Genomic DNA, 121,896 nt, shown 5'->3' on the forward strand with positions numbered 1-121,896 from the left:
ACGAAAAAAGGGCACTTTTGTTTACTAAAAGGCCAATTTTTTTTCAAGTTTTAAGATAAGATATAGCGATAATGCTAATCTATCAGCTCACTATGTGTTGAGTAATGATAGCATACAAGTGTCCGGTATGCAAAGAAGGGCATCATGCTATGTTATAATAGGCTTGCCATACGTCCCGGTTTAGCCGGGACAGTCCCGATTTTAAGGCCTTGTCCCGTTGTCTCGCCCGGTTAACCAATTTGTCCCGGAGTTTTCAATTTAAGATTTGCAAAATAAAATTCTTGATCTAGTCATCTTAAACAATTCTTTCTCAAGTAGGTCTTATACGGAAAATATCAACAAAATGTTTCAGAAGCAAATGATCAACATCGACTTCTTTTTCGATGAGCACGTTTTGGTAAAGAAATAGATGTCTAAGAGTGAGAGGAAAGAATCATGGCAAAATGCAACGACATCTCTTGAACAAAAGTAAACTTTTAACAAAAACATAACCATTCCAAACTTTCAAAACCTTGTCGAGTTTGTGTTTTGTTTGCCTGGGACATCACCACCAGTTGAACCATTTTTTTTCTATTATGAACAATATGTGGTCTGATGACAGAGGCCAAATGCTAGAACAGAATGTCAAAGCTCTCCTCACTTGCAAAATTAATGTTGATTTGACATGTAGTGAATTTTATGAAAAGATAAAATCTAACACTGTAGCCTACTTTCGAAAAAGGTAGGCTACTTAGCACAGAAAAATATTATTAGGCCTGATTCATGTGCTCATAAATATTGTTAAGTTCCCTTGCTTTCGTTGGAGAAATAGGCTTAAATATATTGGTAATTTTCCCATATTAAATAATTATAGTTGCATTAAATTATTTTGTATTAGGCCTACATTAAGATTATTTGCAGTTTTATATGCGTCCCGGATTTGCATTTCTAAAAAATGGCAAACCTATGTTATAATGATGTAACCTACTGTCAAGCCTTAAAGCAGCCTGCGGCCATGGCCGCTAAGTAGTGCTTGAATGACCGCCGTTGCTACCTCCTCAATCGGCCAAGTTTGGCCGCCAGCCTCTTCTAGCCAATTATTTAATTTCGCAATAGAATGATCGTGGATTAACTGTCGAAAATATGTAGTGTCAAAGAGTGACGCAAAATTAGATCAGCGCGTCATAATCGCCGCTGTTGCATTGTGCGGGAATATTTGTTATTGCTGGAATATATCCATCTGCGATCAGCCGATCAACAACGCTGTAAGTCTTGTTTGTAATTCCCGATGTATATTTGAATAAAGTCTTAATCGAAAGTGCTAATTTACATCGGCTGGCAATATTGTCGTTTTTATGTCGAATCGATGTTGTCGGACATTGAATCGTTGTTAAAAAGGAGAACTAGGTTAGTTGACATCCGAGGGGAAAACATTTTATCATCCTATTTTGCAAAAATTATGCTTCTTTGAGTAATGTCCTTCACATCATTGAAATACTTATTTTATTACCTTGCCGTCATCGTAACACATGTCGAACGTTGCTTTTCGTTGCTAAAAAGAATTCTAGGGGAGTGGCGAACTTCTTTAAAATCAGCCACATTGGAGACACTCGTGCGAGTGTCGTTAGATGGTCCGGCAGTACTGGATTACAATCCCGATGAAGCAGTTATTGCGTGGTGCAACGATTCTATTGTAGGACGTCGCCCAGGCCCAGACTTCAACAACGCTAAGTGATCATTTTAGCATTGTTGCAAGTTTAATTCTATTTACTTGTGCTATCGTTATTTTGTATTTTGGCCTCCAAGCACGCAGATTTGGCCGCCGAGAAGGAGCTCCCGGTAGGCCACGATGGCTGCCGAAAAAACAACGAGTTTTAAGGTGAAAAGCAGAAATTGTTATATTGCAGAATGTGCAGTAGCTTACATGACTTTAAAAGGGCACTATTGCCCCCCCTGCCCCCCCATCTGCAGAAAAATTGAGGGCAGGGGGGGCATTCGCCCCCCCTGCCCCCCCGCTTCCGGCGCCCCTGATGGGTGTGTATATCAAAATAGAAACTCTAATGTTTGTAGTGCCTACTGTGCCCTTGCATGGAAGCATGGCATCACTATTACTCAGAAGTACCTCGTGGCTGGTCGATGCTTGTTGAGTATCAGACCTGAAATGAAAGCTGGAGATCCCACTGTTCATGATCTTAGAGGCCTGAATCATGAAAGCAGTGGAAAGGTATTGTACAAGGCCCCATTATGTGAGGCTGCACAGTAAGAGGATCTGCCACAGCGGTCACAAACAAACTTAGGCGACACTACATGGATTCCTATTTTTTCAAGCCATCTTCCAATCAAATTGAGGAAATACAGTGATCTCCAATCTATGTAGCATGTTATGCCAACAGGGTGCCACTCCTTTTTTGATAATTTGCTGATCTAATTTATTTCATCTAATTGCTGCCGATCTAATTTGATTCATCACTGATCTAATTTATTCAGCTTGTCTTGCCAACTGTGACGGTTTTTAGGCGAAATATGCAGTCTAGCATGAAATATAACTCCTATCGTTAGATTGGAGTTGCTATTAGGGATTTTCCTGTTAATTCTAGCCATATTATCACTGTTATTATGTCACCGTTAAAAAAATCATATTGATAAACTCAAAATATCAAATGGCCTAAGTCATGTCAGTGCATTCGGAAAATGGCCTAAGTCAGCCCAGCACATTATGGGATGCAAAATGAAGCAAATCAAAGTATACATGCTCATTGTACTTGTGTCGACATGCTATTTTCGTTCAACTGTATAATAAATATGATAAAAACAAATGTGTAGACAGTTTTTTTCGATTATCTCAAAACCAGAAAAAATGAGTTACGCCATTATTTTATTAGTCTAACGATTGTCTATTTTACCTGAGAACATTGTTTTTCTTGAAACTTTCGTAACTAACCCTAGCCATTTTTTAAATATTTTTTAGAAGCTCCTCTGCCGTTTCCTCTTTTTACTTCCTAAAATACCAATATGACGTAAGTCAAAAGTGTTGAGCAGTGACAGAATCAATGATCCTATCTTAAAAATGCATATTTTTCTGCATGTGAAATCGTGTTTAATATTAGCTTTTAGCAAAGTATTATCTTTTAAATTCGTATTGAATTGAATTAAATTATCTTTTTTCTGTTTAAAAACTTTAGCTGGTCGAAACCGTTCGGTAGCATATTCAAAGTTGCCCGTGATAGAAATAAAAGCTTTGTTGTGCTTGTGTAACAATCTATGCGAGCTAGGCTCCGTTGTAAATCTGTTCGTTTCCAAACCGGAAATGTATAACCAGGAAGTTCAAACGCACTGCCTTTCCGTGGTAATTCCTGTTTGGCACTAAACTGGAGGCTAAGATCAATCATTTCAGGCACAGAGTTTTCATACTACTTTTCTATTTTTTTTTCTAATTCACGAGCTGCTTTGTAATATCATATGCTCTAATAAATAACATTGCTTACTAATCCGCATGCTAGGAATAACCCTTTAATCGAATGCGTTTTTTTAAGACTCACTAAAGATATATATCGTCTTCTAATGCAACAGTAAGTAATTCCGAATCCTTCGTATCAGCTAATGAGCCAATCTCAAGAATCAAAAATATCGTTTTGAAAATGTTGAGTGCGTGGGAAATCTCATTTGTACGTAATTGAGGTGGACTTTCAACGAGCGAGACCAGCACTTGAAAAGTCAACTGAAAACATTTTTTAAATGTCAAGAGTTCTGGTCGCTGAGTGTCACACACACAATACATTTTCACACCTTCGATTTGAAAGTTTGAATTCAAAAGCTTTAAGATTTTAGAGCAGCGTTCTTACTTGCAAACAAGGTTGTCATTTTGCATCGTTCTAACTTCTGAAAACGTTGAAACGACGTAAAAATGACAACTGTTACAAGCTTGATAGAGCTGGAGTTGATAAATCGAAAATCAAAGTGAGAAAATTAGTGAAAAAAACTATAAATTTAAATTCTACTTTTACCCCAAGTGATTGCGTAACTACGTCAATTTTTTTTACGTAGATTACTATAACTACGTTAATAATAGTTAATTAAATTTACACGTCTTTGCGTACAAGGAAAGATGACCAAGAACAATGCATAAAAACACGGCCGCACGTAATTATTGACGTGGCGAAGAAACAATGCAACAAAGTGTTGATATTCGCTGAATTTGGTGAAAACCGAAAAGGTTTAGCAAAACGCAAGTTACCGAGAAAACAACTAACAATACCAACTCCATTGTTGAAAATTCAGTTCATGGACAACATGCTTTTTCAATTCATGACTAAACGTTTTTCGAATGTCGATGATGGTAACTTACAAACAGGGGCGCCGGAGCGATTTTTGACAAGTTTTTGAAACGAGTACATGGATACAAGAACTACATACCGGTATACAAAGAACAATGGCACGGAAGAGCATCATGCTATGTTATAATGATGTAACATACTGTGATACAGAATTTTGGGTCGTGAATATTATTTTGAGGCAAAAATGAAAGATTATAATTAGACCAAAAGCGAATAGCATAAATTGTTATACTGCAAAATGTGCACTTGTACAATAGCTTACATGACCCTAAAAGGGCTTTATTGCCCCCCGCTTCCGGCGCCCCTGCTTACAAAAAACAAAAGAAAATTATTTTGCGGTTGCTTTGAAATGCATAACGGCCATTATTTTGTAAAGTAAAGTTGAAATGCAGAAATTGGTAACAGGCCATAACTTTGAAATGTTTCTTGGTAATGAATTTGTTTTAGACTTAGTAATGATTTTTAATCTAACCTAAAGGTTGTGATTGGATTGATTTGCAATGATAATCACACTCAATGAATATTAAAGTAGGAGAAACAGGAGTTGTGGACTAGGTTTGAAAACATCCCTAATGATTCATCAGTAGATACATGTTGTAAACTTAATCACTTCAAAGTGAGATTTAAAACAAGATACAGTGTCATTTGAGTTAGAGTGTATACCTCGCTTTTCTGAGGATTAGGAAATGCATCAATAGTAAGCAGCAATACAACCTTTTGCCAGCCGAATAAATTTATCCAAACCCACTCAATAATGCATGAGGTTTATGCTGAAAGCGCAAAGAAGCTCATCTGTTTAAATATAGAAGCTAATAAAAATTTGGGCATCGGTCAAAAATGTGCTGATTAGCCAGAACCTGTGGTGAAAAAGAAACGATGTTCAGCTTTCATGATGCCGCAATAGCGCAAGACTTCGTCACCGAATTCTGCTACATCCATAATGTTAATCTTTATACTTGTCTCTTTGCAGAATGACAGTCAACCCTCAAAGACGGTGGCAGATACCCGAAAAATAACTTTATTCACAGTGTATTTGCAAGGTTAGATAAATGTAATACATGTAGACCGACACACCATTGTGTTCGTTGAAACCCCCTCCCTCCCTCAAGCTACTCGCTGGATCCTCCCTTGATCAGAAGTAGCCTTGTGACCCACTAAGAAAGAAAAGTTGTTGTTTTTTTATTCCAGAAGTTCTGGTAGAACAAAGGTTCTAAGCATGCACTCTTTTGTATACTGTAGAAACGTAGCCTCATCTTTGTAACGTGCCGGCATACTGTTGAAAGTTTAAACGGGATATTAATTATATATTTTTGGATCTTTTGATACTTAAATGATAAAGAACTTTGCATTTTGCTTCATTGCACTTGCATGCTTATGTAAAAGCAGAGATGTACGTATACGCCGCAAATTCTACGCTGCAGACTTGCGGAGTAGACTTTTTGTTTACGCTAACGCTTACGGCCACATTTTTTTGGATAGTTTGCGCTTGAGGCTACGCCGTAAAGTTTTCGCGGTTTATTAGCGCATAGCGTCAACGCATACTTTTTAATGTATTTTTTTCGCTACAACACGCCAATACCTTCCAGCGCTGCAGTTGAAAGAATGTTTTCAATGGGCAAAGACATTGGAACCAAAAAACACAGCAAAATATCAGATGAACACTTTCAGATGCTTGTGTTTCTTCGTGGAAATTCAAAATAAAACTTGTTTGTTTTGAGTGGTTTTACCGTGTGAATGTTTGGCACCGAGCAAACAAAATTAGTTTACGCTAGTGTATGCGCTGACGCCGTCAATTTTTTTTACAAGTTACGTTGACGCATACGGCGTATGGTTTTTCGAACGTTTGCGTTTACGCTGACGGCGTCAATACTTTTTGTATGCGCGTACATCACTGTGTAAAAGTTGTTGATGGTACTATTTTCCGAATGCAAAGGCGGTAAAAAAACTTTCTGTATCACATCGTTGTTAGCGTTTTGGTTTTATTCAACATTTACTCTTGCAGCGTAGTGGCATGGTCATAGAAAAAGCTTGCTTAACTTTTTTGCAGATGAAGAGAATTCTCAAAAAATCCAAAATATCGTCAAGACAAGTTCAGCAAACAAACGGCATAAATTTTTTGTTTATATTTAGTTCTTTCAAAGATACCGTAACTTCCAAAATTTTTGATTTAACTGTGAAGTAATTAGTTGGTCTCACAAGCATTGACCTATATACATTAACTAGAGCTCAGTGATTAGTTTTGACAGGAGAAAGGCATACAGGTATAGTCTGCCAGTTAATTGACTTTTGGGAGATGCAAATTTAGATTGCTGACTAAGCTTTCATCAGTATTTCCATTCAGTTTGTTTTAATCATTATTTCCAGACTTTTCAACACCTGAAAATAAACCACAAACATGCGGCAAGAATTCATCAGCGTGGAGAAACAGAACAACATTAAACTGTTGAGTAGTGTAGCATGTAGTAGTACTAGCAAAAACAAAAAACAGAGCAAAATGGGGGACTTCATATGAGAGGCTACAGCTAATCAAATATGATTAATCTGTTAAAGAAGAAGAGGGGTAGGATCGTGTCAATGGATAACATTAAAGAGTAATGCATTCTTGCCTGTTTTGATTTTTGTAATTTAAATTAGCCCACTGTATTTGCAATATTTCTAAAGATAAGTAGGCTAGTCGGCAAATACAAGTGGCCTAACGTTTATGTTTGCATCATATTTCAAATAATTTAGTTCCAGCTTTGAATCTTGTATATTGAAACATTGGAATAGAAATAGAAGTTCATGTCTTTCACCAAGCGACCTGGTTTCGCAATAAACCGATACACCATTGAAAAACTTTAGCTGAAAATTTTGTGATTTTGTCAGCCTGAATTATATTTTTGAAAAGATCAAAAAATAAGAATCGATTACAAATAAGTCCATCGCAGATAAAGACGACAAGTGAATTTATGAAAGTTTTAGATATCTTCATTTGACTAATGCATGTTAAAGTCAGGCTCAGTGTCTCATTAAAAATGCTGACAAGCATAAAACATGAAAAACCGTTTAGTACTCTTCTGTTAGAAATGCACAACGACATGCAAAAACAACGCAAAACGGTCTCATATCATGTCACTCATGACATGGTATCTTTTTTCTGAAAAGCGGATTTGCGGGATCTGATAAACACTTCATGAATGTCGATGAAGCAGCCGTCAATATTTGCCAATACCATCATCCCGACAACTCAAACATCAACTTAGGGCTGCTCGGCGAGGCAATGACTTGCTGACGCTTCAATGTTGAGCTTTCAAACCAAAGCCAATTAAGTTTAAATCAGCAATTACTGAAGACTGATAACTCAAGTGCAAAGGATTAAGATTTTTACATAAGGGCATGGCACAGGAGCACAGATTGGTTTCTTGAATGAAAATTTTCAATATTTAATTTTTGCGTGTAGCTTGCCTTGTGTGAACGAGGTGCGATGAAAATCTGAACAAGAAACGCACGACCTGAGAAATTTCATTGTACAAAGATTTTTTCAGAATGAGATTATACAACGAATGATATCGTAAAGAAATCGGATCTAGCCTACTTAATTTACCAACATTTTTGTGGCATTTAATTAAATATTTATTTACATTTGTAATATTTTTTGATATAATTTGCATGATTCTTCTGTGTAAGGATTTATTTAATTTTTAATCTTCTCCCATGAAATCTTAAAATTTGTTTTAAATTTCTTAACTTTTAAATCAAAGTTATTTTATCAAGCTCCATCAGCGTGAAAGAATAAAATTCTTACTGTCAGTACCACCTTTATCCTTTCTTTATTCTTTCAGCATATCACCTGTGGCAGAATTTTTGTCGTGTGTTTCTTTGCTATTTTCTGCAAACAACAAATATTTTTGAAGTAATAAACTTGGTAATAAAAATAATTCCTCTTAAAAATCTACAACGTTCATCAGCTATGCATGGCATGGCCAAGTAGTGCATGTAAACAAAACATAAAGATCCCTTATCAATGTAATTAAACTGTCAACGACAAGACAGGTTAATGCATGAACTTCTGATCATACAAACCGGAAGCTATTTTGATACGACTAATCTGGCACCTCTTTCCGAAAAGCACCTGCTTTATTTGTTATCTTTATTTTTATTTTTCAGATATGAGAAGTCGCAAATCGGTTTGTTTTTGAATTTGAGTTGCAATCCCTCACAACACCAGTTTACACTGCGAGGCGAAAAGATTCTGATGAGCCTCAGATCTTTCCTTGAAATGTTGTTGAGTTGGAAGTCCGGCCAAGGTACTCTTGTTATCTCTCCTAGGCATGTGAAGTCGAATAAAGTTCAAGGTTTCTTAAGTCGAAAAGTAAATTTTGAAAGAGTGTCGACTTAGACCAGGGACGGATCTAGCAAGTAGCCTTGGAGGAGGGGACAATTTTAACAAAATACGATGATGTGTAGGCCTAGTGACATAGACTCGAATATTTTTATTCTATTTTCCGTCCCAGTTTACTGTTAAATCGACTTAAAAAAGCAAACATTTACACTGAAAAGACCTGCTCAAGAATCAATTAACCAACACAAATTTAAAAAAGTTGGTAAACACAGAAAGTTTTGAAGAAATATAGCCAAAATGTGCTGGGACAGGAAAAGTTCAAAAATATTATCTTTGGTCAAACGGATCCAGTTTATTTTAGATAAGAAAGGTTATTGTGGACTGATGGCGGCTAGCAGTGGCGCCTGCGACCTTCGCTGTGCCGGCTGAGCCTTGGAGCAAAGATAAAGATGAATAAAAATAACAGGAGAGACGTCTAGACAGAGAGAGCACATTGAACAGTCGGATGAAAGTTTTTTCAAAAAAAAAACTATTTTTCGTGTTATTTCGGCTGAAAACAGTTCGAAATATTTCCTAGTTTGACAACTAGTGTAAGCCAATGAAATCACAAAGCTTGTCTTTGCGTTCATTGAAGAAATCGTGATGCATCAGAACATCTCAAATAAACACATTTTCCTGTTGAGGGTGGTATGGATGCCTTTTCTATGCCCAATCGGATATTTACATCAGGTATGCAGGTGCCGCAAATTCTTGGCGATGCATTGATAAAATAAGCCTTCAACATCCTTGTGAAAACATACTTGAAATTACAGAAAGTGTGTGTCATGGGCTTTCACGTTACTTTTATAACTGGCAATGTACAAAATACAACCTTAACTGACGCATGTTGCCAGCTTCAAAGGTCATTACATCTTTTACGATGACAGAACTTCTCGTCTTGTTTATCAAACTTGAAAAGGATTGTGCCAGAAATGGACCACGGGTAGTTGCGATGAGATTTCTTCTCGTTTGTGAATGACAAAGTATCAGACAAGAAGCAGTGAACGCACGCTACCGAAAAAGTGTTTGAGGAGACATTTTCATACAATTGATTTTCTGTAATGCAACATAGGCTAATGGTAAAATAACGTTTAAAGGCCTGTGGTCTAAAATTTTACAAACTTTGTTGTTTCATTGGTTTTACAGATGCTTAGGCTATAATCTTTGCAAAGAGGAGACAAATATTAAGTTTATTTTAAGAATACTTTAGCGATTTTTCGTTTTTTTTTTTACTTCTTCCTCATTGACTTTCTAGTATACAAAAACTCGCTTGACGGACATGTGACCTATGAACCCGCCTAGCAACAATCCAACTCTCGGTAGCAGTTGTGAGTCTGGTTATGCTTTTCGAGTCCCCTCTGAGTTTATGTTAAAAAAAATAGTCTGAATTTACATTCGAACGTCTCAATTCCAGTTTTTTCAAGATTCTGAAAGTAAAAATAAAAAAATGACGTTGATTAATTTAATTTTGTTGCCAATTTTGTATATTTAGATTTTGGTCTCACTTTGAGATTCATACAATTGTTTTGGTTAGGTTAGGCACCGAAAAAGTGAGATACAACTTCTCTGTGTGGCATTAGCTACTTAGCCTCAACTTTCAGTAGCTTGTTCTGATGAAAAATTGTCATACTGATTTATGATTACGTTACAATGCATGCAAAGCGTGGTGGTAAAGGACTCACTGCCTTTACAGCATTCCGTGAAAAGTTAAATTTTTAGCTTGGAAACATGAACATACAAAAAAGTTAGGCTACATTACGTAATGTTGATGACAGTTTTATTCTTTTTTTTTTGAAATTCTTGAATACTTTTTTACTTTTCTATTTTTAAGAAATGTCTACACAGATGTCAAAATTTAAACTAAAATACACGACTTTATTGTACTTTACAGTCAATCAATAATTAATGCTAATGGCTAAAATATTCCCACCTGGGACGACAGACAATCAATTGAACACCAGAAGTTTTTCTTAACTGTTAAATTAGCCATCAAATAATTATAGCGTTTGATTGGTGATTTGAATCACCAAGTTCTTTGAGAAAAATTTATACACATAAAGCTTTTTTAGGCAAATAAGGTAGTGTTTTAAAATATTGTAACACTGTAACAGGCAACAAAGAAAACGAAACTACAACACATTCGGTTTCATTGGTGCATTTCAGAATCATGACACCCTCAGTAGCTCCACCCCACATCAAACATTACATTACCACAATCACAACGATAGGTTTGTTCCATATCCAGACAGCAAACCCATCATTTTTACATTGATTCAACGTCTTCAGACGTTAAATCAGATTTTGCTCTCTGGGTAGTGACCTACATAACATACAACTTTGTTCACATTGTCATTATTTTTGTAACCAGCGCATAAACATCACGATTCACGAGACTGACAAGAAATCGTCAACAAGGCAAGTATGTGTTGTTATTTTCCATAATTGGGCATAACAAGTTAAGAATCGTGACAATACTTCAAAGTCAAAGCACAGCAGATACAAATTCATCCAAGGGTGCACCAATTATAGTTTTCCCAGCTTGCAAACGGTACCAGATCTGAGTCGCTAGACGTTGAAATAACGCAAAAATGCAACTTTTGCTGCCTCAGTTATATTGTTCATACCTGGATTTACGAAGCAATTTAAAAAAAAATTGAAGCACTCAATTATTGTTCTACGTAACAACCTTTATACGCAACATTGGATGGGTGGACTGCTTGAAAACATCATCATGTAAATTTTGGCAAATCCATTTAACATGACTGACGAAGCTGAAGTTCTAAAGTCTACTCTAAACGCTACGCGAAGTTTGTCCATTTTGAAAACTTGAAAAGATAATAACTAAAATATTTTGTGATATGAAAAACTAATAGATCAACATACTGGAAGCTACAAATAGTAATCTCTCTAACAAAATTATGAACTGTACAAACACTCCGAACTGTCAAGGTGTCAAACACAGAAATTTTACAAACAAATTCAAAATGTCATACCAAAACTAGAAAGAAAGAAAAAGTGTGTCACAATTGAGGACTGTTCGACTTTTTTGCTTTTTCGCATTTAAAAATTTTTGAATATCTTTGTTGGATCGATGGGCGTGTTGGGAAGCTTACATTTGATCTATTGTTGTTACTTATTCAAAACCTATCCAAAAGTGGACCAGTTTAAAAGTGATCGGTTTATTTAGAGATTAAAAATTATAAACAAAATTACAACTTTTTATTTTCCCTTTCCCATAAGATATAAGCAAATAAAACGCAGGTGCGTAGTTGTTATTAATCTTGGCGCTAGTTTTGAACAGAAGAAAAAAAAAAAAACTAGAACGAGTTTAATCCCTTGTGAGTTGATTTGTTGACTATGTGAGACCACCAGCGTAGACCAGCTTGTCTTATGATTGGTATGGATCAGAAATATGAATTGCTGACATGTGACAACAATCACAGACAATAAGATGATTTAACATTCTAATCTTTGAAAATACCAACCAACGGTCAAGTTAAGTTTATGAAAGATTCGAAAAATTTGGCAACAAGAAAGACTCATCAACAAAATTATGTAACGACTTTTGCCTTTTTTTTTTATGAAGGTGTAGTTTGGCCAACTGTATAAATGTTTTGCAAAAACGTTAAACCTGACAGTGGTACTGTATAGAAGAGCATAAACATAAACCATAAACTGTGCGATTGATACTAAGTGGTGAAGTACGTCTTTCTACGCATTTGTACGTTATTTATGATACACCTGGAAAAATACAAAAACAAAAAACTTTGTCAAGGTCCAATATTTTCTTGGCAGTATGTGTTGTAAAGTGACGACTGACTGAAATAACAACAGACAATCTGACACAAGGAACTGTTACTTGCGTAGAAAATCGCTTAAAGCGGCGAAGTTATCTGGATAGGTGAAGTATAACTTGCCACAAACTTGCTTTGTGATTATTGATATGTTAATCTTTTGTCAGCTAAAAACTTGATACCTAATTATAACGTTTCTTCTTGAAGAAGACGTAAATTTCGCACTGAATCTCGCGTTGTTGCATTTTTTACGTTTTTCTGTGTTTTTATAACTTTCGGTATACGACTGTGTCTGCAGGCATGTTTGCTGCAGACTTAGTAAAGGGTGTAATTTTAAAACTGTCCCACTTTCATCCAACTGGAGTTAACAACAGAAAAAAACCTCCAATGCAAACTTGGCGCAATTCCAATATTTTCATCTCGAAAAACTGGCGAGTTTTCCAAGATGGTTGTTTTATTTTTAACTCTGTGACAGATTTAAATTTTCAATAAAATTCAGACGACAGGACAAAAGAAGGATGGAAATAATGCTAAAGTCCACATTTCACTGACATACTGTACGATGCACGACAAGTGTGATGTTGTGAGCAATATGGATTTTTAATTCCTTTTTCTCAAAACTAACCCTTTGCAACTTAGACATATTTGAAAGCACACTCTGTAGCCCACTTGCGGGTTGTAACCGTGGCTGCATCAAAATATTTAACATGCGAGACTCCGACCAGTGACTTATGAATTCGGTATGAATAGTTGTGGCAACAATGTTCAATTTTGGCAGCCTGGTAATAAAAGTGAACAGATGATTGATTTGTCTTAACGTTTTGTCAATTACTTTTTAATTAGTTTTATTGAACTTGAAAGCACGTTACATGCATCATGGCCACCCACGCCAGTTACAAGTCTAACAATTACATATTTTTCCACAATCACTTTATTGCTCATTGCAACACACACAAGCACCCAAGGACATCTTCTGGCGGAAGGCTTTGTGTTGCATGGTAGACTACACTGTTCTGACTCAGACCTTACATTTTCTTCATAAATTGATTGTTGCAAAGAATTTGACTGTTTCAACATTCAAAACGAAGATTATCTCAGCAGCTGTCTAAGCTATCGCGTTACCGGATTAGTCCTAGAGATTATAAGTTTTTTTGGCAAAACTTTAAGCAGAGCGCTCAAAATACGTTCATAAATGTAGTAAAAAAGCAAATACAATGCGTACTGGGTGGCATGCGTTGATCGCAGATATTGCAACTGAAACAAAGTTGAAAGGAAGATTTTGCTGGGCAAACTTTTGTATTGCACCATCACGGTTCAAACGCAATCAGGAATTCGACCAAGACGTCGAGATAATGAAGCAATGGACCAAACTAACCGCTTTTATTGTAAACTTTTCAACAGTTTTACTGTACATTGTGTTTTGATTTATTGTACATATTTTTCGCAGCGGCCAATAAACAAACAAACAAATAAGCAGTATGGCTTTTGCGTTGCACTTTTATAAAGTTGAAATATGTGACCAACGCTTTGACAGTTACTCGAGCTACATGCGCTAATTACTTAACTGTAGCGTAATCTCATTTTCTTACTAGTATGCAGATAAATGAGATTTAAGTGAGTTCAACTCAAATACTTAAACAAATCAAGATAATTAATCGATGCAAGAAGCAGATTTTTCCAATGTAGTACAGATCTGACAAACTTGACGGATTTTACTGTCTGGATATCAATTTAACAAACTTCACTTTTAAGTTAACCAGGGCTGTACAGTCAAGACGATCGAATTATACTACTCCGACTGCTCGATTTATAACTGGCCGACTCCGATGTTGCCAGAGTTTTGCCACATTTTTTAAAGTTTTTGTCGTTTTCTTTTTTTTAAATTTAATTTCACTTAAGTTTACGATCAAAATTGAAACGGCGACTTTTACAAAAAATAGAAAGAAACAAACATTTCTATTTCTTTTTCATTTCTTTTTTGAATAAAATTATAAAGTTTAACATCACTCTACTGGGATGTAGGTCACAAAAGACTTAAATTTCACAGCCCATCAGAAGTATGGAATTTCATGTGTAGTCGTCATACAACGCCGTGACGTAAAACATATCATTTATTGCTAATTTGTAAAAAAACAGGATAGGTTATTACCTATTATTCCTCAAAGTCAAATCTGATGGCGATGCAATCTGTTTAAAATGTTAGAGATAGAATCGTCAACAATCTACTATGAAAGTCACTAATTCACATAGCCAACGTCTCAATACGTTTTTTCCAGTTGAATTAATTGGTTGCACCCAACACCAAAACAAAATCGTCATAATATCGAAATGTTTTTACGAAAATTTAAGCGTTTGTTTTTGGATACAACGGGACGTGGTGATGCATCTACAACAGCATTTGTTGTTCTGTATTGCCAATGTGACAAGCAAGTATCAGTTTGTGGCTTTACAATCTACTCACCAAAGCTGCTATTGCATAAAAACGCCCAGTAGGGTATCTAGGGGGGCACTTGGAGAAATCGTTTGCTACTGTCTTCAATTTTTTTTTAGAAATTAGACAGCACTTTTTAGCACAGTTGAATTGATTAAGTTACTAAATATTAATTGACAATTCGTTTGTTTATTTATTTTTTAAAGTGAACGGAAGTGCAAAAAAACTGAAGCAGTTTCTATCCTGCATTACCGTCTAGCGGTGCGGAAAAAAAATTTTGTAAACCGCACAAAAAACTATTAGTCAGAAAACTTGTATATACTTTCACAGAAAAGAAATTTGCGTGCTTGCACAACATTATTATTGCTATTTCGTAGCGTTCCGAAAAACAATGTATTTTTTTTGGTTACGCGCCGGGCTCAAGATCACGCGGCGCTGTTCGACTCTCGGAGTGTGCGCTTGAGCAACGCATTCCAGGACTGCTCTCCATTCAGCAGCACATGGTGAATGGAATAATTCCCCAGCAACAACACTTCAACAATCGGAAACTTCACTCTGCCAATCTCGGGAACCGGCCTTGTGTTAAGAGCCTCTACAAGTATGCGAAACTACCAGGAATAACCTATCAAGGCTTTGTCTGTCCGAGGATGAAGATTCAAAACCAAACCAACCAACTGCAAGAAATGCTGCTGAACATGGCAAATGAGTCGAGGTCGGAAAATGTATGCTTTAAACGAATGCAGTCTCACGATTCTTGCGTGTTTGATCCAGGCTTTTGGAAGAAGAAAACTTTACAAAAAGAGTATAAGGAGATTTATGAGTTACGGAGATTTCGTTCTGAACGTTCTTCCCGAAAGAACGAAACAAAAAGTGATAAAATACCAAAAAAAGAGTTTTAATATTCAGCAGGTGCAAATGCTACAAGCGCAGTACAAAAATAATAGGCACAAGTGCAACAATCCAGTGATAAACTGCTAATCTCCGCAATGGGCATGTGTCAGCGACAACACTCAATGCATGAGCGACTATCAAGATGCACGGACTTTTCTGCACGAAAAGGATGAATATACAGACGATCATATTTTTGTTTCAGGAACCACATTTGCTGTTGAAAATATTTCTTTTTGTAGCAAATGTTGAGCTAAAAATCATGGTCGTGTTCTAAAAAAAATTGCAAAATTTTTAACACATCTGTTTAATCTTACTGTTGTAAAAAGCTACTTCATAACTAATCGTAAAAATTTTGTTTTACTGGACGCGAAATTAAAATCAATAGAAAATCACCGAACTGCAACGTGAGAGGAAGTAAACATTGAGAGCTTGAAGTTGGACTTCAGATGGTTGGTAAATTTGCTTAAAAACAACCACGCGCTGCTGAGATGACAGAAGAATATTTTGCATGATATGGCACTAAAGAGCTTTTCAGCGTTTCAGCGCACAGTCAAGAAGTACACTTCGAAGTTTCGGATATGCCAATGACTTCCAGCAGCACTTTTCAAACGGTTTCACAGGATCGAATGTCAACGAAACTGAAATAACATTTGTTAAAGTTTACAAAATGAAACTTTTCGACTGTACATTTTGAAGCCAATCGCTTGCAGTCAATTTTTCGCCTCTATCGAGCAATACTTCAAGGACTTTTACACATTTCTTGGCTTGCTTGGAAAGATAGACCTCATTCTCCGGATTCCTAGTTACCTCGTACAGGGATTGAACGTAGGATGTCGCAAGACGAGCAGTTACTCCGTAAAACAGAACTGACTTTTCGGCACTCGATAACGAATGAACTGTTTCAAAACCATTGAGAATATTTCTCACTACCGCAGTTATGTCAGAGATTGAAGATACTTCGCTTATCATGTAAGCAACGCAAATCCCAAGCTCAAATATTGTTGCGCCGAATTGAAAGTCTTCGAAGTCAATCAACCCAAGGCCTCGATTGAGAGCAGTTTTGGAATTGTTCGATAGTCCGTTTGCAAGAATGATAATGTTGGAGTTGCTCACGTCACCATGAAGATATCCTAAATGCAAACAAAGCTAAACTTGTAAAAACGAAACAAAAATATACCCACGTTGCAGGAATTCTCCCATCAATACCAAATAGGCCTACACCAATCGCAGTGATTGCATGTATGCAATATATTTTGGTTTGGTTTGAATCTTTATCCTCGGACTGACAAAGGCTCTGACAGTACATTATTGCTGGCAGTTTCGAATACTTGTAGAGGCGTTGGAATATCTGCGGTGATGATGGCTTGAAAAATTTACACTTGCGTAGCGACTGATGTGCTCATATCCTTGGCGACAGTTAGTTCAGTTGTTTTCTTTCCACAAAGGTTTTCACTTTTCACACTTTTCATAAACATTCAGTTGACTGACAAAAGCAGCGGTTGAGAACTACGTGACATGAATTAGTGGTGCGATACTGATGAGCCCAGCCTCATGGGCGAAGCACGTGTCTATCGCTGTCAATTCTTGCCACACTCGACAGTCGAAACACAGACGTTATTTCTAAACGCAGACTTAAATTTTTGAAGCATAGTCTTCGTTACGACGGATGGTGATAGCTGCCATATTCAAACAAGGGTTCCAAGCAGAAAGTCTCTGAATAGAAAGTAAATTTTTGGGCCTACGTTTCTACGTTATTGCTATTTTTCAAGCCAGTTTTCGCTGTAAGTTCCATACCGTGTTGCAACTGCGGAAACAGAGGATGCACTCTCCGCTTAAATTCTTCTACTAATTCCACAATCTTTTCATGAAGATTTCTATCGGTGACGTAATCCATAAAATCGGACATTCTGCAAAAGTTTTTGGTATTCCATATCATTCGATCGTCTTGGCTTATTTCCTCAGAATGTAACGAATTTGAAAACATCTAAAGCAATGATAAAGCAAATGGTGAATATGCACACAGGAAAAACTACTGTGTGCAAAAACATTAACGGACATTTGCACCAAACATCAAAATGTAATCACATCTACGCTCGTTTAGTTTCTGCAACAAAATATCACAGGAAGAAGGTAGATTTTGGCACTAACAACGGTTTTAGTCAGAGTACGATGCGTTGACTTTTCTACAAGTAAATAGGTTCATCAGAGTAATATAACGTTTAAATGCACTATTTGCAAATTTATTGTAAGTTGCATGATAGATCGTGGCCGCATTCGGTGAAATACCATATGTACTAAGGAGAAAGTAATACTTGTAAATGATTATGCGAATCCTTTTAGTTCTTTAGTGTCTTTATTGGTGTAGCAAATGTGCTAGTGCAATTTCAGTGGTTAAGTATGAACGCTTTTGCACCACATATTTCAATAACTCTTGGAAAATTGATTAAGCGTATTTCTTTTTTTTATTTTCACGTTTTCCTCGTAGGTGATATAAATACTGCAGCAAAAAACATATTGGCGCATTCTGAATACTATATGGCTTAATTTCTTAAGTGATGTAGGTCTAAGACTCTAAGTTCTTATACTGTTGACAGGGGAGTGACTATCAGGAGCAGAAGATTGCTTGCGTTGGAAAATCAATTGTAAAACTTTTGCATCTTTTATAACCTATGATTTAAGTTTCTAATAAGTCCAGATGAAGATCAACAAGTTGCGGCCGTGCGGTTATATTTCAACAGAAGCACTGTGGTCTGTGGCATCAATTTTCATATTTTATTGTCATGGAGAACTCCGACGAATTGACGCAGCCGTTAGTTTGACCAGAAAATGCTTATGCGAAGTTTTGCAATAGCCGGTCAGTTATTGAACAATTGCAACTTACCGCCATGTGTTTAGCCAAGCGACCAGTTAACAAACCAACATCAAAAGATATATTCACAATTTCTTGAGAATTTAATTCGTTTTCCAAAATCGACTTTCCTGGAAGATATTCTGCTAAACGTACGCGTTGCAATGATGGCTTCCCGTTCGCATCGTCTGCAGTGAACAACAAAGTTTGATGTCTTCTTTCTAGTTCAACGCATCTTCTCTCTAGTTTTGCAGAAGTTGTTCACTTTTCTTCTCACATCTAGAACCCGTAGCCTTCAAATTTCAAATACAAAGACAATGATGAAGCAAATATCGTTATTTTCTCACCTATGCTGTGTGTGCATCTGTGGTGTCCATCTGTGGTTTTGATCGCATGTGGAACAAAAAATCCATTTGAATGTAAATGTTCAATCACTCGATCTGTGCCTTGTTCGAGAACTGAAAAGCGATGATAATAATAATATAGTCATAGTGTAATGCGTAGATATAACTAGAACAAGTGTGACAGTTGCAATAAGTTAAGATGACGAGCTTCTTGGAATAACGTTCGAGTCTGATACAAAATTGTTTTACTATACACAACATTCTAGGTCAGGGGTTCTTAACCGAGGGTAAATTTACCCCCTGGGCCCTGGGGGTAGATTTCACCTACCGAGGGGGTAAATTTACTGAATCATAAATTAAAGAAAACTTTATTTTTTCAGTTATTAAAAACTAGTAAGGTTGCACTCGATTTTGATTTAAGTTTATGCTTAATGTAAGTTTTCGTCTTTTTTTTTATCTCCACGCAAGTAGACTACTACCAGTTTCATTTCAGCAGCGTGTGTGTGCTACATTTTTACTGTACACAACCTGGTGAAAAAAAGCGCACCGAACATCATTTCTACTCACTGTGCCCTTCATCGACATGCACTGGCAAGTAAAACCCTTCCAGAATATTTGAAAGCAGTATTGAAGCATGTGGTTGAATGCGTTAATTTTATCAGGGCACGTGCTCTTAATCATTGTCTTTTTAAAGTGGTTTGTGATCAGAACGCTCTGTTTGCCTTTATCATACCGAAGTTTGGTGGCTCTGTAGGGGTCTTGTTTTGTCTCGAGTTTACATAACTACGTGGTGAAATCGAGATTTTTCTTCGAGAACGCAAATCCCCGCTGAGTAAGCACTTTGGCGACAACAAATTTATTGGTGCATTGGCTTATTTGAAAGACATTTTTTCAAGTTTGAACCAGCTCAATATGCAAATGCAAGAAAAAAGTGTTACCATTATAGATGTACATGATAAAATTCAGGGCTTTCAGACAAAATTAGATTTGTGGAGTAGAAGAGTTTAAAAAGGAATTTACGCAAATTTTCCAACATTTGATGATTGGAAAGTCAGTAGAAGTCGCAACGAGATTTCTGACCTCAAAGTCGAAATATGCCAGCACCTTGCCGCCTTAAAAAAACAACTTTGACGGTTACTTCGAAGGTGAAAGGTTTAACAGTAGCCTACTGCTCTTTTAATAACTCATCCCTTCGAAGCCAAGTTAGAAAGTAACTTATTGCTGACGATGATCTTTGCAAAGATGAATTGATTGATCTTCAATGTTCAACAACGCTTTGTTCCTAATTCTTATCATGCAATGGTGACTTTTTCAAGTTTTGATGTGGATGAGTCGAAGAGTTTCCTACGCTGACTAAGCGTGCATTTGAAGTTATTATATCTTTTTCAACTACTTATCTGTGTGAAGCAGGGTTCTCTTCATTGTTGACTATTAAAACAAAACATCGATCTCGCTTAGTTCCCAAAGAAGACATGCGAGTAGCTCTTTCAACGACTATTCCAAGAATCTCCAAAATTATTCGTGGAAAGCAAGCACAAAAGTCTCACTGATTGACTGTTGAAATTGCGTGTCAGTTATTAATAAAAGAAAAAAACAAACATTCTTGTGTGCTTTTATCATACTGTAGTTATTTAGGACATTTGAGTAGACATTATTTTTCACAGGACCCCGTCAAGAAAAATCGTGTCTTCGGCAAATAAACAGCTTATTTTTGATATTTGTCGAGGTACAGTAAAACCAAACAAAAAAGGATGTTTTGCATTTTTCGCATGGTTGACTGGACACGATGACATCACAAGGGGACACCAAAACGGTGGGGGTAAATTTTACTTTTTTCATTCGGCAAGGGGTAAACTAGACAAAAAAGGTTAAGAACCCCTGTAATCTAGGTGGATTTTGTCGATATTTTTCTGTTATACATCGCATTCATAGCAACAATATATGCGGCTGCGCTGACACCGACTGCTTTGCAAAGCCCTAATTGAGAACACATTAAATAGCAGAACTGATATTTCTTACTGTTTTGAATGAGTAACTTTATGGCAACAAATTTGTAAGAATTAATGAAGCAGGCATAAAAAGCAACCAGTTCAAAACCACACTATGAATTTTGAACTTGGCTATGTTTCACTAGCAAAAGTCGCAAGCCTTTCTGTTTCAGTTTAACACTTATTGACTGCCAGCTTGCTTTCACGCCTACTAGATCTAAATTTTCACCAACCCGGCATTAGGCAGCACAACCTACGACAATATATATCTTTTCTGATGACAAAAATTCATTTCTAAGTTTATTTACTCAAAATAACTTTTACCTGGATCTTGCCATTCCGATTGCTGCTTTAGTCGGCAAACGTACTCCTTGTTGTCACAAGCATCTTTTAACCAAAAGTTCTTGTCCAAATGCCCGGGCAGTGGTTTTATATCAATGCATTTAATCCCGTAAGCACGAAAGATAATATCTTTAATTATACCGTGTCTAAACATCTCAACTGTGGACAACATATTATTTTAACCATAGAACTTGGAATCAATTACTGCATATCAGCAACAGCACTTTTGAAATACAAAGTGCCGAGTGCCTGTTTTTAGTGTTGAGCCTGCACGACGCACGTACTCGGCAAGATGATGGTTTCTGCTTCCACACAATGAACACCAATTTTTTGCTACAAAGTTGTTTTGACGTCATAATTGTTGGGGTATGAGACGGGAACGAACCCCCGTTAGAAAGTCAAGCGTTAAAATTGTCAGCTTTCAATGCTTATGTGTAAGTGTAATATGTGCTAAAACACATGCATACCATAATGAGCTGAAATACTCTTAATCTGTGATTTTTCTATTATCTCAATGATGACTGCAGAAAGAAAACCCGCCTAAAGAAACCAAAACAATTTACATGCTGAATTGCTGATGTCAGGAAGAGAAATTGGTAATGTAGCCTATTGGAAAAGTGTACTTTGAAGCCACGTAACGGGTGTTCACTTTAGGCACATCATGGAGTGGATACGTCTAGATTTACTTACATTTCCGTGATTCCTTGGTGGCGAATTTACGCCTGTCAAATCTAGATACTGACTAGGCTACTGTACGACAACCCTGTATTCTTTCGCGTCCCATTGTGATATCGACGTTGGCATCAATTACATTTTTTTAAAAACAAGCTATTCCTTCAGGTAGGGAAATTACCTCTTTTTTTGATGAAGTTATTTGTAGTTTCCTTTGAAGTAGCTTAATCTTTACTTAGATGTGTCTTGTTTGGAGTGCTTACTGTTTTGGTTCCAAGTCCCCCCATTCGGCTGATCATATACTTTCTGCTTCATATAGACAGGGTGCCAAAGTCTCCATTGGTAGCTACAGGCCAAAATATCCTCTAATCAAAACATTGCGGACTTGTCAACGTTTGCCCAGTTGATTTCCGCCTGGTGGTTAGTGTTCGACGGATACTACCGGATTGTGTAGTTATGTTAAATAATGTTTAATTTATGTAATCTACTTTCATCCCCTTCGTTCTTCTCTCAACTCGTGCCACGTTTGCAAATTTAGTTTCAAGCACATTGTTTTACTCCTTTTAACAACGCTTAGCTTTACATATTTTATATTAGGCTCAACGACTATAAAGGCTGCAGCAGTGCAGCATGTCACCATCTCCAATCGTCTTGGCTTGCCTTGCCATTGGACAAAGCTGATGGCCTTGTCAAGTTTATGTGTGCTTGTTGCGTGTGCGCCACCAAACCCACGTTAATCAACCCACGCACAGGCGTCTTCGCATAAAAGAAGACCATCATCCTCGAAGACGAGGGATAGCCATAATTAGTTTAATAAACAGCTATCTTTTATATTGCGTTACCGTTTTGCAATGAAGTACAATTTAGATTTAGCAACAGTTAAGGGGCAGAGCATGTACTTGGGCATAGTTTGGGCCTACGGTTTTAGTTATACAGTAGAACTTTCAGATACTGTCATCGGCTTACCGAATAGAAAACTTTAAAAAGACCCAATTACATTTTTTCTTACGAAAAGCAATATGAAAAATTTGAAGTAGCAATGTGTTTACAGAGTAGATTAAATATGAAAAAAACGACACGGTCTGTGAAAGCCTATAGTTTCGATGGCCCCACAATCTGCAATTATTTTTACACTTTTGCAATCTCAGTGTTGATCAGTGGCATGCAAGAACAAATCTAAGCAATATAGGCTTCTGTGCAATTGCAGCTGCCTTTCTCAAACAGGATAACTTGTAAAGTTGCCTACCTTGATAACTATTGTGAAAAAAGTAGACTTTGAAAACAAGCTACCGTTACATTTTAGATGGGGCTACAGACAGTACCTTGACTCAACTGCACTAACCTTGTTTCAAAGTACTAGGTAATAAGATGCTGCAAAATACTATGCGCAGTACCATGGTTACAGTGCTTAGTCACAGTTGCAGTGCTCAAAGTCACAGTGCTTGCACACTTGGCATAAAACTAAAAAGTTCAGTTCAGTTCAGTTCAGTTCAGTTCAGTTGTTTTTTTATTTCTGACCATCATATCAAAACAATACACGTCAACATAGCAAAGGTCGAGAAAAAGGTAGAAGCGACAAAACGCGAACGTTAAAAACGTGCTTGTGACCGAAGTAAGTTATTGAGTTGAAAAAAAATTTGGCACGGTCGCAACACCTTCAGAAAAATTTAAGATATACAAAGAAAATAAAAAAAAAAGAAAATGTTAAAAAAACAAAAACAAATAAATTTAGGCTATAGCTTTATTAGCCCACATGGCTTTAGCTGATATATTTAAGATCAGTATGGACAGTTGCTATGAAGATCGGCCATGGTGCGTTATCAAGAGTGCTGATGGTCTTAAGGGGAACACGTCTTGATGCGTTTAGCTCATAGCAAGAAGAGCAAGGCAGGCAAAGAAAACCCCACAAAGAAATCCTACCACGGGCAAAGCCATTTCAAGCGCAACGCACCATAGGCCTTGCACGACTCACAAAATAGATAGGCTATAACTTGACGACACTGAAAACAATGACAAAAACAAATAAAACAAACTAGCAAAAACAACATCATCATCTTGCGGAAATTCAATTTTACCCAAGGAAGTTATGTCTTGCAGATATCAAGCGTGCTTTGATAAAAGTTGCGTTGATAAAGCGATAATTTTAAACCCCAGTCAGCTAAACTCGTCACTTCCACACTGATCCAACGTTAGCAAACGTTGAATTAATGCAAAAACGTCAGGGATCGCCAGCTGGGATGTAGTAGTGGCATGTCACAGTAATATGATAAATTTGGGTTACCGTGTATATGTTTTACACGTTAAACCATAACAAAAGTGATAAAGAAATCCAATTTGGCATGTTAGAAAAATAGATAAATAATCAGACAATAGCATGACGATCCAGTCCAAGATATTGATATATATAAAAGCAACTGGTTGGAGCACATGGCCACCGCTTCACCGAAAGATGGCGATTGGTCGAAGAGGATGGAAAAACTTCTGAAGACTCTGTAGAACTTCTGTGGACAAAAAACACAAGAACCAGAAGGCCAGTAGGAGTACTTACAACCATACTATTTTGCTAATGAATCTACACACATTGGCCTATCATTTCTGGGCAAAAAAAAATATTAGTATGTTTGGTGCAAGTAATACTTAGATAGGATCATTTTAAGAAAGATTTAACTTGTTCATTTTTGATTTAAAGCCTTTTACAGTTTTACATTCATTTCTTATAGTGGGGGGAAGCTTGTTCCAAACTGTTGGCCCCATGTACCGTATTGATTGTTTGCAAGTGTTAATTCTACAATATATCGGAATATAAGGAGAATTACTTCTTGTTGTTAGGCTACTTGATTGTTTACACATAAGTATATCATTGAATGTTGTGGGAAGTAGCCTTTTTGAATATTTAAACATGAAAGTTGCAATCTCTGTAGTTTTCATGTGGTTAATTGATTTTAAATTATTGAGTTCCATCACACCTTTTACGCTTTCTCTGCGGTCAATGTTAAATACAGTACGAAGAAAGTTATTGCATGTACGTTGTAGCTTTTGCAATGTAGTTTTGTTTTCATGACACCATGTTGAGATACAATATAATATCTGGCTCTCAACTAAGGAATGGTAAATGGAGAGAAGTGCTTGTTTGTTTAGGAAAGGCTTAATTTTTTTTGTCACGCAGAGTGTTGATCTTATTTTTTGAAGCAAGATTTCCATATGAGATTTCCATGACAAATGCTCGTTTACAATTATTCCCAGAAACTTTATTGAGGCAACTTGTTCTATGTTGTTTTTTCGAATATTTAAGGGTGGGTTGTTTGATAGTGTCTTGCTTCCTTGACTTGAAAATAATATATGTTTGGTTTTGGTGACATTTAGAGACAATCGATTTGTTGATAGCCATTGATCTATGGATACAAGCTCTTGATTTGCAATATCATATACAGCAGAAACGGTTTTATTTTTATATATAATGGTGGTGTCATCTGCAAACATAATTGCAGTTCCGTGTTGAAGGCAGTTAGGGAAGTCATTTACATAAATCAGGAATAGAAGAGGGCCTAAGATAGACCCTTGTGGGACACCCAAAGATATGTTGTTAACGTTAGAAGATAGTGTGCCATTGAAAACAACTCTTTGTTTTCTATTACTCAGGTAACTCATGAACCAATCATAGGCCACGCCTCTTATTCCGAAATGATATAATTTAGCTAGCAATATTTTATGGTCGATGGTGTCAAATGCTTTAGATAAATCAAGAAAGATTCCTAATGCAAGATGGTTGTCGTTTAGTATACTGGTGATACTTTCTATTAGCATTGAAGCAGCATGGCTTGTGGAATGATTTTTTCTGAAACCAAATTGATTGTTATAGAAAAATTTATGTCTAATTAAAAACGAGTATAATCTGTTGTACATGATTCTTTCTAATATCTTTGAAAAGACAGGAAGTAGGCTGACTGGTCTGTAGTTGTTTGAATCTTTGCAGCTACCCTTTTTAAAGATAGGTATCACCTTCCCCAACTTAAATGTATTTATGATTTTTCCACTCGTTAAAGATAAGTTAAATATATGAGTTAAAGCATGCAGTATATTGTTTGGGGTTGACTTTACAACTATGGATGGTATTTCATCGATGCCACTGCTAGTTTTTGCTGGCATAGCATGAATAATATTGTTAATTTCATTCAAAGTAGTTTGATAAATATAAATTGTCTCAGAGCATGGAGAATCGAGATATGTTGAAAATATTGTATTTGATTTGGGAATTTTTTTTGTAAGGGAATGGGCAGCACAGGAAAAGTGATCATTAAAGTGATTTGCAATAGTTAATCTGTCAATGACTGTACTATCATTTATTTTGATGCCATGGTTAGTCTTAGACTGGGATTTACCTAATAGATTGTTGATTGTTTGCCAAGTAGCTTTCATATTAAACTTTTGCTTTTCAAATTTAGATTTATAAAATTCCTTCTTTTTTTGTTGAACTGTATGGAAGTATAAGTTTCTTGCAGAGGTGTAGTTCTTTTTGGAGTGAACAGTTTTATTTGCTATGTACTTTTTAAACAAACGCTCTTTTCTTCGTAATAGATGTAGTAGTTCTCTATCAAACCAAGAATTATTCTTTTTTAAAGGTGTTTTTTGTAAAGGAAAATGCTTATTAAATTGACTAGTATATTCTCCTATGAATGACTCATAAGCTTCATCAGCATCAGTTTGATTTAAGCAACAAGTGATGTCCATATTTTCCAGAGCATTTGAGAAATTTTGTATGTTTGAGAGATTAAATGATCTGGTATATTGATGACATGTAACTGAGGGTTTTCCAATATTTGTACAATGCATAACTGGAAAGTGGTCTGAGATTGCATTAATTAGAATTCCACACCGACTTTCATTACCTGTTTGCACATTGGACCATATTTGATCTAAGACTGTTGCACTGGTGTCAGTTATTCTAGTAGGTTTATTAATTAGTGGGTAAAAAGAATTTGAGAACATCAAGTCTGTAAAATTGCCTACATTGATGTTTTCATAATCCAATAAATTATAATTAAAATCTCCCATTATGTAGCATTGTTTTGATGTACCTATGTTATTCATGCACTCACTAAGCATATCAAGAAATTCCAAATTTGACTTAGCATCCAATGCAGGTGCTCGATAAATGCTACCACAGGTCACTTGTTTACCACCAACAAAAATATCAATAAAAATAGACTCAAATACTTTTTCTTTCATAATGGTTAGGTCATCACGCTTGGTATACATAATATCACTTTTTAAGTATATTCCTACTCCTCCACCGCGACTGTTAATTCGAGCATTTGATATGAATGTATAGCCCGGTAGGTTTAAGTAAGGACCTTTTGAATTAGGCTGAACCCATGTTTCAACTACAGAAATTAAATCAGGACTGATATTTATAGACATCAACAGGGCCTCAAGTTTGGTGAAATTTTTTACATTAACAATAGACCGAGCATTGATACATAATGAAGTGAAGACTGGCCCTAGTGAGCAGTCCATTTTTAGTTTATTGACAGTTGTTGAGTCTACATATGTTTCAGATATATTAGGCATAAAAAGGTCATCTATGTCATTGTTGCTTGTGTAAGATGTGCTAGCAAACATATCATTCAGATAGTCAGGCTTGAAGGTAAGATTTGATACACTGTGGCTTCCAACCAGTGTAGCTAATTCGGTGTTGGATAGATGGACAAAAGGGGGAATCCAGTCACTGCACAAGGTACATGTCCAATTTTGTGTGTCATGATAATTTGCACTTTTTTTACAACATTTAACATGAACTTCAATGGGACAAGTTAAACATTTAATAAATTTTTGATTTTTTCTGATTGTTTTCATGCAATAGTTACATTTTGGTTTTAATAACATGTATTATTTAAACGTAGAATTGAAAAACAAAAAGGTATGTATAAAATAGGGTTGGTTGAAAGCTAAGCTAAGGATTAAGAGAATGGATAAAGTAAAAAGGTTCCTGAGTTTTTTTTTTTTTTTGTCATCGGTAATAATATATCATGTGAGATGGTTTGTTTAGCTTCAAAAGGATAAATGAAAACTGCATAATGTTACAGCCTAACAAAATAAGTTAAGCAGTTAGGTTTAAAATTTTTATGCCTTATGGTTTAAAATTTTTGGAATATCTGAAAAATCATCTATCACTTGCCTTTTGTTATTCCAGAAGCACCACACTATTCCTTTGGATGTCCAGACGTCCTTGAAACGTCCTCGGTCAGCTTTGTATCAGGTGACTTCATAGCTCAAGGCAAATGGCTTCGAACGTTTTTGTCACGCTGCCTGTTGCTAACATAACAATCCCAAACAACAAATCGGTCGTTTTGATTCAACGTCTGCAGACGTAAAAAAACGATGATTTGTTGTCTGGAAATCATTAAGGGTGAAGTCAGTTTCACAGACACAACACTACAAAGCAGATATCACAGAAACCATGAAGGCAAAGCATCTTACATAACTCACAACAACCCTGCGCTTGCCACCCAACGTCGTCGCGTTTCCGCTTAAAAACTGAAAATTGTTACATTGATTTATAAGCAACAAACGTTAAATAAACAATCTGTCCTTGCAAAGCTTCAAGCTACCAGAGTAAGACAAGAACTAAAGGCTAAAACTGCAAAACTCAACAACATAGTTCTGCTGTTATCCACGTACAAGCAACTTTCTCTACAATTACCTGTAAGTCGTTTCACTTGTATTGTAATTTAGCCGTTTTATCAGTCAAAACTCAAAAGTATTAAGTTACAACCAGCGGTTGCCTTAAAACTGTGCAAGGATCCATTAATCGCTGGCGCTGCTTTGTAGTGCCGTGGCCTACGTCAGGGGTCCGCAAATAGTGGGTCGCGACCCAAAATTGGGTCGCGAGACCATCCACAGTGGGTCGCAAAACAGTTCAAATTTACTATCAGTATAACTTGTATGACAAAAGTAAATACAATCATACACTCTTTGATGTGCTGAGTTTCGTACAATTTTGTACAAAAAAATTTATACTTTCGATTGCAGTACAGTAGTCCCCGCTTATTAGGCCTACGGTTATAAAGTCTAAAAGACACCTTGAGCCAGGACATGAAAACTCTTTCAGCTTATCTCCAGAACTGGCGACTGAAACTCAGCGAAATCAAAACTGTGGCAGCAGCTTTCCACCTACACCATCGGGAAGCTGATCGTGAGCTACATGTTCAGAACAATGGAAAACCTCTGTCCTTCTGCCCCGAACCAAAATATCTTGGAGTGATACTGGACAGATCGTTCACATGCCACCACCATTTGGTGTCACTGCGCAAGAAACTGACATCCGGCGCTGCGCTACTCAAGCGCCTGGCAGGCTCCAGCTGGGGGCGAAGGCTGACACTTTCCGTATAGCAACCTTAGCCCTTGTCTACCCTTCAGCAGAGCACTGTGCACCTGTTTGGTACCACAGTGCTCACTGCCACAACATCGACACTGCCATTAAAACAACGCCCTGTGCACAGTGACCAGATTCCTGCGTCCCACACCATTGGACAATCTCCCCATTTTCGCTGGCATCCAACCCGCTGAGCTTCGTCGTGAAGAAGCTACTCTGTCTCCCAGCCGACGGGCACTGGAGCCTAACATATTCTCCACTACAAGATCTCTGCTCCCCCAAGCGAGCACCCTTGTCGAATGAAATCAAGACACCCATTCGTGGCAGCCGCTCAACTACTGATCAACGGAGCTGATGAACAAGACATCTCTGCGGCTACTTGGGCAATGCGCAGACCATAAATGGAATTCTGACTGGAAGTCAAGTACCACCAAACTTCATTCGTTCATCTCCGACGCCGACACATGCCCCATCGGCCTAACACTACAAAGGCAGACAGGGGTGCGCCTCAACCGTCTTCGTATGGGCGTCGGGCTTTTCCGCTCAACCATGCACCAATGAGGAATGGTCTATTCCTTCTCCTGTGAATGTGGTGCCGAGGAACAGACCGCTGACCATATCATCAATGACTGTACCATCTTCAAGCCACCTAACAGAGTGGAAGGTCTGCGTGTCATGGATGATGAAACCGAAGACTGGCTGCTCTCTAGTAGCCTTTCAGTGTAGTCTGGGAACATCGTGAATCTGGGGTGGTAAAAGGATGGACCCTCGGCCCCAGAGGCTCACACGACAACGACGAAGCCCACGGTTAATAGGTCCACCGGCTTATTAAGCCCAATTTGGTTCATTCCGGAATTACTGATTACTGAAGGTATAGGAGTGGTAGAAAATTGTCCCCCGCTTAATAAGCCCAAAATCGTCCAGTCCCGATGTGGGTTTACTAAGCGGGGACGACCGTATTGAAATTGATATTAAATTACAAAATATTTTGCTCAAAATCATATGCTTCTAAAACGTTTGTTCAGCGAAGATTCCGAAGGATTGTTTTTTGGGTCGCCCCAAAAAGTATTTGCGGACCCCTGGCCTACGTGATATGTCAACCAATCAGTACAGGTTTCTAACGCATTGATAATGTTTTGGTGTTTTTACTGTCATTTTGTAATCACTAAGACTTTTTAGCTATAGCCTACTGTGTCTTTTCAGCTTTCTATCGACGACCTTCGTAGATTATAATGGTACCCCCACTTATCCCTATATTACCGGATCGCAATTATTCTAAGAAAAAAGGGGGGGTTGAAAATGGAAGAAAGCACCTTGTATCTTTTCGTTGTGATCTAGTGATCTCCTATTGTGATTCTATTGCGTTTGCATCCATTCCAGATCTTTTTTGTTTTAATTACCAGCAATTTCTTTCTCCTTGAAGTAATCTTTTTTATGGGGACGTGTGTGAGGCGTGGACTTCTCGTTGTTATCAGGCCTAAAGTATCTCCTCGATGGCGTTAGCATTTAGACCCATTTAGACCAAGGGTTCTCAACATTTTTTACACCGTGGCCCACTTTGAAAATTTTGAAAAATCAATGGCCCCCTTATTTTTTTCAACCTTTTGAAAAAATTAAGAAAAGTCATTTTAACTAAAAAACTTGTTTATACAGTAACCGGTAAAGACCATTTCATGAAGATTTGGGCAAAATGTACAAATGTTTTTATTAAATTTTTAATTTATTTTATTTGTTATATAGTGTTGGAGTGGACTTACATCAAAAAATTATTATTTTTCAAATTTTTCCATGGCCCCTTGAAAAAGGCTTATGGCCCACTAGGGGGCCATGGCCCCCAGGTTGGGAACCCCAGATCTAGACAATACGGATAGGCTGCTTAAAAGACATTCCAACTAAAATAATAAAAAAATGGAAAAGTATGTAGGTCTACGTAAATTAAGGAACGTGTGAAAGTAAGAAATAATAGGCTACTGATCAAAATAAAAAAATATTCGCAATGTTTTTGTTTCAAACAGTCCAATTGAAGGTGTAGGCCACACTGCAAAATTCTCAATTTGTCGTCTTTGTGATGGAAAATGATATATGCATGAGCATGATATGAGTTTTCAAGTGTTCTTAATTCAAATGAAGTCTTGTTTCCCAAACGACATCGGGAAAACCTTAACGTTGTTATTTCCAATATAGGTCAAAGAGCAAAGACAGTTCACTACAATGATTCAAGATTCGGGTTTAGATTTTTTTCAAAGTATTTTTTTTACTACCCTACTGCTAAAGTAGATGGCTTAAAATTTTGAGTTTGAAAAGGACCTTACTAATTTAGGAATTAAAAAAATCAATATTCTACAGTTGTGCAATTGTGCAATGTGCATGCGTATTTTTAATCTTTTTTATTTTTTTTTTGTGTTGCTGTTATACCGCCAAGTTTCTAATTCATTGAACTTACTACGTTTGTCAAAAAAATTTTTAAATAATTTTCAGCACATTGTATTTGTTGCCAATTGTTGCTTCCACTCTGAAATATTGTAAAAAAATAAATTTATCAAATAATGGCATAAGTGACGGATTGTTAGCATGGGTTCCCTGGACTCCGCTTTTGCAGGTCCAGGGAAAGACGAAAAATTTAGAGTTTTTTGTTGTTATTTTAAAATTCTTACATGCGCATGTTTGTTATAACTTATTGTAGTATGCTTGGTGACAAATATTGCAAACTTAGACTATGACAACTAAGATGAATATTCAGGAATCTGTTCTTGTGTAGAGTTCAAAAAGATCTTTGCAAACAAACTATTAAGCAGAAAGTTTTACACATTTTTTGTATTAAGGCATTCAGTTTTTAGAACTGGAAAAAAATTTCAACTTTCGGAAAAGGTTATTCAAAATGAAAGTATGCATGAAGTATGTATGTTGAAAACATTTTGAAAAACTTAATTTCGCTTCGACACAAAACTCTTTTGCTTTAAATTGATCCCTTTTGCTTTGACACCCAAGTTTTGTTTGTCGTATCCAGGCTTACACCTAGTGGTTGAAGATTTAGATTAAGTAGACGGGAAGGCAAGTAAGCCAATCTTCGTGTTCAGTGTCCACCTTCAGGCATGCCTTTAAGTTGTTCTGCCAAAGACACGACCGCATGCTCTTGAGCGGTGTCGAACCGGCGCCCTTTTCTTTTGCCGTTCCAGGGCTCTCACACTCGGCTATGCAACCGACGTGATAATATGCGATACATCATAGGATTATAAATATCTCTCAAAAGCGACAATGTATGTGTCGTATAGCTTTGGTCATATTTCTAGTACGATCATGTTTCGTTTGTCGTTCCAGGAACCCCGTTTTTTGACAGATTATTATTATTTAAAGTTCTTCTTTACGTCGTAATACGCAACTTATCAAAGCTGATGTGGTCTGATGAATCATATTATGCTAAGGTCGTCAATCCTGCCTTCGTTGTACAGAGTTTCTTTCTTAGTGTGCCCTTAGATTTGAGCTTCAATCCCGTACTGAGGTGTTAATAGCACTCACGTTTTAAAACTAAAGGTTAAGAGGGAAAAGTCTAGTTATAAGAATCGAGAAATTCAGCACGAAGTTGGGTGGGTCCTACTCAAAAGCGTTATCTTCAGCAAAACACAAGAAGATTCTTCTTGTTGCAATACAACACCGCTATGAATGATGCTTGGACGATTTCAGCTTACAAAAAAAAATTCTTGCAAATGCGTTTACATTTTAGTTTAGAAATATGAATAGATTTAACAAATTCAATGTTTGTTATGAAAGCACAGAGATGGTTTTGCGAACTGGAATGGAATAAAATGTTTACATTACTTATCGTCACTTTGATTAAAAGGCAATGATTTAATCCTCATGTTGAGGGTGTGGCATATCTGCCTGTCCGGAGCGAAGTCTTCCTCTCCACACCACAACTACAACTCTACATGTTTTATCATAAGATTAAGTAGTTTTCATCTGTTTTGTCATGGGTCCACTACTTTAGTACAAATCAAAACAGAAAGTATTTTTTCTACTAGCAAAGAATTAAATATTGAAAAATACCAAAACATTTTGTTGGGAACTGTGAGAGTTTCATGTACTAGTTGGCTGGGTTTGTTCACTGGTTCTGACGTCACAGCACGACGTCACTTGATGACCAGGTTTATAAGTAATGCGTTGCAACCATCCTTTCATAGTTATACGGTTTACCCGGAAGAACCCATTAACACAAAAAAGAATAAAAGTTTAGATAATTGTCGATAGCTGAATTTTTTCCCTAATACTGCTCAAAATCGACAAGGTTATAAGTTGTTTACTGACGAAGGTTAGAAGGTCGTTTTTCAAAGTATTTACGTCAAAGGATGAGAGTTCGTGGTATTGCAAACTTTTTCTGCATAAACATGCCAGGCCGTTATGAGTGAAAAGCGAACATACGGAAATTGTATGAGATAGCCTAATTTTTTATTCTTTATTCCACAGTTTTATATTGCTACTATCCTTAAGCCAGTAGCCTAGGTCTATGGATCAGCGCAAAAATCATCTTTTCTAACAGTGTGTGAAAATTGACATTCTTAATAGATTGTGTTGCTTATGAGTTAGTGTTTTAGTTTTGAGCATTGATTTGAAATCCAACTGATTTGCAAAACCGCAACAAAGAACATGCAGTCAAGCTTCTACTTAACAAAACATTGCAAAAATAATTTCGTTCGAATAGCGGTAAGTAAACTCTATTTTCAGTAGAACTCGATTCAGCGATAACTATTTGAATCGTCATTTTTTTTACCTCAAACTTGTATAAATTTTTCAGACTGTTGAAATTATTATTGGAGTCCTTTCAATGGTGTTCGAATTAGTTGCACTGATCATGAACGGCAAAGCAACTTCTGATCACGAGCAACCGCATTTGCAGCTTGGAGCCGGGATTTGGTGTGGTGCATCTGTGAGTGGGAGATATACTGAAATATGTGACCAACCTATAAGATATTCCTCAGTATCGTTGTTTTGCAGATGCAAAGCTTGCGAAGAAGGACAATTTTAAAGAATCAATTTATACAAGAAAATTATAGGTTTAAAACTTGTCAGCATTTTCAAATATTTCTAATATAATTAATGAAATGGACATAGCACGCTTTGTTAGTTTAATCTACTGTAGCCTAGATAGTAGACTGTAATTGATGTTTGTTCAACGTTATCAACATAAATTTTTATTTTAGTTTGTTATTTGCGGGGCGTGCTGTCTTATAGCCAAGAAGAAAGCCTCTTTGTGCACGGTAAGTCGGTTTTTGTTTCTGCTGATGAGTGATGAATCAATGTGATTTTGTTTTAATTTCTCACGAGTTAAACGTTTTTGAGTAACGCCAGAATGCGATTCTGCGCCACTTAATGACTGTAAACATTTTTATCTGAACTTTCTAAAGCTTCAATACGTAGGTTATCCTAATTTCGTGGCGGTTATATTTATCCAATAGACACAGACATTTTAATCGCCTTGTTTTTGTTCTAGCCATGCTTACACTCGGTGGTTGAAGATTTAGACCAGGGGTGGCGAACCTTTTTGCGGTCGCGGGCCACTTTGTCAACTACACATGAGTTATCGGGCCACACAACTTTTTAATCGTAACCTACTATGACATCTTTTAGAAGCGACTCATGATATTAGGCTATTCATGAAAAGTAACAAACGGCAGATGAAAGTAATAAAACCCACACAGTTGAAATTATCTTACGCAGAATCGAAACATACAACAGTAAAAAATAAAAACAAATCAACTTGAGCAAAAAGGATAGAGCATCAGTACTTGCACTGATAATGAAGACAGTTTAATTTTCGAAGCGTTTGCTTTCATATGAGTATGATTTCTTTTTTTTTTGGCTCTATCTTTTTTGCTCAAGTTGACTAAATGTTTCGAACATTATGCTCCGAAACAACAAATCAGTTAACTTGATGAAATTTCTTTTTCAAACAACAAACAAAAGCCCATGCGAATCATACAGCTGAAGCTATCTAATGCAGCATTGAAGCATAAAATATTAAAAAATAACATTGAAGCATTGAATTTCTTTGCTTAGTGGGATTTTTGGAAAGTTTTTTGCTTGACTAATGTTCAATATTAGGTCGAACAGACGATGTGGCAACACTCAACTGCATACTAAGATTTTCATCTGTCAGCCTCAACCTGTAACGACTTTTTGTAAAGTGCATTTTAGAAAAGAACTGTTCGCATAAGTACGTGCTGCCGAAAACAGATGACCATTTGAGATTGTCAAATTGTTTTGCAGGCCGCACAAAATTCTTTGACGGGCCGCATGCGGCCGCGGGCCGCAGGTTCGTCACCTCTGATTTAGACTAAGTAAACTGAAAAACAAGGAAGCCAATCTTCCTGTCAACCTTTAGGCATGCCTTTAAGTGTCTTGCCAAAGACACAGCCGCATGCTCTTGAGCGGTGTCGAACCGGTGCCCTTTCGAACGTCGAGCAAGGGCTCTCACTACTCCGCTATCCCATGCAATCGCCTCGCTGACGCATGTAAATTATGTTGATTCGACATGAGCAGCATAAATAATAATCATAGTTCTAACATCAACGTTAAACGTTACTCAGACAGCAAAATCCGTCATTTTTACATTAATTCAACGTCTACAGACGTTAAATCAATATTAATAAAATGATGTATTTTGCTGTCTTGGTAACACTTGTTGCATTTATTTGGTAGCCAATATTATTTGAGTATGCTTCGTCGCAGTCATAAACAATGCAATAAAAACAGAGTGAGACTGTTCACCAGGCATTTGATAATTAAAGGAAGAAGAACGCAAGTTACTTTAATTAAATAATGCAATGTTGTGTAAGCTTTATTTTTAAGCAATTTTGTTGTTACAGATGATAACCTCTTTGGTTGCAGCAGCTATAACTGTTTTGTTTGCTGTGGCGTTACTCTGGATTAGCATTCTTAAAATGCAAGTAAGTTGATTTTGAATACTTTGATTGAATTTAATAAAGTCAATGAAGTATGAAAGACCGTAAATGGAAGGCAACTTTTGTTGAATGTACGTTTGCTAAAAATGTACTTTTTTGTGCAATTTTTTCACTTTTGAGAGTGAAAGCGCATGGAAAACATTGGAAATTGTCATTCATATCGCAACAAGCGTTTACATTTTTTCTGAAAATTAACTTGATAATCAATTTGACGCTGAATCCGTTTTAAATTTAAAACATGAAAAAAAAATTTAGTTTAACATCGGAAACAAATCTTTTTGAAATGATGGGTTAGCCTACCTTAATGATAGTAGTATCATGCAGCAGTAACTAGGTTTGTTAGCTTTCATGTTCTTAATGTGCAGGTCACCTCTTCTGCTCTACGTGTGGTGCTAGCCATCTTTTCTGTGGTCTTTTTGCTTTTGGCTGGCTTTCAGATAGGATTTGGAATGTCCACCTTATGTTTCGTCTCGAGCAAATCGGTAAAAATCGGTGGTTTGTTTTAAATATTTTGTTCAAAACATCTTATATTTCGAAGCATTTAGCATGTTTTTACGTTGATTCAACGTAAAAACATCGGGTTTTGCTGGCTAGAAAAACAATAAAATTTCGAAAATAACCAGAGAGTTTACAATTTGCTCATTTTGCTGCAATAAGTCAAACATGTCAAGATGAACAATTTTACAGTTGAAACTTTAAAGGAAAGTAGATTACACTAACAACAAAATAACCTACGCATAATTATAGCAGGCTAGTAGTCTATGGCGTGAAATACTGTTTATTGATGTAATGGCATCTCTTATAATTAAATATGCTGATTATGCAAGTAATTATTACAATTTGACTAAATATGTTTATGATAAAGTCTTCAACTGCTAAAAACTTTTGTAAGAATGTCTTTTCGGTAAAATAGGGACCAGAATTACTTAATCCTTGGTGTTTCTACGTCACTAATGTGTCTGACGTAGCCTATTGCAGCCAGCCAACCCCAGCAGATTGTAGCTGGTTGTGCGTCAAACTGTGATTCACCGATCTATAAGTTCACATTTCGTGATCTTTGTCATTTTTGCAAGCAGAAAACTTACTATTCGTATTCTACTTTTTTAAAGTCTGGTCTTTTAACAACGCTGTTCATTTCCTTCATGTTTCGCAGTATTTCTTTTTTCTAACTAAGGACTCAATTCGACAATTGTATGATATGACATCACAAAGCTATGTTTCAGACGTCTCGTCGTACTACTGTCAGCTCAGTGGAGCAAACTGAAGCGACCAAAGCGAGCAGCGGCGTATTCAGTGAGTGTTACTCAAAGCACGAATAACATTGTCTCTGAAATGTTACATGTTGTTAGCAAAATGAAGACAAGTAAAAAAATACTTTCACGTTTGACCCATTGACACCCAAGTGCTGTTACTTGCAATGCACTTTTGAAATTTCTCATCTTGTGTTTGAAATGTCAAGAGTGTTCTTGTTGACAGAAAAGCATGTCCACAAGCAATGAGTCAAATTATCGTAAAAGAAGAAAAAAGTAACATTAACAAACTTTAGGCTAGGCTGCTAATAAATGAGACTCCTCACCAAGTATCTAATTTAAAAACCCTTTTGGGGCAAAATAAGCTAACCGGTTGCAAATGTTGTCTAATCGAGATTTCAGTATAAAAGTGTCCGATCAACGAAACGTCAGAACAAACACCTATTATCACTTGTAACGCCTTATAATAGTTTATGTTATTTTACATAAAAAAAATCAATCATGTTTTGCAACTTGAAGCTACATGTATGCTTACAAGCGCTCTCAGTCGATGTAACTTCTTAAATAAAATGCTTTTCCTGAGCCAGCGCAGAAACGTCCCACCCCTTGGATTCTTTTTCAAAGACAACAAAAAACTAAAACTGCAATACAAATGCAGTAAATAGTACAGTTATACACGAAACTACAAACAGTTTAATATGTTATCATAATTATGTTACCTCTCTACAGTAGCCTACTAACATAAATTGTTTTACAAGTTGCAAATTGCAACCAATGTTCGAGTTTTAACTTTATGCAATTGTTGCAACACCCTGGCTGTATAAGCGTAGTAGGACTAATTGGTAGAATTTTTTTATCGATTTAGCCTGCCAACTTCACATTTACATATAGGCTACTTGCTCGCAGTTTCAAGATACCATCCCAGTACTTTGCAATGCAATGGTCAACGAATTGCGAACATTTCAACAGCTCCAAATAAGCCCAGCTCGGCATATAATAACATCCTAACGCGGAACAGCTACTTTTCACCGGGAACACAGTAAGTTTGTCACCGAAAGTATAGTTACAAATGAATGCGCTACAGTAGTTATTTATTTCCCAAGAAAGCATCACAAAAATGTAATGTGAAGTGCTCATGTATTGCTAAAACAGGTGTAGCCTATTAGCAATAGCATTAAAAGCTGTTTGACGCCTGGACAATGGACATGCATTTGCATACACTAAGTTCCAGACACATAAAACCAGGGCTACGAAAGCGGGAGGAATTGTGCTCGTCCAGAATTAGTCAATGACGAGGTCGGGTATCTTTGATCTAATTTCACAGCCTTATTTGAAACCACATGACACTGTTTTTGTGCTAATTCTGTGTATTATTTGTGCTTCAGAATAACAATCACTTGCCACTAGATCAGCTTGATCGCCAGTAGGTTTTCTTCAAGGTTCTGCACAGCTAACGGGTTTTCATCGACAAGTGAAGATGCTTCGATAACGTCTTTTGTTGAAGACGTTTATACAGAGAGAAAAAAACTTTGTGGCTCTTTCATAATTTGTACAACTTTTCTTGTTTGAATTTTCTACGTTTGCTTCGTAATTGCCAATGTTGCCACTGGTATTGCGTTGTGACTACTTTTGTGCACAATATGTACATTTCCAGCGCTGTTTCTCGATTTAACACAATATAGGCTTTGCTTTGCATTTGTTATGAGCTGATGGTAAGTCACCATGCTATGCCGAGAATGTGTTTCATGTCACATTTTCAGCTTGATTAAAATATATGTAGCTGTTTGTACGCATTGTGCTTGCCTTTGTATTATGACAATAAAGTAATGGTAAAACCAGTCTTTGGTCGAGCTACAGTTTGGTAACTTCTCCAACAACATAGCAATGTTTTTATGAGCATGGCAGCGAGGTTTTCTACAATTCTCTTCGCTTAGGGCTCAGCGTTTCTGCTAAGCAATAAAATTTGTAAAATTTTGAGCAGCATGCCTCAACTATGCAAAATCTTAAGCGGGCATTTTAAGCTAGCAAGCCAAACTGGAGAAATCGTAATGACCTTTTGTTGGCAAAACAACAACAGAAAAAGCGCAAGTGGACTTTTACGATTATTTTTAGGAGAGCAAAGTGTCTAAACTCAATAAAGCTCGTGGTATTGTATTCTGCAACTGACTGTGGTCTATGTCAAACTTTCAGCAAATGTTTCATGGTTAAATTGAAAAAAAAATGCAATTCACAATTTTCGATAAAGTTTTTAAGCAAATGCATGATTAAATTAGCTGGGAAACTTTAAGAGCAACAAAGTGAAATACATAATAGGCTACAACAAATAGCCTACGTATTGCAAGAAGACAGGCTTGGGTGGATGAAGATAAACTGAATCAAAAGTCTTTTCTGCCAGTAGTTGCAGTTTTCATCTGATACATGCGAAAGTAAAAGCGGAAACGTACAAGTTGTTTTATTGCTTCACTGACGTTGCTTCGGCTTTTACTTTCGCATACATCAGATAAAAGCTGCAACTACTGCCAGAAAAAAAATTGTTATTAGCACCCAAACTTGTCAGTATTTAAAGTAAAGAGTGTTGCTTTATTAGATTAATTAGGTTATTTTGTGAAATTGCAATTTTTGAAACTTTTTAAATTTTGGTTTTTAAGTTGGTAGGCTACCCAAAATTTTGCATTGTGAAGCAGCTTTTCGGGAACAGAATGTGTCATTTACATGTTATTTCTTGATGCTTTCAGGAAAACCAACTCCAACCTTTTGTAAACTCATCCTACCAAGGAAAGTATTAGAAATTAGAATGTCATGGATGTTTACAAATAACTATCACAAAAAATCGAACAGTCGCTAAAAAATAGGTTGCAACAATGCAGCAGATTTTGCAAACTTGTCGGAAGTAGAGTTCTGGCATAGGCCACAGCGATGTTTTGACAAGCGTCCATTGCGTGAGACTTCAAATAGCAAATTGCATTTCCTTCTAGAGTAAAATCTGGTCTAACCCATGTTCGGCAACCTTCTTTGCATTGCGGACCCGTCAAAGAATGGGTCATCGAAGTGTGACAAAAAAAAAACAAAGTAAAACATGATGCAACCGATGTTAATTGCATGTAAATTTAGTGCTAGGCCACGTTGTTCGAAAAATGTGATTGATTGCTGATTCTTATTAACCCCCAATACACTGAAAACGTAAGTACCAAACTTCAACACGGTTACCAACAGGAGCGTTAACAGAAGGTCCAAGGGGAACTTTTGGATCCGGAATGATTTTAAGGACCAGGAATATTTTAGGGGGCCAGCACTCAAAAAAATCCCGATATATTCTTTGGAGTCCTATTGTGATATAGTAGTGAAACGGCCCTGGCTTCCAACATATTGAATTCTTAGCCGTTAAGCATCAAGGATGAGTTGAAATGAAGAATTTTTTATTCCAATTTCAGTAAAAAACAATAAAATTTATTGATCTGTTCATATTTGATAAAATGTTTATGCTTTGAACAAGACTACTGACGTCATTGTTGCTGTTTATTTGAGAAATTAGTAAATTTATTTGTGAAAAAATCACCAAGTGAAAATGCCATAATCTCTTGTGAAAGACTAATCACATGAATTAAAAAACTATTTTTTATGTCAATTAGTGCATGTATAAAAATTGTTAACAAAATAATGCTGATATAAGAATTCGCAATCTACGCCAGTAGATCTGTGGTTGCTTCAACAAAAAACAAACTGATCAACTGCAAGAGAAAAGAAGCAAATAAAATGCTGTTAAAATGACAAGAACGACTGTTCTACGTGATGTTTGATATGGAATCTCTATCATGACAAACGGCACATTGTAAAACAAGACAAGTAATTGCTGGCCTGAAAGCATATGTTTAAACATTTAAAATTAAACGATTTAAAGAACAAGAAAAGATAACTTTGTGTTATGACAGTTTCTTTTTAGCTTCAAACCCTAATTTACAAATCATCTGTAAGCCAGTGAAGTCACTGTGCTCTTATTTTGAACAAACTTGTCTCGGTCCTGTTTCAAAAAAACAAAAAAACAACGAAGATCAAGAAACCGATTCTGACTAACACAAAATACTTAAATAATTATGCTGAATAACCACGTGGTGACCTTGCATCAGACAGTTGAACAGTGTTCAGGCTTAATGGTGCAATTTTACACCAAAGCACATCGTTGTTTTTGCCGAGTAGGCTATTTGTTTCATTGTCTTTTTTTCTTTTCAATTTGTATTTTTGCAATTCAGCCTTCGTAGTGGGTGAGGCAGATTTACAATAACTGCAGATTTAATTCAAGTTGGACGACATTAATAAGGTGGGTTGTCTTCAACAGATGCATCTCCGCGCCCAACAGGGGAACTCTAAAATTTGAATGCATAGATTTAAAGTAAACACAACTCGGTTGTTTTCGAAAACAAAAAGGTAGTTTCCGGAAAATCATGATTTCCAAATTACAGGATTTTAGTTTTTTACTGGTTTTAGTCCAAAAATAAAAGTCTTACATGAAACCATGCAAACAAGTAGCCCACTAGCTAACGCAAAAGACTTTTTTTAGTATTTGAACACTTTATCAATGTGATGAGAAATTGTTTTCAACGAAAAGACTTGATGTAATTTTGTTTTTGTGTGAAGTTTTGTGGCAACTTGCCAGGTATAGCCCAAATGAATTTCGACGTGTAATGAATTTGTATTAAAACCTTGAAACAAAACAGACGTTTAGAACCAAACGATTTTTTTCAAAGCTTTGCAGTTAAAACCGTTGTAGTTAAAATATTTAAACCTTTGGTGCACTGCGTAGCTTTTCATTGCTAGAGGAGGCAGCTGTTGTTGACAAGTCATCGCTCTTGGATGGAAGTGCAATGCTTGGTGTATTAACTTCTTCGGCATTTTCTAATAAACAGTACAGTAAAATAAGATCAAAATTAACCGTAGTTAGTAAATTTGTAAAATTGACAGCAGTCAAACTTAATCAATCAACTTAACCCTAGCAAAACCAATCAGTAGCTATATCTTAACTTAAAGTCAAATTTTCATAAAGCTTCAATCACTTGTGTTTGCAGCATTGCCGTTCTAATTCAAAGGTTTTTGCTTCCGTAGTTACAGAGATGTAGGTTATTATGCATATTATCTAACTTGTCTGGTAGGATCATGAATTGTCGGTGGGGACAAACCAGTAGGAAAAGCGGAATCAATTAACAAAACATTTGTATTGAATCAACTTTCAATGTTCAATAACTACAAATAACTACCCTGTTTTTAGTGGACATTTTTATTATAACTTTGGCGACACTTACCGGATTTTCAAAAAATATAAGCTATTTTAAAAATCAACAGAGACGACATCTAAGCAGCTGATAAAACTATCTTTTTTCATAAATCATAATCATCGATGATTTTGGTTTTTAGTGTGCAGGTTTGGGGGCACTTATACGTTCGTAGGCCCTAATCCAGATTACTGGTTAGTTGCACGAATTGAAGATTTCATGTCAGATCTCCACTTCTCACGATCATAAGAGTCGGATCCCAAAAATTCCGCTCTCGACGGAAAAACATGTTCCAAAAAAACGATAAGAAGAAGTTCAGTTCAGTTTGTTTTTATTTTTGACCGTCACAACGAAAAACAATATAGGTCGATGCCAAACATAGCAGAGGTCTAGAAAAAGGTAGAAGCCGGATGCTTTGCATTTTAATGCCATTGCAAATGAAATCATAATATTTGTGCACCTGCAGATACGAGGTCCGTAAGGAATTGGGTTTCAAGAAACACGATCCGGGATTTCAAGCTTTCAATCGTGGCCTTGATCGATTTGATTTCGTCACTCGTCGATGACTATAAAACAATTAACGCAGTGTTCACAATCGTCAGTCACTGATCAGTTGCAACAACTGTCAGATCCAACAGTTAAATATTAAGCCTGTCTTGCATCAATGTTAGCCTCAGTCATGTATAAGTGCTGCTTATACTTAGAATATAGAATTGGTGAAATTCTCCTTTAAAATCCAAAAAATATCTGCCTTCTACGTTTTTTGTCACTTTTCTGTTATAATAATAAGTTAATCATGTCACAATGTTGTCATTTGTTATCTTTGTTATCGTTCACAGCTACACGATACTATACTGTAGTTTCTAGCCTACCTTGTGTTTAAAGTGTAGTTAGCGTAATCATGGCTACCTAAAGATATCTCCAGGTGGCCATGGCGTAATCTATGCTGTTCAGTTCAGTTGTTTTTATTTCTGACCATCATCATCATGCTGACTTGTTTGAAAACCACGATTTTACTGCAGTGGTTTATGTACGTGAAAAATAAAACAGCAACAAAAGTATACTTTGTAATATATTGTGTTATGTGTAACACTACATGTTACGCTAATGGTGCGCAATTTTTAATAACATTGGCGTTTGCAAAGTATTTTGCGGAAAAAAACTCACCAAAATCGTGGCTGGTATTCCAGGCGGTCCCTAAAAAGACTTCATTGTGTCACTGCGTTAATGGTGAGTTATTTTATAGTAACTTACATATTTGCAACTTCAGTTAAAATATGAAAACTGCAATGCAATCATAAAAATGGAGTTTTAAACTTTACACCGTTTCCCCGTCAGCAAACCATTGAATGAACAAGAGGTTTGCTGACTGAGGTAGGCCATGGGTAGGCTAGTAGTAGAGCCGTATAGTGTGTACGCACATCTCACACGCTGTGTGTTTGGTGTTTCAATCAGTGTTTGAAAATGACGTTACATGTATGCATTGCTTCAAATCTGCCCCTGATTTTTGTTACTGGGCAATCCTTGAGTATGACTTGGCTGGCGTATCACATTTAAAATGTAGCCTGCATGGTGCATGTGATACCATGGCCATCTTCGGAAACGGAGGGCGAATATCAATCAGCTTACATAACAAAATTATTTTTCAATGCATTAAGAAAACACAAAAACCTGAAAAACAGTGAAACCTAGAGCTAGATACTTACCACTGGTCCTGGAGGTCCTGGCGGTCCCTGTATAAAATTAGAAAAACACTGTAATGTGGAATAGAAGTTACAAACTGAAGTAAATATTTGAAACATGAAAAAGCTTTTCATGTTTTAAAATTTCATTTTGAGGCGCAAGTTAAACGAATCATCAAAATAACTTATAGACTAAATTAGTTTGCAGAGACTTTCAACTTTTATTCTTTTACCCGGATGCCAGCACCAGGTCGTCCAGGTTTTCCACGTCGTCCGGGGGGACCTCGCTGTCCTCGACGTCCATTTTCGTTTGAGTTGGATGACGTTTGTCCTGAAACAAGAAGGCATGCATTTGACAAAATAGGATACGATTAGGTGTCCCGTTGTACGTCACCAAGATCAATAATTACCAGCAATCAATCATAACCAACCCATTGCAGGTTTACGCGCTGTTTTTACAACATTGTGAAAACAATTATTATTATTTTTGCGATTATGGCAAATGCTGTGTAAACTAATTTTTACAGACATACTACGCCCTGTAGGCTAATAATCCCACAAATACAAGTACATGCATGTAGGCTACCTTGGCATCCAAGGAACTATTCAATCACCTACCCGCAAAATCACTTTCTAGTGTAAGAGTGAAGTTGAATCCATCTCCACCACATGTGTTTCTACACTCTTCTGCTGTTTCAAAATTATTTTCGTTTCCTCGGCAACCGCCATAAAGGAAGACAGAACACTTGTTTGTTTGTAAATTAAAAAAGTAACGGTAGAATCCTCCTTTGCAAGGGCCGCTGTCCAATGATGCATTGCACCTTTTGTCTGTTGTAGCTGCAAACACATCAAATATTGCAAGGTTTAAATCTATACTGGCTACTGAGGAAAATTCGAGGCTAGATTGAATAAAACGTAAATGTGGCTGATGACAAAGTAGCAGCATTGAAAAAAATCCTCTTACAATGAAAAGATCGGGCTCGGACTGCAGTTTCTACACCACTGTTTCTGTTTTCGTATTGAAAAGTCGGTTTTCCTCCACACACAGCCTTGCAGTCTGCTGGAAGTTTAAAATTGTTTTCGTTCCCTCCGCATCCACCGTACATAAAAATTTGACATCTTCTTGTCTTGTGATTGTAATAAAATCTTGACTGTGATGATCTGCATGGGCCTTCGACTTTCGGCAAATAACATTTTGCAGGTTTTCTCCCTGCAAGGCAATAAAAGTATTATCACAACTTAATCTGCAAGATACGATTGCAAAACGTTTTCTTCCAACCCAACAAACTAACAAATTCATTGAAAAAACTTAATTCTGAGAGTTTCGAGCACTTTCAAGGGCTTTTTTCAGTGTCCAACATATCCCCTTTCATCGTGGTTTGTAGTGGACTACATATTTGAAGTTAAAAATCACCAAAAAATCATCTTACTCACTAAGATTTAATTATGTTATACTGTATATTAAGAGGGCTGCAGTTAATAAACTGCAGTAGAAAAATCTCACAACAGAGAAACTTGGCGCCTCATTGCTTCCAACTCTCGACGAGAGGAAGGAACTTAATGATGATGATGTATATTAAGATGCGTTAGTCGATTGCACATACTTCAAACATAAAACTGGATGCTCACTAAGTTGAGCTGTTGGTAGTTTATTCTACCTCTCTCAGCAAGTATAATCCCATTTTTAATTAGACAAAAATTCTATTCTTTGCTAAAAACAAGCCTCGAAAGTTTTAAAGACCAAGATTGAGCACATCCAGTTACCTACTCAAAACATGCAGCAAATTTTAAATATCCAGCAAGCTTACTTTTGTGTCTGCGTCGTTTTTTCCGTTGTTGGCCCTCGCTAAATACAGGAGTTGAGCCTCCACAAACGTCGCGACATTCCCATGGAGTAGAAAAGCGATTATCATTCCCGTTGCATCCTCCGTAGACGAAGAGACGACATCTTCCCTCTCGTCGATTGTAATAGAAACGGGGCATGTGTGCTCTGCAGTCACCAGTCGCTTTTCGAAGATTACATTTTCTTGGACGTCGAGATCTAGCATCATCATCTACAACAAGAAGTTAACTAAAACTTTTGCATTTCCAATGAGTGTGATACACGTAGTGATATGCTACAATAAGCAATATATTTATTCCAAAGTATTTTAAGCAATATTTAAATCTCTAACCACATTACAATTTTTATATTGACCTTTCCTTGCCCTGGAGTTAAATTAAGTTCACTTTTACTACTGAAGATAAAAAGCAGTTTAGTTTTGAAAATGTTTGCTGAATTGTTTAATTTAGATTATAAATTTTTACTTTTTATCTATAACTTTATAAGGTATTGTGATAAAAATGGTTTGTACATGTAATTAGAGTCTTAGACAACATCTAGTTTTCATATACACGATTTTCTTTTTACTAAAACACAATAAAAACAGCAGTCTGAACTCTGATAACAAGAAAAAACGTGCGGTTTAGTGCACATACGTCGTGCTCGGGGGGACGAGTCTTTTGCCAATACGCCGCATCGTCGGTTGCATTCTTGTGGAGTGTCGAACTTGTTGGCATTGCCTTCACATCCTCCGTAAGTAAACGGTCGACACCTCATTGCGGTTCCATCGAAGTAGAGCTTAGGGATTGCTGCTCGGCACGGGCCAGGGTCTTTTGGAAACGTACATGCTTGTACAGCATTTCGATCTGAACGTGTTAGTTGAAAATGCAGTTATGCATATGAAATTTTGTTTTTACAAAACTTTACGCTTAATGTAGCGTCGCCATTCTCTGGCAACCTTGCGTCTTTTTAGTTGCAAACGCATTTGGCCTACTGAGTTGCTAGTTTCTAAATACGATTGAGTCAAAGTAATGAGCTTGAACCAGTGACGACCGTTTATATAACCCTTGCTTGTAGGAGTATTCTTTTGTAGATATGTCGTTTAGTCATTTTAAACGCAGAGAATTTAAAAAGGAGTCTACTTGTTATTGGCATTCTCACAATATTTTACAAAGTACAGAACTTATAAATACCATTTGATGGCTAAGAATGTTTTGTAATCGTTTCTCTGAACTTTTGCAAATCATTTTCAATTAAACATGTAATGATTAAATATGAAAATGATCACAATTCTATGATTTATTAAAACTCTTGGTGGGCGTCAGTATTAGGCGCCAGTCAGATCAACAATAGTGAAAAAACATTGGCGAGACATTCTTGATTGAGCGCCTGTTCTGAAATAAAGTATGAGATAAACAATGTTTAGTTGTATTGTTCAGTCGTTAGTTATTTACCTCCTAAAAGAAAAAAATTTACAAACAAATAAACTCGGATCGGAAAGACCAACAAATTATAGCAGAATGAATCTCCATAACAGACGTAAACGACACAGATTGTTTGAACACCATGACAGTTTCCCTTACAATATCAGTTAGGCAAAGTGTAGCCAACCTTATAGGACCGATTCTAACTCCATGTCTCAAGAGAAAAAAATCCAGATTCTGCGAGTCCTTCACAGCTCTAGTGTAAATAACAACTAATTGAAATTCAGTAATTCACTTGTTCGTGATGAAGAAACTCCTCTGGCAGTAACTGATAGCATCGGACATCCAGCAACATTTGTTGGAATGTGGCGGTCATTAGAGTTTTCATTCTCTTCTACTTCTATTTCTTCTCTTGAATCGTACTCCGGTTGCGGAGATGTTTCGTTGTCAGCGTTAGACAACGTTTCTTCTGCCCCATCTCCACTCACTGCAAACGCATAAAACCGATATAAAAGAAAGCTGCGGCAAAACTGACAATTGACAAAACTTCCTAATTGGAGATGTACTGTACAGAAGTTGCGTCTGAAAACGCTCAAGTCATTCTCACGTGTTGGTTACTGTAAAAAAATACGCATCGAAAATAAAACACTCGGCATCGGTAGCCATAGCTTCCACCACATGCAGGGGCACAATCAAAAACATGAGCCGCTGATGCGTTGTTTGTAATTAGGCCTACGTCTTTTTTAATTAATGCACTGGAGATGAAATCAGTGCCTTCTTTCAACATCTACCTTCACTGGATGTCAAATACACTGCAAAAATAAATCGAAAGCCCAATCTTTCGGTCACTACACAAATTACAATACAATACATCATTCAGGGCTTCTTTTTTCTTCCAAGGAAAAAGATTGGACTTCGATAACTTTAAAAAAATTTTCTCAAACAATATGTAACTTTAATGCATAGTGTAGGCTACACTTAGCATCTTAAATTGTTCTTGGCATACCAATAAAATGCCATTAGAACTTGAATAGTAAACGTACTGTTCTCCATAGATTCACCATCTTGATTGGGACAGCAAACTGGGCAGCAAAAGTCGGAAGGCTTGTATTTGAACTGACAAGAATTAACAGGACAACTGATGCTCGAACAGTTTATGCTTCCTTCAAAGCACATGCACTCTCGGCAGATCGATGGTTTCCATACTTCTTTGTGTTGACGAGATTTCCCTTCATAAACACACGCATTGGAGCCTGAAAAAAAATATAAAAAAAGAAGAGCATTAGAAAATCCCTATTTTATTTCTGACGTAGGCACAGCCAAGCTATAATACTTTCAAGACTTTTAGCTTAAAATGCGTAGAATTTTGAAAGTCTAACTTTCTGTTGTGTTTTAAACACAGATATGTGCCAACGCTAGTATCAACGAGTAAAAAAATCCATACAATGTTGTTCCACTATTAGTTACGGTCGGTAACTATAGCATTGAAGTATATTGTGCAACTAGTAACTAGTAACAATTGTAAAACGATTTACAACTTTACGACTCAGGTTACTGAAAAAATACAATACTTCGAATACATGATTGCTTGTCAAATTTCAATGATATAAGAAACTGACCTTGATTTATCCAGATGATCGACCATTGTATTTAAAGTTTAAATGAGTGTGAAAAGTAATTCTCAAAAAATTGGTAAGGCTTTTCACAAACGTGCCAACATGCATCTCGCTGCATCACACCGAGCATTATCAACCAAACCTGGGAGTCGTTTGAAGATCATATGACCAGCTGCCAATACTTGTGCATTTTACATTGATTCAACGTGTGCTCTCGTTGAATCAGTGTAAAAAACAGATTTTACCAGTTGACTTGAAACAAGCATGTGAACATGACCACACAAAGAGCAAAATCCTTGATTTTTGCATTAATTCAACGTCTGCAGACGTTGAATCAATGTGAAAATGACAGATTTTGCAGTCTAGAAAGTACATCATGCAAGTCCTTCTTTCCGCCTCTTATTGGCAGTTTTTCCATGCACTATGGCACTCGTTTCATAAATTATTACGAAAAATTTTGAAATCAAACTTTCCCTTCACAAATCCATGATTTACTGACAGACATGGTGAAAAACCTTTCTCTAAACATTTGTTTGGTTGTCTGCTTTTACGAGTAGTCGACATACAACCTGTGTATCTGGCGCAAGCATTCGAGCCAAACTCTAAAGCCAGCAAATCTTGTATTCAAGAGAAACGCTGCGGTTTGTTTCAATGCCAATACAGAAAATAACAAAAAATCAAATCTCGTTTATGAATGCAATACGTGGGCAATTATTGTAGAGCCAAATTTCTTGAGAATTCTTAAATTAACATCATTCAGCAAACCAGATCTAAAAAGACGTTTACAGAATGCAACCGCACTGCATGTTGCTGACGACAATATGGAAATCAAGCGATTTGAATAGTTTGTGGGAAATCTCATCACAATTTGATAAACAGGCAGCAATGTGTGGCATATTAAAATGGATAAATGACAGTGTGACGAATACGCATAAAACAACCGCTAGTGTTTTGCATTTGGCAATGAAATCATTTTTGGAAAGTTCTGAAGCCAAAATCCGTCACACGTTATGTTATTTCAGAGATATCTTAAACAGTAAACTTTGTATTTGTTTCTTTGCAATGGCTTGTTGTCTAGCTTGTTACTACCACAGAACCGGTGACATAGCGAGCTCGCTAAATTTCCGCATAATATGAATAAAAAATAAGAAAATCTGCTTTTGCATACAAACTCATTAACAACTTAAATGGCTAGTTTTCAATTCTATCAATCTTAAGTGCTTTGGGACTCATTAATTGATGAGTGAGTGAACGAATTTATGAGAAGCCGTATAACTATAAAATGATTTGAGTATCTACGTATCGCGATGTTGTACATACATTAATATTTACGGTATGCTGTCACAAAACAAAAGATGAAACAATGCGTTGCCTGGTTGCGGGCTAACCAACGAAGATGTGTAAGACAACCTGGACCGAAAATACTAAAAAAGATATTTTGTAAGTACCTTGTACGGCTTACAAGACAGGACACAGCGTCCATTCCTGGTCCATCTGCTACGGTTAAAAGTGATTGCTTGATGAAACGACTTTTGAATCGGCAAGGTCAACAAATCAAGCTTAAACTAATGCAGTCCCAACCACACGTGGGCAACATGAAGTGGCACACAGGCTCGCGGCACCTTTGAACATAGCAAGCGGCACACCAGGGTGCCGCGGTACCTTGGTTAAGAATAGTTAATGTAATCTTGTTTTGTTTTTTTTCAAACAGTGACGCAAGAAGCTACCAGAAGAAATGATCATTCACAAAAGTGACTTCGTGTATTCTGTTATGAGACAAACTGTCTTGCTCAGAAGAAAAAAAACTTTTAACCTCCACAATGTTCAAACATGAACCACCCGATGCAGCAAAGAAACGACACCAAGTTATTAATGAAGGAATGCAGGAATAACTTTGGTTTTCCATTGTCCACACTCACCACAACCAGCAATGATAATGTCGTCGATAGCAACAAACTCAAAGTCTCTTTTCCCAACATCCACTTCAAATACAATCTGATATGGACGTTTATAGTGCGGAAGAGGAACCACTCCCTTTTGCCACTCATTGGTTGCAGAAGAAAAACCTGGAAGACTGAGGACAGGCAGCCGGTAAGGCGCGTCACAAGGCGACAAAAAGATCAACAGTCCTGAACCAAACTTCATGTTTCCACGAATAAAATAACGAAAAGTCATGCACAATCCTCGAGAGGGGTTAAAGAAAAATGGACTAAAAAGTTTGGGAACGTGACTGTTTCGTTTCTTGGAGGTAGAATGTCTATAAATAACGTAGTAATTCACAAAATAACCTTTACTCGACAAGAGAGGTAGATCAACTCTCGACACAATGACATCTGTTGGTCCATTCCCGTGTGTGTTGGAGTAAGAAAATTTATCTGAAAAGTCAACTGGATGAAACATTTGAAGTTTATTTTGGGAAAAATTTGATCCGGTTTCAATAGTCCATTCTGTCCCTTCGAGAGCTTGGCTAAACATGCAAAGAGTCCCGTTCTTCTGACTAACTTTATCGGATGCATTGTAGTGCTGATCCTTAGATTCAAGGGTGTTAACAGAATAGAAACTGAAATCAAAATCACAGCTAAGGTCTGAGACGGACTTCTTCCAGAGAATTCCTTTACAATAAGGAGAGGTTGTGTTTTTGTCATTTAGAAGATTTCTCTCTTGAAAGTTTGAAGCTTTGGTCTCCACTTGTAAAATGAAACAAATTTAAAAATTTTGAAACAGCGCTTAATCATTCAAGATATACGAAGGTTAAGAAAACAAAAATTAGAAGCTGTAATGAGCAAAGCACAAATTAGGCAACAACCAATGAAGCAAAGTAACTACTTCCACGAAAATCCGGCCTGAGATATGATTTCTCATTGAATGCAATAGATTAGAGCAGGGGTTCTTAACCAGCGGTGCACAACTGCGTACCACTAAGAGGTGAGAGACCTGTTCCCAGGGGATGCGAAGATGCTGAATTATTTGGCTTAAGTAAAAAGCTATAAGTTTATTGTACGTAAGAAGCTACATTGTGTTGTAAAATTACGTTTAGTCTACATTATGTTCCTATGTTCTGGTTTCCTTGCCTAGAGCGCTTCGCGTTGATTGTTTTCTCAGTTCGCGTTCAGTTCTCAGTTCAGCGCTCAGTTCTCAGTTTTCTCATTGTGTGAAACAGATCTACTTTGTTTGCTTTATATTTATGGTTTGTGTTTTGTAGGTACACTTCGTTTCTTAGTTTTTTAAAACTCAATAAATGGATGTTACAATTTAAAAAACTAAGATGAGCAAGTTAATGAAGCCGGAACGCCTTGCTTTAAATCCAAACGCAAGCACAGCGGCAAAAGAATGGAAGCACTGGAGGAAGACGTTTGAAAATTACTTGGCTTCTCTCCCCGTCCAAGACGAAGGAGAAAACCGGCGGGATGACCTGCGAATACTCACGAATTGTGTGAATTTTGAAGTCTACGAATTCATCGAAGACTGTCAAGATTACAACGGTGCATTGAACGTTCTTCAAAACTTATATGTGAAGCCTACGAATATTTTATTTGCTAGGCATCGTCTAGCCACTACCAAGCAACACCCAGGACAATCCTTAGACGAATTTCTCCAAAATTTAAAGCTTCTAAGCAAAGAATGTGGCTTTCAAGCCGTCGACTCGGCTCAATATCAGCAGGAAATGGTACGCGACGCATTCATCAACGGCATTTCTTCCGATACAATTCGACAACGCCTGTTGGAAAACCAAGAGCTCAGTCTAGCTGACGCATACACTCAAGCAAGCACTCTTGATCGAGCAGCAAGAGACACTCGGCTATTTCATGCTTCAAGAGACCAACTACAGGTATCGGCCGTCTCATCGAACTCAAATATCCATAGCGACGAAGTTGTTGAAGGTAAGAGCAAAAACAATTCTACTATCAGTGCGGTAAGCAACGTCGCAAGATATTGCTTCTTTTGTGGGGATCCCTATCATGAGAGGAAGAGATGTCCTGCCCGAAATGCAACTTGTTATCATTGTAATAAAGTTGGACATTTCGCTAAAGTTTGCAAAAACAAGTTTTCTCGAGGAAAAGTTACCGCTTGCGTTAATTCCGACTATATGTGCACAATTCACCCAGCACCGCGATGTTTGTCTCATGCTACTATGAAATCCTTCGTTAATGGCATCGAGCTGTCGTCACTCATCGACTCTGGTAGTTCTGTTAGTTTCATCAACCAAGACACTGCTTACAAGCTAAAACTTAAAATTGAACGCTGCGATTCCAAAGTCTCTATGGCTACGCACAACTCAAAAGAAAAAGTCGTAGGTAACTGTTTCATCGATATCACTGTCGGCGGGAAATTCTACAGCCATGTAAAAGTTGGCGTTTTACAAAACTTGTGCTGCGACATCTTATTGGGAGCAGACTTCCAAAGAAATCATCGTCGAGTAATTTTTGAATACCAAGGAGGTGAACCCGATTTTGTAGTTAATCAACAGAACGACCATTGCTCGGTGATCGCTGCAATAACTGATGAAGCGTCTCTTTTCACAAACTTGACGAAAGACTGTAAGCCGATAGCTGTTAAGTCAAGACGGTACAACGAGTCGGACAGAAAGTTTATAGACGCAGAAATTGAAAAACTTTCTTCCAAAGGTATCATCCGCCCCAGCAATTCGCCTTGGCGGGCCGAAGTTCTGGTTGTTAACAACAAAGAAACAAATAAGAAGAGGCTATGTGTCGATTATTCACAAACAATAAATTTGTTCACAAATTTGGACGCGTATCCGCTGCCACGCATAGACGATCTAGTTCATCGGTTGTCTGTTCACAAGTTTTTCTCAACATTCGATCTCAAAAGCGCCTATCACCAAATCCCTATCGCTAAAAAGGACAAAATTTATACCGGGTTTGAGGCGTCTGGAAGACTTTGGGAATTCAACAGAATCCCTTTTGGAGTAACAAATGGCGTTCCCCAGTTTCAAAGGAAAATGGATGAAATGGTGAAAATTGATAAATTGAAAAATACCTACCCTTACCTAGATAACGTTACGGTATGTGGGCGTGACAAAAGTGAACATGATGAAAATGTCTCGCGCTTTCTTCATTCAATTCAGAAAAGAAATTTTACGTTAAATGAGGACAAAACAATCTCGTCGGTCAAAGAAATCTCAATTCTCGGGTATTGCGTCGGCAATGGCAAAATAAAACCGGATCCCGAACGACTACGGCCACTGCTTGAATTACCTGCGCCCCAAAGTACCAAATCTCTCAAAAGAGCTCTAGGATTATTTGCCTATTATGCACGATGGGTCGTGAACTTTTCTGACAAAATTCAGAGTCTGAAAAACACTACGTCGTTTCCATTGAATCCAGAAGCGTTGAGAGACTTTGTTTCTATTAAACAAGAAATCTCCGAATCCGCATTGGCGGCCATCGACGAGACGTTACCATTTGTTGTCGAATGCGACGCGTCGGAGGTTGCAGTTTCTGCTACTCTTAACCAAGCAGGAAGACCAGTTGCATTTATGTCAAGGACTTTTCAAGGGAGCGAACGGCATTATCCTGCCGTAGAAAAAGAAGCTACTGCAATCATAGAGGCTGTTCGCAAATGGGAGCACTTTCTGGCGAGACAACACTTCACCTTGGTCACAGACCAAAAGTCGGTAGCATTTATGTTCGACAACAGGAGACGCACGAAAGTTAAAAATAATAAAATACAGTGTTGGCGTCTCGAACTCGCATCTTTTTCGTATACAGTGCAATATAGACCCGGAAAGGACAATGCCGGACCTGATACATTAACTAGAGCGTATTGTGCGTCTACCGCCAGTTACAATCTAAACGAAATTCATCAGAACCTTTGCCACCCTGGTGTGAGGAGACTTTCCCACTTCGTACGGTCCAAAAACTTGCCATTCTCAATGGATGACATAAAGAGAGTGTGTAGTAACTGCAGAATATGCGCAGAATTAAAACCAAGATTTTTTACGCAGCAACAAGGCACTCTTGTTAAAGCTACTCGCCCCTTCGAACGCATATCGATTGACTTTAAAGGACCATTACCATCCAGTAGTCGCAATGTGTATTTGCTCGTAATAGTGGATGAATTTTCTCGTTTTCCGTTCTGTTATCCGTGTTCAAACATGTGCACCGAAACGGTGATTAAGTGTCTTGATAATCTATTTTCTTTGTGTGGTTTCCCTAGCTGTGTACACACTGATAATGGGGGAAGCTTCGTGTCTAAGGAATTCAAAAGTTACTTAACTAGCAGAGGCATTGCCACCAGTCGCTCTTCCATTTATCATCCCATCGGGAACTCGCAAGTCGAGCGCTACAATGGTATTATTTGGAAAGCGATACGCTTGGCATTAAAATCTCGTAATCTACCTCCTAGTCGTTGGGAAACGGTGCTACCAGTTGTGCTGCATTCTGTTCGTACGTTGTTGTGTACTGCAACTAATGCTACACCGCACGAGTTATTCTTTCGTTTCGACCGGCGATCTCCAACTGGGTTATCACTGCCGTCTTGGCTACTGAAACCCGGGCCCGTGTTACTGCGCAATTTTGTGGGTTCGAAGAACGATGATCTGGTTCGGCGGGTCGAACTAACCGATGCCAATCCTATGTATGCAACTGTAAAATCTCCAGATGGAAGAGAATCAAATGTATCGCTAAGAGACCTAGCGCCGTGTCCGGACGACTCTGCGGATCAATCTCATTGCCCTGAACCATTCGTCACGGATAATTCTCGATTGGAAGCTGCTGAGTTCTCTAAATCAGTTTTGGATGTTGGCAATGACCCGAATAACATTGGACTCGATACTTCTGATGCTAGCGCAAGAAGCTTCGATTCAGACTGTGACGACGTAAACCCAAACATCAGACGTTCCAAGCGAACTAACAAAGGCGTCCCACCACTACGATATGGTGATTCCGTTACGTCTTAGGAGGGAAGAATGTTGTAAAATTACGTTTAGTCTACATTATGTTCCTATGTTCTGGTTTCCTTGCCTAGAGCGCTTCGCGTTGATTGTTTTCTCAGTTCGCGTTCAGTTCTCAGTTCAGCGCTCAGTTCTCAGTTTTCTCATTGTGTGAAACAGATCTACTTTGTTTGCTTTATATTTATGGTTTGTGTTTTGTAGGTACACTTCGTTTCTTAGTTTTTTAAAACTCAATAAATGGATGTTACACATTGTACAGGTAGTTGTTTACCTGGACCCAACATTTTCAATTGTAGGTGACTATTACTTTTCAGCTATTCTTAGGGGGAGCGAAAACTGGTCGATGATTTCAATGTGGTACCAACAAAGTAAAAAGTTTAGAACCACTAGACTAGAGTGAGATTGTTAGGAAATTATATCACTCAGTCAGTAAGACTTGTCTTGCATACTATGAAAATGCATCAGGTAATCCGGAGAATATCCATGCCTGCGTTTTCGCGTGCTTTCTTATACATCATGGTTATAATCACTAGGGCGATTTTTTGTCACTACAGTTGCTTTTTTTAGTTGTACCAATTAACAAAAGGAATTTAGAACCAAAATTTCATAGTTGTGGGCAGGGATATCCCTGGTTGTGGGGTCAATATTTAAGAAGTTATAAAGTTACCAAAAGTCATTTTTTGTGCTTTTAGCTTACTTTTCATTTGCTAGGTCACTTCATTTTGCATACTTTTTTGCCTAATTCCCTTATTGATTTATCTTTCATTGCTACTGGAGAGGTGAATTTAAATTCTATGGAATGCCAAGACTTTTGATATATCTTCTACTATGGTACAGATTTTAGGTTTGCACGAGCCCATGCTTGTTCGTATCACGTGTAGCCTACTCCCAAAAACTTGTAGCCTAAACGTGAAGTAATTTTTTTCGATGAAACAAATTATGTTAACTACAGTGCATTTAACCACTTGTTTTCCCTGCAACAGCTAAAGTGTTTGATTGACAGAAACTTCCTGCCAGGGAATGTAAAACATTACATTTGTGTAATTATGATTTGAGTACAAATTGAAACTAATTTAGATGCTTTTTTATGTTGAATTGCTGCCATTTTTTTCGCTTTCTTGTTTTCTTTGAATAAAGTTACTTTTTGTTTACTGTTTTGCAAAATTAAAGTCACTTTTTTGAGTTTTATAGGTTACAAAAAAATCGCCCTAATAATATTGCCCGTCATCAGCACCCCCATTTCTAGAACTCACCAGCCGCCACTGGTTTCACAGTTTCCAAAGAGGAGTAAAGCTCAAAGGGCCTCCAAAGACGAGACCAAAAGAAAGATTTACTTCCAATAAACCGTGAAAAGCACTACTTGTTCAACATACTGGTATCACTTTTTAACAGATTTGCTTTAAAATCATTATTAAAAACCATTAAATTGAAAAAAACGCTCATGAAAAGATTCACATTAACCTTTTTTTCGTTTATTCAAAATAAAAACAGCAACTTGTTTTTTTACCGTACGCAATTCGAACCTAAAATCAAAAAGTTACTCCAACTCGTAGTTGTTTACAAAACAAGTACACCAACAACTATTGCTCACGATAACCGAGGCGGTCTGCAAGCATGCTTGAACAAACAATTGAGACAATTCATGATACACGAAACACAAACAAATCCACGACTTTGTTTACTCAAGACAAACAATCAAGTTTCGTTACCGTTTCTTCCGGCGAGTCCAAAATAAATAATTGTATTTTGCTACACAAATGTATCGGACATTCCCGACCAGCAAAATTGGTCTTTTTAACAATTTGGTTTGCTTATTTATTCATTTTAATTTGAAAGGCTTCTCAGGCTGGGCCACAAAGAGGGTACACGCAAATCAAAAAAATATATTGTACAGTAGACGTCCATGTCAAAACAAGTTCAAAACTCTTGCTCGGAATCCTTCAACGAGTTGATGGAGAAGCTCTATATGAAGTTTTTGAAACATTCCTCTGGCAACCCACTTGCTTAATTGTGAGTAAATTTTGAGTAAAGTACTCGCTTTGGCGAAGGATTTTTTGGTATCCGGTGGACGTGACCGTCTCATTTGATGTGTACTCTGCGTATGACATTGTGTACTTCAAAAACATTTTTTCTACTCGTAACTACTTTATTTGAAAGAGTACTTTTTTCTGTCAACAAAAATTAACGATGCGAAAGGATTAAAGACGCCTTTCCGCACGATAACTGGTATCACATCTCAAGCTTGTTTGCCGTGACTTGGAATTTTGCTTTGACGACTCTCCGTTATGTATCTCACAGCAAAAAGATCCGTTTATCATTGCAATCGGCCTTACTACTAAAGATAAAGCAAAGGAAATGAGCAAGAGCTTAGTTTTAAAAGCAATAACCCAGTTAGCAAATAAGCCGTTTTTTACATCTGCAGACTCTAAGTCCATGAGTTGCTGACGGTGGAATTAACCTTATTATAACCGCGTCTCTAGAAAGTTCTGCTCTGAAAGGTGTCACTGATGGTTGGCCATTTTGCCACGACCTATCTTTGTGACTCTGAATAATGTAATCTGGAGACCACCAACGTATGTACAATGTACATCCAAAATGTAAAGTGACATAGGCAACGAAAGAATTTTTTGTCCAGGAGGTAATGAAGAAAAACAAGCGTTTTCTCTTCACCATTTAGAACGTGTTATTCACATTTGTTTGTTGATTGTTCCTTTCAAAATATTACATATTTGCAAAACTCTTATATAAGCTAAGTTTTATCTCAAACTTTATCACAATATAGACCTGAAAATACACTCAGAATGCACAAAATCAAATGATTTTTTTTTTTAATTTTCTGGGGGAGACCTCCTAAAAAAATCCCGCCTTTGGCGAACACGCCGCCGGGCTTTGGCAAACACGCGGCCGTCCGCAGCACCCTCATTTTTAAAACTTACCAGTCGCCATCGGTTTTAAAGTGTCCAAAGTGGAGTAAAGCTCAAAGGGCCTCCAAAGACGAGACCAAAAGCAAGATTTGCTTTCAATAAACCGTAGAAAGCACTACTTGCTCAACATACTGGTATCCGTCTACACTGGCGACTGATGTAGTACAGCAATCAGTAACATGGCCTGCTAGAACAAGGTTTGTCGTTTGCTGAACGAAAAAGTGGTCAGAGACCATAAAAATGAAGACCCACCCCACCCACTGCTTTTAATATTATTTGTTTAAGATGAGTGATGCGTATGCTTCCTGCTCTTGTGTCCTGATCACAAAAAACCGCGCTGTAAACGATAGTGAAATTATCTGCATACACGTTTCCAAACCTGGCATTACACATTTACCATCGTCTTCAATAGTGGAAGTTGTAAACACCACCAAACCTATTAAATTTAATTCAATCCAAGACCCACAACTCTTGTTGTCATACGTTTGCTTAGCCTTTGATGTTCGATGGTTGTACAACTTCAAAAGCCAGAAAACTGTCGTAAGATGAGGTAACACAATTAAAATTTAATAGCCAACGCATTGACTGAACCACCAAAGCGATGCTTGGTGATTCGATTAAGGCTGTTATGCGAACACGTCATCGTACGTTAACCAAACGCATATGCATCATTTGTGATACGTTGAACTTTAAAAACCAAACTAGACATGTTTGGTGACTAAGGTTAAAAGATGTACAAGAGAACAACGAAGGCCTACAGCAAGGGACACCACGCCAATGGAATTACAAGGAGCACGCCTGTATATCAAAACATGAGATCATTTTATGTCAAGTATGTGGTAGATTATAATATCTCGAATTAAGAGTTACGTTTCTTTGATAGTATTAGTATCAATTAAGCGACAACTGTTGCGTTTCGTCGTTTGACGGTTTGGTAATGTTGAACAAACAAACATAAGCGACAACAACGTGTTACATTCACAACTGTGTATTGAAACTTTGGGCTAAAAATAAAAATTTTGCAGGTAAAAATAGAATAGATTTAAATAAGCGGAGTAACAAAAGCAACGAAATGTATACTGCTTCAAATCAAGCCTGAGGGTAGAGGTAAAAGTTACACGCATTTTCTGCATTTTAATTTGTGCCAATTGTTCTAAATCGATTTAGCTGGATAAATAGTAATAATCCAATAATTCTTTTGTGCAGTCGATGTCATGGAATCTAATTAGTAATTATTTGTGAAAGAGTAAAGAAATATATTCCAGGTCGGGTCATACCAAAGACTTTAAAAAGGGCACCAATTGTGTTCTTTCTTGCATAACGCAGTGAGGATATATCGGGTAATAATCTGATGACATATCACCCTCTTCCAATCTGCCTTGAGTCAGCATGGAAGCAGTACGGCTCATAAAATCACATGGAACCCTGTCAAGTATCTCATGTTGATGCGCAATCTGCTGCAAGCGGGGATAGCGAATGATTATTAAAAAAAGATATGCAATATGAGAACAAGTAGTGATTAATATAATAAGCACTAAGCAGTAAATTACCATTATTTTCGTTTTCAAGGATGTCTGTCACAACAGCAGACCCACTGTCACATTTGCAGACTCCGGGTGGTCCCATAATCCCTTGTAAACCACGAGGACCTTCTGGCCCAACAGGTCCGGCTGGACCAGGACCACCCGTCTCTCCACCGAGGCCCATTGGACCGGCAGGACCCATATCACCTAAAATAGCATACACGTGCCTGTATCAAGAAATAATTGTCCTTGATCGGTTTTAATAACCTGAAAAATACGTATACCAATACACAGGGATTGCACATGTGTATAACACAGTGGATAACAGTTGTTAAATTAAAATGTCATGCAATGTTTATTGTATTTATTATACCAAAACATCAAATATACGATTAATGTTGCAGAATATGCTCAATATGAGGCAGAAAAATTTCGTACGCTTTTGATAATTTTACTGGATTTTGAAGTGAAACAATGAAGTGATACTTCATTGCACGCTTCATGTACTTTTTCATCTACCTTGTACGAATTTTGTAAAACGATTTCGGTTTTATTTGAAGAATTGTTGACAAAACAGGGTATTTTTAAGTTGAATACTTGTTTCTAAAGTCATAAATAACAAATTTGAAATGCTTTAAAGCAAAAATAACGACCTCAAAAAATTATTATCTAAGTTTGTATTACAGAACAGCAATATAAAACGTAAAATATACATTTTAAAATTAAAAATATAGACTGAAAGCAATTTTAGAGCTGTTTAAAACCAAACTATAAAGTGTCGACAAATTTTTATTGCAAACAGTCTTAACACAAAGCTTCAAACACAGTATAGGGCAGTAGTAAAAACTTAAAATACTTTTGCGTTCTTAAAAACAAAACGAAACTTTTAAAGTATTTTTTTATTTTGGCTGCAACGATTCTACCTTTTGGTCCAACAAAACCTGCTTCTCCGCTTTCCCCTTTGGGGCCGCCAATTCCTGCTGGTCCTGAAACACATCAACATGTTTATGCAGAACAGTGAGGACGAACGAACACATAACCTAAACTTTTATTACCACAATTTTCGCATGTTTGTTTACTGGAAACATATAATATCTTTAATTTAACAACAAGCTCGTTTTGGTCAAGGAACACACAACTTTAAGGATCACAGTGAAACTTTGGGCTTCGATCGTGGCTGTTCTTATAAACTATAAAGCAAAATAATTATGATCAGCAGAATGGAAAGACCTACAGCCAGCTTCTTGTCAAATCATCAAAGGCGCGGAGGACAGGTATTCCGTTTCGAGAAGGATAAATGGGATATACGAAGATGATGTACAGTAATTGGCAGTCTGTTCGAACACACCACATTGCCGTGCAGCAAAGGCTCTTGTATGGGTCAAGCAAGCACTACTGTAAAAACGTCCGATTCACACTTTCAAGCCGATTCAGTGATACTCAACCTTGTCTCTGAAGTTCAGAACCATGTGGGAGAACATGAGACTGTTGCCAAATAGAACAAGGACAAGGTAGGCTGTTATATTCGATGAGGTGTTCAGTTCCTCAGACTTGGCATGGAACACGTTAAACTTAACAAGCTGCAGTTTTGCAGCTTGCCTGATTAAAAGAAACCGTGATGGTAAACGCTGTTTGGTTAGGATAGGCTACCCAAAATGGATACACAATCATGCAGTAGCCTATGTGGTTTACATCAACCCAGAGTTAATTGACTAAGGAAGGTACCTGCGCTTCTCTGCGTCCATGAGTAGGTGGCATGTCTAACAACAGCACTAGTGTGTATTGTTGTAGTGATAGCCGTAAGCATTCAATAACGCATGGGGAAAGTAGCGTCAATAGTTTTTTGATCTACTAGTTTTTACAGAAACTATTATCAAATATTTTTTAAGTTAAATGGTATGCTAGAGGTAACATTTTCGAGTGTTCTGTGGGTTTTGCTGAGGACAGAGCCATGCTGATTTGTATCTACGTTTGCTTAACATTATCGGTTTCTGTTTTGCATGGGTTTCAGCACCTTTTTTTAGATCCTACAAAGAGTGAAACATGCTGTAAAGGTTACTTTGATAATAGTGAATCACCTTACTTGAATTAGCTCTGCTTAGCATTGCGCTTGGCATTGAAAACTCTTTTGTGGTATTAACCTTTATATATTATTCCCTTCCATGTATGCAATATTATTTTAGCATAAATCAAACAAGTTGTTATTCGGTGTTCTTAAAAAGTAAAAGCAGCAAATACATTACCTGCAACCCCTTCTTTTCCTGCATCACCTTTTTCACCCTTGGTTCCATTAAAACCCGGGCTGCCATCAGCCCCGGAGGCACCTTTTTCACCATTTGATCCGGCAACTCCAGGAAATCCACGAGGACCTACAGGTCCGACGTCACCTTTCGGTCCAACAGATCCAGGATGTCCTCTCTGTCCTCGCAACCCCATAGACCCAGGTGGGCCAATAGGGCCCCTCAGATATTCGAAGCCTTGACTTACATTACTCGCAGATGGACCGTGCTGATTCCGAGGAACGAATGAAATCTGTCACAAAAGCAAGCACAAAATAATGCATGAAAATCTTTAGCTTGTAACTTAAACCATAGTTACCTCATATAGTAGGCGACAAGCGCTGGAGCTCATGCCAACAAAAGAAAAGAAAAAAAACAAAACAATAAAAAACAGATAGGCTACAGCCTACAACGTGGTTCCTGTCATCTGAAAAGCGAGTCACTACTTACACTAAGCTAATCTAAAATTAAACAAACTCTTTTGTATTCTTCGCTATTGATTGATATGAATTTTTCATCAATCGTTTCCTGGCCCTTATCTGCAATGTTGTTTTTCAAATAATGACAAGGTTTTTCCACTCAGTGTTGCGATAGCAGTGAAGCGCAAATTTACAGTAATTTACTATTTTTCAATGCATCTTGTTAGATGAAAATCGTCTAACATATATTTATCTGTAGATATCATGTTAGTAGTCAAAGACTACCACAAGGTAACTAATGCAATAGAGTTGTTCGAAACAAAAACATTTCGAAAGTATGACTAAATCTCAAAATGTCCGAAATGTCGATATGTCCAGGAACGAAAAACACACTCACAAAGCGAAACTGAACTCAAGAGTATCTGCGACATAAAAACAAACTTTTATAGTTTAAAGTGGTTGATTGTTTCAGCCTTACGTGTGTTTAAACCAAAAATGTTTTCAAAAAAATTGCAAGTTAAACTAAAATCTGTTTCAACATACAAATTAGTTTTTAAGTGGGCTTCAATGCAACACAACAAACTACTTGAACTTTCCTCAACTGCCTTTAGATTGCTGATTATGCACACCAAACAATTTTCGGTTTTGTGTCCCACTCCTGTACCGATTTATATTGAGCACGCAATGCTATAATGCCAATTGCAGTATCGCGCGTTATATGAATCTGGCCTATTGAGCGGAAAATTACCGCTAATTCATTAGCTCATTTTCAACACTGGATATCCCTCTGGCGTACGTTTTCATCACAACTGCTTGCATGGACGATATCGAATAAAAGACAGCAAACAAACATCGTACAACGATCTGTTCAATACTGCAGCAATTAGTTTTGTAGAAATGCAGTAAAAGTTATTCTGGTTGCCTAAAGTTTTTTTCTTTTTTCATTTGAAAAGATCGGTAATACATCAATGTACAGTACAGTCTGTTCATGCAAATTCAGTAATTTGAAGATGGGCAATGAAAAATTGCCGTCAACAGAAGTAACTAGAATACAAAGCATGCAAAGAATATCAATAAATTTCAGGGTCAATTTTTTTTTGTTAGCTTGTTTATCATGTGGTTGATTACAAACCAACCTGAAGCCTCCTTACAACGAAGATAGGTGAAAATCCACGCAAAAAAAATTCATACAGAAAATATCAATTGATATCCACCCTTGTAGTTGGCCTACAAAATATGAAGGATATTTTCCAATCGGGATATTTTCCGTATGATAATAATAATTATCGATTACCCCTTAAAACACATTGTACCTGCTGAGATATCTCTTCTAGCCTCTTTTTTAAATCCGTTGCAATTGTGCAGTTGAAGCAAGCTGGAAAAACAATTCAGCATTTAAATTGTAAAAAAATACAACGCAGAACAAAATAGACCAATGGTTTCATTTTTACAAAGGGCATAAAAATGAACAGGCAATGTAAGAAATTGAGAGGAAATGGTGAGGTCGTATCAAATAGCAAAAATGAAATGCGTCTTGTTTGCTGCAAGCAAGCAAAGCTGCAATAAAGAAGATTTATGAGCTTGTCCTTACGACCCAATAATGTTGAAAAAGATCATAAATTTGTAATATTACATTTCCAAATGTTTGCAGCCATCAGTTCATACACACTGCCAAGACACAATAAAGAAAGTCTTAATTGATGAAGTCTTGGAGGCACTTCACTGCATTAGCGTTACTAAATATGTAGTGGAAGACTGCAGAAGACTTTTTAACCTTACAGCCTAGCTCATCAAGCCGCATATATCATAAGACACTGCATTTGCAACTTAAGATACTTTACGTAGAAGCTTATAATTGCAAAAAAATCGAAAATTTTCTAACTTTCTTTGAGTTTTAAGATTTTAGAGAGTTTCCGTCTTCTCTTGGAGTGTGAAACGAAATTGCTCAGATTTAAAAAAAAAATAAAACTAAAGATAAACTGTTATTTAAAAAAGTTGTGTTTCAAATATTCTCAAACCAAAGCTCAAACACTGCTTAAAAAAGAAGACAGCGTAGCTGCAGCAGATTTATTATTGCAAGCGAGGGTCACAGAAGGAATTGTTTAAACGTCATGTGATACCAATTTCTTGCTTTTCAACATCTCCGTCATATTGCACCAAAAGGAAGTTTGTCGCTAACACACACAAGGCAATACGACGGCTCTGACACTCACTAGGGCGTCATACCATGTTTGAGCAGCCTTTGGAAAGAGACAGAAGAGTAAACTAAAAACTTTGAACCACAGAAGTGATTTCATCTTTTAAGGCTAGTTACTACAGCATAAGTTTCTCAATATTTTACTAGTGAGCTATAAAAACTGTAAAATTAGTAACAATAAACTGCCAGTTACCAATTCCGCCCACTCGATTTATGACAAAATATTTCTTTGAAACTGTTAGCTAATGGGAAACTTTCGACAGTTAATTTATCAACAAGTTGATTGAAATAAATAAGAGTGGTTCGACTAATGTTGCATCCGTGATATTAATAAAATAGAGCTTCGGTAGAGAGTTTATCTTGTTGTAGCATCAGCACACAAGGCAGAGTAACGCAGCCAGAAGATATAACATATTTACGTTTATTTTTAACACTTAGCCTACAAAAAAACACATAAAACAAATTTCACATCGAACGTTTTCGCCATCACGTCATGATGTCCTCGTACCTCGTCAAGAATAATAAGCATATAATTCCATCTACACCTGATACACAAAATACAGTAGCTAAAAATTACATTTATCTTAAAGAAAAAACAGCACAGTGATCAATATGTACTTCTGACTAGCCCAATACTCATCATCATACACATTTATAAAATATAAACAAAAGCATACGTTGCTTTATGAGCAATTTAAAATCATTTCACCCCAAATGATGGATATGATACTTTAACATTTTAGGCAACTTTATGAGCAGCTGAGTAGCATTAAATCCACAGATACTTTATTTTATCTTTTTATTTCTTTGTTTTAAGTCTTATAAAAACTTACATTTGGGTAGAGAGGTAACTTTTCTAAACCATAAACAGACATAACTCAGCAACAACACTACATTTAACGTTATAAAAACAAAAAAATAACAATCGAACGTTTTCGGCTAGTCATACAACCCTTTTCAAGCCTACAAGAGAAGTATTTTTTAAAAAAATACTAAAGAATCATACAGTATCACAGCAAAAATATGGCTAACTCTAAACATTTGAGAAAATGCTAAACTTGCTCACGCACATTACTCACATCAAATCTTTCAACCCAGGGCTCAACAGGCAATTATTTGCTGGCGGGGCCTCCTATCTTTTAACCGTTTTGATTGAATTGTCACTTGTTGTGCTTCTCGTATTTTTGCTTTGTTTGTGCCACTATCTCATGTTGTGCTTCTGTCCATCTTGCGTAATCTGCTTGAGTCATTCTCTGAACAATTAATTTTACCTCTCAAATACTTGACCCCGTGGTGCTGCGTAATTTTTCGGTTATCAATGTGTATGAGCATTGAGCAAGTTAAGCAGTTTTTCAAATGTTTAGATTTCATCATTATTTTTGCTGTGATACTGTATGATTCTTTAGTATTTCTTTTAAAATATTGCTCTTATAGGCTTGAAAAGGGCTGTATGAACAGCCGAAAACGTTCGATTATTGTTTTTGTAATGTTAAGTGTAGTGTTGCTGCTGAGTTATGTCTGGTTATGGTTAATGGTTATAAAAACTTTTCAACTAACTTTAAATTGCTGGCCAGAGTAACAAAACGTGTTACAGATTAGCTTTACACTGTTGTCAATCACAACAGTAATCCCTGTAGAAAAGCAGTCGTTTTCCAGCATTGGTCTAATCTTAAGCCAGTGTTTCTCAACCTTTTTTGGCCCAACGCCCCCTTCATGAACTAGCAAAATTTTACCGCCCCCCAATAAAAACGATTAATTACGAAAAACGAAAAAAAAAGTACTATTAATACTACAAAAGTGCTCAATGCCAAGCAAAAAGCCAAGCAGAGTGAATTACATCAAATATAGGCTAGTTATCAGTCTCTAAAACCCTTACAGCCTATTTTACCGTAAAAGGGGGATCATCAGAAGGTCCTTATTCAAATAGAATTATATTTCTATTAGAATAAGGACCTTTTGATGATACCCCTTATTCAAATAGAAGGTCCTTATTCAAATAGAATTATATTTCTATTAGAATAAGGACCTTTTGATGATGCCCCTTTTAGGGTGAAACTGGCTGTTAGGATTTTAGAGACTAGTAACTATATTTGATGAAAAGCAAATATATATTTGCGAGCATGAAAACAGTACGGTATAGGCCTACTGGTAGTCAGTGTGAGCCTTGGGCTTGGTGAGAAAGTGCCAGTTTCTTCACATCCGGTGTAAAGCCAGTGAGGAACATTCGAAGATCACCTCTTATGGATATGTCAAGTGGGTTTTTCTGTTTGGTAGGTAGCAGAACAACCCAGCTGAATCCCTTTTCCACCAGGTATGAGGTAGGAAATGCTACCACGAAGATACGAGCTCTTTGACGAAATCGTTACGCTGGGCAGTAGATGGTTTAAACCAGAATGCCCCCTAATAACCAAAACGCCCCCCGGGGGGCGGTACCGCCCCCGTTGAGAACCACTGTCTTAAGCGATCTAGAAAAGGCGAAACCTGCATTCCAGGAATAATACAAAGTGGGGTTGGCGTGAACGATCATGGTCACAAATCATGAAAGAGGTTGTGATGGTGTTTACGTCGTTGTCTCACGCAGGAGGATTATTTGCTATAAGCTTAGCTAGCATTGTGTCACAGTAGCTAAACGCCTCAATTACAGTTCACGGGATACCATGCTCGTTATTCTACAAAATGTGATTGCTTTTTTGCAGTTAATAAAATCGAGAGAGCTTCAATGCAGCAGCAAACAACAAATTGCTCGAGCGTGTGCACCCGAAGCCAAGTTTAAATCCTACGTCACATTAGTGACGAACATACGCGTCCATCAAGCGACGACAGGACTGGCGACAACCTAATTAAATCATTTCAAACGGTCTTGACTTAAACTGATGACAAATCCATTTACTTTTATACTAGACAACTACGGTTTCTTCTACAATCAAAATAGGAATATTGTATTGACAATGCTGCAAAGTCTTGTCAGCTTGTGATTGTTACAAACCACAGTTTATTCAATAGGTTTTTCACGCTAGTCAGTCGATTACAAGTTGGAGTTCTGTCAAAGGCAAACATGGAGAGACTTATCCATCAAGTACCAAAGAAAGCGTGCTATCATCAATGGCCAATTCGCTTGTCAACACCACAATTAAAGTAAACGTTTGTCAACGCTTGCCTATTATGACGGTAGACTCTTTAACATAGGACAGTTTTCCGTGCGAATCAGCTGATTTCAGTCATGTGACTCAGCACGTGATATTCCGATCTTCTCCGATCTTCTCGATCCGATCTTCTCCAAACATTTTTGATACAAAGAAAATTAAGTGAATGTATCGCCACAGCAGCGTGGCCTAATGGGTTAGGGTTAGGGCAAGGAAATAGTCATTTCGTTTGCGTGGGTTCGATTCCCACCCTCTGCTGATGTTCATTTTTCTTCTGCAACTGAACTGAGTGCAAGAAGGATCTTAAAGACTGTAATCAATTGAGTTTATAAGGTTACAATCATAATGGCGTGAGTCACATGACTGCAAACAGCTGATTCACGAGGAAACCTGTCCTACGTTAAAGTGCCTACCTATTATGACCGAATAAGTTCAAAGGTCATTCAAAGTGAAAGAGCATTTATTAAAAAAATGGATCAATCTTGTAGAAAGGAACAGCATGCTATATTAAGTTTTGGATTATTAGTGATCTATTTAGTGTCGTATTTATTCATGGAATAAAATCTATTTAAAAAAAGATAAGCATTTACTTTTTTCACAGTTTGAGCCATGAAATCCGGGGCAGCATCTCCATTCATCTCTGGTTATTTCTTTCATCTTTATTTTATAGGAATATCGCGACGAAACAACATACCTAGAACACATTTTGATACTTTATGATATCAGTCCCATGACAAAAAGCATCAAAATCATTGTGGTAGCAAGTCTTGAAACATGAGCTTCGTTTCAAGGCAAGACGTACGTTTAGATTTCTTATGTTTAGGTCTGCGCTCGTTGGTTCAAGATGTAGAAGACTAAGTGTAAAGAAAACTAAAGCAAAGACACCAATATTAGTATCGACTCTCAGGCATGCATTGAGTGTCTTGCCCAAGATAAAACCACATTCTCTTGAAGGTCGTTCCGTGGCTCTTACCACTCGGCCATGCAGCGGACTTGTTAAATAGCACAAGGTGTGGACCCGAACTGAATTTAAATTGGCTTACTGTCTTTCAGAAACATGATCAGCAGCATTTTCTCATAGCATAGGCCTACATCATATATCATACAAAATCATTATTGAAAAGTCTACTATATCATCGAATCAGAAGTGCTATTGCAATTGAGTATTCCTAGTTGGAGGTTTTCACAACAAACCATTATATTAAAAGATGTACGCACCACACTTCATTTTCAGCACTTCTTCGACCTCAAAGTATCATTTGCACCTACCGGACTTGAGGATTGCAGTACAATGATGACCATGGGCACTGAGATACGATTCTTTGTAAGTAAGTTTGAGTCCCGTTTTTGACACGATGAGGCACACGCCTCGTGGTGGGATAAGCGCAGTATCTTCCGGTGTAGACGGTACGTTTTTCCGTTCCACCAGGAAACAGCTTTAAATTTTGTGTAAAACGATGGCTTGGTGATCTGCGATGTAAGTTATTTCGTTATTTCAACGTCAAAATTCACAAGTTTCGTGGACGTGCAAATGCAAAAACCACATTTTACCGTTGTACTGTTGGGTAAAAATTACGGAAAAATTGTTACGTAATAACAGTATAACATCACGGCCTCCGAGAGAAATCAGGACTGGTCGAGAAACAATACGAAAAATGGGCCCCAAAAAAGAAAAATTTTCAGCAAAAATAAAAGCAACGAATTTTTATCATGCGTTGCATCATGTGTCTTAAGCTGGACTTGGATTACTTTCCTAAGCGTGAAATTGAATTCCTATAAAGTTTAGATTTTAATAAACGTTTCAATATGAAAAAAAACATCTTTCTCTATGAAATCAACAAAGGTCACTCGAGTTCACTTGCGACAAAATAGCCACTGTTGCTCATTATTTTAACTAGAAAAACTTGTAGGCCTAGAGTCGTATGGTGTGCACATCTCATATGCGGTGCCGTTGGCGCTTCAACCAGTGTTTAAAAATGTTGCCACATGCATGTAGCCCACTGCTTCATATCCGCCACTGATTTTGGTGGCTGGGCGATTCTTGATCAGGTGATCGACGTCCTGAATGTTGGATTCGCAGTGTTAGCATCCAGAGCTACTGAGAGTACCCCATCTATGTAGTGTTTGGGAAGTGCGAGCGTGCTTGCTGATGATCCTGGTAGCTGCTACCTATTGTTGTGTGGATTCCTAGAAGAGCCGTTGTTGGGTCGTTGATAATGGTCTCGTTTCCATGACAAACCTGCGTGCCAGTAGGCTATTGGTTCCATTCAGATGCGAATCAAAATTGTTGTAGCTGGTAATTTTAGCATAAATGGAGAAAAAATTGTATGCACGCAATAGGCCTACAGGCAATGAAAATAGCTCAACAAAGCATTTAATTCATTCCGGACCTTTTGCAATGCAAAGTTACAGATCACAGTATCAAATAATAAAGGCTTTGCATAGTCTGATTTGATGCACAATAAGTTATGCACAAGCTGTTCGATATGTTTTGAGCCATGGTGGAGCGTAAACAATTCTTTAGAAATTTCTATGTGCTAAAACCACGTTTTCAACTTGCATCCGTTCTAAATAGACCTACCGGTTTACGTAAACAATTCTCAAAGCAACGAAAATATTTTAGAAATTTGTTTCGAAAGTTGCAATCAATGATTTTTTTTTGTAGAGATCATGAGGTGGTGCGTTCCGGTTTGCAGCTCAAGTTTGCTGTCTAGGTTTCTTTTAAAAGTACCAAGTCATCCAAAATGTCATTATTGTGGGCTGCAACTTGTCTAAATTTGTTCCATAAGTCCCAACTGCATACCATGAACTCCTACTAGATTTTCGCAGTGACATCCATAAGCAGAAAATAGGCAGGAAGATTTTACTTTCTTTAATCTTGCATAAACATCTTTCCCCTTCCAGACATGTTGGACCCATTATCATATAGGCTACCTGGCCAAAGCAGTTTTTGAAGTCAAGGTTAAGTTGGTCAAGCAAAAATATCAGGCTTCACGTTTAGCCAAAACAGCACCAGTTTTCAAGTTAAAACAACAGAAACGGTTCAGTGATACAGAAGTCAGTAAGCTTAATCAGATCGTATGTCTTGAAGCAGTTAACCTTCCTTAATTAATACGAGAATGACTTGTTCTTGATTTGAAGTAGCACCTACATTGATCGAAAAATACTTGGAACTACGCATTTCATTCAAAAATTTGTTTATTTTTAAATTGTTAAATTTTTATTGTAGGCCTAGTAGTAAAAATGGGGCCCCCTCAAAAGTGACAAAACGAAAAACTACTCGTTTTTCGTTTACAACGTTATGCTAGGGAGGAAAGTTGCCCGACTCCTCTCCTCTCGGAGCCCCTGAATAACACAATATAGTGACAGCAAAGATCGAAGGCAACGAAAAAGCAAAATTCGCCACGAAGAAAAATTTAGGCGGAAAAATATCAAAGCGTAATTTTCATTTTGCAAACATCTTTTCTCAAACATCACAAATTACAAATTGCAACATTTGGTAAAGCGTGAACCACATCGCAACAGAAATGTAAAGTTGTCCAAATCTTACCCTAAGTTGTCAGTTTGTAAGTAAACTTTCCGGCTGAAGCCAGCGCTTATGTGTGGCCTTGTTAAACAAAGATCAAAGCGTGACTCATATTTCGAATCTTTTGAAAAATAACAGCTACTTGCAGGAAAAGATTTGGAAGGTTAGAAATTACTTAACGGGCGAAAGTGTTGACTCTAAACCAAACGATTGATTTTATCTATTTTTTTTTGTCAATGATAGTCGGCCGTTCCACTCATCTCACTGAAAACAACCAAGAAAGCTGAGTTGTTTTCGTGAAGTGCATTCACTGGAGGGATTCAGATTTCAAAGTAACTTATATCAGTGTTGTGTGACATATCTAGGGCATATCATCCAATAAATGTTTAGACTTGCTTGTAATAAAATGTTTAAAAATTCTACGCTAAGTCTCTAAGAACAATATTTTGCCTGAGTTATGTGCCATTTTTACTGTACGTTAATTAAAACTACAGCAACGAAAGAATGATAGCAAGTGTTTTCACAACTGAATGCATTGTGTAGCAGCCTACAACAAACGTAAAGGCGATTTTCTGACTTTCCAAAAAGCATTTAAATTCAAAATTTGTTAATGTTCTGATATACAAAGGCTTAAAACCCTAGTTTTCTTTAATCTATGTGGTATTGTTTTGTGTGAAACCTAAACGCATAAAACTAGAGTTAGTATGGGCAGGGCCGGATTTAGCTGATGGGGGGCCCGGGGCACTTTTAGAAAAAATTTTCTCGCCTACGGCGCGAAAAACCACCTTTACGTCTACAGTAGCATTAATCCAGCACTGCACAGCATTTTGCAGAAACGTCAAAGGCTGAAAGAAAAAAAAACTAACACAAAATCACATTTTTTCCACGTAGGGGGGCCCTTCAGAAGTCGGGGGGCCCGGGGCACCTGCCCCCTCTGCCCCCCCCCTAAATCCGGGCCTGAGTATGGGTTAGTCTACCAAAAGCATGACTGTATGTGTTTTTTTTCTCTTGGAATCATGCGAACAAAGCGCTTCTTAAACTTAGCCTAAAAACTACCAAGCGGTTTTATGCTCTCAAATACCACATGTAACTGATAAAAATCCCACATTCAACTTCATTATTTGTAATTATGTGCATGCTTTGTAAGTTGAGCTAGACCTCAATATAAAATCAACGTTGAAATAATAAAAAAAATTACCTGTTGTTATTTTGGAATCTTCCCGTGTACCTTCTGTGTTGACGTTTGGAAATGGATAATTGAATGAAAAGCATTACTACCCACAGCATACATATCCCTTTCAAATGCATATTGCGGTTCTTTCACCAGTTCCACATCGTTTTATTAAAACCTGGAAAATCTTAGCTTTTCAGCGCTGCAATCTTAAAAGATATAACATTTAACATTTTTACAGCAACAGCATTGTAATCGTAATGATGTATTTTCATTGCTGTGCAATACAACAGTTGAGGTCTTTGACGCCTGATATACGATTTCAAATTTTTAACATTTGTGAAGCCGTGCAAACGAGATGCACATATTCATGCTGACTATAGGTCTGCTCACAACTCAAAGAAGAAAAAGTAGGTGTCAAATTTAAAGTTGAAGTTAGTTTCACTTTCATCTGACCAGGAGAACTACACCTTTGCTTATCTTTTGGAAATAGTAATTCCCAGTCAGTGGATAAGTCTTTAAAATAAAACTGGATTCTTACTATGCTGTAATTGCAACACTCTGGCAGTAAAACATTCTTTTTCTAATGTCTTCAAAGCAATTTGATTAATCGACAAGCCGCGAAACCACGTGATGCATTCTTTTAACTAGTGAGATTATTTTCAAAAATACAGAGCAACACAACATCAATTCGATGTTAGATACTATCCTGCCTTACAGATTGCTACTGGGCAAATCAATGAGCTCCACTTACAACCGCTGAACAATCTTTTTTCTTTCAATACACTTTCTTGGAATCACTGGTCCCGGTGTTGGTATGGCGTCAACGAAGTGTTTTTGGTCAGTTTTAAACCATTTCAAAGTATACAGTAGACTAGCAAGCACAAGCTTAAATTTTTATCATACTTTCACTCAACTCTATCGTGGAATTATTTGTTTTCAAATTTTTTAAAATTTTCAAACAAGGATATTAAACTTAGAAAATTATATGGAGCCTTGAAAACCACGAAACCTGCATTCGTGGCGGCCAAAAGTTTTTTCTCAGTGTTCTACTGAAGGAAATCAAAACCTCTTAATGTATTTTTACTGCCTATGGCAGAAAAACAAATAAACATGTTTTTCTAATGTATGTGTGTTAGGCAGCGTTTTTCGCTTTGTTATTCTAACTTTGTTAAGATAATGGTGAAAACTTTTAGATGAATGAGTAAAAACTCATTACTATTTTGATCTTCTAATTTATATTTTGGATCCGAAATCAAAACTTCAGTTAACAGTTGTTTTTTTGTGGTTCTGCGATCGATGGTTTTCGGTCCCGAAGATGCTCATAATCTTTCGTGGTAAGTTGCAAACACAAATATTTTATGAAATCTGCTTTCATACTTTGAAAAGCCGAGCAAGTTTCAATTTCAGACGTGATAAGCCAAAGTGAGCATTAGAGCTGTTTTAAACGACCTTTAGTTGGTCGAAACAAAACAAAATCTTTCACAAACAAATTTAATTCGAAACGAAATCAAGAAAATAGTTTTGCTTCGAAACGGAATATTTTGAAATTTTCAAATATAAGCCAATTTTTTAATACAAAATACACACTTCTCTTAAGGTTTTTAGTTGCAAATTTTTCAAACCCTTTCTATTCTTCTACTTATGGTTTCCTCATCAATGAATCAAGAGAGCTGAACTGAAAAGTAACCTTTAAAAATAACCACTTAACCTTTCAGCATTGACTGCTTGTTATGAACGCTTGCCTCTCTTCATAATTTGCCAATGCCTTTGACTTTCAATGCAAGCAGTTCAAAAACTTTCCAACCTGCAACTTATGCTTGATACAGGAAGTAATTGTGAGAAAATTTTGGTGTTTCAACCGTTTTTCAGGTCAACACGTCTGGAAGCTAACAAAGAGTTCGTTTGTCAAACTACAATTGCTTTTAGAAAAACCCAACTAACGTCGGATATACGTTATTTGGTAAAATATTTTTCTTCAACAAAACTTCTCTTTTGACTTTGCAAAAATTTTGTTTTAAAGCAGTCTGATCACCAAGAAATACATCAAAAAGCGATAACTTTTACAGTTTAGAAATTTTATGATCCTCCATAGGGAAGAAAAGTTTACTGCAAGCAATCGCAATTTAGATTCGGTCAAAGAAAGTTAAACAGCTGAGATAGGACGCCGTGTTGCATTGAATTCTTGCGCTTCCTAGCGAGCAAAATAAAAATTATATTCATCAAATGGTAGCAATATAACAAATACAGCACCGAGCGCAAAATTTTTCTTAGGACAAGTTGGGCCATGATGATTAGTTTTACATCACATTATCATTATCCAACCCTAACGTTCTAAATAACTGTTTGTTGTAAAATTAAAAATGTCTCAGAACGTTCAGTGAAAGGTTCGTTGCTTGAGTATTGCAATACATATTTATATGAAACAGGGTCTTTTGGTAGCATGAGCAATTTAAGGATCACAAGAAATAGTAAAGTTAACAAAATAAATTTTGCCGTTCAGATGGTGAATAAAGTGCATCGCATTTCTCGTCTAACGCTAATTTGGAATAATCCGCTTGACGCGTCTCCAGGGGAATTCTTATGGTCTCACACCGCCTTAGAAAATCTTTATTGGAGAAGTGATGCTCATACTTCTGGGGTATCTTTGTTTCTTTTCTGAATAGTTATAAACTCTACTTCGATGGCCAACATTTTGCACCGTTAAATTCCACGGTTCCTATAAGGTTATTAATTACTATCACGATAGAGCTGTGTTTAACGCTGCTGACTATCATTAATTTCTTTATTGCAACGAGCCAAGAACTCATAGAAGCACAGGATGTCCAATTACGTTTAACGCACCCATCACTTGTCAGATACAGTAGCCTAGTTGGTAATCCCGTAGTTTTATGAATCTCTGCAATGAGCTCTAACTATTTTCGTTTTCATTTCATTCAAACTACTCAAATTTGCAAAGTGATCTAATCTTTCTACTTCAGGTTATCACCAGCAAGCAGCAAGCATCAAACTGAAATGTAACTTTTCTTTTATCAAAGGCACGCACAAACTTACTGGGCAGAAGCCACGACTGGCAAAAGCCCGATGGATTTGTAAATTTTCTTGATGCGAGCTGTAACATGAATGATTGCAGTCGCCTACAGTCAATCTTCAACTTGAGCATTTTTTAGCTTGCGCAAACGCATTTGCTCCAACTATTTGACTGAAACCAAGGTTGCTTTTGTGAAGAGAGTCTCAAAATGACTGAGTTTCGTTCTGTTAAGGTGTTTTAGCGTTTGGTTGCAGACGATAGACAGACCCAAAGGTTCTTTTTTCTGGGTAGCCTATAAACTTGCAGCAGATTTTTAAAATCTTTACATTTTCATGAAACACTTTGAAAACTGCCTGGAAAGTTTGGCGACACTACGAAGTACTGAGACACTGCACACAACAACTTTAAATCGATTGTTTATTTCATTGCAATGATTAAAATGCGTGAATACAACACTTCTGATTAAGACAATACAGTACATACGCCAGTATTTTATCAACACAGGTAAACATTACTTTTAAATGTAGGCTACAGATTGGTCCACAAAATGTTCGCTTATGATTCAGAGGAAAATTTTTGATTTAACAAACTATCAAACTGTAGACTAATTTTAAGGGTTGTAAACCCGAAGTTTTTTTGGAGGGAAATGATCGCAAATGGTTGAAAGAGCCCAGCACAAGTCCAAATTTGTTTTATTACAAGACTGTTTATTTTAATAGTTTTGGTACTTAGTTAAAATATTAAATCCTTCGAAATTTTGAACCTTCAATTAATCTTGCAATTATATTTTAGATCCCGAAAACTTTTCAATTATAGTTGTTGAAGTTTATGTAAGTAGACAACAGCAGAACATGATGGTTGGAGCTGATCCATCATCTCATTAGTTCTCTGTGGATTCGTTGTTGTCCACTGATGGTGACATAAGGCACTGAAGAAGCTTCGGTCCCCAAAATCCACTTTCTGATAAAAACAAATGTCGTAGTAAACAACGATAAATTTTTGAAAGGTTTTTGCTCAAACTGGTACTTGTAGCGATAAATAATGCAAAGAAAATCTAGCACAAAAAAAAACATTTTCTACAAAAGTCTTCAAAGATGTTTAAGTGACAGCACACCAACCACGCACAACATTTGGATGACGTGCATGGATGGGCATCAACACACAGCAACAAAAAACAGTACGAAAACAATCGCTTGCATGTAGCACTTCCTGAAATAAACTGTGGGAATAATACAGCAAGGGTTGTCAAATACCAAATGTAGGAAAAATGAATAGAAACAAAAAGCCAGCCTCAAAAGGTAATTTGTGGATATGAGTCATGTCTTGCTTTTTGTTGCAAAAAGTGTACGGTACTTTCTTCATTGTTCTTTTGAAAGGGTGCACTTGGCCAAGTGCCCGTTCACTTGTCGCAAAACTTTAAAACGATGTAAAAAGGGTAACTTTGCTAACTGGTTAAGCATTTAAAGTTTATTAACTCTCTGAGATAATTTAGGATTACAAACTCGGCTTGTTGAGTAAGACCACTTCTCCGTAAATACTTTTGTACATCTTTTTTTTTTAGCGAATTTTTTTAAACTGTGATTTTATTTTATTCTTCTGCTTTCTCCCATGCTTTTATGCAAAGTTATCTGATTTTTTTTTAAAGACTGATATGACATCTCAAAAGTTTAAATTGATCTAAGTAGCAGAAAAAAAATTACTAGCAATCAACTAATTGCAGCTCTTCATTTACGTATTTTCTCACATCAATAAATCATGTAACTATGTACTGTATATACAAGTTTTCTGTTAGGCTAATGTTTGTTCCTTAAGAATTCTCGAATCTTTTCAAAAGCCCTTGTACGAGATATGCATAGATAAGCCTTGCTTCAAAGATACAGTAAATGCCATCTAAAAGAAGAGACACTAAGATTTAATCGTTTGAATAAAACACCTATATTTTTAGTTGTGTGGCGGTATGTGCTCTTGTGCAAAGTAAACCAAAAATTTTACCTCATAGTAGTTAAAATCTATGTCATTAAAATTGGATGCAAGATTATTAAAAGGGCACAAGAGAAAACACGTTTCGACTGTGTTTAGATAATTCTGTTTTTTTTTGTCTAACGTCCCGGTTTTCCAACCATATAGCAAAATAAAAAAATATGTAACAAGTTATTCCTTGCTATTCAATATTTGTACAAGCTTGCTAATTCTTGTAATTTTTAAGCTATTCCTTGTAATTTTTAACTATTTGGTTTGATAAATGTATGCTATGCGATGCAACGAATATCCTATCTTAGTCAACAAATGAAATTGTAGGCTATTGGATCAAACCAATCAAACCACAACTCTCTTGAACAACATCATTAAAAGACAGACCAGTTTTTTGGCGATGTCATAAGGAAAGAAAAATTAGAGCAACTGCTTTATGTAGAAAAATCAAAGGAAAACGAGCACGTGAAAAACAGCGCCTCACTCTCTCAATAGTCTCCAGGATTATCTACTGTATATGCAACAAACAAAACAATTTTTGACCCAGTTAAATACGGGGATAATCAGAAAGAAATATGCTTAAACGAAACGCCCAAACCTGGAACAGGCATGGCACAAGAAGAAGAGAAAAATAATAGAAACGTTTTAGTAGTAATTCAAAATCTAAAAAAAAATCTTTTTTTTTAACAATCAATACAATATAACCTAAGCTATGTCTCAACAATCTGCTAAAAGTTAACTAAAGAGCTAAAATTGCCCTTTAAAGTATAACATTGATTTTCTGTTTGTGACCTAAGCGCTTCGATAGAACAAAAGCCGTGTCTTGAAATTTTTGAAAAGAGAAAAGATTTAAATAAAATGTCAGAAGCTTTTAGAAAATATTTCTTGTTTTTTTTCTTCATAAATTATTTAAACTATGACAATAGTGATATTTGTAGCTTCACAAGAATTGATGAAAAAGTAATAACTTTGATAAATTATCATCCTTTTATTATTTTGGTAACCCCATTAATGTTTTCCTGGATAAATATAAATTTTACTTCCTTACGGTTGACTGATCGAGCGGTCAGGGCTGTTGAAAGAATAATTTGGGCTCGGTAACAATGAAATCGTCGAACCTCCCAAATCAAAATACTAGCTATATATCCAAAGAACACGAGGTGGTTTCTTCAAGTTCCCGGGTTGAAAAGGACCCAGGCCTCTAAAATCATGCCGGGCCTGGATCTAAAAGTAGCCTACTCCCTGGGCACCCCTGTCAATACTACTGCCAGCGACCAAAGGTGGGTTTCAAAACTGAAATCGGAGAGAGCATGACGTCAGTTCGGCGCCTAGTAATAAGCCATTTCGACCAATCGAAAATAGTTTCGAATATCTCAATCAAATTGGTTTCGAATAACGATCCATTGCTTTAGCTATACTTAAGAGTACAAATTCTTATGATCCAAAAAAGCTACTTGCTGATTAATTAGTCATTTCAGATGTCTGTGTTATCATGTGCTGGTATTTACACTAGTTTGTCTTTTTGTTGTTAAAGGCAAATGATCAGCTTTGCCTGTCTGTCATGGAAAATTTGAACTTTCTGCTGATGGTTCAACTCTATAAAAAGATTAGATAGCCTACAACTATTGCCACTGTTTATTGCGTCGTCATTAAAATCCATAAAAGTTAAGTTAGAAAACATGTTTAAATCTACCTTTGAGCTCAAGATATTGTTCAAATTCTTGAAGAAGTTCATCGAAAGTGATTTTCTTTGTGGACGCAAGATCTTCTTCAGTATCTAAAAAATTATTTGTGCTGAATTTTCATTGCGATTCAGTTCCGAATTAAACAAAAATCTTTGACAACAATTTTAAAATTAAACTTGATAGACCTACAATGCATCACAATTTATATCTAAAAATGCTTCGACTTTTCTATATTCTGTAAGCTACGTGTAAGATTTTTCTTCTTACCTAAGCTACTGCCATCTCTCTTCCCAAATAACTTTTTGAGAGCTCCTGTAAAAGTAGTTTGTATCAAGCTGATTATTGATTTTGCTGTGATAAAATATATGACTAGATAATGACGTTCAAATTGGGCTAATATTACATGCAGCCTACATTTCAATTTGACCATGTAAATCTCCAAAACAGTATTTCTGCAACATATTATAGTAGATGGGCAAAGCTATTTTATATTTGCTATATAATATGTTATGGAGACCTATGCACCGGTAAAGCAAATAAAAAAGAAACTTAGCCACAAAAACATTTTTCGTATAATTTATTTTTTCAGATAACTTGATTGCTTTACCTATCCCTCCGTTGTATCCGATGCTATTCATTGTCCAACCACCGGCCCCACGATAGTTTCTTGGAGCACCTGCAATTGAACCCTGTAAAAAAAGAAATAAAATGTTCCTGCTCAATCAAAAGTTTCTTGCATAGTAAAACAGCATACTGGCAACGCTTTAAAAAAAGTCTTTTAGAATGGTAGGCCTACGTCATCTGATAGCCCAAAAACAGCGATGATTGAAGTTTTCCAAACGATAGAGAATTTTTCAAAAGTAAGCTAGTTTTATCGATTCTTTGATATCTACTTATTAAGTTACTTTTTGGCATAATTCGGTAACAACATTTTATAGAAATGCCCTTTTTTGTTATTAAACACAACATTTGGAGAGCTGGAATTGCAAACCAGTAACTCCAGTGCAGAGAGCAAAGAAGAAAGATTAATAGGCTTGATCGCATATGAATGCAGGGTATGAATGCATAAATTACACAAATTGCTTTCTAATAAAATGATTGTGAAAGATCAAAGCACCAGTTTTACGGTGACAGTAAAAATAAAGAAGACATTAAACCAAACAAAAAAATAAATGAATAAAGATCGTGTTCCGTTTGATTTCATATATACGGTGTAGATTATCATCTTGGCATTGTGCATACAACATCATTGAAAATACGTCAAATAGACCATTGATATTTTTAAAGCGTGTTCGATTGGATGATAAAAGAAGCACATAAAAATTTTCTGTCACCATGAATGCAGTAAACTAGATAAAAAATGCCACATGCAAAAACAACACATAAAGAGTCGTGATATCCTGACTCAGGAAAAAGAGGCGGTCGTGAGAGGGTGTGAAAGCCTCGCTACAGTGTCATTTCTCACTTCAAGGAGCTCACTATCAAGATGCGGAAGCATGGACTCCACACCACGAAGCTTGGTTTTGATCAGTATCATGTTTTGAAGCGACTGCAATTTTTCTTTCATTTTTTCTTTCCGACTTTCTTCATCTAAACGCTAGAGGCCACAAGCAATAACATAGGCTATACTCGGTGTCATATAATCATATTACAGAGAACAAAAATCCTGTGAACACTTTGTCTGAAAGCTGCAAATTAAACTACATTCCATTTCTTTCTTACTTTATCAATAAAATAAAGTTTATCCAAAGAATAAATAACACAGAATAAATAATTTTACATTTGTACAACAAGCATGTTAAAGAAGAGTTAGTGAGGCCCTCATTCATCTGGACAAACATGTCAAGAAGTTCCAGGCCAGCACCAAATCGCTGGTGTAATTCATTAGTAACTACATTTCATACAGATCTATGAAGTGGAAACTTCAAAAGGCCAACTTTGAGGCCCTGCGACCTACATCAGCGATTTTAAGTCTCACAAATAGTGTAAGCAGGCCTATGCAACATTACATAAATGTACTTTAATGCTTCGTTGGTGAAATGGCGCAGTGGATAAGGCGCTCGCTTCCCAAGTATGCAATTCTGATTCGACTCCCGGATTTAGCTGGTTGTTGCTAAACACCGCTCACCTCTACCCAGGGTGTAATAAATTGGGTGGGCGTAGTTGGTGAAGGAAAAGCGGGCGAGAGAAAGGAACTGGCCATCATGCTCTCGTTAGTGCCGAAGGCTTAGTACAGTTTCATGAGAACCTTATCTTCTCATTCCTCAATGCTTGGATCAAGTATGGGACTCACCATTACCTTTTACTTTAATGCTGGCTCTCTCTCAGTGTTGTTAAACATCCCTATATTAAATCAATAATCTAAATAAATATTGATTTTTTTACATGAATAAAACCTAAGTTTCGGTTTTTCGAAATTTGTAGAAATATTGTGTGAATTTATAACGTTAAAGATTCTAACATTTGTTATCAATGTTTCTTCTAATAATATTCTGAAAATAACTTAAGTTTACCAACTTGATTACAAATTATTATTCTTGTGAGCTGTCCCTAAATTTTGGTTTGAAGGAGCTTTTGCATTTTGGGACAGACATAACTCTTCACAGCTTTTGCCGGCTGCAAAGCTTTTGTAAACAACTTGATTACATACACTTTCATTTTTTTATAGCTCTTCTGTCAAACTTGAATTCCTAGTCATTGATAGGCTGCGGCCTACAGGTTGAAATCACACAGTTACGAATCACTTACCTCTGCTTGTCCTGGGCATAGAAGGGATGCAACGAACAGGCAGCACACTGCCATTGAGAAATAAATAGTGAACGAAGACATTTTGAGAAGTGTTTTCGCAAGCTGAAAATTTATATAAAAAACATAACATTTGTTAAAGCCTAAAGCCTTTTGAAATTGTAATAATTCTACAATGCATCACCAATTTCCTTAAGCTTATCAAAGCTAAACGTTTGGCATACCACACTGAACGTAATTTCAGCAATTATTATTGGTAGGCTACCATATGCATAAAATCTTTCGTATCGCATTTGATGTTTTTGTTTTGAAAATTTTACTTGTTGTTTAATGAATTTCGTAGGTATAATTGAATAGCAAACATAAAAAAGGCAAATTAGGCTATACAAAGTAGACAAGAAGTCTTTGACATCATCATTGCGCAAAACGTTTACCCGCTTGTCACTAACAAGTTTGTAGCGATAACACCCTATTTTGAAAGATGTTAAGTCAGTAACAACATCTGAACACTGAACAACACCTAACTCGTACAACTTGTGGGTTTTTTTTCCAAATGCATTTACTTACAGTGGAAAGAAGTGAATTTTTCAAATTCTCTTTAAGCTTCGATGCAATTGCATTGTGAATTTTCAACATTGGCGTCCGTTCTAATATAGCCAACCTCTTTTTTCATATTTTTTTCAAGCCTTTTTTTCAGAAAATTGGCAAAGGTGAGCAAACGTATTGGACTGCAGGCCGTTTTTTTAGATTTTACACGTCTGCCTGGTAAAAGTAAAGTGATATTTTTATAACAATAGCAAGCTTTGAACCATTTCCCGGGAGTTTGAAAATTTAGTATCCCTTATTGATGCTACAATTCACTTCAGCTGGAGTGGATTTATTTTTTTCCGTACGGGAACTCGTTAGAGAATGATCAGTTTCATTTACTACTTTTTGTACGGTAAGTCTAACTAGCGTTTTATGTCAGGGGGCTTGATGCAATCTGCAATAATTCCGAAATTTTTTCAACTTTGAAGACGTATAATTAAAATTCTACCGTAAGGTTGCCCGATAATTTGTTACAGTTTACAAGTAAAGTAGCATGACATGATTATTTTTAGACTAAAAAAAAGAGCAAAACGCTTAAATGATTTTGAGAACTAGGTTGACAAACCCAGTTTTTTTCATTAAAATATTACATAGATTTTTCAAATTTCTTGAAGGTCCACATCTGCCTGACTATCCCTGTCTGATGATCTGCTTAAAATCGATGATTTTGTTTAATCAATGTTGAAGTCTTTCGGTCAAGTAAGTTTTCAAAACAATTTGTACTTTCAGGAACTTCGTCAATCGATTTGACAGTTTGTTGTTTAGTTATGAAAGATCGTGACAGCAAAGTAGTAATATTTTACTTCCGATGGATTACTTTATTTACCCCAATCGAACCTATTTTAATTTCACTGAAATATTGTGTTTTAATGTGTTTGAATTTGAAAGTCTGTGTGATGTCAGAAAAAGAAGAAAACAATATTGATGGCGAGAAAGCTTTTGCAACCTGCGTAGGTTTTGAAAACTTGTAATAATTGATGTTAACTACCATGTTTTTTATGTTGTAACCTTCTAATCGTCTTTTTTGTTTGAACTTTAAGGGTGACCGTCTACTCTTTTACCACTCTAAACTGCCGATGTTTTTTTTGGCTTACAATGCGATGCTAAGACATTAGAAAGCAGTCAGAATTTGAAGTCATCATTCAAGGCAACCAGACCTTCTGCCGGATTTGCTAGAAAAAAGATACATAGTCTGCGGTCTGTTCCTCAGTACCACTCAAAAAGAAAGATGTATATCAAGGGTCTCAAGATTTTTGCGCTCTAGGTCCAAGTCGTTGCGTTTGCTTTCTTTTTGATTTTATTTTGCGCTTTTTTTGTGTTCTCACCACTTGTCTATTTCTTTTATTGCAATCTTATGTTTTTGATGCGTTCTTACTGTGTTTCTTTGTTTATTGACTTTTTATTGCGTACTGTGGCCCTCGGGTTAATTCACAAGCATTCAATTGGTCCTCAAAGCAATTTGAGTGAGACTTCTGAGATAGATACTCTCCACTGGCGCGTGGTTGAATGAAAAACCCCAGCACCAACACATGTCTCGACAGGGAGTTACTGAGGATGCTAATATCGATGTCTTGGATAAAGAGACGTAAGCCTAGACCTAATGTGATTGTATTTGGTCTTTATTCTACTTTTCATTTCTTTGTCATAACCATGCTTATTTATTGAGAGGATAGAAGGCAAGGAATCCAATATTCGTGTCCATTTTCAAGCATGCCTTGAGGGTCCTGCCAAAGACACAGCCGCATGCTCTTGAGGAGTGTCGAATCGGTGTCCTTCGTGTGCCTTACCGGGGCTCTCACCACTCGGCTATGATACAGCTGACACTTTTCGTGGTCCGCCAAATTAGTCATAAAATATTTTAGGTATAATTTACATTAAAAAAGTGTACCTTAAAAAGAGATTTACTATTGATAAAAATATTTTAATGTTCCCTTGTCGAATAGCAACATCCATCGTTTAAAATCAATGCTGCAATAGCAAAAATAAAATTATTGAAAGGACGAAATAATTGATTGCTATGGAGGTCATGGAAAAGTCTATGCATTTTATCGCGGTTCAAATATGAACGACTTGCTATTTAGAGTAAAATTCTTTACGCTTCAAAGCCGTAGCTAACATATGTCCGATGCTTAAATTTATTTGTTTTCCTTTAAAATATACGCGTCGTAAATCGCATGAATAGGTTTGCGTTAATGCGGTCATGACGACAAACGCGATAAGATTGCTTTTATAAATCATGAATACATCATGATCACTTCTGGGTAGGAGCCAAATCGTTAATTTTCAAGAAAACATAATGAAATTAATGAAATGTGTTGCTGGCCGTTTTGTTTAATTTAAATATTTAATATTTTTTATTTTTTCTCAAACAATAAAAAAAAACTTTTGAAGGGACAAGTTTGAAATATTAATGACATTTCATAATAAGTAAAAACCCTTTACATGATCTTCATTCATTCCAGTATACAGCAGCATCTGTGATTCTAGAAAATCTGTACGTATAACGTGTATTTCTAATAAAGCGTGAAAATAAACTTACCCTTATCGCTGAAGATTTGCTTTACGATTTAGTACTTTGCGTCATACGCAATAATTTAATCTTTTATTTCTTGAAAGCTTATATTTTGTTGTAGAAATAAGCTGTTAGCGATTTATTTGGTAAATATTTACAGAAAGACTATAAAAGATGTGCTCCAATGAATCATGTATGATTGTTTCAGATTTTGCATAAATTGCAACAACACTTTGTACACTGCATAATGCATATCAAATAACCAAAATAACAGACAACTGAAAGTAGCAAAAACTTTACGAGTTCACTGCTCCCAACTATCCTGCCTTGCCGAAACGAAGCTGTGTGCTCTGGAGCGGTATCGAACAGGTGCCCTTTGGAACGTTGAGCATCGCTCTTACCCTCGATCACGTAACTACCGTGGATGTAGGTTGGGCACATGGATAAGCGTATCGCATTCATGTTAAGTTGATGGGCAATAAGCAAACAGTTTATGATACTAGAAGTATTTTAATATTTTTATTGAAAATAAGCGTATTGTTTGTATTTTTCTTGTGGAGTGCCGACAAAACTTCAAATCTTTTGACTAGTGCCGGTATCTTAAAAGTTCTGAATGGTTTGGCGCTTCGTAGATTTAGGTAAATTTATTAAGAACAAATTCAATTTACTCTGCAAAGTAGTCTACCTGCAATGTTTTTTCCATGCAGCCATATCAGAGCATTCTGAAGCTGCAAGTGTTTGTGACCAAATAGCTAAAAGGGCAAAACTTTCAAAAACGTTGCCATGTGAGCTTGCAGCTACGAGCTGTGACGTTCACTAATCATGACAGCATTCGTCGCTTGTCAAGTTGTCAGTCTCTTTGCCATCACAAAGTAAAAAATATATGTATCTATTTTGATTAATTACAATGCGTAACAACCAGACATGCGTATGTCATTGATGTTTTTAGCCTGAGCACCATATAACCGCAATAGGAAGATGAAACGATGACCGTTAACTTCATTTCTTATAGTTTATGGTATTTGCAGTGGTACATCAATTACAGCTTTGGCAAGGTACATCACAACCAAAAGGGCAATATAAAAATATTTATTAGCTGTTTCGGAAATAGAAAGATAAATGTAAACACGTAGACGTTGCATCAATTCAGGAATGATTTACCACAGAAAACGTACAGTAGCTTACCACTCTCATTAATTATTCACAACAGGTTGTATTTGACAAGACACAGATGTTGCTACATGGAGCTGAAATAATGCATCATCTCAATCATACGTTACACCATGAAGAGTTGTCAATACATTCTGTCATTGTACTATATAAATACAATTGCTGAAAGATCTTGTTTTCAAAATTTATAAACCACTTTAGCAATGCAATTGCAATTCTTTTGAAAATTTTGATTATGTTATTTGCATGATTTGAACATCAGAATCATGTGGGGTTTATACATGAGCTTGAAACTAAAATTGATTTTTGGCCTATTTATGGCATAATGCCAAAGCATTATAAGGGCAATCTTGTAAATTTTTGTCTTTTATTTTAAAAACTTTATATCTGGTTCTCTGGAGCGGTCGTCGGACCACTCGGCATGCGACAACTCAGCACATACTTTAACTCAGCAAATACATTTCTGCTTTTGCCAAGTCAGCAAATGAGATGCATTTGCTCAGTTCGGACTTACTTGGTCATCGCTTGCTGATTTGTGGACATGCAAGGTTCGGCTTGCTCAGTTGTGACTTGCTCTATTTTCATCATTTGTTAACTTCAGCCACTTGCTAAAATGTTCCTAGCAGCTCAGTTGTCACTTGCTCAACTGCCATGCCATGAGTTCACAACTGCCGACTACTAGAAGACTCGGGCGGAGCACCAACAAAGGGGCCTGGAGGGTCTCTTGTAGAACATTTTGAAAAAATACCTTAAAATTGCGCATTCTTAAAGTACTTTTAGTCTAAATCAACAACAAAAAATGTCAAATAATGCTGTAACAGAGTGTAATTTTTTATTAAATTATTTCGGGGTAGAGGGGCAGTTCCTCCCCTGACTACGCCCCTGAGTACACAAAAAGCAGCGTATCACTTTTTATCCTTGAATGATCGAAAGCCAATGCACAATTATAGCAATTCTCCTTGTATCAATGAGTGCAAACGCATATGTTAATTTGTATTGTGATGACGTCACAAGTAGGTTCTAACTAAAGTTTAAGGCGAGATTCACACCTAACGTACAAAATTGTCTTCAGCATACAACCAGGTCCAGGAGTACAATTTCTGGTAGCCTATGAATGGTAAAAGGAAACAAACAAGCACCATTTTTCGTGCGACGTTTTTGTATGCCGAAGACAGTTTTGTATGTTCGGTGTGAATCTCGCCTGAGAAAGGCCGGAGGGTTGCGATCACCAACCACTCCCTTGGATCTCTGTACCATTTCATTCCCTTGATCGGCCTATTGTCACTCTATGTTATTTGTTTTACAATAATTGTACAACGCTATAGGTTTTTTTGTCCTGTTTTGGTATCATGCACGTTATAACGTTCGAGTTTTGTCGCTTCTATTTTTTTCTAGGACTTTGATATGTTTCGCATATATTGTTTTTCTTTGTGATATTGTTTTTCTTTGTAACACCAAGCACAATCTGTGGCAAACATTCAGAATTATTGCTTTTGTAAATATTTAAATTACCAGAAAAGGAAACTGTTTCATTTGCGGAACCTGCAGGCGTGCATGCACTGCTAGAAGTGTATGTCCAAGATCTGTAAGAAAGTGGTGTAACCAGATCCATTTCACAAGAAAGGGCAAGGAAAAGGCAAGGCTTTTTCTAGGACGAGGAACATTTTAAGTGAAGTCATAAACGAAGACAGTATATATTGCTTTAAAGTTGAGGTTAGCATTAAATCTTAATTGACGGTAAAAGATTAACTTTCTGCCCTGGAAGACTGGTCAGACTGGACCTGGAATTAGACTGGTCACATGCAGTTGCGTTGACAGGGCGGTCAAGAGAGTAGTTTTTGACCTGGGCCCGGGATGATTTAAGGGCCCGTAACCTTTCCAAGGGGTCCGAAAACTTGAAGAAACAACCATGTATTCCTTGGGTATAGCGCTTTATTCTTAGAAGTGTCTTGATTTGGAACCAGATGATCTCATTCGCATCGATCCTATATTATCTTCTCAACGGCCCTGGTCATAGCCTACGGATTGCACTTGCTGATTCTGGCTTGGTTATAATTGAAGGAAAAACAACGCAATTGACAGTTTCTAAAGTACGAACTTGCTGAATTAAGATAACACATTATTCCCTGTAGCCTAGCCTACATCTATTGAAGTACAAAATACAAGATTGATTTAATGTCCTTGGTTCAAAAGCCGAAGATGAACTAACTCCAATTTAAATTCAAAGAAAAGATGTGGCCAACAAACATCTATTAGATTGGCCCATGATAGCCTACAAGAGAAGCATTTACAGAGAATGCAAACTGATAGCCTATCAATCAACAAGTGAATAAAAAAATATCAGCAACCTCTCAACTAGGCTACATGTAGGATAGCTCTACTCAGGGCCGGATTAAGGGTTTATGGGGCCCTGGGCTGAGCTGAAAGTGGGGGCCCTTATCAAGTGAAATTTTTCGCTAAAAATTAATGGTGGAGTGGAGCTACGACACGGCCCCAGTTGCATGTATCTGTGGCACCGAGCCCCAAACAGCGGACCAGTAGTGTAGGCAGAAAAAAATTGTGGGGGTGCCAAATATTTGATGAATTGAAGAGAACAACAAAGTGTTTGATTTAAAGCCATCGCCAGTTGATGTGCAGTGGCGTATCCTGGTGGGTTGAAGCAATAAAAGTGGTAGGGGGTTAGAGTGTGCCGAAGGCACGCGTATTCTAGGGGGGTCCGGGGGCATGCCCCCCCGGAAAATTTTTGAAAAATTACACTCAAATAATGGATTATAGCGCTTTCTGAAAACACTTTTAGGGTAATATTTGTATGAAATTTATTAGCAGATTAACAGCTATTAACTTATTAAAGATAACTCTTACACACGAACTGGCAAAAACTGCGGCTAAAATTAGAGAACACTAAAAACTCAGCTACACAAAAACTCAATAACTACACAAAAACCCAACAGAGTAAGCCATTCTGAAATTGCTTCCACAAATTACAATAGTTCAAAGAAACGTAAATCGCGTAAATTTTGCGCGATTTGCAATTTGCAAAATTTATTGGTGTCTTTCTGTGTGTCTAAAACAAGTCCTTGGGGGTGTTAATAGCCAGATGTCTTGGAAAACGATATAAATTTCTACAAACTTTATTATATTTTCAACAAAGGGCTCAACTTTGGAATCCAAACTTGGAAAATTTGAGGGAGCATGGCCCTTTTCGCCCCCTCCCCCCTTGGCTACGCCTATACAGCGGATCACCTTCTTGTTTGCCCTCGGCTTGCCACCCGGTGCAGTAGGTGGGACCTGTCAGTGTATAACTCCGTTGCGGAAGAATGTGTCAATCTGTGGTGTACGGTATCAACGAACTTTAGAAGACTCGATAGAAGAAGAAGAACTGCATCATATCTAACTGACCATCTTGTATCAGATAATGTCTTCAAAACAGGCAAACCATCTAGGAATTTTCGATGGACTTGCCAACGATGAGTAGACGAGAGCCATGAATAAAGGCTTTGCAACAATTCAAAAAGCTCAGCGGCAGAACGGCATGTTTCTACAGGACATTTAGGCTACCGATTAAATTAAGTGAATGTGCTGTGCAAGGGACATATTGAGCTACACTAGGCCTACATTTCTCGCGCAGAAGAGCTTGAAGACCGTTATACTTGCCACTCATATTGGCAGCATTATCATAACTTTGACCCGCAATCCGTACCATTTTCGGATATAAAAGTATCAAATAAATATGTTTTTTGTTAAAAAAACGAAGAAAAATTGAATAACTGGGATTGGGCAGGGGTGCTGCAGCACTGCAGCACATATGGGTGAGCCGCCCTTGCTTGTTTGAGATACGAATTAAAGCAGTAATCTCCAGCTGTGCAACTAAAAAAATTAGTAGATTTTTTCTTTGAAGTGGGGGCCCCCACAAGTGGGGGCCCTGGGTTTCAGCCCAGTCCGCCCCCCCCCCCCTTAATCCGGCACTGGCTCTACTCTCCATTAGGCTACACGACTTTTAACTCTTTTTTATTACCGGTAGCCTACCGTATTAAAAGAAAGTGTTAAAAAATATTATCTAAAAACGTGCACGCTACCTAGTATGAATCATTATGTTAAGTAGCCTACTTGTGATAATAATGAAGTGTGGTGTTTTTGGCATCATGTCGCGAAGTGATTCTGCGTAATTCCCCGCCTTTGAAAAGGGAATGTCTGAGTTTGTGCCTTGTAGAAGTGTCCGCTACGTGGAAAGTTTCATTGTTGTTTTTAGCGCGTTCAGACCTAGGAGTAGGAGGCATTCATTCAGGGATATCTAGAGAAGGGGATATGAAGGCTCACAGCGATAGCCTTATTCTCATGACACTACCAGGGCGGTAGTTTGTAGCGCGTGAAACATAAGGTTCTTTTCAAAATTGCAGAAAATTTTGTAGTGCAACTGGTACAGTCAGCTATCAAAGACAGTTAGTAAACGTTACATAGAGCATATTTAAAGAATACTTGTTTGGAAAGACGGTTGAAAAGTTACCAGTAAGCTGTTTTGTTAACAAAGCCTTTGCAGTAGGCTAGATGTAAAGCAAGTTTATGGGTGGTTAAATTAACAAGCAACCATGAGCATGCTGTAAAGATCCAGGCCTGATGCTAATAGCGCAATGCAAGTTATCATAACAAGATTTATTAAACTACTATCGGTGGCAATTGTCATTTTACGATAAACACAGATTATTTACGATAAACAAAAGCCCTTCTATTGTCAGACGTAATAAAAGCCTTCGTATCCCCTTCTTTAGATATCCCTGCATTCATTGTTTGATTTTTTTAGTTAAAGAGTAGGCTAGACTGTGCCTATTGACTTAATCATAATGCAACTTTTTCTTTCATTTTTGTGGCAAGGATTTGTAGAACTTGAAGGCGTTTCGAGTCATCATAGCAAGGTAGCTTATATGGTCGCTACAAGGCACTAGAGAGAAGGTGCAGCAATGGCTCCAAAGGCACTTTTTCTTTTCTGACAGAAGGAACGCAATAGTCTACACGCACTTCTGGACTGGGCTGCTTAATTATGATAAAAGATTTTTAAGAAACGAAAAATAATTTCAATTGCACATTCGACAAAAACAAATTAGATTGACTTTTTATTCGTTTGCATAAATTTATTCACTAAAATGTCCAATTGTCCATACCTCTCGAAGGTTGCCATTTAGTGCTTTTTCCGAAAGCATTCATTGTTTTTGATTTAAAATCTCTGTATAGTCTATAAAAATGGAGAAAATGTAAACGTCATTGTTGTTTTCGGTTAACTACGTTGTCCGGGAAATTCCAGTCATAAAGCACCATTTTGATTACCGTAGGCCTACTGCACGGTCAGATAAAGTTAAAAATAATTAGCGTATTCTCATTAAACAGTTGGTTATAAAAGCTACGGTAGGTTATTTAGATTTAGGAACGGCAGAATAACCAAGTAAAAGAATAAATTTCATATGTTTGAGTGCTGTGCCTGTATGAACCACACCATCTCAGGCCCCCAAGTTCACTAGTGGTTTCCTATTTTAGGAAAAAGCAATTAGAACGTTTAGAGACGGTGTTCTTCAAACCGTTGGCCGGTATAAGCGGTAGGCACTTTAACATTACCCACTAGTCGAAAAGGTACGCAATCATGCGTGACATGTTCATTCGCGATTCAGCTGATTTCAGTCATGTGACTCGGCACGTGATATTCTGATCGAAAATTTTTGATACAAAGAAATTTAACTGAATGCTTCACCACAACCACCGTTGCCTAATGGTTAGGGCAGTTTCGATTTCGTGGGTTCGATTCCCACCCTCTGCTAATACTATTTTTTCTTCTGCAACTGAACTGAGTGCAAGAAGGATCTTAAAGTGCCTCTGACAGGTAAATAAATTCGCTAAATTTAGGGGAGAGTGGGGCTAGTCGGAAAGATTTTTTTTAAAGTAAAATTTAAAACAATTGGTGCATAACCTGACAACTTTAAGCGGCTTAAATTATCACTTATGGTGTCCTCTATCATACAACCAAAAATAAGTATTGAGTCAATTAAGCTTTTAATAAAAATTTAAAATAAACAAACATACAATTGATTTTTCAACTAACCCCATGCCTGGGGTTAGTTGAAAAACGTCAGTTTGATGCCCACCAATGAACTGGATACAATTTTTTCAACCAATAAACATTTACATGGGGTTGTAAGCAAATATTTTAACTTGCTTTAAAATCAAAATGCAATGAATTCTACATCAAATCATCGTAAAAACATTTTTTAATAAACGCATTGTTAAAACTTGTGATGCCGCATATATAGCACTTTCCAAGTTATTCAAATTAAAATTTTACAATGTATGTCTGCTTAAAACAAGTACATTGGAGCTTATACTACTTATTATCGTACCACGACGATATACTCGTATCATACTACATAGTCATACCGTTATCAAAACGTTTTCCAACTAACCCCACCCACTATTTTCCAACTAGCCCCATTAGCATATGACAAACTATTTTCTTAAAATATTGAAGCATGGTGCGTTGGACTAAAATTTGTTTATTTCTTAGTGTTTTAGAACACCTACAGCTGGCACACACCAAAAAACTTCTTCATATCTTTAACGATATCGACGCATGAGATATTTTTCAATACGTCAAAAATTTTACTTCGAAAGTAAGAAAATACAAAATTGTCAGCCAAACAAACATACCTTGACTCAACAAATCGAAACTAACAATGATTGTGTGTTTTTATAAACTACTTCACATGTTGGCAGTAAATATTTAAAAAAGTTATCGAGAGTTAAAAAAATGACCACTTTTCAACTAACCCCGCCTTCCAACTAACCCCACTCTCCCCTACCTAAGATACCAAAAAGATGACACTAACAAACTTCCCTGACCAGCAAATCGTAAAAAATATCAACAGGCTACTAAGTTACACGCTTGCAAACTTTCGTTGACATCGGCGAATCTGGCACTCATTTAATTGCGAAAATAAAAACGGCAACACCGCTGTGACGTTACAATAAGCGGGAAGGATACATTCTTTCTCTGTGGTGACTTGGTAAAGTATAGTACGGCTACTGCAAAACGTGAATGTGTGGGGCTCTGTTGGTCTAACGCATGTGCAAATTAAGAATTACCGAAATGAAAAAGTAAACTTATTATTACTATCAGGTTTCGATCAAATAGGTTGAGTTTATTTTTATCAAACAGCATCTCAATTCAATTGAAATTGCAGTTTCGTAGGGCTACAATTTTGATACTTTTTTATTTGTTCTAATCTGGCTATAGCCATTTGCAGTGTAACAATAGTATCTCTCAAACAGTAGCCTTAATTTATGGTTGAGGCAATGTCTACAAATTGCTGTTTATGTGTCAGTGACAAAGACCGTGTGCTTTCTTTTCACGCTTTCCCACAAAACAAAGTGTTGAGAAAAAAATGGTCAAAGTTTTCTTCAAGTGTTCGAAAGTGGGATAGGCCATACAAAACTAGTCGTATTATGTTCTCTTCACTTCACTGAAGATGATTTTGTTAATACCACTTAAGTAAAAATGGGCTTGAAGCCTTGAGCGAACTTTACATTTTGAAAAAATCTGCCATACCATCTATAAAAGTAAAGATGCAACTAGTTGCTGATGATGATTCCAGCACTTCTAAACAACAACGTTTACAAAAACGTACCCTTGCATAGGTAAAGTAGGCTTTTGCATGTGTAGACTCTGCTATGTAGGCTACGTAACTGTATAACTAAGATTTTGTTAACACTGGCACTGACAACTTGCATTGCGCAAAGCTCACTGCTTGCAGTTTGATGCTCTCGGAAGCAACAATCGGATTGTGCTGCCGTCATGCATTGTTTGGTGAATCCGAAACAATTTTCTAGATCCAGATGGCCGTTACACCGGATTTCAATGACCAACTGAAGGCACATTATGAGAGAGAGAGAACTTTTATTTATTTTTGAATAGTGATGATGAATTAAATATGAATGATGATTCGTAAATGTCTTCATTTTTCACTTCAAGTATATTTTAGGTTTTGTAGGAACGTATCCAGTACAGTTTTATTAAACTGAAAAAAGCAATAAATCTTTGAAAAAGCAACCGCTTGTACCAACTCCGACCAAACTGTGATCCACCAATTACATCTAGGAAGCGTTTGTTTCATCTGTCGTTAACGACGCCCACTTAGGATGACGTAATACCACCAAAGTCGTCCCAGAGCAGTGAAATATAGAGTTTCGCCTGTGGTGGCGCTGCGGAACAGTCGTTTGATATAAATTACGCCCTAACCAGTTGACAGTGTTAGGCGCGATAACTCATTTTTCAGTTAAGCGATAACGATAATCGATAAACGAAAAATGCCTAAAGCGATAACGATAAACGATAAATCAAAAAAAAGTTAAGCGATAACGATAAACGATAAATTATCGCCGATAATGTCCGATAACGATTTTTTTTTTTTCTTGATTAGCGCTGCCCCATCCCATGCAGCACGAACTGTTTTCATCAACATGACGAAAAATCGAACATAATATACTGTAGTGTAAAGGGACAAAACTTTTCGTAAGTTATGCATGAATAGAATCGCAACAGCGGCAGTAGGTATCAAATCTTCAACCTCTTGATCCAGAATCAAACCACTGAGGTAACCGCCGAGCTCATAATTATACCTTCAGATACCAGTTGGCTGCTTTTATCAATTGAGTTACACTGCCGCTTACGTGCAGTAGGCAAAATAAATAAATCAAATAAAAATACCATAAAAAATTTCAAACTTTGTATTTTGCTTTCTGCTTAAAGGGCTGTTTACAGCAAAGTCAGCAATAATTGAAAAATTTCCAAAAAACGCAAAATGCTTGAAAATTTATCAGTAATCTTAAGCGTTATTGGTAGTAAAAATGTGCATACCGTGAAATCCATCAAGCTTGTCAAATGAGTCGCGTTTGTTTTAGAACAATAACATAATTATCGTAATTTACTGATAATTTCAGATAATTTTTTTTGTTTTCTTTGTGAACACCATCATTAAAGCAATGGCAGAACGCTGAGTTGTTGAGATAAGAATTACAATATATATAGGCACTGTATTAGTGGGAATAAAAATATTTGATTGAGGTAAGCCATGTCGCATAGGTAAATGAGAAAGGTAATGCTGTATTTAGCATAATTTTACCACGCAACTCGATGCGACTATTGTCATGCAAAAACTACTACAATAGGCTATGCAAAAAATATGATGTCGGTCTTCATGTCAAATGCTTCAAGCAATATCATATTCTGCAATGACTTGTTTCAGTGATGTTGTGTTACTTTGCTAATTTTTATCTTCATATTTTTTGAACTTTTATTTCAATAAAATGTTCGATGACAATAATGACATGACAAGACATGAACAAGACATTTCCCATTTATCACTTTGAGCGATAAGTAAAACGTAATAACGCTTACGCATTACGTACAAGAAACTTGTGAAATTTGATAATGGATTTGCCTAGCGTCTTATATATTATATAGGACGGCTTTTTTCTCAAAAAGTACAAACACAATTAGGAAAAAATAATTGTGATATGTTTTTTAGGTCATAATTATGCGATATTCAAATTTTTCGAAAATTTTTTTAAGTAGGCCTACTTTCACTTTCAGCACAAATGGGTTAACTTTTTAAGTTAAATGGCACTTACGCATTTGGTTATTATTTTTGGATTAAAGTTATATCGCCAAGCTAGAAAAAAATCGATCTTACAGTATATAACCGATCTTGTGTTGTTATTGTGTATGAATTTTGTCTTTTAAACTGAGTTTGTGACGTAACCGCACGTCTCAAGGCAAGTTCTTACAATTTTAGTTAATCTACTCATCTAAAGGGTGGGCACTTTAACATGCAGATATCCAATCCAGCACGAACCAATCAGAAGCTACGCTTTTCATGACGTCATCAAGATTGCGTTTGGGAAGAATAAAGAAAACACAAGAATAAAATAGTTCATCGTGAGGTGGCGCGAAAGACCATATTTCCGATGAAAAAGCAGCCTCGTATTGCGACACTTTCACAAACCACTTGCCAATTTCTTTCGCTTCGCTTCAAAGGAATCTGTACCGCCCGTGCGCTTACATTTTAATTGTAAAATTCACTCGCGATTGCCGATTGCAGCAAAACAACAAGAGACTTGTTGCATGCATTTCATTGCATTGCAATTTGCAACTCTAAAAATTATTGTGTTGTCAGGGCCGTCGCTGCAGGGGGGCGTGCCCCTCCCCTGACAACGACCTGTGCACACACACTTCAGGCACTGAAGAAAAACTGGTTTTAATTTTAGTATCATTAACTAGGTGGCTAGTAAAAATATTACTTTTCATGGTCTGTCCACTTGTGTGTTGATCCGAAATAAAATTTATCGGCGATAATCAAATATTGCCTTTGGCGATAACGATAACTGAAAAAATAATTAAGCGATAACGATAAGCGATAAAAATTTATCGCCGATAATTATCGCCGATAAATTATCGCCGATAATGCCCATCACTGCCAGTTGAGCTACGAGGTTAAGATTAAAAAGTTCGCTAAGTATAATTCTGCGCTAGGAAATGCTTTAAAAAGTTACTATACTTGGATCCAACCTGTCAGGGGCACTTTAATGACTGCAATCAATGGAGTTTATAAGGAAAATTGTGACTAAAACACAAAGCAATTTCACATTGAAAAGCAGGCACTCTTCGACGAGTGGGTGATGTAAAAGTGCCTACCGGTATAATGCGGGGTTCACACTGAGCTTGTCTAGCATTTAGCATATAGCGGGTGGGCGTGTTTTCATGTCTGGCGTGTTTCGGCTTTATGATTTGCGCTGACATGTTCACATTGGTTTCCATAGAAATAAGACGTTAAGCGTGTGGAAGCCATTGATGAGTGAGTAAGCTAGTTCATATATCCGTTGACAAACTTTCAAAGTTATAACAAAGCCCGACATTGCATTTAAATCCGCTCGGATGCTTCGTCAACAAGAAAACTTGGTATTTTTTTTTTTTGAAAAGTAGCCTATGCAAGACTACTTGCAAATAACAATGAAGTTTTTCTTCTGGCATAGACCTAGGCTACTTTAAAAAAAGTTTGTTTATTGTTCTTTATAAGTAGGCCTACTTCACTTCCTGGCTGATTAACCAACAAAACAAACTAAAGACGGTAGCCTACGGTATTTTTAATAAATTTTTCACAAAACATTTAGATGGTTGGTGCACCCATATTTCAAAGAAGGGATGACCTGGGTCCTGGGAGAACAAAATCTTGTGACATAATAGAGGAATGCTTCCATCGTTACCGTAGTTTAGAATGAGTAGTAGTAGCAGTGACGTTCGGTGGCTTAAACCGTTGGGAAAGCAACTTGTAAATATGCTGCAGCAAGGTAGTAGGCACGAAGGGCGTAACCGTCGGGCGAAGCCCGAAGGCGTGTTGCCGAAGGCAACACTTCCAGCGGGGGGTCTGGGGGGCCTCCCCCAGAGATTTTTGAAAAACACTTCCAATTTGGTGCGCTCTGAGAGCATTTTCAAAACAAATCAAACATAAAAATCTGTCAAATTGTGCTTCGCCTTTGTCGTGATCATACATCCATTTAATGTTTAGAAGTCATGAACAATCTTAATTTTAACGTTGCAAGACCAAAATCCAGTGTTAGACATGGAATAATAGTTGTCTAAATATTTAATTCGTCATGAATGTTCATTCTGAGATATTCAGTTAGGCCTACACTACAAAAACTAACACTTAGGTCTAAACATTACAACCGCAAGCAATTTGTACAAAAAGCTGGATAAGTTTGCCTCCTGCGTATAGAAGCTTAACAAACTAAATACTGCACCCGCACCTGAACGTTCATTGGCGAAGTAACGTTACATCAACGCTGTAAAAAGGGCAAAGGCATGACTATGAAAGCTAGTAGGCTAAAGTACAGTACATGGCAAGGAGACATCAAAAAACAGCAACAATTATTTCGGCATTATGATGCTTGTGCGGTGTACCGTGACGAGCACCATTCTGACGAGTTAGTCTAGCCGCTCTAGCGAATGTATGCATTGACGTCACTGGGAAAGCAAGACTCACCTGGTCTCACCATAACACATCTGATTGGCTAAGCAGCTGGTGACGTTTTGCAAAACGAGTGATGATTGGATAAAACGAAGGTGTTTTTTGACATTTTTGAATTTGGGTAAGCAACTTTGATAGTTGCTTACCTTGGAGCCTCAGTGATTGTTTCTGACAGAAGCGTTTGCGTTAATTGGCATTTATAGGCAAGACATGCGGTTTGGTGAGGATTTAGACTACTCACTAGCGTTACGAGTAATTCTAGTCACGAATACAGTAATTTTCAAGTTAAAATAGACATGATAAAAATAATAAGAAGTTAAACCTAGAATTCAGTCATTATATTTTGCATAGTTTTCGCTCAGGTAAGCACTGCTTTCCTTGCTTTCCCTCACCGATCGTCACTGAGTAGTAGGTACCTTAGATGATCTGCTTTCTTGACAAAACGTGTCAGCTCCGCTTTGTCGCTTCTACCCTTTTTTGGACCTCTGCTATATTTGCCATATATTAACTTATATGGTCAGAATAAAAACAAATTGCAAGCGCAGGTTACTTTTATTTCAGCGATGTTGGAAAATACAATTGGTTGTAATTCAAGTGGCCCATTTGTGAAATTTCATTTGGAATCTTGTGTTAACTTCCCCGCTTCTCTTACAACTTTTATGGTTTGACCTTAACCAAGACGGTCTTGCCTTAACATATCTCCGCATCACAACTGTCCAAAAAGTACAGGCTGTGGCTGACATCAGATGCTCTGCAAACATCAACAGTCATATGAGACTGGCAATATAGGCTACAGCTACACGCGTCGGGCTCTTAATTCTTTGCTCTAAAAACTACCAAACCAAGCACGGATGTACCAAAGCAAGCAACTACGGTGTACCAGTATGTTGTAATAAGGCTTCGAAGTTGAGGAAAACGAAAATTGACGATAACTACAACGTAAAAAAACGAAAAATCAAGACGCAGATGGTGTAGCTACATTCGTATCTACAATGGGCAAATAGGCCTAGCATAAGGCTTAGGCATATGATGAAACCAAGACCTGAACATACACTGCAATATTGAATCCTTTGAAAAAGAACCTACACCAATCATCTTAAACTTACTCTACTCTAACGACTAGAAATATTCATAATAATGATAAGTGATATCAATCATACCAGTGGCAGTAAACGTTCTAAGTCTAAACACTGATTGAACCAAGTAACACAACGAACGATTACTATAACAAGAAATAAGCTAATCTGGTATAAGCATGAAAATGACGGTACAGTGCATATTCATATATGTAAGTCCACAGATCATTGTGAATGCACAGTACACACATTTGCAGACAATAAGCACTTTATCAGCCACACATATCAAAGTAAACTAGATATACAAATTCAAATAATTGCAAACAATATACAGAACAACATATGTAATGTAACCAGGGCTGTGGAATCGGAGGAATTTTGGCGTGTCCGGAATGGAGTAATTTAAAAGGCTCACTCCGACTTAATACAAAATAACGAAAAACAAAATTTTTGTTTAGACTCTTTTTAAAAGAATATAATTTCTTGTTCGCCGTATTTGGGTCTAAAACTTCACCCGAAAATAGAAGTGCTTGTTTTTGTTAAATTTGTAAAAGTCGCTGTATCAATTTCGATCATAACTTTGATGAAATTAAATTTTACAAAAATGGAAAACGATAAAAATTATAAAAAAAATGGAAACTCTGAAGCCGGAGTTGGCTAGTTATAAAACGAGGTAGCCACTTTAACAAGTCGAAATTCTGCCACTGAAATTGATTAGAATGAAACCGCCAACCAATCACAAGCTACGGTTTAAGTGACGTAAAAAATGGCGAAAAGAAGATGATAGAAAGCAAATTAAGTGATGGATTTTTTGTCAGCTGGTTGGCTTAGGGGTTAGGGTTAAGGCTAGAAAGTAGTCATTTCATTGACGCGGGTTCGATTCCCACTACTGCTATTGCTCTTTTTCTTCTGTAATTACCAAATAAAGTTCAAAACAAGCATTAACTCTCTGGATGAGTGCGAGAAGGATCACAATTGGACGGTAGCCTCTTATAACATGTTCTGATTGGTTGGCGGTTGCATTCTAATCAATTTCAGTGGCAGAATTTCGACTTGTTAAAGTGGCTACCATAAAACGAGGAGTCGCATATTTTTCGCAAGACTCCACAGCCCTCCCAGACAGCCACTTTATCTGGTCCAAATCTTTACCAGATTGGGTACAATTTTGGCCAAATAGAGTGGCTGTCTGGGTTGCATATAATAGCTTCTTTACGGTGTTCAAATAATCTCAAATGAACTGAATAACGTCAGTGCAAACCATATTGTCTAAGCCAAGGCTTACTTCAAATTACTACAATACATACAATACAATTTTAGTGCCAAACTCCCCTCCAATCTTTTATCACTTTTCAAACCAGTCACATTGCAATTTGCAACAAACTGATGGCAAGCAGGGTGATCATTTGATCAAGAAGAAAAACACAATTAATTTGATTTTCACGTGCGCTCACATATCGTGACAGTTTATGTAGCGTTCTAAACTGATCATTATAAGCTACTCGTAAACGATTAAAACAAAAAAGACGATATTTATGCAACAGTTACAAAGCATAAAAAGACGTACAGTATGAGTAAAACAGAGTATGGTTAACAGTCGTTGAACATTTATAAAATAGCGATTTTCATTTGTTGGCAATGCAGCAAAGTGAGCGCATTTGCCGCAAAATATCCAGTTCATTAGACAAACAGTTACATGTATATTGTATACACACCTAAACACTTAACCGACCCAACAAAGAGAAATTTCTCAGGCTCAAGCGAGTGTGATTCAAGAAAGTTTGAAATGTTGAGAAAATAACAACCAAAAGATTTTTTACAATTACAAGCAATGCCATGTCTGGAGGCATAACCGATTAACCGACACAGTAGTTTAGAAGATATTTGTTTGAGACCATGTAAACTGGGGGAAGAGTAACAAATATCATCTGCAAACTTTATGTGATTAACACAAATATTAAAAAATCAGACAAGTTAAATCACACTTACGTGCTTTTCTGTTGAATGGTGCATACATACTAAACACTGTGTGACATGCACATATCAGAGGCGTGTTTGTCTAATTCAAAGTTTGGCGTGGTTAATCAATTGACCAAACAATGCTTCTTCATCTGTATTGTATGTAGCAGTAGACAGTGCTGTCCCTATTGCTGACGAGTTTTCTTTTAACATGGAGAGCAAACATTCCTGAAAAAAAATATAAGTTATGATGCAGGCCGCATAAAAAAGAACCACAGAAAAGTACTGAAGTTCCTTGATTTATGTCAAAAACCTTCAACACTTAAATAACAATATATAAATAACACGCTTGGTCGACCTTGGATATAAACGTTTGTACAATATATATATATTGAAAAGCAAGCATACATCTTACATACCTAATTTGAAGATATTTAATATCAAGGACAAGAGACACAATTAGCTCGACATCTGTTATAGTTCTTACAATGCAATGCTTTTTCATGTCCTGATGTTACTTGCATTATCCGCTTATCAGACAAGACAAAAAGTTTCTTTTTCTTACTTGTATTTTATTTTTGTGTGAACTTTTTGGTCTTTCTTAAATACCCCCAGCAGGACTGTCACATCATCACCTTGCATTTTCTGATTCTAGGTAATAATTACCCTCAGTGAAGTCTTCAAAGGAATTTATGCTTTAAGACAGAAAGTCATTACAAATTTATGCTCTCACAGTCTCACTGAACTTGTCATCCGGGTCTTTCAGTTCTACAGCTGCACATAAAATAAGCATTTGTAATTAACTTTTACTAATTTTAAGCATGAAATTTCTTAATTTTAGCAGATGAATCTCCACAATAATTAATATATTTAGTAACAAGAAGAGATTCTATTTGAATAAGGACATTCTGATGATCCTCCTTTAGGTGAAACAGGCTGTCAAGGGTTTAGATAGTAATAACTATATTTGGTAACATAACATGTATATATAAAGGAAAAGTTTTGTTTTGAAGGTAACCCACAGCTCGACCACAATCAGATTTTGCATTCATATAGCTCATGCGCTTGCACTTAAGAGTAATTGTCATTGCAATACATATATTCAGCTTCACAGTGACATTGTTGAGACAATACTATAAAGTCACTCACTAAGTATAACCACACTCTCTACTTTATACTTTGTGAAGATTCTTCCATTAAAAGCAAGAAATTGAAAGCATTTCCAACAAAGCTGTTGTGGTCTTTCTTGTGCAAGTTTTGTGAAAAATATCCATTTAAAAGACTTATCTGCACAGGACTTACACAAACAACTTTTCAATTTCTGTAATTTTAGGTACATGGTATTAATTATTTTCTCCCATATCATCATTTTAGAAACTAAAATCCTCACTCACAACATAGTTGTAGTATCTGTGTGCTTACAGTAACAGTACTTATTCGAAGTGGTTATATGTAACCATGGTTGCAATCAAAAAGCATTGTTTTGTAAAAAGTGTTGCCAAGGATAGGTTTAAGCTAAGAGTTTTGCCCAAGATTTCAAAATCTCATAAATCACAAGTTTTTGTCTTCAACTACTTTAAACTTTACTAAATTATGGAAAAATTTCTTATCTGGTAACACTAGTGCTGTAAATATAGCCACGCCTTCACTTCGTATTGCTAATTTCAATCCATGTGTTTATTCATCATCAACATCCCTGATCATCAAATACGTAAATAAAGCAACACAAAGTTTGTTTAGATGGGTCTGCTACTATTCGGTGAGTCCAATTCGGTGAGTCCGATTCGGTGAGTCCGATTCGGTGAGTCTGATTCGGTGAGTTCCTAACCTCTAAACCCTAAACCCCTAACCCTAAAACGGCAATGATAATTAGGCTACGGTACCCGATAATTTAAAAAAAAAATTGAAAAATCCCCCGTTAAGGGATCGGACTCACCGAATCGGACTCATAGTCTGGGAGCCTACGACAGAAGATTTCACCCCATAAGGTACAAAAGGTTTGACCCCTTGAAGTTACTGGGGTCAACCATGTCACTCACAAAAAGTATGGAAGATTGACCGCACCGGGTGGATCTGGACCCTAGAGCCCCCTAAAAAGCCCAAAAAGGGGGTTAATTTCACCCCATAAGGTACATGGACCAAACTTGGTGAAAACGAAGTTCTATGTCAGGACATCACAAAAATATCAAATCTAACAATATTTTCGAGTGGAAAGGTGATGTAAGACTCCCCCCAAAGTGACCCCCCAGGGGGTTAATTTCACCCCATAAGGTACATGGACCAAAGTTGGTCAAAACGAAGTCTTATGTCAGGACATCACAAAAATATCAAATCTAACAATATTTTCGGGTGGAAAGGTGATGTAAGATGCCTTCAAAGTGACTTCCCTTAATGTGACCCCCTCGGAAGGTTTATTCCACCCCATAAGGTACATGGACCAAACTTGGTGAAAACGAAGTTCTATGTCAGGACATCACAAAAATATCAAATCTAACAATATTTTCGGGTGGAAAGGTGGTGTAAGATGACTTCAAAGTGACTTTCCTTAATGTGACCCCCTCGGAAGGTGTATTTCACCCCATAAAGTACATGGACCAAACTTGGTCAAAACGAAGTCTTATGTCAGGACATCACAAAAATATCAAATCTAACAATATTTTCGGGTGGAAAGGTGATGTAAGATGTCATCAAAGTGACCCCCAGAGGGTTTATTTCACCATAGAGTACATGGACCAAACGTGGTCAAAACGAAGTCTTCTAGGGCACCACAAAATATCAAATCTAACAATACTCTCAGTTGGAAAGGTGATAAAAGACCTACCCAAAAGTGAATCTCCTCCTATAGTTTAATTTACTTCATCCCTTTCTCGAACCAACCTTGGTGTAACGAAAGTGCTATGCCAGGACAGTACGAATGGATTAAATTTAAAAATATTTTTATATAGGTTTTGATGAAATACATTCACAAGCTGTCCCATGATGCATGAAATGGAACTATAGCCTACTTTACAAAAAGTTTTTGTATAAATCATATTAAGTCAATCGAAAAAAGGCAACAGGACATGACAATACATGGCTTTGTAACACCAAAAACAGAAAGTACACAAGAAGCATATAGGTTACAGTAGCCAGAAAATTGATCCAAGATCTTGATACCACCACTAAATGTGGACTTAATCGAACAACTGACTATCCAAATCAAAACGTTTCGAAATGAATCATTTGGAACGTTAATTTAGGCAGTAATGAACATTTTCCAGCTGCTACAATAAATAACCTAATAAACCCAATGCAGTAAATTTTTGTTTAATGCCATTTGCTTCATGTCTCCAATCAGTTATCGTAACTGTTCATTCATAAACAGAGATTGTTCGTGTAAATGTAAACGGTCGTTTCTTTATTCTTCATTGTCACTGCTGTCGCTTTCACTTTCTTCATCTTATTCTTCAGATTCATACAATTCTCCTGTTATATACAGAGATAAAGCAAGCTGTCTGCGATGTACCAGCCCCAAGCAATGTGGTTATCCGCACGTCTGACACTGACTGTCTTGTAATTGGCTTAGGTTGCTATGGAACTTTTGATCCTTCATTAAAGATATGGATAGAAGCTGGCTTGCAAAGCAATAACACGCAGCGGTACATCAACATCAACCAGCTGCATAGGCCTACCGCACTTGGAGTGACGATTTGCAAGTGTTTACCTGCATATCATGCCTTTACAGATTCTGATTACACCTCGTCATTTAGCAGGAAAGGGAAAGTGCGGCCGCTGAAATTACTCCAAGGAAACCACGAAGCGCAGGCAGCTTTTAGCCAACTCGGACACGACAAAGAAATTAGTGAAGACACTATCATCGCCATAGAGAACTTTGTGTGTAACATGTACAAAAACAAGAAAATTAATTATGTCAACGAAGTCCGTTTACAAATGTTTTTAGACGGCTACAAACCCAAAAAAGAAAATGAAAGGATATCATGCATACCAGAAGCTACTGTAGATAGTAGTACTCTACCACTTTGTTTACGAGTACTTCTCCAGAAGACAAGGCGCACACATCTCATCACAAGATGGTGGTTATCTTCAACTAGAAGTGAACAAGCAGCAACGTTGCTGCTAGAGTATGGCTGGAAAGAAGAAGGAGGTTCTTATAAAGTGGTGTGGTTTGAAGGTAAAGGTATAAAGCATCTTTAGATGTCTCTGCGTGGAATCTGATCTCATCCAGGAAAGTCAAGAAGAAGGTAAACAGCATTGGATGTCGCTTGGGTTACCCTTTATAAATATAAAACTTTCTCCTGGTCTATCAGTCGTTTACTTTCTTACTGTAAACATTAGCCAATAACTGGCTGTAAAGTTTCGTTTTAGGAACCTATAACCAATAGTTTCTGCAATCTTGAGAAAAATGCCTGGGTGCACTAAATAACAAATAAATGTTGAACTTTTTCCAGTTAATAGTAAGTTGCAATGTTGCATTATTCGAAGAAAAATAGACGTCTGTAAAAGATAATAAAATTACTTATGTATGTTACGCATATCTGTAGTGCATAATAGCAATTGTTTCGTACAGTCTTTATTTCTCTGTATATAACAGGAGAATTGTATGAATCTGAAGAATAAGACGAAGAAAGTAAAAGCGACACCAGTGATTGATTGATTGATTGAATCTTTATCCTCGGACTGGGAAAGCTTCTTGCAGAGCTTAATCCTGGCAGTTTCGCATACTTGTAGAGGCTTTGAATCACTGGCGCAGGCCCGGTCACCGAGATTGACAGAGTGAAGTTTCCGATTGTTGAAGGCTTGTTGTCGGGGAATTATTCCATCCATTAGATGCCGCTGAATGGAGAGCAGCCCTTAACGTGCGTTGCTCAAGCGCACACCCCGAGAGTCGAACCAGCGCCGCTATTGATCTTGAAGCTTCTTCGTTCCAGAAGTGACGCGCTAACCAATTGAGTTACCGTTTACATTTACACAAACAATCTCTGTTTATGAATGAACAGTTACAATAACTGATTGGAGACATGAAGCAAATGGCATTAAACAAAAATTTACTACATTGGGTTTATTGGGTTATTTATTGTAGCAGCTGGAAAATGTTCATTACTGCCTAAATTAACGTTCCAAATGATTCATTTCGAAACGTTTTGATTTGGATAGTCAGTTGTTCGATTAAGTCCACATTTAGTGGTGGTATCAAGATCTTGGATCAATTTTCTGGCTACTGTAGCCTATATGCTTCTTACGTACTTTCTGTTTTTGGTGTTACAAAGCCATGTATTGTCATGTCCTGTTGCCTTTTTTCGATTGACTTAATATGATTTATACAAAAACTTTTTGTAAAGTAGGCTATAGTTCCATTTCATGCATCATGGGACAGCTTGTGAATGTATTTCATCAAAACCTATATAAAAATATTTTTAAATTTAATCCATTCGTACTGTCCTGGCATAGCACTTTCGTTACACCAAGGTTGGTTCGAGAAAGGGATGAAGTAAATTAAACTATAGGAGGAGATTCACTTTTGGGTAGGTCTTTTATCACCTTTCCAACTGAGAGTATTGTTAGATTTGATATTTTGTGGTGCCCTAGAAGACTTCGTTTTGACCACGTTTGGTCCATGTACTCTATGGTGAAATAAACCCTCTGGGGGTCACTTTGATGACATCTTACATCACCTTTCCACCCGAAAATATTGTTAGATTTGATATTTTTGTGATGTCCTGACATAAGACTTCGTTTTGACCAAGTTTGGTCCATGTACTTTACGGGGTGAAATACACCTTCCGAGGGGGTCACATTAAGGAAAGTCACTTTGAAGTCATCTTACACCACCTTTCCACCCGAAAATATTGTTAGATTTGATATTTTTGTGATGTCCTGACATAAGACTTCATTTTGACCAAGTTTGGTCCATGTACCTTATGGGGTGGAATAAACCTTCCGAGGGGGTCACATTAAGGGAAGTCACTTTGAAGGCATCTTACATCACCTTTCCACCCGAAAATATTGTTAGATTTGATATTTTTGTGATGTCCTGACATAAGACTTCATTTTGACCAAGTTTGGTCCATGTACCTTATGGGGTGGAATAAACCTTCCGAGGGGGTCACATTAAGGGAAGTCACTTTGAAGGCATCTTACATCACCTTTCCACCCGAAAATATTGTTAGATTTGATATTTTTGTGATGTCCTGACATAAGACTTCGTTTTGACCAACTTTGGTCCATGTACCTTATGGGGTGAAATTAACCCCCTGGGGGGTCACTTTGGGGGGAGTCTTACATCACCTTTCCACTCGAAAATATTGTTAGATTTGATATTTTTGTGATGTCCTGACATAGAACTTCGTTTTCACCAAGTTTGGTCCATGTACCTTATGGGGTGAAATTAACCCCCTTTTTGGGCTTTTTAGGGGGCTCTAGGGTCCAGATCCACCCGGTGCGGTCAATCTTCCATACTTTTTGTGAGTGACATGGTTGACCCCAGTAACTTCAAGGGCTCAAACCTTTTGTACCTTATGGGGTGAAATCTTCTGTCGTAGGCTCTCGGTCTATCACCGAATCAGACTCACCGAATCGGACTCACCGAAACGGGCCATTCCGGTTTAGATAGCTCAGTTGCTACCCTGTAAATAAGCATTACGTACAGTCGTACACCTGAGATTAGTATGATGACACAAAAGCAGTAAAACACACAGTGAAAAACCAAAACATTACAGTTTACAAAAATATGAATAACACATGTTTTCACACTAGAACTAGATTTCTCTTCAGCTCACTGACATCAGCAACAGCAGAAACATTTTTTTAACATTTCAGCAACGTTTTCTAACTACCGTAAGTTGTTTTGTTATCAATCATTATTTAATATTTTTTAAGTCAGAGTATAAATTAATAATTACCCGGATGGCCTATATCTTTTTTCATTTCTTTCCGTAGCATTTTCTTCAACTTCCTAGTTCCTATCTTTGTATCTATTATGCTTTTCATCGTACAGAGCAGCAACATTTTAAGCTCTACCAGTTTTTTATTTAATTGTATGTTTTATTTTTTAATTGAAGCAATATTAACTGCAATATAAAAAAATTAATACCACTTGATCATGTACCATTGACATAGCCTAGTCTATGTCATGACTTAGGTTTGTTTGTTAAAGTAGGTACCATACTAAATTTTACTTTTAAATCATAGACCTAGCCTATATCGAATACCGGTACATTGTGTTATACCGGTACGGTACTGCCCTGTATTGTAGCAGGCCAAGTCAAATATAGCCACTCGGCCTTCATAGATTTAGGGCTAATAAAACAGCATAGCCTACGTACAATACTGTAGCCTACATATTCTAATTCAGTATAATGCATCTAAACCTGAACTACGCTTTCATTTATTTGCCAATTATATACCGTATAAAGTTGTAAACTGTATTAGCCTTATTGATCTTTTTGCAATGAGGTTGTTTGGAAAAAAAAGGTTAACTTACGGTATCTTTGATTAGTTTTAAAACAAAAACAATCTGGTTTTTCTGTAAATTTGGAATTATTTGTCAACTATTTAGTCTCACTTAAGTATTCTAGTGAGATCTGATGATCTGACCCTGGTTTATGTTACAGCAATATTATAGGCCTAGTATTTTTTCCTAGGCTTTGATCTTTAAATGCCAGTATGTTAAATCAATTACATCTTGCTGCTGGCTAGAATTTGAACTGACTGCTGATAATAATGTGTTACAAAATATCTACAGAGCCAAAACTGCTGACAAACTATAGCCTAAGCGAGTACAATCAGCCGACCTCTTCCAAACCTCGACTCGAAAGTCGAAAGTCGAACAGATCGAGTTCTCATGTCAAGCGCGAAAGGGAAAAGTTGAAATAATTCAACTTCTGTTTTCACGCTTGAAATCGAGATCTCCAAACCGGTGGCGCGATTCGGTCACGCTTCACGCTCTCAGTGTGAACACTTTTTTTTCAGTGTGAACCATCGTTTTTTTGACACGCTTTATGATTTGCGCTTATGCTTGTCAGTGTGAACCCCGCATAAGCAAGCAAAGCATTTCAAGAACAGCTCTCTATTCAGCTGCATTTAGTGGATGGAAAAATTTTAAAATAAGACTTAAAAACAAGCAGCAACTTTAATCTGTCAATCTTCGTTGCCGGATTTGTGTCACTGTTTTAAAAACGCTACAGGTATGCAAAACTACCTGGATTAAGCTTTTAAAAAAGGCCTAGTTTGTCCGGGATAAAGATTCTCATAATCATTCTTTGCTACAAAGTAAGAACAAAAGTTATTTGGCAACTCTGGGTGTTGCTGTGTCGGCGCGTCCCTGGCATCAAATATTCAAATTTGAATTTTGAATTGTTCACAGCATTGTTAAATTTTAAGTTTTGAAGAGTTTTAGAGAATTTGTTCCTAGATTGGAAATCTTATGCTTACTTGGGAACAAGTTTGGAGAACAATTTAGGGAATTTTAATGCCTTTGTTCACTTGCTGGAGTTGTTGTATAGGGTCGATGTGTGTATTTGCTACCATCGAGGTAATTGCATCCACTTCACAAATTTGTAAATAGTTTGCAATTGAAATTAATTTTTGACAAAAAAAAGTTTAACAGTTTATTTATCAATATTTTTATCACAACTTGTGTACAGTAAGTTTTATCTTTTTACGCTAACTATGTAACTTGTTTTTTGGTTTTTAAATTACGTTTTTAGAAAAACTTTGTTTTTTATAAAAAAATATTAAAAATGGCATCCTGACTTCCAGGCAACATAAAAATAAATTTGTCAACGAGAAGTGCTTTTATCAGGGTCCGTGTGTTGTTGCTGCCATCCCATTATTTACTGTGAGTTTTTTTATAGATTCTTTTTATTAGATGGATCACGCAGAGTTATTCCACCAGAGTGACAGTGGTGTTCGCAGGGCCGGATTTAGCTGATGGGGGGCCCGGGGCACTTTTAGATCGGGGGGCCCCCGTGCAAAAAATTTTTTCAAGCCTACGGCGCGAAACACCCCCTCTACGTCTTCAGTAGCATCAGTCCAGTAGGGTATAATGGGGTAATTCCGGACATGAGGTAATTCCGGACAGCCTGGGGTAATTCCTGTTCTAATCGTATTATTAGTTTATTTTATTTCAAAACTGAAGTATATATAAAGAATAAATGCACACGTAAATACAAAATAACAAAGTAAGTAAACAACACAACGCAAACAAAATACATTAATGCGTTCATAAAGTGACTTCCCCAGTCCGAGGATAAAAAAACATTCAAACACAATCTTTTTCAGAGTGAGCAAAATGTTCCTTTTTTATATACATATAATTTAGCTTTCGAGCGCCAAATGTGGTGAAATACTGAAAAAATAAAGTTTCTGTGCTGTCCGGAATTACCTGTAACGGTAAGGCTACGAGGAAATTCCGTTTTTTGCATTAAAAGTGTGCATGTCCGGAATTACCCCACAGACGGGGTAATTCCGGACAGTTAGGCACCGGAAATGTAGGCCTCATCTTGTGGCCATCTTAAAATAATTTTAGAAAATTGCTGTAGCATACTATTAACATATGCGTGAATGCCTTAAATTTGCATTGGGATCAATTTAAAAGCAACACGTGAGCAATGGTAATCCGAAAACGGAAATTCTGTCCGGAATTACCCCGTTATGCCCTACTGCACAACATTTTGCAGAAACTTTAAAGGCCAAAAGGAAAAAATAACACAAAATCACATTTTTTCCATATAGGGGGGCCCTTCAAAAGTCGGGGGGCCCGGGGCAACTGCCCCCTCTGCCCCCCCCTAAATCCGGGCCTGGGTGTTCGGGCACATTTTGGAATTGAAACCTCAATCACAAAACGCGTTATTGTAATTTTAATATACACGACAATACCACCAAATTATTACAAGCTTAAGAGTATGAAAATTTCTTTCTAATAAAAAAAAGAGTGCAGAAACTGTTTAAATTACCAAATACGACTTTCAAGGGTCCTTGAAAAAAATAAGTTACACATAGACTATATATCCTAGCATAGTTTGTGCTGAAATTTGTTAAAATGCACTTGATTTTGTAAACCTTTCTGATTTGATTTCATCTAACCACATTAATCTCCCACATCAATTGTTAATGTTACCCAACAGTAGGGAGTCTAAGGACACTTATGCAGTTAATAGTCTTATTGAAATGTAGTGGAGTACGTAGCAGCCAAGACTAGAAATGAGTGCTTTTCTAGACCTTAGGAGAGAGTAGTCTTCAGTGAGTGATCACTACATGCAATCACTTAAAGGTGCATGCAACATTTTTTCTTGTGTAGTTACTATTTATGCTATTGTTGGTTATTGACTTTGTTGTGACAACTATTTCTTTTCGCAGATTGAGGGAATTTCAAATATAGATATTAGGGAATTTTACATTTGCGTTTGTGAGAACATTGTAGGCAAGTTGTTTTTCTTGAGGGTGTTGCAAATTTGTAATTTTGGCTATTAAACTAGGCATATTATTACACTATATGGTGTAAATATAGCCTCAAAAGCATTGCTAGATAAAGGAATTCTGCCCTAATTTGAGAAAAGTTTAAAGCTCTTGAAAACAAAAACTTGTATTTTGGAAATTTTTTTTAGTCCTGGGCAAAGATCAAAACCGCAACGTTGTTCCTAACTCTTACCTTAACCCCTTCTAACTTTAACCCCAACGCTGGCAACACCTGATTGTAACCATGGCAACAAGTGTGTGAAAATAGCCATTTTGATTAAACTACGTACTTGAATTCTTGAAACCTTTTTTTATGATGTGCGGTGTATATTTAAACTTGTTTTCCTCAACAAAGCATTGAATGTTGTTAGAGTATTCATAACTTGATATTCAAGGCACTGACATAACAAGCCAAATTGTGCTCACTGCACATCTACTGTTACAAATTCAAATACAATGAGCGTTGGAAGAATTAAAAGTATTCAAAGCAATAAAAACAATCGGATGACATCAGGTCTGACATAAAGCAACTTGCAGAGGTGGGCAGTAACGCGCTACTTTTGTAGCGGCGCTACTTTTTTGGTAAAAGTAGCGGTAGCGGCGCTACTTTTTAGTTGGAGTAGCGGATGCAGTAGCGGCGCTATTTTTTATCCAAAGTAGCGGGAAAGGCGCTACTTTTTTTTAGTTGCACTCCCGCTACCCGCTACTTTTTAATTTAAAATAAAAAAATACTCATTTTTTGGCAAAACTGGCGTGGTCAAGCAGCTATATAATCGGTTTGGTTGCAAAGTTTCGGTCTTACGGATCTAATTCGAACTGTAGTACTTCGACTACAAGACAGATGTAATTCGACTGTTGCGGGAGACATCAAGCCAGGTTGATACCGAGAAGAGTGACACCAACAACAGTCATGACTACAAAGATGAATTTTTTGGTGTGTTGGTGCCATCCCGTGAAATGTCGGTGCAGAAGGAAACAGCAATTGTGGACGCCTTTGGACAGGAGCAAGTCCTTGAGCTTTTCGAATACCGAATTAAAACATCTGTTCATTAAATACAACACCCCCATTTCTTCCAGTGCTGCGGTGGAGAGACTTTTCTCTGTTGAAAAAGATGTGCTTAAGCCAAAGCGGGCCGGACTTAATGACTCTCATTTTGAAATGCTCGTGTTTTTGAAAGATGCGTAACAATAAATTTCCCTTAGAATGTGTTTTCTATAACGACGTTAAAATTACAGTGTAAACAAATGATAAAATTCATTGAAGAGTGTTTCCTAGTGTCATTTTATACAAAAGTAGCGGAAGAAGTAGCGGTAGCGCGCGCTACTTTGGTCCGAGTAGCGGGTAGCGCGCTACTTTTGTAAATTGGTAGCGGGTAGCGGTAGCGCGTGCTATTTTGGTTGCGGTAGCGGGTAGCACGCTACTTTAAAAGTAGCGGGTGCCCACCTCTGGCGACTTGAAGAGTGAATGCAACAGTTGATTAACGGAAACAAGTTTTCCTCATAAAAGCATCAAATGTTGTTGTATTATTCATAACTCGATATTCACATATTCACGGCACTGGCATAACAAAGCAAATTATGCAATATCCTGAAAGAATCATTGTAAGCAACACATAATTGCTTTATGTATACTAAAAGATCTAAACTTGTTCCACAAGTAGGATGAGTAAAACGACATACAATAAGAACGAAATTCAATATTTTTTACAGCGAGTGAGCATTTAGCAAAGTGAGATTTTGCATTGTTTGCAGCGTAGTACTGAGGCTGTACCTGCCTTGAAATATCAGTTTCATCTGAGAACTCTAAATACAGACACCCATGCATTTTACCCAGGTATTTTACAGAATTTGTGAACCCAACTTCAGATTTACATAAATGTAGCAGAGGAGCACGTGAAAGATAAAAGTTTTTGGAGGAGAATAACATACCAAATCACTTTTTAGAATTGAAAATATTTTCATGTTCAACAGCATACCTGTGGCGAACATATACTTCTGTACCAAATTTTGTAAGCTATGCAATTTGAGCGAAATTCAGCAAATATCATCAACAAACATAATAGGATTTAAAAAAAACTTGCTGACAGAACAACCAACTTTTGTTTATTGAGCTCATACGATAGTTGGTCATTGCACGTAAGGTAAAACAGGGTCTGCTACTATTTGGTGAGTCCGATTCGGTGAGTCCGATTCGATGAGTCTGATTCGGTGAGTTCCTAACCCTAAAACGGCAATGATAATTAGGCTACAGTACCCAATAATTTTAAAAAAAAAAAAATCCCCCGTTAAGGGATCGGACTCACCGAATCGAACTCACCGAATCGGATTCACCGAAACGGGCCATTCCGGGTAAAACAATAGGGGCTTAACACTCTACCTTGTCTAACTCCATTGGACACAGTAAATGCTTGCGACAGGTGGCTTCCCCACTTTACTTGCATGGTTTGTTTACTATACCAGCCAGGGTTGTCGGTATTTTACCCGACCCAAAAAAACCCGGGTGGGTTTTTTCAAAAAAACCCACTTAAAAAAACCCAAAAAAACCCATAAAAAAACCCAGAGCATCATATTTGTCCAGTTTTTACTAGAAAATTGAAAAAATGAACAAAAACACTACAAGGCACTTAAAACAAACTTTAAATTAGGACTTAAGGATGTGATTGTGAAGTAACTTTCCAAGAATAAACTGAAAACGCAGTGGATATTGTACAGTACACAAAAATCAAGTAATACCCCTTTGTGTATACTACGCTAAAACTCATTTATGCAAGAAGGCCTTATAGTTAAACTGGTGAAAGTACTACTCTACAGTAGTCTGTATATATGATGTGAAATGCAATTTAGGAGGCTATTTACCAATTACAGATTCTGCGAAGCAGGACATTAAGGCGCGAACAAAACGGCGCGAGACAAAACGGCGCAGACATAACGGCGCCAAAGTCAACACAACAAGTTCAATTTATAGAACGATAATACTCTGCAACCATAACGAAAGTTTATGTGTGAATAAGGATTTTTGGAGCTGGTATACAAGTCCCCCCCCACCACCCTTGGCAACTCATGACAAAGAGGAATTGACCAAAACATGTTAACAAAATGAGGAAAAGGTTCTAAGCTTGTTACGTTGACTTTGGCGCCGTTTTGTCTGCGCCGTTTTGTTCGCGCCTTAATGTCGTGGACCGCAGATTCTGGATTCTAACGCTTGGCTGTTTCAGAGCATTTGCTTAAATGGCCATTGGCCACGCAATCGCTCAATTGCTCATCCATTACTATATATAATATATTTATAAATGATAAAAAATATTTAAACATGATGGCATAAATGCTCCTTGCCTTCAAATCTAAAGCAAATGATGCAATAATGTCATTTCTACCACGGTAGCATCAACTTGGTATAGAAATCAGTGGATATGCAACATCCAACTTGATCTTGAAATTAATGGATGATGCAACATTCAAGCAACAACAGCCTTAGTGCATTATTTTATTGAGTTATGCAAGCATTGTACTGTGAGTGAAAGGCACTTCATTCGTAAAAAGTAGTTTTGAGGTGAAATAAGCATGAATCTACCTTTTTTTGCATCTTTTTTAAAAAAACCCAATAAAACCCAAAAAAACCCGGGTTTTTTTAAAAAAACCCGGGCGGGTTGGGCTTTTTTAAAAAAACCCGGGTTTTTCTCAACCCTGATACCAGCATTCCAATAAACGAACAAAATATGTAGGCACATTATTTGTGATTTAAGCATTTTAAACAATAAATGGCGATTAACTTTGCCAAAGGTTTTAGTTTAGAAGCATTCAAAAAGACAGAATATACAGGAGTGTTATCGTAACTGATGTAAGACTAAGAGGACACTGCTTGTTGCAATAAGAAAACACGCATGGCAGTAGGCTACTATGACCAGACTTAAACCCAAATTAGTTGTCACTGGTATTCAAGAAAGACAACTGACCACTTAAAGTAAAACGTTCAAATAGTTTTAAGAGTACTGTGGCTACACTACAGCAATAAGTCTACTCTATAGTTACCTGAATCTTGAATATCACTAATTCTAATAAATTGCATAGCTTAAGTTAATAAAAAAGCATGCTCCCAATACTTCAAATATAGTTGGCGGTTGACTTGATAACTCTTTGTGGTCTTTTCAATGTCTTCATTTTATTCGATAGGAAAAGACTCTTTGTGGTCAGTAGTTTTGTTGTGTCTGGTGGAAGGAAAAATAAACGTAATTGATCGAAAAAAAAAAGATATTTCTCAATCAAAAAACGAGGGCACGTAAGCAGAGGACTTGACTAGAGCATCTGTGTTTTCACAACATACTGTCACGTTTTGTTGCGAATACTTTACTTGCTGAATTGCGTTATTTTGTTGCTTCAGCAATTTCCACAATAAAGTTCGTTATGCCATAGATTGAGTTTTGCTTTTAGCGGCATGATCGTTGCTTACTAACGATCGGTTTTAGCCTGATGTTGCTAGTTCGCTGTGGTAGTAGTTCGAGGTTTGCACTAGCTTTCGGAACACGGTTCCCGAGTCATGTGCTATGACGATGAGCACATTGACGAGTAGCTTACTTGTACGATACCTCACTGAATGTTTAGTTTTAAGGCTTTTCAGTGTATTTTTTTTTATACAAATATCAACAATAAATTGAATCTAATTACATAAAATAATTTGCGTCCACAGCAGTTGCGTTCTTTATTTGTGCAAAATCCTATTGACAATCACAAGCTTTGGTTAGCCTATTCTCCACTATCTTTTTAAATCATTTTACCGGGTGGCGATCATGAGCTGTTTGCAAGGTTTTTACTGAAGTTTTACAAAAATCTTCATTATAATTAAAACCTCCAATTCTATACTTTAAAACAGTGCTTTTTAACCAGTGGGATGGTACGCACTTGTGCGGATGACAAATGTGAGGCGGATGATAATTGCCCACAATTTTTACTTTAAAAAATTTTCCACAATAATTCTAATACCGTAAGGGTATTGTTAGTGGCAATAGCGTTGTGTCTTTGATTTTCTCATGTCAATTCAGTCTTTTCATATAGTTGACTTCGTTGCAAGTTCAGCAGTTTTTCGCAAAATTGAGCTAGTTTTGATCGTGATACTATAGGCCTAGCAGGCCCTAGCCAATGCGTATAGCACCACATAGCTCAGGGCTGCAAAATTTTCGACCACTTTAGTAGCACGTAAATGTTTTTTTCTGTGTCAGAGCACATTTGTAAGCATTTTACCCCGGGTCTTTACTACAAAAGTCCAAGTCCCTTTTTTAGTCAAAGTCCCGGGTTTTACCGCCAGGTCGAATATTGTGGGGACAGTTTTTTTTTCACAAACAGAATTATAAGGGACTTGTTTGATTTCTCTGAAATGCAAAGTTGCTAAACCAAACTCCGAATTTACTCCGAAAATTTTTCAAATAATAAAATTCCGACTCCACTCCATGCTCAACTCTAGTGCCTAAGAGCAGTAGGCTAGCAAGTGAAGTAGATCAGACTTAAATTCAGATCAATCCATTGTAACTTAAGCTATCAATTTAAAAAATCGTTTGATCAAGAAATTTTAATGTTATTCTACAAATAGGGATAACAAATAGCTGCAAACTAACTAGTTTTGGTTTGTGCGGATGAAAATTTTGCGAAATGAAAACGTGCTTACCGTTGTTTTAAAAGTTGAAAAGCACTACTTTAATACCAACCGTTAATCTGGTTTACTGTAGTGCAGCTGTCACTTAGTTTCCACCACTTTGTCGTTAAAACTGTGCTCACTGTCAAATTATGGATCATAGTAGAATTATTGAGATGTGGGGATTCGTAAATTTATTGAGACCCCGATCAAACTAAATGGAAGACGTCATACTCGAGTTCCACCTTTGTTTGGAATCATCAATGGTGCATATTCATGTGTCTTGAGTGGGAATCGAATATGGGATATGCATCACTGATGATCCCAAACAAAGGCGAAACTCGAGTATGGCGTCTTCCATTTTGTTTGATCGGGGCCATTGATCACTGTTTTGTACTAGTTGCAATGTTAAAAGTAAAGAATAGACATCATTTATCTCATTGTGTGATGTGTAAATGAGATGTCACTGCAGGAAATGATAGAATGTTTATGCAACGTAGCTTCAATTGTTTTTTCGAAAGTTTCGAATGAGTGAGTTGTGTTTTGGTGAGACTTTCCTCGAATATTTATGATAGTACAAGCATAGCATGCATGTGTTTGTATCGTAGCATATGTGTACTTTTGGCATATCGATGAGTGCTGGGTTGGTTAATTCTCGACACAATCACATGTGTCGACGCATACGTGAGTTCAATATAAATCCAACGAAATGTGCACTACAGTAATCACTCAATTGTCAAATTTTTCTCTGCAAAGATGCCTTAAAATGCAGATCGTTGATCTAAATGTAATTTTTTTATCTCTTTTCCTTCCTCTGCTCAATTAATATCGCAAAAGAATAATAAGACCCAGAAGGCGCTGCAGTTATTGTTTTTTATACAATGACATTATCAGAACAGTTTTTCGTGAATGTTGAAAATGCGAACATTACGTGCGTGATTCGTTATTTGACCAAATTCCGAGACATGGTATTTATAAAGCAAGGCATGTTTGCAGCAGTTAAACGCTGAAGTTACGCGAAACTGTTAAATCACGACTTTTTAATGGGAGCTGAACAATGCCACTCGAAATAAATCGTATATGTGAAAGCGGAAGCTTGAGCGCATGATTAGTGAACCATAGACACGGATTTTTTCCCATTGTCCTATGTTATTTTCCATCAATTATTGATGGTACAATGTGTGTGTGTGTATAGTTCTGTCTTGCTTCTTTAGTCATTCTCCTACGTCACTTCCTGTTTTAGGTTATAAGGCGTTGTAGTTTAGTGTGAGAACTAAAGAAAGCTAAGATGGCATCTGTACTGGAGGAGCTTAAGCGTTATACAACGGTGGTAGCTGATACAGGGGATATTCAGGCAATTTCTAAATATCTGCCTCAAGATGCAACGACCAATCCGTCACTGCTTTTGGCTGCAGCCAAGATGCCAGAATATAAGGCTATAATTGACGAAGCCATTGCTTACGGAAAGGGCCAATCGAAAAACATTGATGAACAGGTTACTGAGGCCATGGACAAACTTTTTGTCGCGTTTGGTACAGAAATCCTTAAAATAGTACCTGGAAGGGTATCGACAGAAGTTGATGCGCGATTGTCTTTTGACGTCGAGGGATCATTGGCAAAGGCAAGAAAGTTCATTGCACTGTACGAGAAAGCCGGAATTTCTAGAGAACGTGTGCTTATAAAGCTTAGCACAACTTGGGAAGGTGTCCAAGCTGCAAAGGTCTTAGAAGCTGAAGGTATCCATTGCAATCTGACGCTTTTATTTTCTTTTGCCCAGGCAGTTGCATGCGCCGAAGGCGGTGTAACCCTTATCTCTCCGTTTGTCGGTCGTATTTATGACTGGTACGTCAAAAGTACTGGTGTTAAAGAATACGCACTTTTGGAAGACCCTGGTGTAAAAAGTGTAACCAAGATATATAACTATTACAAAAGGTACGACTACAAAACCGTTGTCATGGGAGCGTCGTTCCGAAACACCAATCAGATCAAAGCCCTTGCCGGGTGTGACTTGCTGACAATTTCTCCCAAACTGTTGGAACTGCTCAAGAATGACTCAGCATCTTTGAAAAGGCAACTTTCTGTTGAAAGCGCCAAGAAAGTTGACGAGCCACAGATTCACTTAAACGAAGCTCAGTTCCGCTTCCTTCACAATGAAGATGCGATGGCAGTGGAGAAACTAGCTGAAGGAATTCGAAAGTTTGCCGAGGATGCGGTCAAGTTAGAAAATATGTTGAAAGAACGAATGCAGTAAACATTCAATAGATTGAAATGCTAATCTTTTCAACGTTTTTGTTCAAAGTGACAACAGTTTCTTGTTATAAAATATTGATATTTCTAGACAGCAAAGTCTGTCATGTTTACATTGACTTAACGTCTGCAGACGTTGAACCAATGTAAAAATGACTGATTTTGTTGTCTGGGGGTCTTGTGTCATCAGAAGACGTTTGAAGCTGTGAGAGTTTCACTTTACCCGTTCTTGAAACTTGTATTAAACTCATTGTGGGATCGTTTCCAGAAACTATGCAATATAACAACTCAGGAAGCTGAATTCAATGTTTGTTTGAAGTAACAAATTAACTAATTCTGTTAACACTTAATTCTTTCGTCGAACTAAGCTAGAAATTCTTAACTTTCATAACTTGAGGCTTTGGTCGCTTTATATAGGCTACCGTATTCATTTTGTATTCAGAAATAATTCTTGATTTTTAAAGTGATTCGATGGTTTGAATAGGTGTAAAGATAACCATGTTCCGTGATCAATTATACTAACAAAAGTTTTCTTGAACATTGCTCTTCTCAGCCACATTTTTCTGAAACCTACTGCCATCATTACCACGCAACTGCATTGTGCCTCTCCTGAGATTAATTTCTGCATCATATTATATTGACCGAACAATAAATGATATTGAGATATTAGCGTAGTATGTTATTCATTTTTGCTTGCTTTTTGAATTTAGAACCAGATAAGGTGGAAATTTCGTCAGGGACTCTGTTTCTCGTTTTTGCATTTATTTCAGTTGTACGTTTTCATTAACTTTAAAAACTCAACTAAAATCAAACAAAATTAAGCGTGCAGTATTTTTTTAATGCAACTTTTAACAATTTCAACGCAAAAAATGACCTTACTGTGTCGTAAAAGTGTCGAAATAGTTCAAGTAAGAAAAAGCTTGGCCTTTGGCAATTTTTACTTACTGTAGCCTAGCGGGTAACTGCGTGTTTAATTTTTTTCAGACTTTAAAAATTACCCTTTAGATCAGAACGCCTCATGTTTCACTTTAAAAAAAATTAAGTCATTATCTCAAAAAAGTGCAAGGGGCTTTTGTGAAAGTAAACCGAAAGCAGTTTAAGACGAGGTTTGGCAAAAGTGGCGCATGTTTGTTTCCTTTTACCATTCATACCAGAAATTGTATGTTCTATTCCTGGTGTGAATGGTAAAAGGAAACAAACAAGCTCCATTTTTCGTGCAACGTTTTTGTTTGTTCTGTGTGAATCTCGCTTGAGAGTTTCATTTGACGACAATTTGTTTGTTTTCTCAGTGTAAAGTTTTGTTGATGTTCA

The 121,896-nt window shown here is 37.0% G+C and overlaps 5 protein-coding genes and 1 long non-coding RNA gene across 7 annotated transcripts; 2 read left to right on the forward strand and 4 right to left on the reverse strand.

Annotated features, from left to right (window-relative positions):
- Nucleotides 1-16,449: 16,449 nt before the first annotated feature.
- LOC145776094 (hydroxylysine kinase-like) lies at nt 16,450-21,483 on the reverse strand. The gene is made up of 5 exons (XM_082587500.1): nt 21,294-21,483; nt 18,985-19,095; nt 18,671-18,825; nt 17,584-17,773; nt 16,450-16,919 (listed from the first exon to the last, which is right to left on the reverse strand). Exons 1-5 carry the CDS (start codon nt 21,481-21,483, stop codon nt 16,450-16,452), a joined length of 1,116 nt encoding a protein of 371 aa, XP_082443626.1.
- A 12,389-nt stretch (nt 21,484-33,872) lies between these two features.
- Nucleotides 33,873-39,345, forward strand: LOC145776327 (uncharacterized). 2 transcript variants are annotated; one of them, XM_082587726.1, is made up of 8 exons: nt 33,873-34,053; nt 34,145-34,276; nt 34,551-34,607; nt 36,216-36,296; nt 36,677-36,793; nt 37,535-37,604; nt 38,453-38,600; nt 38,947-39,345. In XM_082587726.1, exons 1-8 carry the CDS (start codon nt 33,997-33,999, stop codon nt 38,966-38,968), a joined length of 684 nt encoding a protein of 227 aa, XP_082443852.1. In that variant the 5' UTR covers nt 33,873-33,996; the 3' UTR covers nt 38,969-39,345. The 2 variants fall into 2 exon arrangements, with proteins under 2 accessions (XP_082443852.1, XP_082443853.1); XM_082587727.1 differs by having other exon boundaries at nt 38,468-38,600.
- A 1,615-nt stretch (nt 39,346-40,960) lies between these two features.
- Nucleotides 40,961-73,637, reverse strand: LOC145775248 (uncharacterized). The gene is made up of 19 exons (XM_082586502.1): nt 73,492-73,637; nt 70,037-70,237; nt 69,358-69,461; nt 64,741-64,802; nt 62,973-63,261; nt 61,653-61,715; nt 60,757-60,936; nt 48,797-49,006; nt 48,049-48,240; nt 46,986-47,195; nt 46,316-46,561; nt 45,472-45,717; nt 45,126-45,344; nt 44,741-44,838; nt 44,532-44,558; nt 43,993-44,022; nt 43,286-43,391; nt 42,342-42,451; nt 40,961-41,922 (listed from the first exon to the last, which is right to left on the reverse strand). Exons 1-19 carry the CDS (start codon nt 73,599-73,601, stop codon nt 41,869-41,871), a joined length of 2,757 nt encoding a protein of 918 aa, XP_082442628.1. The 5' UTR covers nt 73,602-73,637; the 3' UTR covers nt 40,961-41,868.
- Nucleotides 73,638-76,909: 3,272 nt separating this feature from the next.
- Nucleotides 76,910-83,505, reverse strand: LOC145776003 (uncharacterized). The gene is made up of 7 exons (XM_082587411.1): nt 83,464-83,505; nt 82,900-83,001; nt 81,617-81,748; nt 80,759-80,840; nt 80,419-80,463; nt 80,160-80,243; nt 76,910-77,455 (listed from the first exon to the last, which is right to left on the reverse strand). Exons 2-7 carry the CDS (start codon nt 82,978-82,980, stop codon nt 77,376-77,378), a joined length of 504 nt encoding a protein of 167 aa, XP_082443537.1. The 5' UTR covers nt 82,981-83,001; nt 83,464-83,505; the 3' UTR covers nt 76,910-77,375.
- Nucleotides 83,506-99,802: 16,297 nt separating this feature from the next.
- LOC145775640 (uncharacterized) lies at nt 99,803-109,316 on the reverse strand. The gene is made up of 3 exons (XR_014290167.1): nt 109,160-109,316; nt 102,826-103,034; nt 99,803-102,488 (listed from the first exon to the last, which is right to left on the reverse strand). It is a non-coding gene; the product is annotated as an uncharacterized LOC145775640 (long non-coding RNA).
- Nucleotides 109,317-119,417: 10,101 nt separating this feature from the next.
- On the forward strand, nt 119,418-121,259 carry LOC145775788 (transaldolase-like). Its single transcript, XM_082587156.1, has one exon. It carries the CDS (start codon nt 119,627-119,629, stop codon nt 120,587-120,589), a length of 963 nt encoding a protein of 320 aa, XP_082443282.1. The 5' UTR covers nt 119,418-119,626; the 3' UTR covers nt 120,590-121,259.
- The last annotated feature ends 637 nt before the right edge of the window (nt 121,260-121,896 follow it).

Source organism: Aplidium turbinatum, chromosome 8 (genome assembly GCF_918807975.1).
Source record: "Aplidium turbinatum chromosome 8, kaAplTurb1.1, whole genome shotgun sequence".
Lineage (NCBI taxonomy): Eukaryota > Metazoa > Chordata > Ascidiacea > Aplousobranchia > Polyclinidae > Aplidium > Aplidium turbinatum.

What these genes read in the sequence shown, in the direction of transcription:
- LOC145776094 (XM_082587500.1), bottom strand. Translation starts at nt 21,483, where the DNA reads ATGTTGTCCACAGTTGAGATGTTTAGACACGGTATAATTAAAGATATT. An exon ending in ATCGGAATGGCAAGATCCAG is followed by an intron (nt 19,096 to 21,293) that starts GTAAAAGTTATT and finishes ATCGCTTTTCAG; the next exon opens with TTCTCGAACAAGGCACAGAT. An exon ending in GTTTCCGCAGTTGCAACACG is followed by an intron (nt 16,920 to 17,583) that starts GTATGGAACTTA and finishes GTTTGCATTTAG; the next exon opens with GATATCTTCATGGTGACGTG.
- LOC145776327 (XM_082587726.1), top strand. Translation starts at nt 33,997, where the DNA reads ATGCAGTCAAGCTTCTACTTAACAAAACATTGCAAAAATAATTTCGTT. An exon ending in AGCGAGCAGCGGCGTATTCA is followed by an intron (nt 37,605 to 38,452) that starts GTGAGTGTTACT and finishes ATTTACATATAG; the next exon opens with GCTACTTGCTCGCAGTTTCA. An exon ending in TACTTTTCACCGGGAACACA is followed by an intron (nt 38,601 to 38,946) that starts GTAAGTTTGTCA and finishes TTTGTGCTTCAG; the next exon opens with AATAACAATCACTTGCCACT.
- LOC145775248 (XM_082586502.1), bottom strand. Translation starts at nt 73,601, where the DNA reads ATGCATTTGAAAGGGATATGTATGCTGTGGGTAGTAATGCTTTTCATT. An exon ending in AGGTTTTGTTGGACCAAAAG is followed by an intron (nt 60,937 to 61,652) that starts GTAGAATCGTTG and finishes ATGCTATTTTAG; the next exon opens with GTGATATGGGTCCTGCCGGT. An exon ending in CCTTGAAAACGAAAATAATG is followed by an intron (nt 49,007 to 60,756) that starts GTAATTTACTGC and finishes ATTTTTTTTCAG; the next exon opens with GCTCCAATGCGTGTGTTTAT.
- LOC145776003 (XM_082587411.1), bottom strand. Translation starts at nt 82,980, where the DNA reads ATGTCTTCGTTCACTATTTATTTCTCAATGGCAGTGTGCTGCCTGTTC. An exon ending in CGGATACAACGGAGGGATAG is followed by an intron (nt 80,464 to 80,758) that starts GTAAAGCAATCA and finishes CTACTTTTACAG; the next exon opens with GAGCTCTCAAAAAGTTATTT. An exon ending in GAGAGATGGCAGTAGCTTAG is followed by an intron (nt 80,244 to 80,418) that starts GTAAGAAGAAAA and finishes ATAATTTTTTAG; the next exon opens with ATACTGAAGAAGATCTTGCG.
- LOC145775788 (XM_082587156.1), top strand. Translation starts at nt 119,627, where the DNA reads ATGGCATCTGTACTGGAGGAGCTTAAGCGTTATACAACGGTGGTAGCT.